Genomic DNA, 116623 nt, shown 5'->3' on the forward strand with positions numbered 1-116623 from the left:
GGATTTTATTCAACACATTATTTCTGATCCTTTGTACAGCCACCCAAGAAACAATGCAGGCTGAATAGTGAGAGCGATGGCTGAATACTGGTTGGTTAACAGTGTCGTAAGCTGGTTAAAGTGTAAGCTGAGCACGAGGTTGGGTAACCATTCCCACAAGTTATTTCTGATCCTTTGTACAGCAATCCAGTGAATGCTGTATATCGAGCTGTTTAGAAGCTTATCTATCAGTTCTAAGATCCTCTATCTAGCTTACTTATTAGTTGCTGAATAAAGATTGATTACTCGCGCGTTCATTTTTTTATTCGGCTTTTGAAATCGCAAGGTGTAATCATGATAGATAAAATTTCTACTGAGTGTTCTGAATCATCAATAGTTACCAGGATGATGATCTTCCTAACGACCTTTAAATAGTACTTCAAAAACGGCAAGCGCATTAGAGATATTCTAAGCAAAAAATAATAATTTCAAGACCTGTAAGTTAGTTTGAAAATAATTTTAATGCAATCACAGCAGTGATTTTAATTGAAGTTAACTCTTATTCATAAAAGTTTCGAAGGCCAACTTTTGATAATTCTCTGTAATGTATACAAAATGCCTCATCGGATGCCAATAGATTGTAATATGAATCCAACTCCATTCAACCATATAAATTTCAACTATTGGTAATGTACAGGCATATCTATCTCCATGCATTGATGAACTTATTCTGGTAATAGCATGGATTATGAAAAAAGCTATGAAAAAAACACAAATGTACCTCGAAAATTTCAAGCTTCACTTTGAATTCAGCGCGGACTTGGAGGATGTTTATAAAATTAATTTCACTTTTTTAATGTTATGCCTTAATAAAATATTGACTGTTCCAAGGCTATTTGGATCAAAAGATTACAACTATATTACTCACAATCTAAATGTAAACAATAACTACTTTTGACAGCTAATCGAGTGGTTAACAAGATTAATTGCTTGTGCAGCCATAATGCAACCTTACTGCAGCCGTTACCCAAACTTTATTCAGCTATGCCTGCAAATGATGTGCTATTTGTTAAGCAAGTTTCACAGCTCAAGGTGACGCATGCAGTAAGATAAGCGGCTACAAATCAGTGGTTCTGAGTTCAATACTCGACAAAGTTTGATAACTAATTTGTGGATTTCAATTTCAAAATATATCCGATGAAAAGTTGACAACTAATTGACTAATGGTAGACATGTTGAAAGTTACATAATTCATGCATTTTCTTAAATAAATATTTTGCCATAAAGCTGATTACCTGTTGGATTAAAACTGGATAAGAGACTCTTCAGCTCGGTGGTCTTGTGTCAGTTCTAAAAATAGATTTTCCAGATATGCTATATTGTTCTATTATTGCTGTATGATAGCTGAATAAACTCTTAGGGAGCTTTTTAAAGATCTTAAGTCAGCCTCAAGCTGTATAAAATCACCAAAATTAGATGTATAAGAGCTGACCAAACGTCTTCAGTTCTAATGTATAACCTTTATTCAAACGAAAGCTGCATAGAACTAGCAGAATAAACGGTTTCTCAGCAATAAATTGTTACTTGGGACGCAATACATCGTGATCCAATTTTCGCGAATATATAAAGTACCGACATACTTGTTCCAGACACACTTCATTTTGAAGAATGGGAGATTTTTTATTATTTCAATACATAATGAATTATTTATTTGGGAAACCGCAGTTGCCCATTTTCGCAATGTTTTGCAAGGAATCTTAGAAAACTGTTTTTAAATAAAATGTCATAAATTATTTTGATTTCATCGAGATTATCCACCACTCAGCAAAAATATTTGAAACATGAAAGTAAAGGCAAAACCAAGTCCAGTTGGTTTCAATTCAAACTAACGCAACCATCAAAATCATTGTAAAAAGCACAACATCGGAAAAAGCACGTTTGTTGGACACAACATAGGCCAGCATACGATACTCAGTATTTTAGTATTTTAACATTGAAGGTATGCTCGTACTCGTCGTCTCGTTGTGGACTCAACAAATAGAGTTACAATCCAGAACAGCACTAACTCGGCTTATAAGCAGATGACAGCATTCCACCAAACAAAATGTTGGAGGAATGACGATAATGCATTTGCTCCTGTACCTCCCAAAAAATGTTCTGATAGCTTCCGGATTGTAATTGAAAAGCCTTTGCGTTCGTTCTATTTAGAATTTACATGCGTTTGAACGATTTGAACGAATTTTTGACCCTTCATTCGGAAGTGTCTATAATTTCACTTATATTCTTATTTTTCTGATTTGTTTTAAAGAAACAATTGATTTTGATTGAGGAACGTATAGAACCGTGTGGTAAGACGCGCGGCTACAAAGCTAGACCATGTTGAGGGTGGCAGGGTTCAATTCCCGGTGCTTTTTTAGGCAATTTTCGGATTGGAAATTGTCTCGACTTCCCTGGGCATAAAAGTATCATCGTGCTAGCTTCATGATATACGAATGCAAAAATAGTACTCAATTTCGAAGAAAAAAACACAAAAAACTGTTTTGATCAAATTGGCACCGAATCTTTCGATTTCTTCAATACAGATCAATAGTTTTTGGCGAAACTCACCACCCTGGGACAGTTCCAGTGGGAAACCTGTAAGCAGTACTGCATAATTGCTCTTCGAAGTGTGTGCACATATGTATACAGGTAACCAGTAAGCATTATATAAAGCATTTAAGTGGCATTATATGCGCCTTTACTGCAAAACATTAAATGCCAATAAGCCCTATAGTCGCCTTTAATGCTATTTTAATGCAGGTTTTGGCCCAATATATGGCTGCTTAAATGCGCAATCCTACTTTATCGATAAAGTAGAAATTTTGCTGAGTAGCATTTATTCAGCATCCGAAATGCTGAATAAATGCTTAATTTTAAAAACAAGAAAAAAAGGTTTTTTTAATGTCATTTTTTTCTAATTCTTTTTTTACATAGTTTTTTTTTCATATTATATCGTTATTATTTTTTTCATATTTGAAATGGAACAATTTTTTACTTCCTTCGAGCGGGATTCGAACTCGCGCTCTTGTCACCTGACGCTGCAGTTGTTATCGCCCTTAACAGCTGGTCCATAAGAGAGAGATGGTAGTGGGAATAATTTTGCCCAACATAAACAAAATCCCCTTTCAGGAACATTGAAACTTAATCTAACCCAAGTAACATTTCAAGTTTTATGACGCTCTTGAAGAGCATAATTTGCACTACAAGAGTGTCATAAAACCAGAATAAAACCAAAATGTTACTAGGGAACTCATCTCAGAATGCAACCGTCACAAACGTCATACCCAGTTGCAATGAAACAGCTACAGTAGTGCTGCTTTAATGCATCCATCGAAAATAGAGCAATGGAATAATAAAATGTAGCTAAACTATGTAATTAGTGATAGGGTTAGGTTAACGACAAATACTCCTGTCAATGGTCGGAATGGAAAAAATATTCTGCACGTTCCGATTTCTATTTTCAAATGTAAGTTCATTGGACAAATAGTCCCCGCTATATGGTTCCATATTGGAAAACGTTTGACGTATGAACACTACAGGCCTTAAAGTGGCACTAATGTAGCTGTTCCATTGCACTTAACGAAAAACAACATTGTGCATTCAAAATGCTATTTTAAGACTATGCCTCTCATGATTGCTTTGAGAATGCTTATTTAGAACAGCCAGGTTTTCGAAATGCTTATATACAGCATGGAGCATATGCAATGCCAGTATAATGCTACTATAGTGCTTACTTTAATGCTTGTTGGTTACCTTGGTAGTTTCTCAAAAAAAACGAAAAAAAATATTATATTCCTGAAAAAAAAAAATATTATCGTACTTTTTGCCAGAATACGTGTTTTTGAACGAAGATTCAGAATAAATAAATCTCATTTTGGCCAAATTTGTTACGCATGCAGTTTCTCAAACAAACGGTTCATTTGTACCTTTGCATGATATTTGCGAATTGCAGGAGGACGATTCAAATGTGAATAAATACGTTGAATACATAAAATCGTATTTGCTCAAAACAATCAATTGAAGATTAGGAAGTCAATGCCTATACACACTTCCCTATGTAAGCAATATCAAGCGAATTCTCGCCAAAATGCGTTCAACTGTGACTGCGTCGTCTGCGACTATAAGATGATGTAGCCTACGGAAATCGACATAACATTACGGTTGGGTGTGTAGAGCCCCACACTACTTGTCTGCTGATGTAGTAACGCAAGCGTCATTTGGTTCCACTATATGCAGCTATAAAAATGTAACCAGCGTTTTGGTATCAAGTTAAAAGGGGACAATAGTCAACGTGTTAGCAGACGCATGGCGCCATTCGGTCCCATGAGCATCCTCACCATCATGCGATTTGGAACTGGTCGGTGAAACGCCGGTTTTGAAAGTACGAAAAATCTAATTAATCAGATAACTTCGCTCCGCTTCATGTGCAGGTACAATTAAGAATATCCTCTCAGTGCTAGTCTCGAAAAACTACAGCAATAGCAACAAGCATTCATCCACCATTGAGCATGTTTAAACAGACACAAATTTCCGCTTTCTTGATATTTATCCGCTTCCGAATGGTTGAGCGCATTGCCTGTAGATACCCTCAACTATAGACACACTATACAAAAGTCGGTACGGTACGTCTATGAGTAGGTATGGCCTAGACCGCACCCTGGTCTAGCAGCATCGAAAAAAATCCATCTGGATCGGAAAATAAGGGATGGGTCCAACAGAGGAAGAAAAACTCGTTTCCGAACTTGGTCCTTGCCGTCAGTTTAGGTTCAACCGTGTCCGTGCGTACTTCGAATTGTCCGGAATTTCGGTGCTTCCCGTCCAAAATTTTAGTGCTACGATAGAAATCGCCATCACGTGCATCTCTTGTGCCTGCATAAGACAACTTCCGACACATACGATTAATTGGAACAAGGTGCTTCATCGGTGGGGAATAATATGGGTTACACGGATGAGAATTCAGGGAAAAGCAACATATGGCTGGGTTTCTGGATGATAACGAGTTATGAGTAGTGCAGTTCAATAGTATCGCATAAGGTTCCGGTCGGTTGAGTAGATAGTGTCATGCGACAAAATTATACCCATGGTGTTGTACTATTATGGGGTGCTAAATGAAAAATCGATTTCACATATCATGCAACGGAAAGACAGATGATAACGATAAATTCCAACCTGTTGCAGTGGGTGCGGTAACCTTATTGGATCCGATGGAATGGGATAGGGAAGCGATCGATATATGGAAAAAATATAATTTTATACGTAGACGTAGCCTTCCATCAACCTCCAGCATCTGCATTAATTTCTAAGGTTATTCTCGTCCTGAAACCCTATTGAGTAGTGTTTGAAGCATGTACTAATACAATTTGACCGGTGAATACCATACATATGAACATTCTAACCAGGAAATTTATTATATAAGGTTACTGTTTCAATTCTTCGTCCCATGACTTTTATGTTCATCCTATGACCTATAAGAAACACCAATGAAAATGTTTTGATTTTCGTGTTTTTTTTTTCGAAGTGAATACGAATATTTACGTAAATATCCAACGAAACCAGCGTTTTAATTTCGCGTTGAGATGAGAATTGAGAATTTATTATAGTAAGATGGAGAGCGGAAAAATTCCCCAAGTATGCTTTGAAATGTGTTTCATACTGTCCCCTAATAATTGAAGGCCTTTAGATAAATTCAACATGTGCATTTTACTTCTATTCGTTATGTATATCACCTGCGTTAAATGATCATAAATGACTAACAATTTTGTGAACCAAACAATTTGACTGAGTATGCATTAGCCCAGATATGTCCAAATTGCTGGGACACAAATAGAAACGAAAACATTGCTTATTATTTATATTGTCATCCCAACAACCATGTTTGCTACTAACGAAATTATCATCATCATCATCATTTTTATGGTTCGAATAAGGGTATGAATATGAATTTGAATATACAAAATTGGCGATTCATAGGTTTTGTTTATTGCTAAATTTGATAGCTCCCATCTATGTCTGGTGATTCAATCAATACCTCATTCATATTAAACGGGATTCGTTTTTAACTCGAACTCACTTGGATATAAAGTTATACTACTTTGAGCACTGGGTAATGTAATTGATTGTTATTTTGTTTTAATTCTGCGTTTTGTTTCACAATTCTATTTAAATCCTTCATCTCAATTGTTTTATCTGAACGCTGTACAAAGAAAAGTGGTTCAATATAACTAACTATTCATATAAAAAAATCGTTCAGATTGCAGTCTGAGGTACCTCTGTTTTAGAGCAGCTAATAGCAGCTTAAAATGCAATTTTATTTTCTAATTAAATTGACATGACTCGGTATTGCTTATTATACATATATATATACAAGGAATAGTTTTTCCTGTAAATATTTTTGTAATGAGCTCCCAAACTATGACAAACTATTTACGCCTAACTGCTATCTGCTCTTGATCTTAAGGTCAAGCCTCCCGGAATCCAAAACTAAATGCACTGACGTTTTCAAAACCACCCTATTCAAAGCGGGAGCCACCAAAGGACTGAAGAGGTGGTTAATTCTACTACTATGGCTAATTTTATGTTTTTATTTCGTTTATTTCATGATATTATGGTTATTAACAAAGCTTCGGAGTTATCGACGTGCTATTTGTCGACATAAAATAGCTATTCAAAGACAAAAGGCTCGCTAAATCTGCAACCTGATTACAAGTTTTCGCCAGGAAAAGTTGATTGCCGATAATTAGCACTAACCACGTACGAGCCTATCACCCAAAATGATCAGCTGAATTAGGGTATACCATCCAGAAAGCGGGTACCAAAAACAGAAGTACCAAAAACGATGTTGAGTAGAGCGCCATTGTACCGCGGATGACAAGCGTTTCGCCCTCCTGGAAACCACACACAACTGTCATTTTCATTAGTCCATGCGTTGCATCCAGCAACGTTATTTACCTAAGGAAAATGTTACAGGGAAGACTGTGGTCGAACTCGATCCTTTTATCGAACAAATGGCCGCGCGAAGAACAATATGGTATCGTCGCTTTCGCGGCGTCGGTCGGTCAATCGGGCGGGTTCCGAGCCCGAGGACCGAAAGAGGTCCTCGTCAAAGCTGGGGCGGGCGTAGGCACTACGTCGGCAAGTCTCTCTGTGTGTTTGGCGAATTGGCCCTATCGCAGAGAGGTCAATTTGGGGTGCACGCGGCATCATCATTCTTGAAACCAGTCGTGCAGAGGGAAGCAGGCGCGAAGTCGACCCTTCCCACCTTCCGAGGACATAGGGCGTGGTAAGGCCACCTGGAAAGCCGGCAATGCGCTGGCACGATACCACGGTGTTCTTCTAAAAAAGCGAGTCACGATGTTCGATGCTGCAAGGACACGCAGCTAAACTCGAGAGTGCGTTCTGCACTGGCCTCCCTTGGAAGCATTACTTTCAGGTTGTACCGAAGGGGCGATGGGCTTGGCGGCAATGGAAACGGTTTAGCCGGTCGGGGATGTAGTCCTGCCTCCCTCGTTTGCTGATGGAGGTGGTCCCTAACCCCGCACTTCCTGGACGTCCAACCCAGGATGTCTTTTGAGCAGATTCCCCCTCCATCGCTTAGGAAGAAAAACAAAACATTACCTCAATTTGTCGCACTTAGTCGATTTGTATATAACACTATGGGTCTTCAGGCCACCTATAAAAAGTTTGTTTTTGGAGCGAATATATAGTCTTTTTGTATACACCAAGGTTTTTTTACGCGGTTGGAATTCAGCTTTTTAAATACCCCCTGAATTTTCTTTGATTTTTTGTGAATTTTTTCGTGCTTCATTGACGCTGCAGGTCTTAAACGACCAAAACCAAACCGTGTAAAAGAAAGCCTGGGTGTACTTAGTATACGAGAAAGGCAAAAAAGAATTCCAGTAAAGAAATAGTCTGAATTTTGGTGTTGTGTAACCTGCTACTGCGCCAGGAAATCACCCAAAGCGCATCACTGCACTCGGCGGAGAGATCACCTTACTCGGGTAACTGTTAGACTCAGACTGAGGGAGAACGATGCTCGGCTGCTTGCTCATCATCAACACCAAGATGTATATAATATAGAGCGGTATATAACAGGGCTGTCTCGCCCCACACATCCCCCTTTCTCTCCGGATTTTTTTACTAGTGTTGTGCAATTATATCTTCTTTGGTTTTCTCTTTTATTGTATATGTACTTTCGAGCTATTTATTTCTCGGTGTAACACCACTATGAAGATTAAATTTTCGAACGCAATATATAACATTCCAAGGTAAAAAAGAGAAAACCCATTTTCACCAGAATATTGTTCGAAATATTAGCTACGTACTGATATTCCCGGTGTGAACATTTAAAGTTTCCCCCAATAGTTGTTCCATCTGCACAAGATGGGTCACCACACTTTCCTTTCAATGAATCCACGTGTATTGCCACGGTTCTCCACGTGTATTGCCCTGGTCTTCTGCACGTAAAGGGCTACTAGTCTGTTGAGCCGCTTGAGCGTCTTGTAGGTAATCAGTTCGGTCGAAGCGTCTTATGGAGTGTAAAGTACGATTTCCTACCACAATGTGCAATCCCTCGGATAGAATTGATTTCGAAGACCATTAGCGAATCACAACAATCACCTTAGTCCCAGCACCGTTAAGATTCCAACTCTCCTGCATCGACCAGACGCTTTGGCATTGCAGCATTCTTTTGCGAAATGCGTATCCTTCCATAACCCCTTAAAAGCTTTCATTCCTTATCCAAGAAATATTATCGGCTTTAAATAACCCATAAAAAATGCTGGATTTATTTTCCTCGTACTTTTTTCTTTCGTTACTCAATCACATACACATTCCTTCACGATAGTAATAGATAGTAATCAACATCAGCATATATACAACACCCTGATAAAAATGGTAGAAATTCACACCAACGCCGAAGGGAGAGACGGAATTCCAGTCTCGTGTGTCAAAATGCTGATGCCGTTCATTCTACCACTGCTGGTTCACGTCTACAATCCCGTTATTGAAGCAAAAGGTTTTCCGGTCGTCTGGAGAAAAAGGGATTAATCACGCCGATACCAAAGGTCACAAATCCGATGAGTCGCAACGACTATCGACCGATTAGTGTACTTCTCACAGTCAGCAAAGTGGAAAAGATCTTGCTTAACCAGATTGTTTTACACATTGACAATGGCGATGAATAAACATACCTAGTGAGAAATCAGTCGAGATATATGAAATGCTACAGTTCACAACTTCCTCAGCCAAGATTACCCATGACATTTTCAACAATCTAGACAACAATCTTTGTACGATAAAGGGAAAATGGATTTTTTGATGGCATTCAACTGTGTACGTCACCAACCGTTGGGAAGAAAACTGCACGACGAATTCCATTTCTCCGATGGAGCATATAGTCTAATTTATCCATTCCTCGACAATCGTACTCAGGCAGTAAGAATAGGCAACGTCTCTTCATCACAACTGCCGATCACGGAAGGAATACCACAGGGACCGCGCTTGAGTGCTCTTCCTTTCAACATGTACATAAACAATCGTATATGTAGTCTAAAATGCAGTTATCAGCTTTATGCCTCTACCTTTCCGGACCCATACGAGAGATAGAGAGATTGGTCGTTGCTGTCCACAAAGACATCGGTCAAGAGCGAATCACTTATTTTTGAATCCGAATAAAAGTTAAGCGATCATGTTGTGTCTGCGACTGATATTGTATTCTGTACTGTACTTCTGTCTGTACTTCTCGAACTGCATGGTGAACCTTGGACTACATATGGACAGGCGTCTAAAATGAACCAATCAGGTAAACGATGTTACACGTGATGTCCTTAATACACTGCGCACTTTTAGAAGATTCTCGCCGGTACTATACGTTGCAACTAAAAAGGAAGCTAGTGCAATCTGTGGTAGTACCATTGTTTACAAACGGTGTTGTCTAGTACCCGGGCTAGTCGATAGCACTTAATTCGATTCGTTTACAATATTCGACGCAGAGAGTCAACAACGACTGTTTCGAACGCAATACTCGGTCACGACATTGCAACAAACTATTACCAGCGCATATGTATCTTCAGGCGGCAAGGATTCTTTAAACAACTTCCTGGCTACTTACTACAACACCTTCACTATAGGCGTCGGGAGAACGAGATCGTTTGTACCAATTCGATGAAGAAGGGCGTAATTATAGCAAGAACCAACTACCGTTGACGTCTAGGCAGCAGAACACCATGGTCAAGTTCAAAGCAACATTGAGAGGCAACCAGATTTTCGTTCCTCTAATAAACAACAATAACAATTACAACTTTATTTGAAAGCCTCCTGCTTAGGTTTCTTTGAAACGAAATGATGAAACACGGTGGTGTTGCATCACGATGCAAAATCGTGGTTTGTCTACACAGTTTTTTTTAGAGTTATTCCCTGTCATGTACATCGCCTTAGACGTATTCATGACTGTAACAGAATTTTTTTCCTAAAGTTTATGAAAGTAAAAGTAGACAAAGAGAATTTGCTTATACTGATTATGTATGATGCTCATAAAATTATTTTGTTTACTTTCAGCTTTATTCAACCCTTTAAGTGGCTTCCCTTCTAACTTCACTTCCACCTTATCAACAAGCTTTTTTTTTATTTCCTCGATATGTAGCCGGTTTGACAGTTCAGCAGGTAGATTTGAGTTCACTCTTTGCGCAACTCTATATAATACCTGCCTTGTCCATCTTGTAAATGTTATGTGTCAATGTATCAATGTAGCTGGTGAAGCCAAGTTACTGATCGTCCCGTTCTGTAAATTATACTAATACAGTAGACGTTCGATAACTGCAATGCTTTTTAACTGCAATTCGATAGTTGCAACAGCTTTTCAGTTATCGGAACGCTAAACTTCGAAACGATGTCATACGCAATGACAGCTGCATAGCGCTGCACAATCAGATGCACTTTTATTGAATCTGACGTCGATTAACAACCGTTTGACGTCTACAATGCGTTGCAGTTATCGAACGGCATTCGCAAACTGAAAAGTAAACATGTAGTTATCGAACGGCTACTGTAGTGTCAATCCATGCCAATGCGATGTTTACAAGAAAACATAAAATTATCTCGCTATAACCAACTTTCTGCCGTTTCGGAAGCATCCTTGTAATTTGAATTTCGCGTAACACCACCGTAGTAACCCGTAACACGTAACACCACGATGTTGCCGTTATACGCATGCATAACTGTCTCATGTGCATGGGAATCCTAGCAAACATGAGACAAATATGCGTATGACGGAAGCGTAACAAACGAGCATAACAAAACGATTTTGATTTAGGTACTCTTCTTTTTTTCTTTGTGCTCATAACATATGTTTCCATTCCGATATTACCGCTTGCTAGGCTAAGACAAATTAGTCATTTGTCGTAGACCGGTGCGCATTTGGCAATCCCATACTATTACATCAACTGGCAATCCATTCAACACGCCATTGTTTTTCTCTCCATTTAAAAAAAAATGCTTTGTGCTTTCTAGGGATCCTCTTAACATACTATTGCGTTCATCATAATTTTAAACCATCTGCACTATATACGGTTGTCCTTTCAACACGCCCACGTCATAGCGTGCACTGCGCTCCAACTCGAAAACCTTACTTTCAATCTATCTGGCGGTAATAATACTTCGTCATTTAAACCTTTCACAACGACCCTGCAGTCTATAAAACTTGAAAGCATTCCCATTTCAAGTTTACTTGATGGGCTTCCCAACACGCCATTGCGGTCCTCAAAACACGCAAATCATTTTACTTGGCGGTACTCCCAACACGCCATTGCGGTCCTCAAAACACGCAAATCATTTTACTTGGCGGTCCTCCCAACACGCCATTGCGGTCCTCAAAACACGCAAATCATTTTATCTGGCGGTCCTCCCAACACGCCATTGCGGTCCTCAAAACACGCAAATCATTTTACTTGGCGGTCCTCCCAACACGCCATTGCGGTCCTCAAAACACGCAAATCATTTTACTTGGCGGTCCTCCCAACACGCCATTGCGGTCCTCAAAACACGCAAATCATTTTATCTGGCGGTCCTCCCAACACGCCATTGCGGTCCTCAAAACACGCAAATCATTTTACTTGGCGGTCCTCCCAACACGCCATTGCGGTCCTCAAAACACGCAAATCATTTTACTTGGCGGTCCTCCCAACACGCCATTGCGGTCCTCAAAACACGCAAATCATCTTACTTGGCGGTCCTCCCAACACGCCATTGCGGTCCTCAAAACACGCACATAATTTTATCTGGCGGTCCTCCCAACACGCCATTGCGGTCCTCAAAACACGCAAATCATTTCGAATCCATTCTCTGTCACTTACTAACACGCAAATCGTTTAGTCTTCACCTTCCTTCGAATACACCATTGCGGTTTTCAAAACACGCATATCACTTCGAGTCTACTCCCTATCACTTACCAACACGCCATTGCGATTCTCCCAACTCGCAGCGTCTTTCCCTACGCAAACACAACATAAAGTAAACAGCTTATTTCAAGAATTTATACTTTTTCGCGAAACTGCGCAGTGGGTGATTTCCATGACACAGTATTATTATTAAAAAAATAAGAGTTTTAAAAATGTTACACTTGATACTCAATGAAGTGAGCAGCCGGCCTGCCACTGTCGCCAAATGTGTAACCTGCTACTGCGCCAGGAAATCACCCAAAGCGCATCACTGCACTCGGCGGAGAGATCGCCTTACTCGGGTAACTGTTAGACTCAGACTGAGGGAGAACGATGCTCGGCTGCTTGCTCATCATCAACACCAAGATGTATATAATATAGAGCGGTATATAACAGGGCTGTCTCGCCCCACACAGGTGTAAACCAACTTCCTAGGAAATTCTTCTAAGTAGGGCAAGAAAATTCTTCTATTTTTTCTTGAGAATCTTCTGGAATTTGTTTTCGTTGTTTCCACTTGAAATTTTTCTTTGGAATCTTGACAGCCATTTCTCTGGGATTGACAATGAAAATTCTTTAGAATTTTTGATGAAAATCTTCGGAATTTCTAAAGAAAATTGGGTAATAATTTCACGAAAAAATATTAGAATTTCTCACCATTTTTTTTAGTTTCCATCAAGAAATCTTTGCAATTTTCACGAAAAGCCTTTCCGGAATTTTCACGAGAAATTTACCGACATTTCCAATGGAAATTCTCCAGAATTTCCACATCTTGGAATTATCCATAGGAAATTCCCTAGGACTTTCTCTTGAATTTGTTTTGGAAAGTTTTCATGCAAAATTATTCTGAAATTCAAAGCGAAATATTTTGGAATGTCTGCCAAAGTTCTTAAATTACCTTTGAAAATTTACTTATAAATTTTACTTTGGAATTTAGAAATAATTTACAACGGAATGGAAAATTCTTATTTCTTACGGAAAGTTCTTCGAAATTTCAACGGTATGTGGCATGGAATAATCATGGACAGTTTTTCTGGCTTTTTTTCTATGATCATTAAATTAGTTAGGACAAGCATCACAAGATCCAAAACTTATTTCACTTACGTTTTCAAAGGCACACCACTCAATACGAAGGCAGCGGACAACTTTTGTTTTTATTATTTCAGCTTTGCTGCGTCGCAGCATGCGTGGAATAATAAAAATGACAGTTGTGCGATGCTTTCATATTGAGTGGTGTGCCCTTGAAAACGCGAGTGAATTTTGTTTTGGATTCCGAGATGCTTGTCCTTAAACAAGAAGGTGCTCGCCAGGATTAAGGCAATGATGGATGTGACGGGGCCCTCCTGAGCCGGGCGGTAAGACGCGCGACTACAAAGCAAGACCAAATCGATTCTCGGTGCCGGTTTAGGCTATTTTCGGATTGGAAATTGTCTCGACTTTCCTGGGCATAAAAGTATCATCGTGTTAGCCTCATGATATATTAATGCAAAAATGGTTAACTGGCCATGATATACGATTGCAAAAATGGTAAACTAACCTCGCAGTTAATAAGTGTGGAAGTGCTTACTGAACACTAAGCTGCGAGGCGGCTCTGTCCCAGTGTGGGGATGTAATGCCAATAAGAAGAAAAAGATGGATGTGATTTCTTCTTTCAAAGTAGGCGTCAATGCAGAATGCGATTCCTTCTTTAAAAGTAGGTACTTGTGCGGTTTAAGGCAATGGTGGATGTGATCCCTTCTTTAAAAGTGGAAGATTGCCCTAAATAAGGCAAAGGTTGGTGTGATTCGTCCTTTGGATGTAAGCGTTTGCTTGGAATAAGGCAAATGGAAAAATGGAAATTGAATCCCTTTCTTTAAAATAGGCGTTGGCCTGGAATAAGGTAAAGGTGGAGGTGATTTCTTCTTTTAAAATGGCCGTTTGCCCGAATTGAGCAAGCAACTGGAATTGAGATTCCTTTTTGCCTTTCTCGTACAACAAAGTTGTACCAAAGGGTTATAAGATTACTCCAAGGAACAACTTTTTATAGAAGGCCTGGAGACCCATAGTGCTGTATGAACTCGATGAACCAAGCTGATGTCTGTGTGTGTGTATGTTAGGGTGTCCTAAAATTGGACAAAGTCTGGAATGTTGGGGGCTCAACCTTCAAATGAAAGTTTAGGGTATAACAAAAGAAACGTAAAATGAGCTTTAATATGATAAATCGTCATCAAAATGAACTAGTTGGATTTACTTCACATGATCATTCTTGCCAAAAAATCAAGTTGGTACAGAAAACAATCAATTTTCATGTTATCGAGAAACATTGCACAGCTCGACAAACCATGAAATGATAGCTGAACATACCTATGGATAGTTTTGAAGTCATATCCATCAAACTATTTGACCTATAGACTAACTAAGCAATTCAGTCAGTCATGTTACTGTTATTCCATTGTTGGGTTTTCATTATAGCACTCATAAGAGGGTTATAATCAATTTTATGCAACTCATTTGAATGCTATAATGGTTATTAAAGCACTCATTTTGTTGGTATGGAAAAGTAAGCGGTTCTTCACTTAAACATGAACTGTAAATTACATCCGGAATTACAAAAAGTCCTTTTCCAATCTGCGTAGGGTGGCTCAAATTAGTATGAAAAAAAAACTTTTTTCAATTTTTTGATGGGTCGCCCTCTTATTTTTTTCTATTTGATGCCCTGATGCTCTGGACAAAATTTCAGCCAAATCGGTCAACCAAATCGGCCAAATCGGTAATGGGCGTTTAGCACCACACCGTTGGAAGTTTGTATGCAGAAACATCCAAAAACAGTGAATTGCAGTTGGACGGCACAATTTACGATGAAGAACTATAATACTAAGATCTCGAAGAATTTAATACAGAATGTTATGCAGAAAACCGCGAGAAGATTAGAGTTTGCCCGGCGAAGTTATTAACATTTTTCTGAAGTGGGTTTTGAGCAAATTTCGTTTCTTTCACCTTTGAAAATAAATAAATTCACCCCTACAACACTCCAGTGAAATGCTAATATCTTTGCCTAATAAACTCTAATCTTCTCACGGTTTTCAGCAACGCATTCTGTATTCAATTCTACAAGAACTGAATGTGTATCATAGTTCTTGATCGTAAATTGGGCCGTCCAACTGCAAATCACTGTTTTTCGATGTTTCTGCATTTTTCCATATAAACTTCCAACGAGTTTAGCACCACCCAAACGTTGACCGATTTGGCTGAAATTTTGTCCAGAGCATCAGGGCATCAGATAGAACTGAAAAAGAGGGCAGCACATCAAAAAAATTGAAAAGTGTTTTTGAGCCACCTTAATCTGAAGTAAATTGTGAATAACTTTTAAACGGATAGAGATAGAAAGTTGCTATTTTTAGCAAAATGTTTTTCATAAAATTCACCATTTTTCTATTTGTATTTAATTTCAAAGGCATACTTATGGATTGATAGAAAAATATATAGAAAAAATCATAATTTTTAAATGCCCTGAAATCATTAAAAATATATAAACCTAAAACAATATTTTACCATAAAGTTAAACTCCCAAGTTAAATGTAAAAAATATCAAATGGATGAGTTCCATCGATTATTTTCCGATACACAATTTTTTTTCGATGTTTCCTTTAAAAAATACACTTTTTTCATAAAACGCGTCGGGGCTACTCCTAAACGTCATTTTCCAGAGTTGTCGTAGAACAATGCGTCCAATTTGGGAATCTCGAGCTCGTTCAGTAGCCGCTAAGTTGCGAAGGCCGACGGAGGCCCTTCGTAGCTTAGTTGTAAAGCACCACTCTAGCGTACTGTAGGGTCATGGGTTCGAGTCCCATCGCAGGGAAGTGGTTACCTCCTATACATTTTCCAAATCAATATCTTCCACATAACGTACATATTCACATCGTTGTTTCTGGCGTTGAACGTACTTTTTTAGAAAAGCATAATAATTTATATTTGTATTTCAATCCAAAAACAAACAAATTTCTTCGCGTGAACAATTTCTTTTCACTATATTACAATAGATAGCCCAGGATATTAGTCATTAATATGTATTTATTTTGTCGTTTTGCTCCCGCAATCAATTACATAAATCGTCGAAAATTGCATATATAGCGTTCTTCTACATCCCCGACGGGTTTTAACTTGTTTGACAATTCAAGATGGCATTATATTCTTCATTGCAATGCTCTTCCATGCCTGCTTTTTCTTCGTGGGGTATCTGCTTTTGCAATTCGTAACATGTACTCATAATAATTAACAACCAAAAAAAGAAGAAATGGGGCGCAAATTAATTTGTTTCTCATTATTGTGACGTTTTGAGTAGTGAGCACCCATGATAACGATAAAAAACCCAAAGGTGCATCCCATTCAGGTTGTACGCAAAGGTGACGTTGAACTACGTTGCTGTATGTAATGTACAGGTTTTCGACTTTTCTGTGCGATGAGAACAAAGCAAACCTTTTTCAAGCCCAGGGTGAATCGCTGCTTTCGTTATTTATCCTGTGCTCCTGAGGTTGAATGAGCATTATAAACCCTGGTGATGTATATAATTTTTAGACCATCATTTGAAAAGGAAGATAAAAACCAAAGATGTTATCGATCATTTAGTAATTAGCGTTCGATCATTTAGTAGTTTGTCAATAACTCATTTCAGAAGCTGAATTTCAAAAAGTACTGTATGGGGGACTTCTAGTGCGAAAGTTTTTCTTCAACTATGCCTAATGATTCGTTGTTTGAATTTCACTAGTAACGAAGTTATAACCATAGTTTCAGTAACTTAGACTACATGATAACAAAATTCCAATCATTAAGTTTAATGCGGTAATTTGACGTCATCCAGTCATTGACGAGTAAGACAGCATAATTAAATCCGGTGGATGCTTCATTTGGTTATATTTCGCATTAGTTTTCAAAAAAATTGCCTTTTGCAACATTTTTTCCCAAGAGGGAAATCGACGATTTACTCTCACGCTCTCTCGTGTTATTTATATATAAGTGTTTATTACCAATCGATTCCAAAATTTAAAAAATTATCGCCGATGACAACTCGCCTACTTTTCACACCTGAGAAGTTATCAAAAAAAATACCAATAATCAGCCAATAATTATCGTTTGAGAATGATTCAGCACAACCCTGACTGATAAAGCTTCTCCACGTTAAATCTCCGAAATCCATCTTTCAGTAAGTAAAAATTTCAAAAACCACTGACACGATCCAATTTTAGAACAGTTGAATCTCTACACTTCATGCACGCCCGTTTCAAATCACTCGGAGACTGAGTGAATTTTGAGTAGTTCCACTTTTTAAGAAAATTGAGTAACTTTTCCGTGGGAAAAAAGAGACGGCAATACAATTTCACTCAGTCTCTGAGTGATTTGAAACGGGAGTGTGGGATGTTTTGAGCATGTTTTAGCTCTCGTCCAAATTGATAAAATGGCGACAAATCACATGGACATTATCTAAGTGTCCGAAATTTTACGTGGACAGCCTTTAGTGTACCGCTGCAACCATCACCAACGTTAACTTGAACAGAGACTTAGCACCCGCCACTAAGTCAGTCTAAAGCCCCGGTGGCTCATTACAGAAAAGCCTTTCGTGGAAGCTGGGCTGTCAACGGCGTTTGGTGGTCATCCTATGGAGTAAGTCAGAGCAGACGCAGTAAAGAAGTTATAATTATTATTGCTTCACGTAAGTTGCGTCGGACTATGCGTTTACTCCGGTAGCAAAAACGAGCCGAAGTTTCACAGAACGCATCCACTGCAGCAGCGAAGAAGATTCCGAGCCCCTCTACTGGCATCAATAGACGTAAGCAAGAAGTTGCCATCAAACGCCCCCAAGCTTTCGAGAAAAAACGCGCGTGTAAATTAGCAGAAACGAACTGCACTAGCTAAAAGCCTTGGAAGTTGCATTAATTTGATGTCTATGCTGGCTTGAAGTTTCCAGTTAGCCTTGCGAACAAACGCGCAGAATCCAGAAATGGCGAGATAGATTCTTGATCCGATCTAAGATGTTTTCGAGTGGGAAACATTCTCGACACTCTGGGCATAGTGTATCCATTGACTTTGTCACATACTCATGCAAAGCTTTTAATTTATAACTAAAGAAATGGTAATAGATTACGTTGTTGAAAAGCAGGCCAAGTTCCAGTTGGAATGTAGTGCTATGGGAGAAAGCCTGCGAATTGCGATGCACGTACGAGATTGACTGATTCACCGAAACCGAATGCTAAACTGTTAGCAAGTTTTCAATAGTAAATATTATCATACATAAATATTGTAACACACTGAAGACGGTTTTTACGCGGAGGATATGGGCCGCGTAAATTAAAACAACGTGAAAAACTGCGAATATCCCATAATATATCTGAATAAACCACGGCAATCCCAAAATTCGAGTGAAAAAAAAAATCGTATAAAAAACGATTCCAGTAAAAATAACCGCGTAAAAATCGACTTCAGTGTACATCGGGTATGAAGCATTGATACTTTATCGAGTGGACCAAGAAAATTGAAAATCCACCGAGAAACGGCTAAGATATTAACAGTCAAAGTCTATCATATTTTCGTGACGTTTTTCGATTTTTTGCAATCGTAAAGTGTACCCCAATATATAAAAAGACATACGTAGTTCTACGTCAAAAAACGACACTGATTGAGTCGAAATCGTTCTTTGTGCAAATATCATTAATTTCAAATCATATTATTAACAAAGAAACAATTAGCCAAAAAAGCCAGGATTTTTTGGGTGGGATTCTCCTCCCAATCCCTTGCAATATCTTGGCCTTCGTATTTTACATGATTTTCCCACTTAATAATAATATCTCATTGAAGTGCTGATAGTAGGTAGGTGCGGCGTATCACCCTGATTTTTTGCGGCATCTATACCGATTGTAAGGGATAGATTTTCAGCCTTAATTTTTATGCTGAAATCAATCAAAAACTTTGTATGCACCTTGAAAACGATACGGAATTATATTCTGATCCGGAACAACTTTTTCTGGCGAGGATAGGGGAGCTAAATGTCAAAGAAGGAAAATCCATACGATTTGACAGCTTGGTACCCAACATGCTCCGGACAGCAGAACAAAAGGAACCGAAGCGACAATCTTTATCTAGTAACTAAAATATCTTTTGATCTGAACGTCTAAATGAGATCAAGGCAAAGCGTTGCAAGCTATCCCATTTGACGGTAATTTCCATGAAATTCATCATAAAAAAAATAAAGACATATACCTAGGTATTTTTTTTTCATTTTGGATGCATGTTTTAGAAAATCAACCGACAAACGGTGCTTAATTCTCCTTTTTCGGGAAAAGATGAACTTGTGTCCGTGTGCTAGCAAATGGTGCCGTTCTCCCAATTGCATTTGAATTCCACCGTCAAGGTCGTTGTCAACGTTATGTTTTGTATTGGGTCAAAATATCCATTGTTCATTACAATGCTGTATTTCCCCGCTTGATGTAACTATCCTGCAATGAGCGATATGCACTCATTGCCCAAGTGAACAAAATAACAAAACAACAAAGGGCAACCAATTTCAATTAATTAGTCCCGCGTCTGCCAGAATCCTTTGTCATTAACGACATTATGGCATTGGTCACGCCATCCTTTGCATTCTTAGCTTGTTTGTAGATGACCAGCTTTATATCAATATTTTAAAAGCAAGGTCATCATTCCTGTCTCCAATGAAATGCAGATTGATGTATAGGCTTAGACACATATGAAATACACTTATGCTTTTCCGATAGTTATAATACGGAAGGAAAAATCGATGAAAGTGAAATCACTCGTCTGTCTGCAATTATTAGGTACCTGCAGACCGCCATTATCAATAATAGATTACTATTAGAGCAATAGCTCTTTGTGTAATGTATGATTGCGGCATTGAACGGAACATTACCACGCATGCCGTAGTCGCCATGTCACCACAAGGACACTACCGGACATTGTATTATTCGATCGTTATCATTTGGTGACTGTTTCGTTGCAACACCGATTTTCATGTTATTGTGAAATCGCTTCCCTGAAATTACAATTTGTAGTGAAATTCATGAACTGTATCATGATGTTAATGTGACATACATATAGGGGAACGGTTTGCCACTTCATCTCACAGCTCCTATTTCCATCCCATAAAAAACAAAGCAATGGAAAGGAATTTGGTTTGTTTATTATTTTTGTGATTTTTTTCAACAGTGAGCATGCATGTTGACAAAAAGAAGCAACGAATTTGATCCCGTATTTCTTTGTTTAGTGATGAGATGGATATATGTACAGTGAGATGGAGATCGGAACAGTTCCCCTACCTAATAATTACAATGAATCTAAGACTGGCTTTATTTTACCACAATTGTTCTATTCAAGAATGTTATCGATCATTTAGTAATCTGCGTTCGATCATTTTTAGTAGTTTGTCAATAACTCATTCCAGAGGCCTAATTTCAAAATGTATTGTATGGTGGACTTTTAGTGCGAAGGTTTTTCTACAACTCTCCTTAACAGGTCGATGTTCGAATTCCACTATTAAAGGAGTTACGGTGATAGTTGCTATACTTATACTAAATGATAACAAAATATGCAATCATTTAGTCTAAGTTACTGCTACTAGCGTTATAGCTTTGTTATTAGCCCAAAACGTCAGGCCCATATATTAACTGTCGAAGGTTGAGTCAAGTGCCCTGTGGTGTTTTGCTAGTGCGTTTGAATCATATTATTCCGTACGTCAAACAAGACCGAAAATGTCGAGGAAGCATTTTCCATCTATTTTTAAATTTCAAATTAAACAATGTTCCTTTCGACTTTTGAGTTGAAAGAAAAACATACGATTTCATGATGATTACCTTCATCGTACCCTGAAGAAAAATCGAATATCGATTCTTCATTTTAGGACACAATTCGATGCAAAACATGGTTTCTCGGCACTCGTATATAATATCTGTCTATGAAAAATCGAGTTTTGCATCGAACTGCATACACAACTGCAACTTTTCAGCACTGATTAGTACCATCTTCAAGGGTTAATTCATAAGCTTCGATCGTCGTTATATGTCCATGCTAAGTAAATTGTCTGCAGTCCTTTTGTAAATTGTTGTATGTCTTGTGTTTTCATATTTTTGCCTTTCTCGTACAACAAAGTTGGACTACTCCGAAAAACAACTTTTGATAGAAGGCCCGGAGACCCATAGTGTTATATACCGATCGACTCAGTTCGACGAATCGAGGTGATGTCTGTATGTGCGTATGTATGTGTGTGTGTATGTGTGTATGTGTACAAATTTTGTAGACACACTTTTTGGAACTTAGCATTACCCGATTTACTCGCAACAAGTTGGATTCGACGAGGAATGCGGTCCCATTGTTTGCTATTGAAAATTGGCCCAATCGGACATTGCATTTCGGAATTATTGAAAATCATTGTTTTTTCCCAAGGGTCCCACAAGGGTCTCACACTCCAGCTTGTCGCCTTTCTTGTAGAGGGGGCTTATAACCCCTTCCTTCCACTCCTCCTGGTAGCTGTTCAGTATCCCAGATTCTGACTATCAGTTTGTGTAGGTAAGTAAGCTCCGATACCATCCTTACCAGCTGCTTTATTGGTCTTTTGTTGGATAGCATCCTTAACTTCCCTCAAGGTGGGGGCTGGTTGGCTTCCATCGTTCGCTAAACTGACGTAGTCATCTCCTCCGCGGCCTTGATTTTCACTGCCTGTACTCTCAGCGCCATTTAAATGTTCATCGTAGTACTGCTTCCACCTTTCGATCACCACACGTTCGTCCGTCATGATGTTCCCATCCTTATCCTTGCACATTTCGGCTCGCGGCACGAAGCTTTTGCGGGATGCGTTGAGCTTCTGATAGAACTTGCGTGTTTCTTGAGAACAGCACAGTTGTTCCATCTCCTCGCACTCCGCTTCTTCCTGGCGGCGTTTCTACTCCTGTAAAAAGCGGGTCTGCTGTCTCCGCTTCCGTCTATAACGTTCCACGTTCTGCCGGGTACCGTGCTGCAGCGCGACCGCCTGCGTTGCGTCCTTCTCCTCCAGAATCTGTCTGCCATCTTTGACAAACCAATCGTTCCGCTGCCTTCGTTCCACATACCTGACGTTATTCTCCACTGCGTCGCTAATTGCTGCTTTAACTGTATTCCAGCCCTCAAGAGGGACCCCATCGACCTCACCCTCTTCGGCAACGCTGCCTTGAGATGCTGCGCGTATGCAGTGGCGACATCAAGTTGCTTTAGTCACTCTAGGTCGTACCGCGCCGGTCGTCGTTACCGAAAATTGTTGATGACCAGGTGTACCGCTCCAGGTGTACCGATACGGAAGGCTGTGTTGGAAATAGGTGCTGCGAATTGCCTTGGAGGCGGTGAAATCAATTAGTCGTAGTTTTCGTTTGTCAGCCGATGAGCGCTGAACTTTTCAATAGTCGGTCTCAACTCCTCCTCTTGCTCAACCTTAGCGTCGTGACTTGGGCAGCTGGCGTACTCACGTTTCAGCTGCACGTAGAATGCGTCCTTATCATCATCAGTGCTTCCGGAGTGTGGGCTCTGGACGTTGATTATGCTGAAGTTGAAGAACCGGCCATTGATTCTCAACCTGCACATTCTTTTAGTGATCGACCACCATCCGATCACGCGCTTTTGCATATCGTTCATCACTATGAAAGCTGTTCCGAGCTCAGCTCGTGTGTGTTGCCGCAGGTCTGGTAGATGGTATGATTACCTCTTAACGTTCGCACCATTGCACTATGGGGCGGCTCCATACAAGTAGGTGGCCGAAAATATTTTCATTTCATTTCAGCAATATTTCACACTTATATCGTAGATTAATGTCTAAAATATGTGAAATACTTGTTCTGCAGGTCATTATTGCTTCTAAGGTCTCCAAATTTTCTGGAATACAGCTTTTTAATCTCCATGGAATATATCCCTTTTATCTACGAACGTAACATGTACACAGCAGTCTATAGATATGTATTTAATTAAAACCCAGACCTGTAGAGTTTGAACTAGAAAATTGTATATTGTTTTGGTGTGTATTGAGTTGTACATATGTTCTAAGTTGCCCAAGGACTCGGAAAACAGGTCTTTGCATCTACAAGCGCAACAGGTTGACTTTGAAGGATTTTTCAAATCGGATCAGACTCTTAACCCTCAAATCAAGTAAAGGGAATACAATATAAAGCTTTATGAAAGCTATACGAACTCCATGTAATAAAAGCAAGATGTACAAGTATTCTGCAACAACATTTATTTAACCATTATGTATATGAACATCCTCAACAAAATCATCATTTATTTCTTCAAGATCGATTAAAATATCTGCAAGGGCATTTTTCTCTGTACTCGAATCTGTTGTACTGCAGGAGCTTTCAGTCACTAAAAAACTTTGAACATTTTCTGGATAGTCCAGATTAGATTTATTTTGAAGTCGGTTACCTAAGTTGAGGGAGCTTATCAAAGGATCCAACGAGTTCATAGCACGAATGAAAACGTCATGTAAATTATCCTATCTTAAAGCATTCCTAGCATGATGAGTCCGACTTTTTTAAGTGCTTATGTTGACACTCAGCTGCTTCTTCAGCCAACATTCCAAGTGGTGCTGGTGAATGAATTATTAAATCCCCAGCATGGGCAAGGACTTCATGCACCGTAGCAGGAATTTTATACCAATCATACAGCTGCAAATATAACCGATAGGTTGCTTTACAATAACTGTCTAGCTTTTCAGGATTGATTGACTCTTTGCAGTTTATCGCGATCAGAATGTACCGATGTATTACCTATTCGTTGACATCTAATGCTTTACTTAACACCTTACCTTTACCTAATTTGGATTCGAAAACGCTCGTCGACAAATGTTTCCAGTTGTACTTCATTCTGCTCCGCCTTGCCTTGGCTGATCGACCCTCACACCAAAGTTATCATAAAGCCTTTTCTGTATAAGTTGTTTTTTTCAAGTACGCTTCCTTCTATATCTTTGGCTCTGGCTCTGATAAAATTCTTCTAATTCAAATTCTGTGTCAAGCCATTCCTCATTATATGAGTCAAAGTAAGTTTTGGACCATGATGGGCCTGTCATTTTTTTCAAATTTCAAATGCAGATTTTTCAATTTTGAATGGACTTTGTTAACTCTTTTTACGTTTATCCACAGCACAGCTTTGGCAGATATATTCCTTTTTCAACACGATCTACCTGACGTCCCTCGTGAGCTCTAAATACTTTAATGAGTTGCCTATAATTCATGCGTCACCAAACACTAAGTACAAACTCTTCACGCGATTTACTTTCGCAATCACATCTCACTCAGATAGAAATTCATAAATGCTGTTTATTTATTTCACCTAGGTAGGGGGAATGACGGCTTTGGCAGGTTTTATTCTATTATTGGCAGGGTTTTTTGTCTGACTACGCTCAAATTTGGCCTAAAGATTCTTTGCATATCAAAGAACATTGTGGCCAAATTTCATAAAATTTGGTCGACAAAAACCCCCCTGTCAATAATAGAACAAAACCTGCCAAAGCCGTCTTTCCCCTACATACCAATTTTTAAATTAATATCAAAATTCCACATATTATTTTAAAAAAATGAAGCCCAGAAGATTTACGCAATCCTGATTGATAGATAATGAGTTGCATCCTCTTGGTGAGCCTGCGTCTAATGGAGTATCATGTAGCTGCATGAGCTATCGTGTACACGGCCTACCACGAAGCCCATGACACTTTCCGTGTTATCTACTCTCTCTATTTTAACTGTTCTTGATGGTCTTTTGGCATACGTATGAAATTGATATCCAGCCCATCGCAGTCTGCCTTGTAATTTAGGAGTACCCATAGTCAATGTTTCAAAATTAATTACTTTTTTTTCGAAACAGTGATCGGAATCGAAGATTTGCGGCCATAAGCAGCTGGATTTTGTTTTAATGCCTTCTGGGAGGACCAAAGAAAGACGTAGGGGTAGTTGCTAAGTGAAACTTTGAGAAACTTTTCGAGTCAAGTACGAGACACTGAAGACGGCCTTACTGTTGAGGTCGAAATACGTATCTGTCAAGATACAATTAAGTGGTGGAATTCAATGGGATTGTATAAACTCGTCTTATGACAGGTGAAACTTTTTTTGTTTGGAACTTTCTGTATGAAATTTTTTTTTTCGTCGGGTCGTATTTGGATATTTTACTTCCTATTTTCCCACAAGTTACCCGTTCTTCGAAAGTCCACGAAACAAGCTTTCAGAAACTTTTTGAAGAGTTGGAAAAAAGCTACTGTAGCCAAAGATATTGACAGTTGAACAATGCATTGATTTTTCAAGAACTAAAAAGTGTCTGGTTCTGATACCTATATCTTAATAACCATATGGATTAGAGTGCTGATATTCTGGAGTTTAATGCTCCAAAACATTAGCATTTAGTAAAGAAAATTTAATGCGTACTAGATCCAAAAAAGTTCGTTGTATGATAAACAACACTAATACAAATGTCGTTTCCTGTTGTTGATGTGTTTGTTATTGTCGAAAGATGGTCTAGTAGCCTAAAAATTTAAACATATCGACATAAGGAGACTGAATTCTGAAAAATATTATCAGAACACATTGAAATAGAGAGATATCGAGATTCGGAGGTTATCGAGATGTAGAAAGACCAAATGTAAGTAGATTGAAGGGACTTTGCAAATTCTGACGAAGAAATCTACGGAAACCCTGCCAATGGAAACCCACCATGTCCACGCTATTCCCTACAGCTCACGCGATTGATTTGCAACCCGGTTATACCAAATCAGATGTTCTAGGTTCTCCAAACAGCACTGGAGTGTGGATCAATTGATCTTCAAGGTCAACTGTGTCTGAACCTAAAGCCGACAACAACCAGTCAGGCCCATACAACTCTCTAGAGCCCCAGCGTATATGTAACAATTTAAATTGAGCTCCAATTTTACTACCTAGCAAAATTTCACTGATACACTTCAATGAAACATCAACAAATATATCTAATATGAAATCTTATAGCACAAAGCTGCAAGATTCCTATACCGTTGATTTCCATAACATGCTAATTGTGTAACTTGGTTCGAATCGATGTATTTGTCTTACCAAAACCAACTGAATACGAAAATCTTTTCCAGTGCATCTGTCTTGACGCCAGGTCTGTCGCAAAATTATTGGAGAAAGCTTGACAGTTCAAACAGATGCTTCTACCAATTAATACTTTTTAGTTCTCAAAAACAATATTTTTGCACATTTCACATTTGATTTTTTTTACAGACCATTGAAACTAGTATCCCATCTGAACCATATCTGTGCCTGCAATATTGCATTAACGTGATTCATTGCAAGTAATTTAATGAAAATAGAGAGCCTGAGAGCGGAAGAGATATACCATCCAAAGAAGGGTAAAAAACAGATACATCCAGCACATCCAGCTACTTTTGTTGTTGCTGTTGAAGTGTGTTCCGCCCGGCGTGCTTGCTAGCCGGCTAACCAACCGATACTTACTCACGTGTACCGCGAACCACCTTGTCTGAGGAAACTTGTTCTCATTCGCGATCTACCCCTTCGTCGGTTCGGTCCAGTTTCCCTATTTTGTGCTTTTGTAAACGCGTCACATTTAGCTGGAGTACAGTTCCTTCGGAAGTGTTTGAACGGTGTCAATTAAGTGCCATTTGAAGCCACAGGTGTTCGTTTCTGCTGTTGGTGGTGATAATTTAGAAAACCGATCATTCGTTTTCTCTAAACCAGAAGGGGAGCCGACCAATTTTTCATCTGTGGGGCGTACCATTGTGTAAATATTTTAGCATTACTCATGAAACTAGTTTTATTAAGTAGCGGAATTTCTCGTATCTGCTCGTTGCAAGTCATCGGTTCATCTAAATATCGCTTAAGTAGTCGAAAGCAGGCTTGATTTAAACATCTGGTGCAAATTTGGTTTTCATGATCATTTGAAGACTGGCACTTTTTTTAGTTAGGATCGCCGTATATACCGATTTACTACACTAGCGAAAACCTACCCTTTACCGTAGTTGGTCTGGACTCAATCCTAGTCAACGCGCGCCATTCGTAAACAAAAAACGTGTGCTAATTCCTTAGTTGGGTTCGCCGTATGTACCGATTTACCACAAAGATTATTCCAATCAAAAACAAATGTCTTTTCCTAAATTTAATATTTCTCAACAGGAATGTCTAAATCTAAAGTTTTGTATCTAGTACGCTACCGTTGATCAATAAAATTACGATTAGGGGAAGTGCACCGGTTTTGGACAGCTTAGTGCCTAATTTGGCCAACCCTGAAAAATACTTATTTTTCCAAAATAATTAGTCAGTTAAAATCAGCGTAGAAGTGTGAGAGATATATCTCTTGTTGGAACTAATAAAACCTTCGTGAATTGTTTCATTTTTGGAGCTATTCACAAAATTGGCCAAATTAGGAACTTGGCCAAAACCGGTACAGTTCCCCTACTTCTGTTCGAACAAGTCATGTGATCTTTTGAAATTGGATGCCTCGACACAGAAAGAGTGGATCTTGAACAAAAGATATCGAGGTGGCAAGGATCTCAAGAAGTAGGGGAACAGGTGGTAAAATGAACACGTTAAGGACTTGCGCTGAATTCAATCATAAAACGAGGATAATTTGCTAGTTTTACCACTTGGTTCAGCAATTTAACTCATATTCTTATTGCACTGAACATTTTTTTCGCTAATAAACATTGTTTTATATAGTTTTTCATCGAAATAAAAAACATCGAAATTTCGTGTGTACAAAAATAGTGCGGGTAAAATGAACACTGCCTGGTGGTAAAATGAACATGGCTTCTTAAACCCTTTTGAAACATTTAATTTTCTTTTTTTTACTCTGGCACTGTATATACAACTAATTGAGATTACGAGAGCCTTTTGAAAAATCTGGTATAACTTTTGAAAAGCTCTTAATTATGAAAATAATAAAAAGAAGTTAAAAAGTTTTAAAATATCAATTATTTTTTAACTAAATTTACATATTCAAAGTTTTTTCTTGGTTATTTGATATGGTTTGATTCTTGAACTTCCGCTTCACAATCGCACAACTTTTACCATAAATTTGTGAAAGTTTGATACAAGTGTTCATTTTACCCCCATACGTGCCTTGTGATAAATAACTCTTCCTCTAACTATGCAAACCAATAATTTTACTATTTACCCCTGCAACATCTTTGTGAAGGTTGTCCTATTTGCCGCTGTGGTTAGAACCGGTTTAAATCAATGTTATTATGAATTTATTAAGAATTAAAGCTTGCGGAAAAATGGTAAAAAATTACATCAGATCCTATTTTTACGGCCTCTTTTGATATTTTGGATAGTAATAGCTATTCGTTCGGTCTCAAAACCAAAATATTAGCTCAGGTATCTTATTTTATTTCGAGGAAAATGTGTGCATGATTAACATACGTCTAAATAGTGGTTTAATATAATTATAGCCAACTGTTTATTTTACCACCCCTGTTCATTTTACCACCTCTTCCCCTACAAAGTGAAATTCTGTGCAGATTTCAGAGATCAAGAAAGCCACCTACATCGACATAGAAATAATCGACTGTACTAAAACCTGTAGCTGAATAAATATAAAGGAAATTTAAATTAATTGGTTTTGCAACACAATCTGGCTGAGAATCAAAGGTTAGCCAAATCAAGCCGAATTTATTTCTCTTATAAATAAAAAAATCGGTATGTTACCAAACCTGGTAACCTTAATAAATGCGAAATGAATCACGGTATGGTATGACATCAAGTGCGCTATTCCATGCATCGTTCGTGGCAAGCGAAAAATAGTGATTGTGAATGGAGATTTTTATATTCCATTTTCAGATTTTTTGGTCCGATGAGTAGTTCGAACTACGTCTGAGATTTGCTCCACTGGGCACTGATCGTGCAACCAAAGATAATTTTGTTCCTTACAATATCAACTGCAAATGATGCTCGACGGCTATAAATAATGGTCATAAACTAAACCTAATCCATTTATTGGTTCCAAAACCAAACGAATGTGATCGGTTAATTAAACTGAACAATAATCAGATCAAAGTTCTAGAGTCTACTGAAGACGTAAGTTTTTTCAAGGTTTTTCCATCATGGCAAACGCAGCGTATAAGATTCATAGCTAAACAGCAGCGATTCGGTTCGGTTGATGGAGCAATTTTTTTATTTCGCGCTTGGCCGACTCTAGCCTTTGTATTGTTATTACGAGGCTGTGAATCAACATCGTACGAAGATTCAGTGCGGTAGGAAGTATTCCAGTCGAAGATCATGTTTGTAGAATAGTACGCAGCACAGAATAATCAATCGCTGAATAAGGTTTGGTTGGAAGTATCTTAATTAGAGCTATGCGCCGCCTTCGGCGATTTTACTCGCGCCGCCGCCTACGATTTTCATAATTTTAGCACACCGGCGACTAATTTCATATAATTAAACATTATTTTTCAATCAAGTCAAGAATCCAACAATTTTATTCAAGTATTTTCAACACGGTTTTAATAAATTTCTCCTGATTAAAAAAATGTTTTTGTTGTAACACTAGTCGTAAATTCGAAATAGCTGTTAAACTTCCCGTCACGGAGTTCCGTCACTCTTGTGACTTGAAGTGTGCTTTTTCGAAGGCGTTGTACTTTTTACAACGGTACAACGTTAGGTCGGCGCCGGGCGGCGTGGTGTCATACATCAGTGTTATCCAATCCAACATCCAATATTGCGAAAATTTAATTGTGTCTTGAAATTGTTTAGTAATTTATTGGAAATGTGTCCAGAGATTCTTCAAAATGTTTCTCCAAAAACTTCCTGCAATTCCTGGCAATATACGAAGAAGTATGATGTGATGATGAAACGACTTTAACCTCGATATTTTGGGTGGTTTTCTTGGCATGCAGTCTGAATTCTAGAGTCTATTTGGTCTAGTTTTACTAATGTCCAGAGCAGCAGTAAAACAAAGCCCAATTGTTACTTTGGAATTAGGTTAGTATGCTAATAAAAACACCCAAAACATCGAGATTACATTCGATTTATTCCAGTAAACCACATATCGTCGGGAGGCGAGCCAGCCTGGGGCTGCAAGTCTCCTTAATAAAGCTAATAAAATAATAATACCACATATCATCGTATACCAAAAAGCAAATAAAGTAGCAATTGCATCCATCAAAAATCTAAATCGCACTGCACATCAAACTTTGTCATATTATTGTCAAAAAATATTGTATTGAATGCATCGTATAAGATAATTTTAACCATAGTGATAATCAGTCGTAATTATGTTAAAAAAAATTCGTAATGACTTATTTTCCTTCCAATATCCTATATCAGTGCAAATGAATGTCTATGCAAATCGTAATACAATCGAAACCACTTCAGTCGAAAGAAGTTTCAAGCCGTTGTAAAGATATAAACAATTATTGTGTAATTCATGTTGGACAAAAATCCGATTCACTTCAAGATGTACAGTATTGTGCGGTGGTAGAGTATCCGCCTGCAGGTCCAAAGATCGCATGGCGAGAGGTACTGGCAATTTTTTTATAATATTTTAATGTTTAATCGTAATACTGTTCGCATAATGTCGGAAAAAATCGTGAAATAAAACACGTATGTACCTATATCGCCTCTACTTTGGTACGTACATATATAGCCGATATACGTATATAATAACCTATATCGAGAGTTATAGGTACTAAAAATGTTGACTGGGTCATCACATCATACTTCTTCGGATATTCTTAAGAATATTCATCCTGGTTTTATTTCAAAACTATTTCCAGAAATTCTTTTGGTGAATCCTCGAGACATTTTTGTTAATACCTTACATAATTCTTAAGCAAATATCTTAAAGAACTCACGCGGATAGTAATCTAAAAACTTCTTCAGATATTTCTTAGGAAATTCCTCCTGTAACTATTTCCAAATCTTTGATCATTTTCCAGAAATTTCTTTTTAAAAAAATCACTGGAAATGAATCCAGGAATTAGGTTGAAAATTCCGTCAGGAATTTCTTCTGAGCTCTTTTCAGGAATTCCCACGGAGCTTCCTTCACGAATTCTTTCCGAATTACTTTTAGAAAAAACTTTCAGAATTCTTTCAGGATTAATTCCGGATATTTCTCAAGAAATTCTTTAAGGAATTCCTCCAAGATTTCCTCCTTTAGAAATACTTTAGTTCTTTAGGAATACTTTCAGATATTCTACCAAAATTGTAGCACGAAATCCTTGGTACTTCCTTAAGAATATTCAACCGAATTCCAATTTTAAACATTCTCAAATTTTTTCATGAATTGCTTTGGGTTTTTCATCAAAAATTTATTCAGGGAATCCTTCGCAAATTACTTCAGAAATTATTCTAGAAATTTCTTTGGAAATTTCTACAGATATTTCTTTCAAAAATTCAAATAAGCAATTCTATGAATCCCTTCTGAATTTCCTTCAGGATTTTTTTAGTAATTCCTTTAGAAAAACCGTTCAAAATTCTTTATAAAAATCTTCCAAAAATTTATTTGAGAGTTTCTGCGAAAATTCCTTCTGGATTCCCTAGGATTTTGTTTAGCATCTCTCTTAAAATTACTTTGCGAATTTCTTTATAAATCTCCAGAAATTTTTAGAAATTTTTAGAAATTCTTCAAGGAACTCATTTGTAAAATCCTTTGAGGATTTATTCAGAAACTCCTTTTAGGATTTTTTCGAAATTCCTCTATAAATTTCTTCGGATATATTTTTGGGAAATCTTTCGTAAATTTATTTAGGAACACCTACGGAAATTGTTTTATGAATTCCTTTGGAAATTCATTTAGGAATTATTTCTGATTTTTTTTATTAGATTCTCCGCAAATTTCGCAAAACTCCTTCGGAAATTGCTTGAGGAACTCCGACGAAATTTCATTTGGCAGTTCTTTCAGAAATTACTAAAGGAAGTTCCTCCAGGTATTCGTTTGAAATTTCTCCAGTATTTTTTTTTTTTAAACTCTAGAATGAAATTCAAGTAGTTCTGATTTCTTTTTCGAAATCTTTCTCAGCAATTCTTTTAGACTTTCCACCAGAAATTATTTCCGAACTTCCACCGGTAATTCCTCCAGGAGCTCTTCTTATTTAAGAATTCCTTCGATTTTTTTTCTGGGAATTCGTTTTCGAATTTATTTGAATATTCCTTCGAAAATTGCTTATTACACAATTCGATATTACATTTAAAATTCCTCAGGAAGTTTTCTTAATTGAATTTCTTCTGAATTCTCTTTAGGAAATCCTTTAAATATTTCGTTAGTATTTTTTTCGAAGATTCGAAAGTTCCGGAAGTGATCGCCCACGCCTTTGCTCGCAAGGTTACTGAAGATCTTTCGAAACATATTGTGGAGAAATTTGGAAAAAAAATTCTTACGGAATTTACTAAAACATACCTCAGGTTGGTCTCATAACAATCAAGCCTTCGCTAAAATAGTTCGCTCTATATTGATGAAGAAGGTACAAAGAACGCTATACGAAAAGTGCTCTCTTTGAAAGTCTATTTTCTATTGTTTCATTGACTTAATGAAAAAAATCATATTTATGTTAACTATAATAATGGAGTAGCAACTACGAGCAGTCAATCAAGCTCAAGCTCAAAATCATTTTTATGTTAACTATATGAGTCCAACGAATTTTTGAATTAGATAATCAACTCGGTTAGAGGTTCAACAATTCGACCGTTATCAGTCCACTCATTCTTCTAATTCATTTTGTCGGTCAATTGTCAAATTCCATCAAATTACGTAATAGTAACATTGTTGAATTCAAGCTGTTTTAATTCAAATTAGCTAATCTATAGATGACCAACTTACTCAGGTGACTTTTAAGGCCAGTAAACTATTTCAACTATATCATTTATTTGGTAAGCATTCTAATTTGAACAGTTAATCAATTCGTAGTTGACCAAAACGTAGTTAGCCAAAAAGACTGGAGTAGGGGTCAAAAGATAACATTGAACAAAGTTAGGCAAGTGGCCTCTCAATTTTAATAAAATACAATGAAAATAACATCAGTTCGAATAAGACTTGACCTTTTGGAATTAGATCCAGGATCAAACTCCCGGGTCAAAAAAGTGGACCAGGGGAGGGGTTTCGAAAAAGTCTACGTTAGTCTACGATGTGTGACGGGGGGGGGTATACCAAAAGTCTACGTAGACTTTTTTATTTAATTTTTTTTTTGGAAAACAATTTATACAGCAGCTATGGCGAAAGTTTACTTATTTGATTTTTTAGGATTTCCCAGGATTTTTTTTTGCAAGACTTTACCGAAATAATTTCTTGAATTTTTCCCAAAAAATCTTATGAATTTCACTCAAGTAATAGTCTAACTACGGCCTAAAACCATCATGGATTTCACCAGGAAACTATGTTGAGCAGTGAAATTCTCCGAAGTATTCTAAAAATAAATTCTAAAATTTTACAAAATTTCCGTTTAGATTTTTTTTTGTAGATTCTACTAGAATATCTTTTGATTCTTAGCAAAAACTTTTTTGGAAGCTACAAGTGATTCACGGGAAATTATGTCGTACTTCAACGGAAAATTCTGTGGAATTTACAAAGGAAGCATTTTGGAATATCCAAGAAAAAGTCTCCAAAAGATATTCTTTGAAACTTGACAGGGAGTTTTCCCGAAATTCCGCGAGAAACCCTTCAGAATTTCCACTGCAGAAAGGCGAAACTTTTCTTAATTTCGGAAATTCTTCGGAATTTTCGCGAGGAATTTTTTGGACGTATAAGCGATATTCTTCGAAATTTCATGGGAAATTCTTCGTAAATTTCACGGCGATTTCGTCGGGATTTCTAATGCAAATTCTTTGGAATTATCGATGGAAAATCTTTTGGATTTTCTAAAGAAATTTTTGACTTCCACGAAAAATTATTTGAATTTCCCACCAACAACTCTTTTTGCAATTTTTGTGAGAAAGACTTTGTAATTTTTATTAAAATTTATAAGAATTTTTTACGAGAAATTCACCAAAATTCAAATGAAAATTCTCCATAATATCCACCGAAAATTACTCGGAATATTCTGTACAATTTATGGACATATTTATAAATTTCCTCAGGAAATTGTACCCAATTTGAAAAGCAAATTTAAAAATAAGTAGAAAACGGGAAATATTTCCGGAATGTTAAGGGGAAAACTTTTGGAATTTAGAAGGAAATTCTTTGGATTTCAAAGGATGATTATTCAACGGGTTATTGCATGGAGTTTTTCAGAAAAGCATCGAAATTTTCACGGAGTGCTCTTTGAAGGATTACCGGGAAAATTATCAATCGCGAAACTCTACGAAATTTTTACGAAAATCGGAATTCCAACCCGAAAATTTTCGAAATTCTGAAAATTCTTCATTTTTCTACAAATTTGAACCGGCGTATAGAATAGACAGAGTGACAGATTTTAAGCAGTGGCGCGCCGATGCAAAAGTGTTGGTGGCGGCACACCTCTAGAAGAAATCGAGTTCAACAGGAATCAAATTAGTTGGTTTTGAGATTTGGGTTCAGAAGCTGTACACAAAGGATTAAATTTGATTTCATTTTAAATTGATTTTTGTTTTGTTGGATTTTGTTCAGTTTGATTTTGTTATGTGTAAAATTCAAATTTTACTGTAATGTTTACATACTGGAATGGATTTGAATGGCTGAATTGCTTATAACGTGGTTGATTCCCATATTTTTTCAATCGCATATGATATTTTGTAAAATTTATAAAAGTCTACGTAGACTTCATAGGGGGGGGGGGTAGTTTCGGAAAAGTCTACGAAAGTCCCGAAAAACTTTTTTTTCTCCCTGAATTGGAACTTTTTAGTTGGAAAACCATCGATTATTTACTACGTACCCTATTAAATAAGATTCCTGATTTTTTTTCAATCATCATATAAAAATTAAGGGTAATCGATTATTACCAAGTTATAGTCCTTATAACTTATTTATTGGAGCTCAAGCATCAAAGAGCATAAAAAAGCCGAACTCGATAAATTTATGTAATTCTTTGAAAATAGCTAAGAAAGGCTTGGATGGAGATTATGCACCGCATCGTAATCCTATGCACATATACACCAAATTCTTTCCTAACACAAGCCAAAATTGAAACTTGTTATGTGAATGAAAAAGTTTAACTGGTATAAAATATATAAAATAAAATCATAAAATTATAATGATAAAATTATACAAAAAAGAACTTTTAGAATTTTATTTTATTAAAATATACAAAAATTCTGAAACTGAATTCCGTCTGAAAACGGTATTGTATAAAGCAGCAATTTATATATTCAAGTATAAACACAATTCCTTCATTGGGCCGGAAAACATAGATAACAATTTCGCTGATCCAATGTCCTCATAGGCACTATATATACTTCGCTTTGGTTGTTGCGATAAGCTTAAACCCTAACACTAGGCGAGATCCTGCCATCTAGCGTTGACTAGACTTCACCCTGACTAGTGCCTTCATCGTCAGTTCCCTTACGGCTATTTACGACCACTTTTCGACATTGGGCATGCAAATCGAAAGCAAGCTAATCAGTAATCTACATTTACATCCTCCTGTGTAGAAACAAAAGTTCAGCGCTTATTTGGGGGATGGTGGTAGGAAATGCACACTTATAATATTATTCGATATATTTTGTCATTGCTGCTTTAATCAAAATTCGCATATAAAGACTTTAAAAAACGATTATTGATTTTTCCTTTGAAAGCGTACAATGAATTACAAGAAAATTATTAAGCTCTTTCAGTGGAATGTTTTCACCTGTCATATTCCACTTAATTCCACCACGATACTGTATGTGCCTTGACTTACCTGTCATTATTAGGTGAAAGGGGAATCAGGGAGAACATTTTTTGGTTTTAAACTCAAAAGAACACTGAATTTTGATCAGAAATTTAAAAAGCGACGTATGTATAACCGTCTAGTGCTTTAACAAAGCGGATCATATCAGCTGGGGCGGCATTCCCCGTTAAAAGAAACGGCAATGTAGTAAAGAACAGCCCAACATGCACCCCTTAAGCTTTTTTGATGTTTCAACCAATATATTTTATTTGTTATTATTCATGACTAACGAGACTTTCAGCCCATGTCTGGCTGGTATCGAAATTTTTCCCAATATAAACCTTTTTTAACGAGCAGAGGCAAAATTCACAAAACTAGCTACGTTTCACAATGATCTCCTTTTCAAAACAACATCCCAACAAACATTGCAAGTGGTTAAAATGTTTATTCGGCCAAAAATAGTCTTCTTCAGCTAGAAAACTAGCTTATTCAGCCAAAATTGTCTGTGTTAAAAATGGGCCTGTAAAATGACGCAAATGTTTTTTTTTTTAATTTTGAAAAACATGTTGATTTTCAAAATTTATTTCAAAGATTTTCAATTATTAAACTTGTGAATCCCAAAAAACGAATTAAAAGGTTATTTGTGTATTTGATTCTTCGGAAAATATCTCACTGTTCGACAGCTTGGTCATTAGTGAAAACAAGTTAGGGCTATTCAATACGTGAAAACATTAAAGTTTTCGAAATTAATTTAAAATAGTTCCCATGCAGCAAAACTCATTGAGTTTTGAATTCAAGCTTAGTTTTTATAATAGATTCAAGATATGTAATAATCTGAATACCCACAAAAACCCAATTGCATTAAAAATAAATGGTTGACGCATGGTTGATTGTAAATCTTAGCGGATTGAACGAAGATCTTTCAGAAGAGGTAAAAGAATCGTTAAATTATAGTGAAAATAAGAGTTTTTTTCTTAATCTATTCGTTGCAACTCGATAATGAATAACTGAATATTTATTTGTAATGGTAATTTTCGTTCAGAAACACGATCTTACGACTGGTTTTATGTGTTGGGCCAATGTGTCTCATGTCTCATGGGTGCATTGTGCACCATTCCCTATTTTTGATCGTCACTTCACTGCACATTTCGATAGATTACCGCCGTATACGGCGTCTGTTAACATCAGCGTGTGATCGAGCACTGATTTTGATATAAGGTATATAGCCAAACTGTTCCCATTTCCATCTTACTGTAAGAAATTCACGTCATCTTGAAACAAAAAAAATAAGGCATTAATTGCATATATTCTATTTTCCTATCATGCCCATGTGGGTCTCCAGTTAGCGAGCAAAAGCGTAGGATTGCCAATCCGGAGAATCAATTAATAACTGAGGAAATACTTATAGAATACTATGTTGAAAAGCAGGCCAAATTCCAGTGGGAATGTAGAGCCATTGAAGAAGAAAAATCCCATGCGCTTTCAAGAACTTAGGAGCTAAGGTTGATTTCAGAACTTTTTTTTAACTAATTTTATTTGCTAATTATCTAATACATGCATTCATCTCTTAGACTAGGTGTTCCGTGTTTTCCTAACACTATCATCCTTTTTTGCTATGTTACATTTTTAGTTATTGTTAATACATTTCAATTGCCTCTGGCAGTTAGGATTTTTCCTCTGGTATAACAGAACCATGTAGAAATTACAATGTTTTCAACTTAAACTAAACTTAACCTAATTTATACTAAGGGTACAAGGAGCTAATCGTTGCAATAAAAGATTGCAACGATTTTTTTTTCTAAAATTGGAAATTATTTTGTTGGACGTTTGTTGCAATGTCTCAATATTAGAAACTCTATGAAGTTCAATGGTACTATACCACGGAGGCAACTTCAAAATCATTTTCAAAATTTTATTTTGAATCCTCTGAAGTGCCTTTTTCTGGTATTGCAGCAACTAGTCCATATTGGCACAGCACACAACACGGCAGGTCTGAAAATTTGTTTATAAATCAATAGTTTGTTCTTAAAACAAAGTTCAAAAAAGTTCAAAGTCAAACAGTTTGCTTATTGGAGAAAGCAAACTGATTGGACGATAACTAGAAGCCTCAGCTGGATTTTTATCCGGCTTCAAAATTGGAACAACTTTGGCATTTTTCCATTTAGCTGGAAAGTATGCCAATTGAAAAAAAATGATAAATAAATTAACCGAAAAGGATAAAGAGCTATCAGGAAGTTTTTTGATAAGTATGTAGAAAATACCATCATCACACGGGACTTTCATATTTTCAAATTGTCTAGTAAAAGATTTCTTCATAGAAATTAGTTCCCAACGAAAGGTCAAACACATTCTCTTGATTGAGAATGTCTTCTAAGCTCCGTGTAACCTGATCCTCAATTGGACTAGTGAGACCTACCCTAAAATTATGGGCACTCAAAAACTGCTGAGCAAGTTTTTGAGCCTTTTCGCCAATTGTTAATAAAGCTTTATTTCCCTCTTTAAGCGCTGGAATTGGCTTTTGAGTTTTTTTTTAAAGAATTTTCGTTAATTTCCAAAAGGGTTTCGAACTGGAATCAAACTTCGAAACATTATTCTCAAAGTTGGTATTTCTCAGAATAGCGAAACGTTTTTTAATTTCATTTTGCAAATCTCGCCAAATAATTTTCAACGCGGGATCGCGAGTTCTTTGTTATTGTATTCGCCTCACATTTTAAAGACGGATCAGTAGCGGAAGATCGGCGCCAATAATAATGGAGTTGAATTTTATTTCACATTTAGGAATTGCAATGCCTCTGTCTTTGACAATTAAATTTGTCAAAGATACGAGAGCATTATCAATGCTCAACTTTTGGTATCGAGAGGAATATCAACATCAAAATTCGTATCGATATACGTTTTATATAAATCCCGATTAGCCCTACGATAATTAAAAGTAGAGCAGATTGGATTATTTATGACTTCTTGTGAGATTTCAAACGTCACATGAAGGTGATCAGAGTCAAAGTCAGCATGAGTTACCAATTGGCCACACAGCTGACTTGAATCCGTTGAAACTAAATCAATTGTAGAAGGATTTCGACTGGAAGAAAAACAAGTTGATCCATTGGGATATTGAATAGTATAATATCCCGCAGAACAATCTTCAAACACCATTTACCGTTGGAATTGTTTGGGCATTATTACATAAACGGTGTTTGGCATTGGCATTGAAAAATTTGGATTTGTTGCGAGTTAGAATTTGAAGATCAGCTCTTAACAAATTCCTCTGCTGCCCATTGCACTGGAAAGGCAAGTAGGCAGCAATAAAAAAAGAATTGTCCAAAATTTGTTTCAACAGAAACTCCCAAGTTTTCGAAAACTTTGGTTTCAAACGAAGAATATAATCTATATTTGATACGTCTATTAATGGCAATGGCGACCCCATCACAGACGCTGTCAAGACGATCCTTTCGGTAAATAAAATAATTTGGATCTCTTTTGATGAAGAGTCCTGGTTTTAAATAAGTTTCAGTTATAATGGCAATGTGCACATTATGAACTGATAGGAAGTTGAATAATCCATCTTCCTTATTCTTTAAAGAGTGGGCATTCCTATTTAAAATTTTCAAAGAATTATTTGGGTCCAATAGAATAAAGCCCAATAACAATTCTTTGAGTAAATTTGATACCAACCTGAACAGCTTCACTTTTGGTATTTGCTTTGAACATTCCATCAATCATGTGATGCAATTGTTCATTTAGAAAATCAAAGTCGGAAGCAGACATGCTACCTGAGTCGTCAGAACGAACGTTATTTTCCGTTGAAGAATCGGTATGAAAATCATTCATCGTCGGTAAATTTTTAGAAATGAAATTTTGCATGCCTGGAGCGATGCTTGCATAAGGAGGGATGTTCAAAAAATTAGAATTCGACGAATTGTTCGTTACCCGGTGAGAGGTAGGAGCAAAATTTGTTCGTTGATTATGGTGGGTATGAATTGCTCGACCTGCAAATGATTGCGGATTTTGAGCGAATCTGGGATCCTAAATATTAGAAATTCCCTTCATCAGTTTTGCACGGGAATTCAAAACTTTTTTGGGTGAAGGGCATTCCCGGAAATTGGATTTATGATTGCCCCCACAATTGGCACATTTAAATTTATTTGTAAGTGTAAGTGCAGATATACAGGACACGCGTCCTTGCCGTGAGAGGTTCCACCACAAATCATGCATTTAGCATCCATGTGGCAATGATTAGCTCCGTGACTCCACCTTTGGCACTTACGGCACTGAGTGGGGTTTTGGAAATTTCCCCCAGGCCTGCGGAAATGTTCCCATGTAACACGGACATGGGACATAATGCAGGCCTCTTCCAAATTTTTCATATTATTTAGTTCACTTTTGTTGAATAAAATTCTTGAGAAATACCCCTCTGGGAAGTGCCAGAGCGAGATTTCTTTTTCATCTTAATTACTTGGACTGGTGGAAATCGTAGTAATTACGAAATTTCAATTTTAATCTCATACAGTGATTTATCATTACTGGGGAGACCTTTCAAGACGACCTTTAACAATCGCTCAGTTTTGTCGTCGTATGTGAAGAATTTATGGCGCTTCTCAGTTGAATAGGGTAACGGTACCAATAGTGGAGGTATTAGTAGATCCACAAAAGAAAATATTTTTTAAAAATTGATAATTATGGGAAATTTACTGCTTTAATATCTTAGTCAATAGATAAACTAATAAAGTTGCTAACAAAAATGAGATAGATGTCATTTAACATCAACAATTACCAAATATTGCTTGCACCACTATGGGTACACTGTTCCTTTAGTGGCGGTAAAAAATAATTTTGGTTCCTATAGTGGTGCTATCCATTGATTTCTTATGAGACTCGCCACTATTGGTACAGTTGCACCATTATAGGTGCAAGGGAGTCAAATTTGTTAAGGAAAATCATTGTTTTCAATAGTTTTTCGAGCGAAATCTTAAGATAAGTTGCATTTAACATGATATTTAAACCACGACGCATCAACTGAAACCATCGTAAAGTGTATAATTATGATAAATCTCATTAAATCCCCACTACCTCCACTATTGGTGCTACCTCCACTAAGGGTACGGTTACCCTACTGAAGAAGACGTTTGCTCAGTTCGATAGGAGAAGAATTATTCTCAATGTTAGAGTTGGAAGGAATATCTGAAGTCTTCAGCTTCCTTCTATTTTTTCCGCGTTTTGGCAGGACGGTCTTGAAACCTTGTTTCTTAGAAGGAAGTGGAGAATTCAGCGACTGCCCTTTCCTCTTGTTTTTATTAATGGAGACGTGTCCTTTTCCCAGAACGGTGTCCCTGCGGGATTACCACCGGTTGTCGGAATTTTACTTCCGCAAACGGGTCCAAGCCGTCACGGGATCAGTAGGTACGAATGGCGCTGAGAAGCACTGATGAAATTAAAATAGCTTCGAGTAGTAATAAAAAACTTCCTCCAGCAAAGAGAGAAAAGATCCGCACAGCACGAAAGCACGATGTGGTCTGATTGTTTGAGGCGGCTGTTTCTCTGTGATGGTACATAGAAACAAATAATTCATGTTATAACCCAACAAACGCAACAAACATTGGAAGCAGATAGAGCGTTTATTCAACCAAAAATAGCCTTCTTCGGCTCAAAAACTAAATTGTTTGTTGGAAAGGAATTTAAATAAACTTTTCTAGTAATAAACTGGTTGAAATATCTTTCATAAGACGAGTTTGGTACTATTTAGCTCCACCACGTCGTAATTTTTCCAGATACGTATTTCGACCTCAACTGTAAGGTAGTATCCAGTATATCGTACTTGACAAGAGTTATGCCAAGTAAAAATACGTATATGTAAAAGTTACATAGTGTTGGAGAGCGATTCCAAACAACAGCATCAAAATTTAAGAAAATTTTTAATTCATGATTTTCTATTGAGTTGAAACTTTCCACAGTTTTTCAATTTCATCTAAATCGTCATTTTTCGATATCAAATCTTCATATTGAGTCACGACTAACTTTTCAAAAGGGTGTATGTGAAAATGGTTCAAAAATATTTAAAAAGCTGCACAGCAAAAACGGAATGTTCGATTGTTATGATTTTTTCAGCAAAGTTAGACAACTAAATGGTGATTCTTAAGAAAATGTGCACAGTAAAAAAAAAATTTTTTGCCTTTAAAAATATCATTTTGTCACAAAAACTCAAATATCTTAAAACCCTATCTTTTTTCGAACGTAATTTTTAGGGAAAACGGTCCATTATATTAGCTATCTACCATAAAAATTTGGTGATGGTAAACTAATAAACAAAAAGTTATGACATTTCAAACATTTCACAATTTTCACATATAGTAAACAAAAAAATTTCCGTGTATTTTTTTTCAAGAATCGCAGTTTGATGCTGATTTTATTGTTAAGGGCCTTGCGTGAGTTAAACAAGTTGTTTGTATGATATTCCATATTTATGTATTCATCGATATTATGTATATTATATGTATAAATATTATATGTATAAATAAATAAAAATGAATTAATATTATCCTAAGTATTAAATTAAATGTGGCAGTTACACAATGTTGTTATAGAAACTCTAAGAGTTTTGGGTTTGAATTTTGGTATGGGTTATGATATCATGAAAACAGTTTATTAATACTTATTTTTTATTTATTTTTATTCAAATTTTTTAAAATATCGAACACTTTTGAATTATTATCAGCACAGTTTGAGTATAGTTTTGCTTTAATTTTATTTTCCAACAATGGAATGAAACAGTGAAATTTTTGGGTTCCTTGGATCGTTTTCGCGTTATTAAATTGCTCGCTGAGCTCTGAAGCCTTTATTTCGTACTCTTCAGTAGTAGTAAAACAAAATGATAATTTGGTTAAATCTTTTTCTTTTCTACGATTTGCCCAATCAAAAAGTTCTTTCGCAGTTTTAATTGGATGCTCACGTTCTTTGGCTAAACTTGCTCTTGTGGCCATGCGCTTTATTGTTCCTCCAATAGCATCACAAGGACCTTTGCCATGTGATGTAGCAAAAAATGCCATTCTGCATCAATTCCGTACATTGATTTAAATTGACATAGGCTCGAAAAATTCTTACGATTTTTGTACTGCGACGCTGCTCCATCAAACATGAAATATATCTTTTTGACTTCTTTATGCTTATCAACGCGTAAAAAGTTAATCATTTTTTCAATGAACAAGTTTACGGATACTGAATCGTGTCTTAAATCTTCGGAAATTATAATAAAACTTAAGTGTTCAATTTGCGTACTTCCATTAAAATAAATAACGAATGGATGAATTGTAGCTTGTTGTACGTTCCAGTGATGGGACTGCACTTCATCTTGCAATACAAAGCTGTAATTTTCAGAAAAATCAAAAATGACTAAAAATTCACCATTTTGTAATGTATTTTTCGTATTTTTTAAAAAGCTGGATTGTTCTGTTTTAATGAAATCGTGAGGGTTAATCCCTTTCTAATTTCAAGCAAAAATATGACACAAACTCATCTACAGGTTTTACAATAGTTTCTATGTCACACCTATCCGTGGTCACCCATTGCTCAAATGATAACTGATCAATATATTTTTCTTCAAACTCAGCGAATAAAGTATTTTCCAATGATGAAGAATCTGGACAATCCGAACAAGATCGTAGATAGCAATTTGATGTTGTATTTTCACACAAAAGACTACCAGTTAACATTTTAATATCCTTTGTTAAATTGATTCTTTTCAAACTATGTAAAATAAGATTAATATTCTCATGGGTTGTGCACACACACATTATGTGTTTCTGAATTGGAAAGAAGCTTACATTGCCTTGGCCGAAGGCTTGCAAATGAGGAAAAACCTATTTTAATATTATCGTGAATTTCCTTGAAGCGTGTGTACGCTTCTTTCAAAATCGTCATCATTAATCGTTTTTGGATTGCTTGACGCTTTCCATCTTTTTTACTGATACATAATCTTTTGACCAGGCATAGCTCGACTTACTTCATCATCTTCAAAATATTGAACTACTATTTCTTTTGTCTCATCTGTTAATGCAGTACTAGACCTAGTATTTTTGGTTGAAAGACAGTTATTCTTCAATTGTTTTGCCTCTTTTACTGTATTTCTATTGGTTTTGAACTCATCAATGGCATCCTGAATAGACCACGAACTTGGCAGCATCGACAAAATCAATAATTTTTCTTTCCTTGTCGTGGCTGCATTCGAGAACCTTTCCTTCATATTTATAATTACCTCATCGTAGTCTGTATTTTCCACATCATCAGGTCCTAATTTGAAGAGGTTTCTTCGTACAGCTTCGTTTATTTCACGGTATGTTTTCTCCGGGTAATAAACGTAGTCCATCTTACTCCATTTAATCGGAGTCACTTTTATCCCAGCTATGCCCTCGTTAAAGCGTTCGATGTTGACCTTTTGGATACACTCATCTTCCGATTGATTTGTTGAAACAGATTTCGCTGATGGTACGGTGGCAAGGCTCTCAGCACTTTATACTTCTGGTAATTCCTCAGTTGTTGTCGATACATCTGGCAATTCCTCAGTTACTGTCGTTTTCGAACTTCCTGCGCTCTGCTCAACCGATGATATACAGATTGCTCTTTTGTCAACGTTTAGACGGCAGGACGTGCAAATGCGTAAATTTGTATTCAATGTGGACATTGGAGCATAACCAGTCGCTTTCAGTTTATCTATGCTGCTTTCGGTGAGATTTCGTAACTCTTTTGAACACTTTTTTCCATCAAACGGCCTACAACAGTTGAGAAAGCGGCTACTCATGTTGTTCGTAATATTTCAATAAACAAAATCACTTTTAAGTTTTTACTGACTAGTTTGGTGTCATTTGCTTGACTGAAGAAAAAAATTACTATAAGATCTTTAACAACCTTAGTAGTAGTAATTTTTTGCTTTTTCGTGAGCATTGTCATGGTATGTACCTATCATGCATTTGTTGTTGTTGAAGATACCCGTTTCCTCCCGATCATAAAGTCTATTCTCTAAGAGGTATATTTTTTGCAGGTAAACTATAGACGTACACGTGTATATAAATCTTTGATTTTGCAGCTTTTGTCTTAACATTTCTGATATGTTTCTATCAACGTTATTATCAACAGGTTTCAACACTATTAAAAGAATTTTTCGCCAGTCACGTGCAATGAAAATTATGACACTATCAATACTTTTGATCACAACACTGGATCGTGTCTAAGTTTCTTATAGATGCTATGAATAATTAAATCAAAATATCATGAAAACAACTTGTTTAAATCACGTCCCTTAACAATAAAATCTGCATCAAACTGCAATTCTCGAAATAACTTACACAGAAAAAAATTTTGTTTTACTAAATGTGAAAATTGTGAAATGTTTGAAATGTCATAACTTTTTGTTTATTAGTTTACCATCACCAAATTTTTATGGTAGATAGCTAATAAATGGACCGTTTTCCCTAAAAAATTACGTTCGAAAAAGATAGGGTTTTGAGATATTTGAGTTTTTGTGACAAAATGATATTTTTAAAGGCAAAAAAATTTTTTTTTACTGTGCACATTTTCTTAAGAATCACCATTTAATTGTCTAACTTTGCTGAAAAAATCATAACAATCGAACATTCCGTTTTTGCTGTGCAGTTTTTTAAATATTTTTGAACCATTTTCACATACACCCTTTTGAAAAGTTAGTCGTGACTCAATATGAAGATTTGATATCGAAAAATGACGATTTAGATGAAATTGAAAAACTGTGCAGAGTTTCAAATATTTTCGAAATGATCGCTCAGGATCGACTGACATGCCCCCGTGGAATGCCTCTGGAGTTAAATAAAATAGTACTAAACTCGTCTTGTGTTAGGTGACAGGTGAAGACGTTCCACTAAAAAAGCCTAATAATTTTTCGCAATTCATTCCAAAATTCATATCCAAAAATCAAGGGTCAATTTCATTCGGCATAAAAACATAACAAAAACATAAGTTACTTTTCTAGGTGGAAATTTAAAAAAATCCTACAATTTTCATATTTTGAGTTATGCCATTAAGAAATTAAAACAATTATCTTTTAATATTCATGCATGATTGCACTAATTCCTCAGTGCACCAAATTATTTTACGTAGTTTACGTCGGGTGGTCGTGTCTTGTTTTTTTTAATCTTAAAATTTGACCTTGATTTTTTTTATGTTTTTTATTACTGCATACTGTATAGAGTAATTTAGATTGTAGAGCATTTTTGGTTCTTTTCACCATACATCTCATTCAGCTGGTGGGCTGCAAACTGGGAGAAAAGAGCAAACCAGAAATAAAAATTGAGTTTTCCACAACACATAGGCAAGCTCAATGCGAAATCAACCGGTTTCCTTGGTGTTCACCGGTATAAACAAATCCCGTATCGCCCAGCGTTGGTACTTCTGTTAGCTGCATTCGTTCGATGAAATGTGGGTACATACGTAGCTAGCCATTAATCAAAAGGAGGTCGTTTAGGCATTCGCCGGTAAAGATTTCCTTCAAGCAGAAGCTTTTTCGCAAACAATCAAAACAAATGCCTATACTGCATGACCGGAAAAGCTGCCGTGTCGGGAGAGCGAGCTTGAGTGTCAAAATTCCATTATTAATTCAACGGTTGACGCTTTTTCTCTCGTCTGATACTAATTTGATAACGCCAAATTTGCTCGGTTCGTGCAGCGGTCGGTGGCTTCTATTATTCAGCATAACATTTATGGAGTGAGGAATTTGGGACGATCGATCGATTGATTGACCCACGTTGGGGAGCTCGTGTAGGGAGATTCTAGCTCATGATTGAGAATTCCAATTTATTGCATGGGCTAGACAACGTGTCAGAAAAACAGTAACACATGTTTGTTGCTAAACATTGTTCACAATGCAAGTAAATATGCATTCTTTTTTCATAAAACTTTATGCAATCAATTTAACGAATTGTTTAGATACTGTCAGCTGCCATGACGTGGAACTTGACGTTAAGTGACTACACTATGTAGATTTTATCACCTCGTCAGAAGCCTACGCACGGTCCTTGTTCGCACTATCCAAAGGTATCAACTCATTAATAATTAGCTAACCTCTCAGCTCTTTCCTCTGCCGGGCTTTCCTCTTCTGAATCATTCACCTCTCATCTACTAAGTACATATCACCCTACATAATCGAGGTTCTCAAACGACTAGGAAGACAATGTTTTTTGTCAAAATTAATAGATGTATAGAATGGTTATTGTAACATTGCAAGGATAGTGTCCAGGTCAAAATACATTTTCCCAACACATGAACTTGGAATAACACAACACAAATATTTAAAATAATAACTTCTTGATGAACTTAATAAAGTCATTCCGATATTCATTATAAATAATTTGCAATTTTACCTTGTTTTTTGCTTTCTTTGTCAAATAATCGATTTAGAAACTATCACTGATTCAGTTTAAACAAGATCCAAACTTACAGACTCAAAATATACATCAGTTTTGGAACTGCACATTGCCGCTAGATGAAATTGATCCATATGAATGTTTTAAATCGTGTAGTTTTTGGCTCTATCATGACAATGATATCAGGTTTAATGAAAAAATATCCATATGTCCGAATAATATATATGGCAATGAAGCTAATACAGGATACAGTACCAGCATGCATTGGTGCTAACCTTAAACGTATAGAATTATATTTAAAGAGAATGTTCTTCATCTTTCTATTTTTCCTGGGAATTTGCAAACCTATTACTCATGGAAATTCCTTATAGTAGGCCGGCTTCAACCCGATAGTATTCTAGATGTACTTCTACAGCTATTAATTAAAAACTTGCTATGCCAAAAAAGGAATAAATTGTGTCCATAGATTCCATCATATTATGTGTTTATGCATACCATCCCATTATTCGCCACAATATGGGAAATATAGTGAACCTGGAATTCTATTGACAATTACGAGTTACAATGTAACATTTAATCGAATCAGCTTCACTCCACCGCACAATCTAACCCCGCATTACAGAGCCATGTAATTTTGAGTCAAATTGCATAAGTGTTAGGGAACCTCTGCTACGTTTCCTCCATAGAATGGTTCACTACCGACCAAAGGCGCTCTTTTCGTGTTCAAACCATTCGCCAACACTCGCTCTCGTCGCCAGGATCAGTTAGTGTTGTGCCTTAGTCGAGGAAGCAAATCCGTCGGAATTTCGTTTAAGGATTCCAATTTTCCTAGCTTTCCTGTCTATTAACTTGGTGTATTCTACATCCGACCAGAACGGAATATGAGTGAAAAAGAAGCGTGGTTTAAAAATTCTTCAACTGGAGACTTCAAGTGAAAGTGCTTCGCTTAGTAAAACCAGTGCCCATTGACGCACTTATTAACTACCTCAATCTACAAAAAGGAATTCAGCACACATTTTTACTCACATTACGACCTAAACTATCGGATATCGTCTTCTATATTTCAAAATGAGACCAGCCAATAGGTTCAACCATAGAATCACACTGAAGGTAAATCTTTCCATTTAGGTATGCTAAAAGAGTGCTTGACCAATCGATGGCAGTCAACGATTCTCCGGTTCGAAACACATCGAAGGGGCAGTGCCGACACTACTCAGGGTCCGCATTAGAAATTAATTCTCCCAAATACCGTGCAGTGAAACGCCTTGAATGTTGCTCTATGCTGAGAAGTACCATGGGTGGGGTTAAAGAATCGAGGTCAACATAATAATAGTTACAATCGCAATGGCAGTAAAGACTGCACGATTCCGCATATCTACTGATAGGACGACAGCTATTGAGGCAAATGAAAAAAATCACCTTCAAGTTCTGTTTTAACTATATGCCTCGTAAAGTGCTAACGAGTTATGGCAAAATTATATCTTCAGTTTTTGGGTCTGTGTCGAGAGTGGAAGCATACCGAGAACACCAGTCGTTACCCTATGAAGAAAATAAAAAGATTAATACCATGACTTTGTGAAAATGTGAAAAAAAGCTGCGTGCAATTTTGGCTTTTGTTACATGCTCGTGCAGAACCAATTGAAAGTTCAAACACCTATATGAAAGCGATATCGATTCAAGCCCCATCATTTATATTTGAATGAAAAGGGAAAGTCTATTCGTGTCCTTCAATTAGGTGTCCAACTCTATCAGAATCATGAATAACCTAATTGGGACATTGCGGGTCAACGTTTCCCGAGTCTATTATTTGGCACGCTCGAATGGCACCTATGTACCTTTCCGAAGAAAAACGGAAAGCTTGTGGGCGAGAGTAGTAGTCATTCAACAAAGCTGATGTTTGTCCTTAATAATTAATCAGAGCTGATTGGAAATACAGAGAGGTGGGCCTTGACCTGCTGCATATTGATAGTCGAAAGGTAAGGTGTTTCCTTACTGCTGGAAAACAAAGTGTGTATGCATAATCCTGGAAATTTATTTAATTCTTGCGATTCTTGACCAGACACCGGAGGATATCTGAAACAATAATGTGTACTAACGGATGTCTTGTTGTTAAAGGCGTTGGTGTTAAACTCTTCACAAGTTTACTGAAATAACGAGCCTCCTACTTTTTTTAGCTTGTGAAGTTATTTATAGGATAAGGGCATTAGATGATTCGTTATATCCGAGTTGTTTGGAAGCACGTGACGCCCAGTATTAAACATATTTTTGTCCACTTTCCGTTGGTCGAAGTGATGAATCGAGCACAATTACAGCGGATGTTTGTGGAGGAGCGTGGTACATTGTAGGTTAATGCCGCTAGAGAATTTTTCCTCACCAAAACGTTAGATCATTCGCCGAAATGAGTTGACATAATTTCATTTTTTCTTTTGAAATGAGCATAAGCTGGAGCATTCTGGTCGTACAACTCAGAGCTGCTACTCCGTTATTGACTAGAACGATTTTCTTGGGATAGAAGATAGGATGTGTTAGTTACAAATGATATTTTATTGAATACACTTCGGTAAGCGATGCGACGGATGAGAAATAGTTATAGCATTGAACATATTCTACTCGCGCTCCTCCCTATCGAACCGGCGTGCTAACCTTAACACGACCAAACGCGCATTCAATATTTATTTACAAAGCAGAAAAAAATATTTCGATTGATCGCGCACAAACACACACTTACTCTTCGCAACTGTTTTGCATCCTAATGCATTTTGCAAATTTGCATCCAGACCGCAATGTCTTGATGTCTGGCTCTTGGGTCCAATCTGTTACTACCAATGACGCCCATGCGTCTGTGGCATGGACGTCCGTCCCGAGCCAGCTCACCTCTTGGGGATCTCAGGGCCGGCACAATACCGCACTAAGGAAGACTTACCTGTTCTCTTAATTTGTTTTCAACCTGAAAATCAAACGTTTAAAGTATGCAAATAATGTTCGCGGCACAAGAAAATTTGTTACTAGGGGTTTTATCAAGCGCATTTATTAAAAAAGACTAATTTTGTTCGGCTGTTCGGCCACATTGAGAGTTGACGTAAAGTCAATGTCAACTTCTCTCCACGAACAGCCTAGATAGCCGTGTGGTGTCGGCAGCCGGTTGTCTGGCTAAGAATAACGCTACGGATTGCCTGTTCCAGTGGTAGAAGTCACCATACAGGTGACCCCTAATTCTTGGTGTGATGCGGCTTTGTGCTTACCGTGCCTACGAATGAATGGTTAGTGGGATCTAATAAAAACCCAATCGCTAACGGAGCCTGTGATGCACCAGGGCACCCTTCACGGTAGTTAAGTTTTTGCTTCTCCGAAATAATCGGCTACTCTTATTCAATCTCAATTTGAGGTTAAATAAGGGTGGGATTATGAGTATGTTTTTATTTAGTTTTTCATCTAATTGTCACCTATATGGATTCGCTTTATGCGTTTTTCACAGTGTACTCTGTGTTTCGTCCTTGACGTTCTTGATACGATACCGACTTGGTTTCATCGTTGCTGTTCACATAAATGTTGAAGTTGTGGAGTGTATTATCGTAATTCGTAATGGCTACAGTTAGGATAGCTCAAATCAATCTCCAGCACAAAAGAACAGCAACGATTAATCTTTGTAGACTTATGCAAAATGGCAAATCCCAAGTGGCTTTGGTGCAGGAACCCTATTTTCGCAAGGGTAGCTTCTACCTAGGTAACCTAGTGAACCCGGTTTTTGCTGCTTTCAATAATGAAATGGCAAACTCTCGATCAATGCCGCGTGCATGTGTACTTGTTAACAATGCTATCGTTGCTACACTTATCTCTGAACTAACAACCAGAGATGTATGTGCCGTCACAATTGATGCAACTGGCGGAACCCCCGTCAGGAAATACGTCTATTGTTCGGTTTATTTACCACACGATGAACCATCCCCTACGGATGCTTTCAAACGAGTTGTCATATATTGCACTTCAAAAGGCCTTCCGCTAATTGTCGGCAGTGATGCTAATGCTCATCACATCATCTGGGGTAGCTCGGATATCAATCTGAGAGGCTCCAGCTTGATGGAATACTTAAGTAGTACCGAACTTGGTTTACTTAACATAGGCAATCGCCCAACCTTTATGGTATCTAATAGAGCAGAAGTATTAGACATAACTCTCTGTTCCAATAGAATCAGTCACGAGTTGACGAATTGGCATGTGTCAGATGAGGAATCTATATCTGACCATCGCTACATCTATTTTGATCAGTTGAATGTTTCTTCGCAGACCTTGCGTTTTAGAAATCCCCGTTCAACCAACTGGGATCTCTATACAGAGTTGCTCTCGACAAAATTTCATGGATATCTACCATCCATTGAAACTCCTACCGACTTGGATGATGCCGTTGATACTACAACGTTGCATATCGTGGAAGCTTTTGAAGAAGCTTGCCCTTGCGTTCTGTGAAAACCTCAAGAGGAACCCCGTGGTGGAATTCCGATTTGGCTAAGCTCAGGAAGCAGTGTAACAGACGCCATTCAGCAGGGACGGATTCTTTCAAGTTGGCTCGCAAAGCTTACAAGAAGGCTCTACGATCTGCTGAACGATTCGGCTGGAAAAACCTTTGTGCAAATGTTTCCAATTTGAGTGAAGCCACTCGATTGAATAAAATTCTTGCGAGATCCAAGGATTTCCAAGTTGGCGAAATTCGCAAGCCAAATGGCGACTACACTTCTTCTGACGAAGAAGCGTTAGAGCACTTATTTGACACACACTTCCCTGGATGTGTAGATATATCATCTTCGGATGTTCCTGATGTCTTTTCATGTAGTTATGGGTCTTGGGCTCAGGCTCGTAGAATCATAACTACTGAATCGATTCAATGGGCTCTTAATAGTTTTGCTCCTTACAAATCTCCAGGGGAAGATGGGATCTATCCCGTTCTTCTTCAGAAGGGTTTTGAGCATATCAAACATGTTTTGAAAAAACTTTTAGTATGCAGTTTTGCTACTGGGTATGAGATCGCAGGAAGCCGTGTTCAAGAGCGGACGCTAAAATTTTCCGCACGTCAAAAAACTTTTAAAGACTTCAGAATTTCTTGAACTTCTTGTAATTATTATTTGGTCAAGTCAACTTCAAGAAAAACCACTCGTGAACAAATGACTGGCTAGAGGAAGAAAAGGATGAAAGGCAATGTCTCCGTGCGTCTGTGCAGTTAATGAAAAACGAAGAACTGAATGTCAGCCAAGCGTCCGACAGCCGATCATCCAACGCACTTCATTTCGGCAACCTTCAGGAGAAAAGCGGAAGATTGAAGATTGCGTTCGTAGACAATTATTTGCCTTTCTCGTACACGAAGATGTCATTCTCGAATATGAATTCGAATAGCTACTTCGAGGGAAAATTTCAAGTCGATGCTTACCAGGACGAGATGAAGTCAGATGCAGAACTGGTGTGCACCAGTTTTTGTGGTCGGAGCAGTAAGGATATGTAAACGGGTCCGTAAGTGCAATCCAAAATTTGGTAAGTTTAAAAAAAAACTTTATTTACGTAAAACCAAAGAATACAAAACGTGAAATGAATACGCTCGGATATAATTTGTTTTTCGGTAGCGTTGTGAATGTGTTCTTCCGGCTTGTCATCATCATAGTTAGATGCATGACGGCTATATGTTTTAAATTGACGTCATAAAAATATGTCTATTAATGCTGTGATTTGACTAATGCTTAGAAATAAACTATGAGGTTGTTTATGAGGTTTTTTAATTAGGACACCGAACCAAAACATATTGTCATGGTTCAATCGACAGTTATATTACAATTTTTCAGTATAATGTCTTCACTTATCTTTTGAAGACAAGTAGCTGCACCACGCACCGATTACAATTTACGGATGCGTGTTGCAGTCTCGGTAGTGAAGGTATCCTCTTTGCTTTTACTCTTCAAGTCTAAATGATACAATTATTTTTAATGGTTTATTTTTTTTCTTTTTTTTTCATCATATTTTCCCATAGTTCGTTTGTTTATTTAAACGAAAGTTTACTTAAATTTTCCTTAACACCAGCAAAATCAAATGGAAAATTCGTTAAAATGAATCGTATTCGTTTGAACGTATCGGTCGAGCGTAAACAAGAATACGGGTGATTTATTATATTTTGTTGAATATGTACTCCTAATATACGTTCAAAAATTATTTCAATATTTTCTTTTATGTTCTTTCTATTTGTTTATACATTTTGTTTCTTATATCATGTTCATAATATTTCATGATATTCATAATTTTTTCCGGGAATATTCTAGATAACGATTGCAGGTAAGACAAATATGAAGCTATTAGGGCGAGTAATGGCGGAAAAGAAAAAATCGTCCTCTCAAATTTCATCAACTAGTTTTGCATTTTATTTTTAATATGTCATTTTAATTATTGTACATTCATTGAATAATTGTGCATTGTGTTATTCACTGATATATTTCCCAATTCGTGAAAAATATAGTGCCGGATCATAATTATATAGTAGTGGATTATTGAAGGTGGATTGGAGCAAGACAAATCCGATTTACGAAGGAACATTTCACAATATACATTCATTCTGGCTTTGCTTGCCTTCTATTTCACTATCTTCAAATCTTCCTTCTCAATGCCTATTTCAAATATATCTCTTTTGTCAACTATCTTCCTCGCTTTCCATTTTGTTAGTAGAAAATGCATTTAAGCCTTAAACATAGCTGATTCATTGAAGAGTGGTAGAAATGGTAGTACCAATTAGGTTGGTAAGAAAATAGATCAGAGTGCGTTTTTAAGTATTAGATATGCAGATTGCTAGCGAGAATCAGAAGCTTTTGATGTGCTTGTGTGATCAATATGTGAATAGATTTAATTAATCGCAATGCTGTTCTTGGATACATGCTTAAGAAACGCTTATTTAGGAGCATCAAATTTTCTGTCGGAACTGAGTGATAAAAGTAGATAATGTTTGTTGCATGAAAGACAAATGTACGGCTCAGAGCTCACTACAGTCGTGATTTATTTAGTAGGCAGAACGATCGGCCGGTCATCACATAATTTGTTCTGCTTTGTGCGGTTAGCAGAACGATCGCCCGATCATCGAAATGTTGTTCTGCTTTGTGCAGGTGAGTAAATTAATTAGAAAGTGAAGATTCAGTTCGCGTCAGTAAGCAGAATGATCGGTCGGTCATCGAAAGTGTTGTTCTGCTTTGTGCGGTTAGCAGAAAGATCGGCTGGTCATCGACAATTTTGTTCTGCTTAGTGCGGTCGGTAATTAAAATAATTAGTGTTCGTTCGACTATGTTTAGAATTGATCAAACTACATGCTATACACGGCATACCGTTTACCAAAACGAACCCTGCCACAATACCTACCCCATATATCCAACATCCCAGTGATTTCTCGTGGAAGTGCAGATGACTCGTCGGCTTCTATCAAAGCGAGGATCATGTCAACATTTTCCTACCCATTCCTTAATTCGGACACGGCCGGCGCTGGTATTGCTTAATATTTGGGTCACCAGTTCTTACACATTGAAGATGATGTTAGTCCCAAACTTCATCTGTTGGTTCTCTGTGTAATTACAGCTGACCAGGCAATAACGGAGTAGCAACCGTGGGCGGTCAATCATGCTCATGCTCATGCTCATGCAGTTTTGCTACTGGGTATATTCCCATATCCTGGCGGGATGTCACTGTAAAGTTTATCCCAAAAGGAGGACGTGCTTCGTATGAAGAAGCAAAGAGTTTTAGACCCATCAGTCTGACCTCATTTCTTCTGAAATGCTTAGAACGTATTATCGATCATCACATTCGTGATGACTGTTTGGCAAACATGCCTCTTCATGTTAATCAACATGCTTACCAATCTGGAAAGTCCACCGTGACTCTTCTACACAAGGTTGTCTACGACATCGAAAAAGCATTTGCTCAAAAGCAATCATGCTTGGGTGCGTTCTTAGATATTGAGGGTGCTTTTGACAACGTGTCTTTCGATGCAATATTGGAAGCCGCACGTTGTCATGGGCTACCTAATATAATTACCAAATGGATTCACCAGATGCTTAAAAACCGACATCTCTACTCGACATTACGTCAAGCAGCGATTAGGAAATTAAGTGTCTGTGGCTGCCCCCAAGGGGAGTATTATCTCCACTTTTGTGGAACCTCGTTGCAGATACGCTATTGAGATTACTCAATAATGGCGGTTTTCCTACCTATGGATTTGCCGACGACTATCTAATATTGATAGTCGGTTTGTGTATTACTACTTTATTCGACCTGATGCAAAACGCTCTTCAGGCAGTCGAAAGTTGGTGTCGCCAATATGGCCTTTCGGTTAATCCGAATAAAACATCTATTGTACTTTTCACGGAAAAACGTAACCGTAATGGTATTCGCCCATTACATCTTTTGACTCTGAAATCAATGTAACGGATCAGGTAAAGTATGTGGGACTAATTCTTGGTTCCAAGCTCTCGTGGACACCTAATATTGAGTTCAGAGTCAAAAGGCGTGTATGGCTTTCGGCCAATGCCGACGAACTTTTGGTAAAACCTGGGGTCTTAAACCTAAATATATCAAAATGGATTTACACAACAGTTGTACGACCAATTTTGGCTTATGGATGTCTTGTGTGGTGGCAAAAGGGTGAAGTGAGGACAATTCAGTCTAAATTAGGCCATCTGCAAAGGATGTGCCTAATGGCAATGACTGGTGCGTTCTCTTCGACTCCCACGGCTGCTCTCGAGGTTCTTTTCGACGTTGTCCCACTACACATACATCTCAAACAAGAAGCACTTTCTTGTACTTACCGATTATGGGTTCTCGGTTTCATGGAAGAGAATCCTGTAAACCGCAGTTCTACACACACTTCGTTGTTACAACTCATGGTTGATTGGGACAGAACAGTCCTCGCTCCAAGTGATCTCACACTCGCTAGTAGTTTTCCTTATAAGACATTTTCAACACAATTCCCCTCGCGGGATGAGTGGACATCTGGCTATTTGGAGAGAAGTATGTCGGACAGCATTGTTTGTTATACTGACGGCTCCCTCTTCGAAGGTAGAGCGGGTGCAGGTGTCTACTCGCGTGAGCTAAGATTGGAACAGTCCCACTCACTGGGTAGACACTGCACTGTCTTTCAAGCGGAAATATTTGCCATTATGTGTGGAGTGCAATCCGCACTGCAGAAGCACATAATGGGCAAAGTAATATACTTCTGTTCAGATAGTCAAGCAGCTATCAAAGCCCTCGCTTCGGCCAACTCAAGGTCGAAATTAGTAATCGCATGTCGAACTCAAATAGAGGAACTGAATTCAGTTAATACATTGCACCTTATATGGGTACCTGGCCATTCTTCCATAGCTGGAAACGAATTGGCTGATGAGTTAGCTCGCACTGGAGCATCACAAGACTTTTTGGTCCTGAGCCAGCTATTCCAATATCTAAGTGTTGGGTGAAGCGTTTGATTAGCTCTTGGGCTTCCACTCAGCACAAACGGTATTGGAGTAGTTTAGATTCATGTCGACAAACAAAATTGTATATCCGAGAGCCATCTCCGGTAGTAGCTAACTATTTAGCTAATCTGTCTAAACAGAATTGCAGTGTCTTAGTCAAGGCCTTGACAGGTCACTGTCGACTCAACTATCACATGGCAAATATTCAACGTGTTGAATCTTTTGTCTGCGATGGTTGTGAATCCGATTATGGAACTTCTTATCATCTGATATGTAACTGCCCAGTTTATGCGCAACTGCGTTTCCAAATATTTGGTAAACACTTACTAAGTGAAATTGACTACAGAAACCTGAACCTTCAAAGTATTCTGTTGTTCATAACCCGTTGTGGTAAGGAGCTATGAGCTTTTGAACGTGTTGTATACGTTGTATGCCCTCTTCAAGGGTACCTTTCTCAAACTTCCCAATTTTCTCCCATCCATATTTCCTTTCCTTTTTGTTCACTTCCTTTTCCGTCAGGTGCGTGATGAGAAAGGCTGTGAAGGCGATGGCACAAATCTCCCGAATTGAGGTGAACGTGCCCCTGGAGCCGACGTTCTGATACCTGATACCTGATAGGGGTTTTATCAAGCGCATTTATTAAAAAAGACTAATTTTGGGAAGAGTACACTTCACTGCTCTACAAACTCACTGTTGCGATGGGCCGGCGACGTCGTGGGGGCCGGAGTAACGGCGCGTTCGGCCGGAAGGGATGGGATCTAGCTCGACCGGACTCAGAAACCAGCTTTGCGATGTCGGTTTAAACTACCGACGGGCTTCACCGTGAGAAAATATGCGGACACGGACTTGGGGAACTGTTTGGTGACGTACAGTCCCGTTCGACCTTCTGGGAGACGTTGCACCACGTGGGTGGTGCCACTTACCGATGTGATTATAGCACCACGGTATTCACATTTGTTCGTGGATTGGTTCACTAATCACACGCGATACTAAAGCGTACACTTGAGCTGAGTAAGCCGTTGCTCCTTAACGTTTAGCTCCACTTCTCAACAACGCGATAATCTGCGAGCCAAGCTCTTTAACTATTAGCACTTAACTCCTTTAAAACTTGCAAAATTAACTTTGTCGAACTATTCTTCACGCTATCCCAGGATCAAGAGAGTTTTCCTCCCTTGGGATAGGGCTTTTATAGCTCAGTGGGCGCTGATCGAGTTAGCCATTCGTTCGGTTCGTCCACCCCATCAAACGATCATCGGGTTCGGATCTTTGCGTGCTTCGTCGTCTCGAGCAGACAGATTTTGGTGTGGATTACAGTGGTTACAGTGAAGCTAAATTGAGTCTATCTACTTCATATGATTCGTGAACGAATTCCGTTTATTTAGATTTAAATTGAACGTTATCTCGTTAATCTTCTTCTTCTTCTTCATTGGCTCTACATTGGTTCAGGGATTTGGCATTTATGTTAGATTGGATAACTGGAAGTATTTGTGGTTAATTCGAGGCAAATATTACGGTCGGGAGATAAAGGAATTCAAGGCTATTAAATTATGATTATGATGTTATTTTTATTAGTAAATTTGCGTGAACATTTTCTTTCGTAAGACGGAAAAGGGCCGTTTGGTTGAATGCCACTAGGCCGAATGGGTCGTTTGGCCGAAAGAGTCATTAGGCCGAAAGGGTCGTTTGACCAAAAGGATCGTTTGGCCGAAAGGGTCATTTGGCCTAAAGGAATGAGAAGAAAGACGTCTCAATTGTCATTCCTCATTTCTCACTTCTCACTATAAAAAGTGAGACGTCTCGCTACCCACCCCACTTCGCACTACTCACTTTTCACAGTGAGAAGTGAGAAGTGAGACGTCTCACTGTGAAAAATGAGAAACGCGAAGTGAATGGTGAGACGTATTGAGTAGTGAGAAATGAGGAGTGTGAAAAGTGAAAAGCGAGTAGGGCGTAGTGGGTAGTGAGATGTCTCACTACTCACTTCATGCTTCTCACTTTTTACAGTGAGAAATGAGAAATGAATTTCACTCCTAATTTCTCTCTTTTCAATAGTCCTATTCGGCCAAACGACCCTTTCAGCCAAACGACCCTTCCATCCAAGTGACCTTTTCGGCCAAATGACCCTTTCGGCCAAATGACCCTTTCGCCTAAACGACCCTTTCGGCCAATTGACCCATTCGGCCAAATGACCCTTTCGGCCAAATGACTTTCGGCCTAATGGCTTGTTCGGCCTAGTGGCATTCGGCCAAATGGCTTTCGACCGAATGGGTTTCGGCCAAATGACCCTTCCCCATTTAACGCAACTAGAAAGATCTTCTATAGAACGACATCACAGGTAACAATTTCCATGCTCCTTGGACTTAATTAATTCTTATTGCGGATTTATGACAACAATCACCATAGCTAGCTCCTCAGTCTTATTGGCGCTCTTATTGCTATCAATAAAACCGCCATAAACCAACTGGAAAAGCTTCAAACGCCAGGCATTCACTTTATGAACTACATGGACATGTACATTTTACCGCAAACAGATTCTAAGTTTAAGGCTAGTACGCTGCTGAAAAGTACTGTGCAAATAGATAGGATACGGAATACTCACGAAATGATTCCGTGAGCAGTACGGAGCTGACAAGTAGAGAAAATTTCGTAACGCTAATAACGCTTCCTGGGTAAAGTAAATGGAGCTGTCACTTTTCCTAACGGAAAAATATTCCGAACGGAAAAGTGACATTTCTCCCATACTGAATCAGCTGTCAGATTCACCTTGGTAATTTGATCAAATTTTCCATAAACTCATACCGTAAAAGCAGCGTACTAGGCTTTAAGCGCAACCATCATTTTATTGAAGTAGTAAAATAACTCCGTAGTCCAGTTTCTAATGAAAATGAGTCTCATTCGACTCAATTCTGAATAGTTTGTTTTCAGCGTGAAGGCGTTCGCTAGTTAATTAGGAAAAATGGAAATAATTACTTTTGGAAGTACGCATGATGCTCACGGGGAGCGGGTTATTTGGCATAACGCTGCTTTGTATAATGTCATTTAGTCAGTCAACCCAATAACACATGACATTGGTCACTTCTTACAAATAGCATAACGTGATCTCCTCATGATATTTTAGTGCAAAATATTGATATTGTCATCTGATCTTTTATCTCTTATATCGGGTCTGGGTCATTTGGCATAACACCATTTGGTGTAAGGTCATTTGGCATAACGGACCTTTTGCATAATTTTGAACTGCTGCTCAGGAGTGGGTCATTTGGCGTAATGGACATTTGGCATAGTTTGTAACTATGAAAGAGGAAGAGTTATTTGATATATTTTTTCACATAGATAAAGTAGGTCTATTTTTTTTCGGAAAGACAGACAAGCAAAACGGCAGATCTACTTTCGAGGAAGGGATCGCATCCATAATTGACTAATTCTTCACTGCTAAAAAAGTTTACACACAAAAGACTTAAAAGTACGCTCTTGCGTGGGAGAATGGGACTACACATAAAAAGGAATAAATATTATGCACAATTATGACTTTCTTTTTTTCACAAATGATTCGCTTTTATGCATATAAACAGGAAAAATGTAAAAACCTAAGGTTTTTATGCATCAAATTTTACTCCTTTTGTGGGTCCCATTCTCCCGCAAAAGAGCGTACTTCACCCGAAAAGAGCATACTTTCAGTTTTGCGTGTAAGCAAACGCCTAAAAAAGAACCGCAATTATCGTTACCTGATGCTTAACTAATAGGGGCGATTTAAATATGTCGTCTACTCCTTTTTAATATTTCTAGAACCCCTTTCCCTCCTCTGTCACGTTTTTTTTGTATACCTAGTACATGTACTGTCAGAAAATTCTAGAGCCCTGCCTACCCCTAAACCTGTGACGTCATTTTTTAACGACCCCATACCTATCCGTGCAAACGCCTACATCCAAAGGATGAATCAAATCCACCATTGCCTTATAGTAGGCAAAGGCCTATTTTTAAAGAAGGGGTTACATCCACGTTTGCCTTAATCCGGGCAGACGCCTACTATGGAATGGGATCGCATCTACCATTGCCTTATTTCAGGCATGTGCAATGTGCATACTTTCAAAGTAGGGATCACATACACCATTGCCTTAATCTAGGCAAATGCGTACTTTTTAATATGGAATCATATTTGCCTTTGCTTTAATTCGGGCATTCTTTTAAAGAAGGGATCACATTCATAATTGCCTTCTTTTTCTTCTTCTTATTATTATTAGCAATCACTTAAAATTCTAAGTTTACCGATTGCCGAGAATCCAACAGCCGAGATATTGGTAATGATTTTGACGAATGTCGGTAAAATTTCGTTTACCGAGATTTCGGTAAACTTTACCGAGATCTCGGCAAAAAATCAACTTTGCCGAATTTCGGCAAAATATTGACGAAATTTCGGTAAAGGAATTACCGAATTTCAGTAAAAAATATTACCGAGATCTCGGCTGTTGGAATCTCGGCAAAAATTTTGCCGAGATCTAAAAAATAATTTAAGTGTGATACATAGGGATATTGCCGCCTCGCTGCTTTCCCGGGTAGACGAAAATGGCTCATTAACAGTAAAATGTGATATTGTTAACAAAACATGATATTAATTTGTTTGAAATAAGAGTAAAAATAACAAGCGAAAATAACAAAAAATGCACCGAAATATCATAAAAATATCAGGTTTTGCCATTAACAAGAACTTATCAATATCTTGAGCTATTAGTTTGTTCTTCTTAATAGCGAAACCCGATATTTTTATGATATTTCGGTGCAAGTTTTTGTTATTTTCACTAGTTATTTTTACTCTTATTTCAAACAAGTTAATAGCATATTTTGTTATCAATATCACGGTTTCTACCCGGGTTGTGTTCATTCAGCACTTCCACAATTATTAACCGCGAGGTTCCAAGTCAAGTTACCATTTTTTCATTTGTATATCACGAGGCTAACACGATGATACTTTTATGCCCAGGGAAGTTGAGACAATTTCCAAACCGAAAATTGTCCAACCGAGCAGGAGTGCCGACCTCGATAACAGCAATAGGTATCAACTAGTACCAAAAAATAATACCAAAAATTATGCGAAATACTTTAGTCATAACATGTTTAGGTATTTCAATACCAAACGAGTATGTTATGCCTTAAGTATTGCACATATTAATTTTTGGTATTATTTTTTGGTATTTTACCTCTTGTGCAAAACTAATTCATATCAGTTTTACTATTTTTGTGGAATGGTGAATTCTAGCAAACTGCATTCTGGCAAATGGTCTATTCTGGCAAATTTCTTTCTGGCATTTGGTCCTTTTTGGCAATTTGATTCTGGCAAATGTCATACAATCCACATTTCTCAGATCTTTTTTATCAATTCCATTATTAATATATTTGGGCCATTTGGTATGAAGGTTAATTTATGGTTCATAAGGCATAACTTCGAACTGCGACAAAAGTGTGCGTAATTTTGGATAACGGGCTTTCGACATGATTTAGTAATGAAGAGATGATCATAAAGGCCATTTGGCATAATTTGAAATAGGGTCAAAAGTGAGGGTTATTTGGCATAACGGACATATATTATAATATTGTTTGTACTTGTTTCGTACTGAAAAAAAAAAACAGGATAGTGCATATAACATCGGTCAATAATAATATTGAAAAGACATAATCCTTTCGTAGAAAGCCAGGTACAAAGCGATGATAATTGTTATCTTTCATTTGGATTCGTCCTGAAAACTCAAAGGTGCAACCCAATAAGGTTATACGCAAAGGTGACGTTGAACTACGTTGCTGTATTTAATTTACAAAACTGCGTAAATCCCAAAATATCTCTCAATAAACCACGGAAATCCCGAAATACGAGTGAAAAAAATCGCATAAAAAGTGATTCGTGTAAAAAAACACGTAGGAAACGACTCCAGTATTACATCGTGCATGAAGCGTTGACTCTTGCTTGATCGAATAGTCCAAGAAAATTGAAAATCCATCGAGGAACGGCTGAGATATTGACGATCAAAGTCTATCATATTTTCGTGACGTTTTTCGATTGTTTGCAATTGTGAAGTGTACCCCAATATAGAAAAGACAGACGTAGTTCTACGTCAAAAGCAATAATTTATGTGTTTCCGATTGACCAAAATAAAGTAAGGCCGTTACAAATATTTAATTCAAATTATGTCCTACAGGTCCCCGAAAGGTCAAGGGGGGGGGGATAATAAAAATAAATATTAAAATGAAAAAAAAAACAATGAAACTCCTCGAAAATTCTCAAAATCATCCAAAATTTTTGTTGTTGCCCCTCAAAATATAATTTTTAGGCAAAAAATCCGAAGGGGGGGGAGGGGAGACATAATTGTTTTTAAATATTTGTATCGGCCTAACGATAAATGAATTTCCTTTTAAGAGGTAGGAGTTTGCCAGGAATAAAGCAGTGGTGAATATGATTCTTGCGTAAAAGGTAGGCGTTTGTTCGGATTATGCCGATGGTGGATATGATCCCTTCTTTAAGAGTAGGCGTTGGCGGACAAGACGTAGTGGAATTAAATGGAAAGTACTTAGCTCGTCTTAGACAGTTGAAGACATTCCACTAAAAGAGCCTTAATATAATTTTTCTCAAGAAGCTAATGTAAAATACTCTATGTAATGCTTTAATATCACATCAATTCTGATCTAAATTGTATAGATTTGATGAAAAGATTTTCTATAAAAAAAAAATTGGGGAGCTGCCATCAAATAAATCAGGGTGAAAGCAGTTATCAAATGTATAAATAATTAAAAATTAGTTCTTAGGCTTGAGGAAATTGTTCAAAACCTTAGAAAATATTAGCAATTCAATGCAATTAAAAACTCCCATAAAAAATCATAGAAAGCAGGGAAATTTCCAAAAAATACATTAGACAGTTAACTTCATAGAATGCTATCCACTGGTTCGCCGTCTATTTTCCAGATGACCCATCGTCCCGTCAGTGCAATGTCGCGTCAAGAATCTGAAATGATCAACCGCAGCCGCCGGGCTCTGTCGTCCGGTACGTTGACGGATTCGATTGAGAAGCTACGTCACATGTGCCTTGCCCGCGGTGCTTCGGGAATTCTTGGCCTTGGGCGGTGCTTCCGCCGCATGGACGACGACGGAAACAAAGCTCTCAATCAGGAGGAGTTCATCAAGGGTTTGCTCGACACCGGACTGGACATCACGAACGAGGAAGCTACCGAGATGTTCAACAAGTAGTGTGGTTGACGTTGTTTAGAGAATTCATTTGAACTGAGGCAATCTTCTCCAATTCTAGGTTCGATACCGACGGGAGCGGATCAATCAATATGACCGAGTTTTTGATAGCAATCCGTCCAAATATGTCCGAATCTAGGAAGAATATTGTGACCCAAGCATTTGCGAAGCTGGATAAAACTGGTGATGGGGCAATTACCATCGAGGACTTGAAGTAAGGATTTTAAAACTCATACTATTCTAATACATTGTGAATAACAATACCCAACCAGCGTATGCTAGATTTTCTTACAATGTTGTATGGGAATCTTACAAAATCGGTACAAAATTTTGGCATATAAAAAAAATCTTATATAAAATATGTAAGATTCTTATGCAGCAGGTATTATTGGAAAAGCTTGCAAATTTGTAAAGCTTTTGTAAGAAAATCTTGCGTTCACTGGTTGGATGAGTATACGAACCGTAGTGACAAAGACATGAAATAAATTTAACTCAAGAATTAACCTAAATGTCCGTTCACTCACTTACCAGGAACGTCTACTCGGTCAAGAACCATCCGTTGTACATCAGTGGTGAGGAGACGGAGGATGTCATCCTAAGGAAATTCTTGGCCAATTTCGAGGAGAACGGAAACGTCGATGGAACCGTCACCAAAGAGGAGTTCCTCAACTATTACGCTGGTCTCAGCGCTTCGATCGATTCAGATGCCTATTTCGATTTGATGGTTCGCCAGGCCTACAAGCTATAAGATGGCTCCCGGAAGTGGTATCACAAGTCGTTACAAAATGCAACAATATTAAATATTACTATTTATTAATTTAATTATGTTTGTTAAGTTACGTAGAATGTGCAGCATATTACCAAAAAGTTTCAAAAAAATATTCAAAATGGACGTGGGACAAATCCGAGCTCCATTTTCTGCTAATTTTGCATACTGCCTTCTCATATTTGAACAAGTAGTGTTTCAAAAATAATAACTAATCGTTCACTAGGATTACCATTGAAAACAAAAGATTTTTAAAATGTGACAATTGAACCACGCGAGATCTGTGACAATGCAAGAATTAAAAAAATGTTCTCAAAAATATAAAAGCGGGCTGAGTCTCTTTGAAAGAAATAAAAACAAATGATTTATATACGTAAAAAATAAATAGAGATACTGTCTTTCTCGCATTCAGCCAACAAAGCGACCTTTATAGTTATAAGCACCAAACATTTCCGAATAAGAGGTCTAAACATGTCGTATGAGAGTTCAAACTTTGAAAACTCGATGCGCATATGCAAAGTATCTGAACGATTTGATTTGAAAAAATATATTGGAAATGTATTTCCTTCGACGGGGTTTGAATCCACAAACCTCAACCTCAGTTCGACGGAAAGTAGTTACATTCAATAAATTTTTTGAATCAACTCTTCACATACTGTACATAGGCACATCCAGTTTTCAAACAGGCGTGAATATATCCCAAAACTTAGTATACGAGAAAGGCAAAAAGGTCTAAACAAGTCATGTGGCGGATCAAATTCCTTGATTTTGTTCAATGAAGTTTCATGGCCACTCCGGATCATTCCGATCACATTGGCCAAGATCCGGATCTTTTGTCCAGTATTTTGCTTGGAAATGGCGTCCAAGAGAGTTTCTTTTTGACATGCAAGAGATAAAAAATATTTACACATTTTAATCAATGTAGGCTTTGAATTCATGAAGAGTATTGGCACTTATCAGCTCTACGTTCAACCAACAGTTTTGTTTATCGAAAGTCAAAAAATAATTCTTGTGAATTGTTTTTTTTATTCGCTACAATCATGCCTTATGCCTATCTATCATTGTTTTCCAGCTAAAAAATATGAAAAAATAAAAATAAATTACATGTAAATTCTGCTACACAAGATCTGTTATACCTGATAATCAAGAAATCTAGAAATAAAAATAAATTGCCTGGTTTGTTGAACGATGGTTGCAACCAATATTCAAACACTAAACTTAGTGTTTGGCGCATATTCAGGAGGATTAGATGGACGACCAGAACGCCTAGGCGTATATTTGAAAGAAAGGGTAAAATGTAGCGAATATACGAAACGGTTAAATCAACGAATGACATTTGAGTATAATGAGTACCAAAAAGCGAGACCGAATTTAAATTAAAATAGGAAGTAATTATTTTCTATCTCTTTAATGGCACTCATTTGGTAGCCACGCAAAATACTGGATGAAGTAGACATTTCCCAAGTTAGGTCTAAGCTTTATGATATTGCACATGTAGGTAAATATGTTATAAGTAAGTAGAGTACTTTCGTTTCCAAGGATACACCGGGCCAATTCAGTTATATTGACCAGAAACCGGAGGACCCGTCTCACTTACTCACTCATGTATCCTGATCACCCCTAAGGGCACACAGGGCCAACGTAAAAGATATCCATTTCTGGCGACTGCTCGGTTTAGTCTTGATCAGGGCCCGGATTAGATTCCTGTCGACTTCTTTTATTTCTTCGTTGAGGCTTCGTCGCCCCTGGGTCTGCTTCTGCTGCGATATCCTGCCGGATGCCAGTCCAGCGCTTGCTTGCTGATTTCGTCTCTGCTCTTTCGTAATGTTTTACCTCCATTTATGCTCTCGAATTTCTGCTGTTATCGATTTTTGATGATATCGTTGATGAAGCTGAGCATTCGAGATCCAGTTGTGAGGCCACCAGGCCCGAGTAATAAAATGTAGACATCGGTTGATGAATACTTGCAGTTTCTGCGTGATCCCTGCTAATACACACCAGCTTTCACTGACGTATAACAACACAGATTTCACGTTAGAGTTGAATATTCGGAATTTGGTGCGTTGACTATTCTAAACTCGCAAAAGCAGCCTCAGTCTTTTTGGTCCGTGCTCTTATGTTGATCTTGGTTCCAGCATCCGATACTAACTAGTTGGCCCTTATTTATACCGTGTTAGTGATGGCCGTGACAAACCTTCTTGATACTTGATGGGCTAAAGCTCTTCGATGAACCTACGCGAAGTGGAGTATCTTTCTCCACTGGACTATCCTGGGCCAATCGCTTCAAGTCGTGTTATATAAGCTTAATAATATCTAGCCCTTTATACACCTGGTACAACTCGTGATTCATGCGACGCCGCCAGATACCGTTTCCTGTTTACCGTCGAGTATTGTCCGCAGCACCTTATGTTCAAACACTTTGAAAGCTTTCCATGTTTCATGGCCGTATGAAGCCACCGGAAGAATCAGAGTAGTATGCAGCGCGAATTTTGTCTTCGTTTGCAGGCCACGGGACTTAAGCTGGTTATAAGCTTAAGCCTTATAATAATAAGCTTATTTGCAGCTGTAATACGCCTTTTCATCTCGCGGGTAACATCATTATCGCACGTCACTAATGTTCAAAGATACACAAATTCTTCTACCACTTCCATCCAGCACCATTTCACTACCACCACCACTAATGAACCCACGTTGATTGCTAGCGACTTGGTTTTGCTGGTATTGATTCTGGCTGTCTCCCTCTTAAAAGGTACAAAAGCCTCTTCCACGGCACGGCGATCAATCCCGATAATATCGATATCGTCCGCAAATCCCAGGAGCATATGCGATCTTGTCATAATGGTATCGCTTCTTTGCACACCAGTTCTCCTAATCGCTCCCTCGAGCACTATATTTAACAGTAGATTCGAGAGTGCATCACCCTGCTTCAATCTATTTAAGGCAACAAATGATGATGATATTTCATCCGCAACCCTTACACTTGATTCCGATACGTCCAACGTTATACGAATCAGCCGTATCAGTTTCGCCGAAAAAACATTTTCTAGCTTAATTTGCCATAATTCATTCCATTTCACTGAATCGTACGCCGCCTTGGAATCAATAAACAGATGATGTGTCTGCAAGTTGTACTCCCGAAATGTATCAAGGATTTGTCTCAGGGTAAACATTTGATCCGTCTTTGTTCGGCCCTCACGAAAACCTGCTTGGTTTTCGCCTCGCCGACGAAGGACTCATCAAGCGGTCTCAATCTGTTGAACAGAATACGAGACATATTTGTTTTGTACGCCGAATTAAGGAGGGTTATTCCTCGGTAATTGACGCACTCCAGTATGTGCCCTTTCTTAAAGAGAGGGCAAATGAGGCCGCTATTGAGTAAGCCATAACTTACAAATCAAGGATGGCGCGGATGGCAACATTACCGGCGGATGATCAAATGTCAACAGTTCGAGACCCGATTTAGGAAAATTTTAAAATGATTATATGAAAATAGCAATTGCAATACGTGTTCAATGGAGATCTTGATGATGTTACTCTCCATGCGTTATTATTTTCGAAAAATTTACATGTAGTTGAATAAAATGCTTATTAAAGGTTTAACGAATCAGGTAATAAAGTTGTTTTTCAAAATGAGATGTTATAGCTGTATAACTTCTCCAAAATTGTGTGAACAAAGCCTGAACATAAGTTGCGATAAGAAATAGTACATAATTCAACACAGTGCTGAACTGAATCATCACACTGATGTTAGTTAAACTAGTGAATGTTTGTTGGGGATGCCGATTTTCAACAAAACTTCTTTAATTTTTGGCGTAAATCATATTTAGAGGTTCATAGTTTCAGTCTTTTCGATTGATTGAATATATTCCATATCTAACAAATCAAGGATGGCGCGGATGACATCGTTACCGGTGGATGATCAAATGTCAGCAATTCGAGACCCGATTTGGAAATTTTTTAAAATGGTTATATGAAAATTACAATTTCTTCACCATAGTTCATTAGAAATCTTGATGATGTTCTTTTCAATGCGTTATTATTTTCGAAGAATTTACATGAAGCTGAATTAGGGTTTAGTAAAATCCTTATTAAAGGTTTAACGAATCAGTTAATAAAGTTGTTTTTCAAATGAGATGCTTTAGCTGTATAACTTCGTCAAAATTGTGTGAACAAAGCTTGAACAGAAGTTGTGACATAATTCAACACAACGCAGTAAATGTTTGTTGGGTAGCCATTATTTTGGTTGAATAAAAAGCAAATTCTTAAAAAAAAACCCAAATATATCCCCAAGTGGTGATTATGCCTTTCTCGATTCGATATGTTGGATTCGAATTAATGTTGTAAATGCTGTGCTAATTGCCTACATCTTGGCGGTTAAAATATTTGATGCAACTCTATCACGCTGCTTATAAATTACTCAATAATTGAGTAATTTTTAAGCAATTATTATGAGAGTAATGGATTGCGTCATGGCTAAATTGATTAATGACTTAAAGTGTGCATGTAAACAGCGTATTTGTTAAAAGAAAATAGAAATATTATTCAAATCGAATGAGTTATTAGCAAACAAAAACAATAGTGTCCAACTAGGAAAGTTTCTCCGTCGAATGAAACTAGTTGCACTCGAATCAGTCAAGTCCTTCTATATGAAACGTGTTTAACAATAAAAAATTCCCGGGGCTACACACACACACACACACACAGTCAGACATGTGCTCAGTTTTTCGAGCTGAGTCGATTGGTATATAACACTATGGGTCTCCGAGCCTTCTATCAAAATTTGGCTTTTGGAGTGAAATTATAGCCTTCTGGTACAACTTTGTTGTACGAGAAAGGCAAAAAATGATGGGATGCCAGATGATATTTTCCAATGTCTTCACAGTCGTTCAAAAATGTCTTCAATATTAAGATTATATGATTATCAGCGAAAAATTACAAAATCCAATAGGTCTTCTTCTTCTTCAATGGCTCTATATTCCAATTGGAACTTGGCCTGCTTTTCAATTTAGTATTAAATTAGCATTTCCTCAGTTATTAATTGAAAGCTTTTCTATATGCTCGCCATTGCATGAGTATGTATCTTGTGTGGCAAGTACAATGGATACACTATGCCCAGGCCGAGAATGTTTCCAACCCGAAAACATCCTAGACTGGACCGAGAATCGAACTCACCATCTCCGGATTGGCAATCCTACGCCTTTGCTCGCAAGGCTACTGGAGACCTCAATAGGTGTGTAAATTCAATAATCACCTTGTATTACTGAGTCGGATTTTTAAACTGAATTTTCACGTGGAACTCTTCCAAATTTCTTTTTAAAGAATACCCTGTTGGGATTCAAAATTTACTGTGAAATACTTGAAAAACATCCAGAGAACTTTCTAAAGGAACGTCCGGATAAATATCTAGATCAACTTCCGGATAAATTTCCGATGGAGCTTCTTATAACTTTCTTCTGGATGGAGCTTCTTATTATTTCTGAAACTCTCCTGAAAAAAATTCCTGAGGAATTCCTGTTGGAACATCCAAAGGATTTACTAAAGGAGCTTCTGGAGAAAGTTCTGAAGGAAGAACTTGGAAGAACTTAAGAAGGAATTCCTGTAGAATTTTCAAGATGAATTCCGGAGGGATTTTCTGGAGGAATACCTGAAGGATTTTCCTGATGAATTTCTGAAGGATATTCCTGAGGAATTATTGAAGCAATTTCTGGTGGAATTCCAAAAGAAACTTCTGGAGAAATTCTTGGAGGTAGTTGGAGAAGCTTCTTGAGGTATTGCTGCAAAAAATTCCGAAAGACATCCTGGAGAAAATAGAAGTATACTTTTGGAGGCATTCTTGGAGAGTAATTCGTCAACCTTGAAGGATCTTCCAGAGGAGGAACGTCCGGAAGGATCCCTGGAATAGCTTCCGCAGAAATCCCGGGGAAAACTTTTAGAGGAATTCCTAGAAGAACTATTGGAGGAATTCATAAAGGAACTACCGAAGGAGTTCTGGAGGAACTTTTGGAGGATCTTCCAAATTCCTGAAGGATTTTTCAAAAAAATCCCTGAAACTTCCGGACAATTTCCTGGATGAATTTCGGAAAGAATGCCAGAACGTATGTTTCAAGAAATTCTTAGAGGAATTCTCAGAGAAAATACTAGATATTTCTAGAAGAATTACCAAAGGAATTCAAGGAAGAATTTAACGAAAGTGTGTAACAAGTTTCCTCTGATTTTGCTACTTAGTATTTAATTGAAAATCCCTTATTTTTTTATGGAATTTCTCTGAAATTTTTTATGAATATTTTCACGTAGAAATTTACCATTGAACTTGTGGAAATAGGGGAGGAGAAGACCACCAGCTGTCATCGAGAGAAAAAGTAGAATCATTGGAATTTCACACGATGTGGTATAGGAAATGAAGTATATTTTTGTTATAAAACAAAAATTAAGGACATTTCTCAGAAAAATCTTGGTTTACGGGGTAGAACAAAATAGACATGATATCTCGATTTTATATTTTTTTTGAATAAGCAGTTAATGCTTAAGATTGTTGAATTTCTAACCCCACAAACTAAAAACTGTTCGGCAAAAAACATTCTATAACTTTCTAGAGACATTTTAATTCTCATTTTCTATATCATGCCATGTCAAATTTCCATGGTTCTACTTTTTCTCTAAACTTTTCCAGGTGGCAGCACTGATGAGGGAACCTCCCCCATTAAGGAGAATTTTCAATTTAAATTTTGGAGGATTTCCTTTATATCTTTTTAAGGAAATAATTAGATATAAATTTTGAACTGAATTCCCAATTTCAATTCTCTTGAGTTTAGACAAGAAATTCCTTATTCCTTACACGAAAAATTCTTTGAAATTTTCACAGAAAATTCTTTTAAAAATTCACGGAAAATTAAAAGAGTTCCCTGACGGATATTTAGAGGGAAGTCACATGGAAATGCCGAAAAGATCAAATGAATTCAAATTGAATTAAGATATAATTCAGGTTCTAGCTCAACGGTTGAATAGATTAAATCAAGTCATAGAAGAATTCAATCAACTTTTGCGTTCCGATGTAATAATCGAAATACCTTTTTACATACACGTCAAAAACGCCGCCGCCGCCAAGGAAAATTCAAACAAATTCTGCCATCGCAAAACTCAAAGTTAATTGCGTATGAAGTCTGAAATGCGTTGCAGTTATCAGCCCGCTAGTGTGAAGGTATTTTTATGTTTGGGATTCAAGGCCCGAGACAAAGACTTTTATAACTTTTGTAATTGTTTTTGTATAATTTACATATAGAAGTCGCAGAATTTATAAGTAAAAATAAAATTGTATTTTCCACTCGCTGGCTTATTGATTGTCTTCAGGTATCTTCAAATAAGTAGATAAGTCTTCAAATATTTTGAAAAGTCTTCAAAATGTCTTCACGAAATAAATGTCTTCACAGAGATTCAAATGTCTTCAAATTGAAGACATGTCTTCTGCAAAACATAAATAATCGTATAGCTGAATATGAATCATAATTGGACTCTTAATCAACAAGTCAATCTGTCAAACTACAGTTTGTTAATAACTGTACAGCCATTGTTCAGCCAGTCATAACCATTGAACACTGGGAAAAAAATTTAAGAAAATAATGTCAAAACGATAAAATAAAATTCGTCTCCAATGATGGGGTTTATGAAAATTTAATGAATTCATGTTCGACCTTGCTCGGAATCTCTGAATAACTGGTTGCGATATGATTGTGCCATCAATACCATAAATGCAGCGAGTCAATAATTACACATATCGACATTTATTTACAAATAGAAAAACATTTAGTACATAGGAAATCTATAACAGACATGCAAAATGACCGATTTTTTATGAATTTGTTTGTGTTCGTTTCCGCACAACTTTACAACAACTGCATGAATTTTCTTCATTGCTCCAGCAATTTTGTTCGTTATACATAATCTCCAACAGCTTTATAGATCACGAATTAATTATGTATCACGAAAAAAATATGTATTGCCCCACGAATATAAAAAAGCCTGAATGTTCTTGACAATGAATCCAACAATGTCTTGAAAATAAATTATTATTTTCCTATCTAAATATCAGCCATCGCGATTTTCTTTCAAACGGAAAAAGCATAAACTACTATTTGTTATTATGATGTTTTTTTCCACAGTGCGATAGATCCGGTAAAAGTTAAATCCAATGGTATAGAAGGACAAATGTTAAGAAGGATGCCTCATGCTTGCTTATTTATCTACTATTCAAACACAATTCGACCACCCTTTTAGAGCATCACATCATAGTCGAACAGAGAATTTTGAGAATCATTAGTTCAGCACATTGATAAACTTCCCCAATGTGCTGAAATGTGATAAAACTAAAACGTTAGTTCGACCTCAAATAAAGGTGGTAAACAAATAAGTAGGCCAAGCCGAATATTAGTTGGATCAAATGCTGAGATAAAATCTGTCTAGCGAATTATTCAGCATCTATTTTATTCAGCTAGGGTAACTGTACCAGTTTTGGCCATGTTCCTAATTTGGCCAATTTTTCGCATTTATCCAAATATTAAGCAATTTCTGAGGGTTTTATTAGCTGTAACAGGAGATACATCCCTTACGCTTCTTCGCTGTGGAAAATGATCGACAGTTTTTTGAAAATGTGCATTTTTCAGGGTTGGCCAAATTAGGCACTAAGGTGGCCAAAACCGGTACACTTCCCCTATGAAGATTACAAATAAGCAATAATTCAACTTAGATGCTTATTTGTAGCTTGTCGCTGTTTGTTGGGTCGTGCGTGCCAGCTCTTTTTTGGGTGTGTGTTGATTGAAAAACTAAAAGTTCAATTCAACTCGAAATTTTTTATTTTATCATCAGACTAAGGCCGGAGTGGCCTGTGCTGCACATAAAAGACTTCTCCATTCAGCTCGGTTCATGGCTGCACTTCGCCAACCACGCAGTCTGCGGAGGGTCCGCAAGTCGTCCTCCACCTGATCGATCCACCTTGCCCGCTGTGCATCTCGCCTTCTTGTTCCCGTCGGATCGTTGTCGAGAACCATTTTCACCGGATTACTGTCCGACATTCTGGCTACGTGCCCGGCCCACCGCAGTCTTCCGATTTTCGCGATGTGAACGATGGATGGTTCTCCCAACAGCTGATGCAACTCGTGGTTCATTCGCCTCCTCCACGTACCGTCCGCCATCTGCAACCCACCATAGATGGTACGCAACACTTTCCTTTCGAAAACTCCCAGTGCGCGTTGGTCCTCCACGAGCATCGTCCAGGTCTCGTGTCCGTAGAGAACTACCGGTCTTATAAGCGTTTTGTAGATAGTCAGTTTGGTACGGCGGCGAACTCTATTCGATCGGAGCGTCTTGCGAAGTCCAAAGTACGTACGATTTCCAGCCACTATGCGTCTCCGAATTTCTCTGCTGGTATCGTTATCGGCGGTCACCAGTGAGCCCAAGTACACGAATTCTTCAACCACCTCGATTTCGTCACCACCGATATAAACTCGTGGTGGGTGGCTCACATTGACCTCTCTTGAGCCTCTTCCTATCATGTACTTCGTCTTCGACGTGTTGATGACTAGTCCAATCCGTTTAGCTTCGCTTTTCAGTCTGATGTAGGCTTCCTCCATCCTCTCAAAGTTACGTGCCATGATATCAATGTCGTCGGCGAAACCAAATAACTGGACGGACTTCGTGAAAATCGTACCACTCGTGTCTATCCCTGCCCTTCGTATTACTCCCTCCAAAGCGATGTTGAATAGCAGACACGAAAGACCATCACCTTGCCGTAACCCTCTACGGGTTTCGAAGGGACTCGAGAATGCCCCTGAAACTCGAACTACGCACATCACCCGATCCATCGTCGCCTTGATCAACCGTATCAGTTTATCCGGAAATCCGTTTTCGTGCATTAGCTGCCATAGCTGTTCCCGATCGATTGTATCATATGCGGCTTTGAAGTCGATAAATAGATGATGTGTGGGCACGTTGTATTCGCGGCATTTCTGCAATACCTGACGTATGGCGAACACCTGGTCTTTGGTAGAGCGTTCACCCATAAATCCCGCCTGGTACTGCCCCACGAACTCTCTTGCAATTGGTGTTAGTCGACGGCATAAAATTTGGGAGAGTACCTTGTAGGCGGCGTTCAGCAATGTGATTGCGCGGTAGTTGCTACAATCCAGCTTATCGCCACGCCACGACGCCATCGCCACACGACACCTTCCATCCACTCCTGCGGCAGAACCTCATCCTCCCAAACCTTGGTAATTACCCAATGCAGCGCTCTAGCCAGTGCTTCACCACCGTGTTTAAACAGCTCTCCTGGTAGTTGGTCAACTCCAGGGGCTTTGTTGTTTTTCAGCCGGCCGATCTCCTCCTGGATTTCCTGGAGATCCGGAGCCGGAAGTCGCATGTCCTGCGCGCGTGCTCCTAGGTTCATTACCATACCGCCACCGTTGTCTGCCATATCGCCATTCAGGTGCTCTTCGTAGTGCTGCCGCCACCTTTGGATCACCTCACGCTCGTTCGTAAGAAGGTTCCCGTTTATGTCCTTACACATATCGGGCTGTGGCACGTGGCCCTTACGTGAACGGTTCAACTTCTCATAGAACTTTCGTGCGTTATTAGCGCGGTACAGTTCCTCCGTCTCTTCACGGTCTCGATCTTCCTGCTGGCGCTTTTTCCTCCGGAAAATCGAGTTTTGTCTGTTCCGCGCCCGTTTGTATCGTGCCTCGTTCGCCCTCGTGCGGTGTTGCAGCAATCTCGCCCATGCTGCATTCTTCTCCTCAACTAACTGCTCACATTCGCCGTCATACCAGTCGTTTCTCTGATCCGGAGCCACCGTGCCTAGTGCAGCGGTTGTGGTGCTTCAATGGCGGATCGAATATCTCTCCAGCCATCTTCAAGAGATGCTGCGCCTAGCTGCTCTTCCGTTGGGAGTGCCACTTCCAGCTGCTGCGCGTAGTCTTGGGCTAGTCTACCGTCTTGTAGCCGCCCAATGTTAAGCCGCGGCGGACGACTTCGACGCGTGTTGATCACCGTCGAGAGTTTTGAGCGCAGACATACTGCGACGAGGTAGTGGTCGGATTCAATATTCGCACTGCGGTAAGTGCGGACGTTCGTGATGTCGGAGAAGAATTTACCGTCGATTAGAACGTGGTCGATTTGGTTTTCCGTTACTTGATTAGGTGATTTCCATGTGGCCTTGTGGATATTCTTACGGGGGAAGAAAGTGCTTCGGACTACCATTCCGCGGGAGACTGCAAAGTTTATGCATCGTTGGCCGTTGTCGTTCGATACGGTATGCAAACTACCCAAGCAACACCACTTGTTTCTCAGTGAGTAACAACAACTGTGATGTAACTTACTGAAGGTCTGAGTTATGCAAAACGCCTCGTATCTGGAACTCCTTTGTGACACAAAAAGCGCAAGAGGTGGAGCCTATTTGCAACATCTTGCGGCTACAATGAAAATAAAAACACAAAAACCAACCGGGAATCGAAACATGGACCTTTGTAACCTTTCGCTATAACCATCACACCATCAATTCAATTTGGAGGTTCTACTAAAAGTGCACTACATAAACAACAAAGTCATTTGTAACTTCATTGTACCTTATACGGAACATGCAGGGGACTGTCAAAAATAAAATACTGCTCTGCTGAGCTCAAAGTGTTTTGCAACATATCAAAAACATTGTCGTAACAGCAATGAACCGAAGAGTTATTAATACTGCAACTTATCTGTTTTGTTTCTGATATGGAACACATTGAATTCCAAATCACCCAAGAAGTCAGATGCGTGGCATATTGAAACGCCATTTAAACGGAAATAAAACATTGTGTGTTTCTGAAACTGGAAAGTGGCTTTAATGGGACTCGATGTATTGCCAGTGTCTTCAATGCAATTTTTTAGGAACAAACAGCTATTTGAAAGATGTTGCGCGTGCTGCTTGGGTATCCGGTCCGATGACCGGTCTATACATTTCCTCCCTTCCTACCTGAGCGTTCATGTCACCGATGACGATTTTGACGTCCCGCAGTGGGCATCCATCGTATGTCTGCTCCAGCTGCGCATAGAACGCTTCTTTCTCGTCGTCGGATCTCCCTTCGTGTGAGCAGTGCACGTTGATGATGCTATAGTTGAAGAAACGGCCTTTTATCCTCAGCTTGCACATCCTTGCGTTGATTGGCTGCCACCCAATCACGCGTTGGCGCATCTTTCCCAGCACTATGAAGCCGGTTCCCAGCTCGTTGGTGGTGCCACAGCTTTGGTAGAAGGTAGCCGCTCGATGCCCGCTTTTCCACACTTTCTGTCCTGTCCAGCAGATTTCCTGCAGCGCTACGACATCGAAGTTGCGGGGATGTAATTCATCGTAGATTATCCTATCGCAACCTGCGAAGCCTAGCGACTTGCAGTTCCATGTTCCAAGCTTCCAATCGTGATCCTTTATTCGTCGCCTAGGCCGTTGCCGATTGTATCGAGTCGTATTATCTTCTATGTCGTTCGTAATAGTTGTTTTTAAAGGCGGCTTATTGGGCCTGCGCAAACCTCCTGTCTCGTCGGAGGGCCGTCGTGTCAGGGCTGTTTAGCGTCCCACCTAACACCAGGACTCGAAATTTACAAATTGTTATGATAATCTTTGATTAAAATCGAAGTTTGATCATTTTTAGGTTGCACTTTATAAAATAATTGGTCTCAGGGCCACTTATAAAAATATTGTTTTTGGAACATCTTTCGTCCAATTGCACAATGTGGTGATATTTGCAAACCAATGGAAGCCAATAGGCAAAAGCTAATAACTGGTGGGGAGATTTGTTTTATTTCATTTATTGGAAAATTTTTATTAACAATTTTGTTAAGCGTTGATTTTATGCCATTTCGAAGCATGTGGTCGGTTGTCGGCCCCCCTAGCCTTTTCGTATACTTAGTATACCACTTAGTGTTTTACCACTTAAAATGAAAAACTATTAAGTGGGAGCGTAGTGGCTGGAAAGATCAATATTTATTGTGTTAATAGCAATGAAATTTATTACATTTAAATAGATTACATACATTTTATCAAGATTTTAAAAAATGTTAGTTTTGCTAACAACTTGGCTTATAGCTTGAAATTAGGCAATAAACTGATGATTTCCCTTCATAATCCCCGGGGTGCCGACAACCGAAATAAGTAACCCTATTGAAAAGTGAAAATAATAGTTAAATTGCAACCGATACGGTGGCATTCAATTATGAATCACAAAATAGAGTTAATTTGCTTTGTAAATACGTAATGCGCTCACTGTTTCGATCGTTTTACTTCGGTTCATAACACTAAGCAAATGACCAAAAATCTTTGGAGTGGGGTTTCACTTGACAAAACAGTTTTTTTCTGTAAAACAAAACAAAGACTTCTATATGTTTCGGAAATGGACACAGCAAGATCGTGCTTACATAGAACACGTATGGCAAATGTCAGAATGACCACATATGTTTTCTGTCAAAAGTTACGACAGGGTGACGACAACCAACCAGAGCCGGCAACCGACTACCTTCCCCTATACAAATGGCAAAACAAATGTATCGTGAAAATTTCCGTAAAATTTCAAGTGTATTTCCGGGCAGTAATGGAATTTCTCAATTTCAATGAAAGATGTCGAACGATGTTTACATAGAGGAACTGTTCCGTTCTCCATCTTACTGAACATATATCCATCTTATGGCAAAACAAATATAGTGCCAATCTTGTCGCTTCTTTTTGCAAACACGCGTGCTCACTGGTGAAAAAAAAATCACAAAAAAATAAGAATGCTCACTGGTGAAAAAATCCCAAAAATAAGAAACAAACCAAATTACTTTGTTTTTGATGGGATGGAAATAGTAGCTATGGGATGAAGTGCCGAACCGTTCCCCTATCTGCCCCTTTCAATTTCAATTCGCGAAGGATGAAAAGCATGCTACAAACATTTCAACCATTTTTATTCAGTGACAAGGCAAGAAAGTGTGCCATATCTGCTTAATTTTTTGTGTTGATTACCACTTTCAACTCAGTGAATTAAAGGAATATGAATAATTTGTTCTTTGCATATATCTAATAAAATAATTAAGAAATTTTAATTTTGAAACAAAGCACAACATCCATTTATGACGGCTTTTCATGCGAAATTGATCAATGTACCCACGCTACTTGCATTTGGTCGCCTGAGATAGAAAAAGGTGCTTATCTTTATATTTCTTTTGACGAAAAAACCCTTTTGTACTGTTTCGTTTCCCTGTTCCCGGAGTTTTCAAGATATTATGAAACTTTTCCCGTATTTCGTGAAACTTCGAAGTTATGCAATTATTTCCGGGATTGGCGTAGGAGTAATCCATAGTGTATGAGAAAGAAGAAAACTGCAGAGCACCACTTATAGTAACCAACTGCTAAACTTGCTAGAAAATGGTCGTGTTTAATCGTCGAATCGGCATTTCTTGAAAATTGGACGTCTGAATCCAGTTTCACTTACATCGCATATAGGTATTATGAATCATTTTTGATTATTCCGTCCGATAAATAAACGCAACACACTGAATGCTTCGTATTATAAATACTGTGAGCTGACGACATTCAATATAGACCCGCTGTTCGAATTTGATAACATTCTTCTTTATTAATTCGCGAACAGACGATATAGGTATCTATAGCATCATATTATTATGCTCTTTCCGTTATCGTGCTTGCTCATTGCTGACAAAATATTAGCTTTGGGCTTCTGGTCAATTGTAGTTCGCACACGAAACACATTCGATCCATCCGAAACGGTTAAAATTCTGTTGAAATCTCGCATCTCACATCTGTGTAAATCTTGCAGCGCATGGAATGTGAACAGAAGTCATGAAAACACAAGCATAATTTATGAGTCTAGTATCTGTCGTTTATGATTTCGATTATTATTAAATGTTAAATTGCTATGCCAAGCGTACCTACCACCCTCAGAATACCCCAAATGGTTTGAACCAGGCATTGCAATATCATCTGAGCACAGGATATCATCTTTGCTTGTACAAAGATGAAGAGAGAGATCCTTAATCAAAGAGCACTCTGGAAAGATATTATCTTTTGAGCATTTGATGATGATCCTGAGAGCCAGCGCGGTTCGGGGTTTGTTCACGTTGCGAGGGCGTTGCTACAACAAAAGCAGTGAAAAAAACTTTTTTCCATGGCGAACATTGCACTTTGTTTACTGAGCAGATAGATAACTAAGATCGATATCCCAGCATATTATCAGTATCTTTGCTCAGAAGATCAAATGATGGGATAAATTGCAATGCCTGGTTTGAACCCAACCGTAATCGTTGGTCTAACATAGATCATAGCGCTGAGTACAGATGCATCGGGCCGCATCATAATAAATAAATGAAAACGCCATTTATAATTCAAATCTGTTTGCTTAAAAATGTATGTTAAATGGATAAACATCCGCTGAAAAATAAGGGCGAACAAACAATTGGTGCTGGTTCCAGTTGCAATAATTCCTTATCTGCATGTTTAAATAAAAGGATAGTCCACCTATAACGGAGTCACCTATATGCACAACAACACATTCCACACACTAAAGCAGCGACCTTAACATAAGATGCATTTCCATCTATCCCTATATCCCTATAATCATTTATATTCCTAATCTTTTGGTTGGTCATTCTTGCACACTTCTCTCGGTGCTTTATCTTCAACGCAAAGACTGACCTTCAGGTATTCATTCCAAAACTACATCAACGCATACAACGATACACGAATGGCTAGGAGAAAATGTTACCAAACGCAACACAGTAATGTATTTCGTCATATATTATACAAAGCGCTACGAGAGGGAGGTTGGAGGTTCAAAATCATATCTAAATTATAGAATTTGTGAAAGAACCCTTGGCAGCCAGTTAGCGTCGAATGGCCGAACTAAGATTAAAAGAGGAGCACAGTTCAAGAAGACTAGAGTTTAATGAAACGCATGTTCAACTCTAATGTGGAATCTATGTTGTTTTATGCCAGTGAGACTTGGTGTGTACTAAGTATCAGCTGAGATCAGAGTATTAAATAATCTAATGTTTTTGAACAAGCCCGGGTTTTTTTTTGTCACCCAGCACCTATGGCTTTTGATTTTAATTTGGCCCATTTTCAAAAGGATATAAATGATTCTTCGTTAAAATGCTACTTATTGCAAGCAAATCGGTTCAAGATAAGTTCCTAACATGAGTGAGTTATTTTGCGCACATACATATACACACACGCACATACACGCACAGACAGACATCATCTCAATTCGAAGAGGTCGATTGGGACATCAAGACGTGTTCAGTAGAACAATATTGTCACAAAAAATAGACATTGCTCCAATTTCAACTACGTGAAAATATAGCTTCAAAACTTTCATTTCCTGGGTATTTGAATAAAGTCTGTCGAGGGGTCCCGAAAAACTTTTTTTTTTATCATTTCCGAATGAAACCTACATTCTAATCTAATATCAGTCACGAGAATAGAGGTAATAAACTATAGAGGGAGATTGTCGCTGTCGTCACTGGCGAAACATAGGGCACTGGCGAGGATAGGGCACTAAATGTCAACGAAGGAAAAATCAGAACGTTTTGACGGATAGGTACCCAACATGTTTGGGGACGATAACAAAGGGAACCGCAGCGACAATCGTCCTCTATAGTTTATTACCTCTATTGTCACGAGTCACTCGCGAGTTGAGTTGAGTCTTTCATTAATTTTTTTTAAACATTTTTCAAGAATCAAATGCAATAAATGAATATTCTTTTTATTCCTTTATTTTGAACCTAATTTGAACCAAAGGCTAAAATGCGGAGAAGAATCACGGAGCCGAAATTTTTAAATTCAACTTTTGTCTAGTAAACATTACCGCTTCGCAAAGGTTAAACCTACTAATATTTATTGACAGCAACTTCTTCCTGATTAATTTAGCTTCATTTTTTGTTACACTTTTTGGATTCAAATGAAAATTAGCAAAATTTGTAAAAATAATCCAGAAAAACGACGGGATTCCAACATTCGGAACATAACGATATCTGATAACCTAATTATAATTAATTACACTTGCAAAGATATTATTATCAAACCATTTTTACCTACCTGTGAGATAAGCATGCCGAGACCATGATGGAGGTGGCTGAGATGTGTTCCTGGTTCGTACTATAGCACATTTTTAGATTTATAAAGATATTTTTGTTTTGTAAGTAAGGAACACGTTTGTTCTATTGAGTTTTGACAAATATTAGCGGAGCTTAATCATTATTAGGGTTTTTTAAATTACGCTTCTGATCATTGTTCATCTAGATGTTTTCCCCCTAGGTATGTGAATGAAAGTCTGGTGGTTGTAAGAAGAATCATGAAAATGATTGTCTTTTAGAAAAAAATGTATTGAAATGCATAGGCCAGAAGTCGGAACTTTGTTGATTGGTTAACTATACTGAACTGTTGGACAATTTTGTTTTTATTATATTCATTCCCGTCAGCACCATTTTTTTTTTTTGACTGATCTCTATTACAAAAAAAACAGTTTTTTTATAGGCATGTCACTGTTGAAATCAGAAAAAGAGATTTTATACCATACTTTGTATTGTATACCAAAAGCTTAGTACGTCTAATTTTTACACTCATCAGTTCACCTTATATCAATTGCCATTTGCCATATTCATTTGAATGAGGTATTATTGGTTTTTGGGATCATGTTGCATAGTTTTCAGTCAAAATTGTAGTCACACAATCAGAAATACGACAAAAAAAATGTAAAACAGAATTCTATGAACCTCGATTACTTCTCCTTCTTATTCTTAGCATTACATTCGCCAAATGGACATTGTTTACCTCACAGTATAATGTTCAATCAGCACTCCCCAGTTATTAACTGCAAGTTTTCTAAGCCAAGTTATCATTTTTGCATTCTTATATCATGAAGCTAATATTTCAAACCCGGAAATTGTCTACACAAAACTGGGAATCGGACCCAGCCACCTTCAGCATAGTAACCGCCAGGGTTTGCAGAAATCGCTCTCAATAGATAACGAACAATGATAAAAGAGAGGCAAAAACTGTTCCGAATCATAACAAGCCATGATAACAAATTTATCAGACTTGTATACAAGTGCGAAAAACAGAATCGGATAGGTAGCCCCCACAGAAAAATGGCGATTCTCGGTTTGTTTTCGCTCATTTCGTGTTGGTTACTGCACAGCTGTGTAGAACAAGTTGAAATGCATCATCAGAGCCAGTGTTCCCCGCATTTGGAGCTTTCTAAAAGGAATTTATCATGGGGTATAACCTCCCAAATCAGTTCTCTATCATGACAGCTTGCGAAAAAAAAGTCTCTCGCGTTATGCTACATATAGTATATGTATACAGAGATGATAAGTGATAGACTTGTTCATTCTCTTTAGGATTCAATCCCTGGTAACCGCATATCTTACCGCATAGCCAAGAAGGGCTTTTACATGACTTTGGTAAATTATTGTTTAATATGATCAATCGTTCTGATTTATTTTGTGACACTAGTTCTTCATTCACATGACAAGCTTAAATTTTGGCATAAGTTAGGAAAGAATTGAGACCTCTTCATGTTTTTAAAAAGTATCAAAAATTCAACAGGTCAGCCCAGAATCACAATTCTTATACGACGACAATTCAGACCATAACCCAATCCAAGCCTTTCTCAGATGTTTTCAGGGGATAACATAAATTTATCGAGTTCTGCTTCGTTATGCACTTTAACGCTTGAGCTCCATTGAACAAGTTATTTAGAATTAATTGCATATTTTTCGACAACTCGGTCGTACGTTTATTATCTTGTATGTGCATATGTACAACACATGTTTCGAAATGGACAAATTGATATGAAATTTGGTAAATAAGAATCCACGTGTCATGCAGGGACTCGAACCCTCAACCTTTTACTCTCTAGATAGGCGTCATAACCCCTACACAACAAGACTTCGTACTAAATCTTTCACATGTTGTACATATGCATAAATCGAGTTCCAGCAGATTTTTTTTGACGTAGGACTTACGTCTTTCTTTACTATACTGGGTGTCATTTAGATTTTTAGGAATCGAGAGCGTTACGCTGAAAGGGAAGATTTCGAACGTTAGTAGCGCCTTCATCTTTCGATGGATTTGGAAGATTTATACATCAATCGACTCGGACACTCTCCAGCAATTAGTAAATTTCATTGAAACTTAAGATTATCATCGATAAGCTATTGAAATATTCAATTCTTGTCAAAGCCAATACAAAATTCACATATACATCAATTCCATGCATTCCTAACACGGACATCAAAATGCAGTATGTCACGGGTCTTCAAGTCCACCGCAATATTTTGTTGGTGTATAAAAGAAGCTGTGCCTGCCGTGTGTGAGTCATTCCAGTTTGTGGCTGCATCGACTGACGTGCTTTCGGCTCGCACATTATTTTTCCATTTTGTCACTGCTTGATGAATGTCGGTTGCGATCAATGCGATCGCCCATCGCATCGCTCGGAGTTCACGGCTAGAGGCCAATAATGGCTGAGGCTGGTAAAAAAGTTAAATGTAAATTACGTTTATACAAGTCCTACGTCTACTCGCGATTATGTTTAAGACATTACCCATTACTTTTTTTTCAAATAGTCACGAAATGAAAGCTGAAGAGCTATATTTCCACTAAGATCCCCCATACACACGCCGTGATATAATGATATAATATAATGATCACAAAATCGTCTTTGGAGTGAATATATAGCCTTTTTGTTATACCATGGTGTACGAGAAAGGCAATAGCAATATCGGAGCACGTGTTGAAAAAATCCAATGCTATTACTAACACAAAAATTTATTAAGGATGCGACATTGCAATCAACTCAAAACGTAAACCTACATAAACACCCGAGCAACGCAGGGTACGTTCGGTCAGCTCGTTTTGTACCATTATCCCCAAAATAAGCTAATCTGTACGGTGCTACGCTGGTCACTAACGTCACTACACGCAGATATTCCACCGGCAAGCGTATAAGCAATAAACGGCTCCTTCGGATCATTCCAGCAGTCCGCATTCAGCACTCACCGTGCGTGTTTGGTTCTGTTTTACGGCGTGTTTCGCACCGTTGATAGATCGGCTAATTGATTTTCGTTAATTCCTACATCTCATTCTCTTCCTGTGTGCCTTCGATTCGTAGCTTCCTCGGATAGATCTGTGATATAACTGATATAACGTAACAAAGTTGTGGAAAAATAGGTTTCAGAGGTTATCAGATCATCGATCAACAAGTGAGTTATTAGAGAAAACCATGATTAAAATCGTACAAGAGATAAAATCAAAATCCGATGAATAATCGCAAAAGTACACAACATAATGTGGTTGGCTTCGTTCAGGGTCGCCTAGTCATAACACCTTTATTGTGATTTTTTTTGTTTATCTATGGAATTTCGTACCGGGCATACATCACCGGCATTGCATGTGATGAGTGGATAAATATTTTCTGTTTGTTTCGAATTCTATGCTACACATGGTTCTTCTTTATTGTGGTGACTGTTGTGTCGGTATTTTGAAGATGCATAAAACACGTCGAACAATTTCGCATACAAATTAGCCGTCTAGAGTTCAATTCGGTCAACCGTTGAAAGAATGATAACGTATCGATTGACTTTGCTGGACAAATTGTTCAGGTGCAGTGTCAGTGGTTCTTCACCCATATTAAATTAATTGACTACGCGGTCAGCTCGTTCAACAGGAATTGTATAGCTAGCCCCTTACGATGAGCGCGCAGTGTCGGCTAGAATGCACTCTACTATTATCTCAAAACTAGTATCAACATCTTTGTTTATTTATTCGTCAGCATTGTGAGCTGTTTACTGTCCAGGGCGGGTATTGAATCTTGTTCAAGATTATGCATGGTCACCGAAATAATGGTACTAGAGCGTGGCTATGAATGACGCAGAATCTTCGAGTATAATTTAATAATACAAAAAGTGAACCAGAATTTCGAGTTATGTAATGAACGGCATATTGTATAGGGCTCCACGCCACTACTAGATTTATATTAGAATATTGGAATATTCTGCATTTTTAAAATAATTTCTATTTATTTAATATTGCGCATTTTTAATTATTTTTTCGAGTCAAACTTGTAGTAAATTAAAAAAAAATAGATTTAAAAGACATTGTAATGTAAAACTCCAGTTTATTGAGTTGAGTTTTGCGAAACTTAAAGTAACTAATATCAAATGTTACTCACATTCAATCTTCTTTCTAACAGATCTTTTACACATATCGGTTGTATGACAGTGTTATTAGTTTTCGAGATATCAGGGGAGGATCATGTGTCCCCGAGGATCATGTGTTTCCAGTTTTCCCTATAATTTCCTAAAATGTAAAATGAAAAAAAAAAATTATTACTTTTGTAAAATAACTTCGCACACCTTTGCTTACAGGTTGGTCTTGGTAAACAAATTCATTATCAATTCCCGTCGAATCTGTACTTTCAGGTGCTTCGATTGAGACAAAAGACCGCCCGATGGAGTAACGAGCCGAGTGTGATTGATAACAAGCTGCCCATGTATGCATAGCCATTGTGCGAGGTGACTATATTAGTCCCAGTTGAGGCGTGAAGGGTTTCGGGTCACTCGCCAACAGAGAGCAATTCTTCCGAAAGTATTATTACACATTATTCGAATAAGCAATCATCGAGATGCAGCGGATACGAAATCAGATCTTCGCTGGACTAATGCTGATAGCATTCCTATTAGGTGAGTATGGTCATCATAACAATTATTGTTTATATATTTTTGTGCATTCCATACCATTCTAAGATTGGGCTATCTGTATGTAAGAAAAGTGTATATGTACCGAGATGATTGACCTCCTATAGTTGATAATGTCACTTTATCACAGTCAAAATTTACGAAGTTAATGACATTTGCTGACGATTAACGTTGGCCTAAGAAATTTCATCCAGAACATCAACCTCCGAGTCGATTTGATTTCTACCAGTTCCCAGTTGATTCTTAGCAATTGCTGTTATCAAGTTTGATTCCTGTCGCAAGATAAGGCATAAACGAGACAAAAGGAGCAAAGTGCAAAACGACTGCTACGTCACGTCAACGCTGGACAAATTTAATCCACAAAATTCGATTCACGTGGGAGTACCGGAGGCATTGGTACAGCACTACGGTAGCAAATCGAATCGGCTTTATCGAGTAATTCGGAAGGTCATTCGTTACGCAAATCCCCACCCGTCCCCATAACAGCGTTGAAGGCAAGTAAACGTTCGGATGATGCGAATTTGTAATTCAGAGTGAGCATTGTTTTCGTCATCGAATGGAAGTTCTCATCGAAATATGATAAAGGTATCCTAACAACCGCGAATGGGTGCATTAGGTGTTATTATTCACTTTGTATCTGATGATGTAATCAATTAACAAGAGTGCTATTTCATTATGATTAAACATTTAGTTGCTCTATAGAACTTTGCGAACATTTTACCTTATCGTACACGTACAATGTACATATTAGATGGCATGACTCCGAAAATGCTCTTTTGATTAAAAGCGCGGTAGTTATCGAGTTAGATGGGGAATATTAGTTAATATCCATACCTGGGTGTACAAAAAAAGAGAATCGCACTTTTGAATGATAATGATAAGTCATTTGACAATTTGCAATCAATTTCTAATTTCTATGATAATAAGATCAATTATTGCGGTATGGGGGAACTGGGGAGAAGACGCCCATTAGGGTGGCTCAAAAAACACTTTTTCAAATTTTTTGATGGGCCGCCCTCTTATTCGGTTCTATTTGATGCCCTGATGCTCTGGACAAAATTTCAGCCAAATCGGTTAACGTTTGGGCTTAAAGTTTAAATGTTCAGTTTGATGACTGTTATTGGGAGTCAGTAGCAGACATGCTGTTTTTTAGATTGCGCTGGTGAAAACTTGCTGAAATGGTGATTTTCGTTGATAAAAACGGCATTTTCCCTAACATGGGCGTTAGGGTGGCTCAAATTAGTATGGGAAAAACTTTTTTCAATTTTTTTATGGGCCGCCCTCTTATTCGGTTGCCCTAATGCTCTGGACAAAATTTCAGCCAAATCGGTTAAAGTTTGGGCGGTGCTAAATTCGTTGGAAGTTTTTTGGAAAAATTTATGCAGAAACATCCAAAAACAGTGATTTGCAGTTTGGCGGCATTATTTACTATCAAGAACCATGATACTCATTCAGTTCTTGTAGAATTAAATACAGAATGTTATGCTGAAAACCGCGAGAAGATTGCTACTGACTCCCAATAACAGTCATCAAACTGAACATTTAATTGTACAGAAATTTTATTTCTTAAAATCACCCAAAAAAAGAAGATTTTGAAAACATGCCGAGTGAGATGCGCCAGTAGCAGGGTTTGCAGAAATCGCTCTCAATAGATAACGAACAACGATAAAAGAGAGCAAAAACTGTTCCGAATCATAATAAGCCATGATAACAAATTTAAATGTTTTGTTTCATCACCAACATCGGTTTGACACTTATAGTCCCGGTACTTTAGCTGCCAGGTTATGTTAGTCACGCAAACAGTAACGACATTAGCAATCTTATATTGTAGATCCAGTTGAAAACCGAACTGAGCTCTCGCGACAATCGCATTTTCTCCCATTTCCGAATGTCGCAACTGCATCGCTAGTTGTGCGCAGGATGGCGCACGGCTGTGGCATAGATGCGCACTACTCGCGATGCAGTTGCGACATCCGGAAATGGGAGAAAATGCGATTGTCGCGAGAGCTCAGTTCGGTTTTCAACTGGATCTACAATACTTTTGAGTCAACTGAAAAAACAGAATCGGATAGGCAGCCCCCACAGAAAAATGGTGATTCTCGCTTCGTTTTCGTTCATTTCGTGTTGGTTACTGCACAGCTGTGTAGAACAAGTTGAAATACATCATCAGAGCTAGTGCTCCCCGCATTTGGAGCTTTCTAAAAGAAATTTATCATGGGGTATAAACTCCCGAATTAGTTCTCTATCATGACAGCTGGCGAAAAAAGTCTCTCGCGGTATGCTAAATATAGTATATGTATACAGAGATGATAAGTGAGGGACTTGTTCATTCTCTTTAGGGTTCAATCCCTGGCCAGTAGTTGATTTTAAAACGCGCATATGGTCGCAGCACTTGTTTTCTGCGTTTTCTGTTAAATTGCCTGTGCTTAGACGATTAACAGTATTTCAGCTGTTTCGGTCTCACGAAATAGGCGCACTGCCCCCACACGTACCTCGAAAGTTTGAGGCCCTATGAAATCATTTAACCTTTCTACAATGCTAAAAAACCTCACACTTACGGTGTTCTGGTCATATTGACCCAGATTTGACTTAGCAATATCTCAGGCATTTCTCAGCCAAATTCACATGTTTATATACCCAAAATAATCGTCAGCTCATAAATTTTCCGAAACTGACCTCAGATTGTTGATAGGCTACTCCTACATTTTGTAATCGTCGGAGGAAGGATTGTTAGTTGGCCACTTTTATATTGACGAGAATTGCACACGATTGACGATTGGCATGAACGATTTTATTGCTGTTTTTTCTCAGAAACGTAACTAATACTATTTCAGAGATGACGAATCATGAATGCAGACAATATTTCTAAAGATGTTCTAGTTTCTCCAAACCATTCTGGATTTCAGAGCCTTGGTCTACCATGTCAATTGCGCTTGGTATGAAACCAATCTAGTTTTCCGCGAGCGGTAATTCTCTGATTCCGAGCGGTAATTCTCTCTCCGAGCGGGTTAGTCTCTGATTTGACGTTTGTGAAGGTCAACTGCACCCACCGTTGCGAGCTTTTTGATCAATGTGGTATATAAGAAGACCAGAATTCACTTCATAAGCACCTTCTTATATGCCACATTGGTCAGAATGCTCGGAACGGTGGGTGCAGTTGACCAACACAAACGTCAAATCAGAGACTAACCCGCATGCAAGCTGGCGGCCATTACCGCTCGCGGAAAACTGGATAGCAACCCATGGTGCCCATACAGGCCTTTAGAGGTCATGTGCATCATTTACGATCTTTTTCTTCTTCTTCTTCATTGGCATTACAACCCCCACTGGGACATTGCCGCCTCGCAGCTTCATTAAGCACTTCCACAGTTATTAACTGCGAGGTTTCTAAGCCAAGTTACCATTTTTGCATTCGTATATCATGGGCCCTTTTTAGCCGTGCAGTAAGACGCGCGGCTACAAAGCAAGACCATGCTGAGTAGAGTGATTCCAATTTTGACTTTTTCGCTCCCCTGTGCTTAAACGATTGTTTTTGCTATTTTAATAGTCCTCCCACATTTTTAGCTGATTTGAATGTAATTTGGTTGTGCACGTGCCGTTTGAAGATTATATGAAAATTACTATGAGAATTGCCACTTATGTAACGGATCGTTTCATGAAGCAGCCCAGTATATATTTGAATATATTCAACGCATCGTCATCATAGAATAGATCCTAAGTTGAAAGTCAGTTGTTGTTGCGAAGCAAGCTGACTTCTGTGAGCAAAATTATAAAGAAAACAGAATTGCTCATTATTGATATTGATGTTATTCTTTTACGTGTTAAATTGAATTTCCCACAATTCAGTGTTTCCATAATAACTTTTGTTGCCAGCATCAAATCGTTTAGCAACAACGACGATATTTTCCCTTGTTGAATGTTCTATGCTGGTAACGTATTCATATATTTTTAGAGCTTAATGGGCAATGATGGGGAACGGTTTTTCATAAAAGTTACTGTTTTCATAGTAATTTTCATACAAGCTTCAAACTGCTTGTCAAATTACATCCAAATTAGCTAAAAATTTACGACGATTATTAAAATACCAAATGACATCGTTTAAGCATAGGGGAGCAAAAAAGTCAAAATTTGAATCACTCTAATGCTGAGGGTGGCTGGGTTTGATTCCCGGTGCCAGTCTAGCCAATTTTCGGATTGGAAATTGTCTCGACTTCCCTGGGCATAAAAGTATCATCGTGCCAGCCTCAGCCAATTGTAACCCATGACGTTCATACATGCCCTTAGAGCCCATGTGCATGATTTACGATGTAGATATGTTCAAACTAGATGTTCTGTTTTCTTCAAATCATTCTGGAGTTAAGACTAATTGGTGTAACAAGACAACTGGGCTCGATAACAAGCCAATAACAACACATACAGGGGCAGGGCAGCAGGGACTGTGTCCAAGGGCTTGACGACTCTTCCCCAGGCCATCTGCGAGTTGTGGCGCCTGCCTAGGATGTGGTGGGGTTTGACAGTGGGCCCTGTTAAACCTCTAAAAAAAGCTGCATGTATCCGCAAGTAGGCTCCGCCAAAGCGACCGTGTGCCGCTCAAAGCGCACAAGCCCAAGTCCTGGTGTTAGGTGGGACGCTAAACAGCCCTGACACGACGGCCCTCCGGCGAGACAGGAGGTTTGCGCAGGCCCAATAAGCCGCCTGGAAAACCAATAATTACGAACAATATAAGAGATAATGCGACTCGATATAATCGGCAAAGACCTAGGCGACGAATAAAGGATCACGATTGGAAGCTTGGAACATGGAACTGCAAGTCGCTAGGTTTCGCAGGTTGCGACAGGATGATCTACGATGAATTACATCCCCGCAACTTCGACGTCGTGGCGCTGCAGGAGATTTGCTGGACAGGACAGAAAGTGTGGAAAAGCGGGCATCGGGCGGCTACCTTCTACCAAAGCTGTGGCACCACCAACGAGCTGGGAACCGGCTTCATAGTGCTGGGAAAGATGCGCCAACGCGTGACTGGGTGGCAGCCAATCAACGCAAGGATGTGCAAGCTGAGGATTAAAGGCCGTTTCTTCAACTATAGCATCATCAACGTGCACTGCCCACACGAAGGGAGACCCGACGACGAGAAAGAAGCGTTCTACGCACAGCTGGAGCAGACATACGATGGATGCCCACTGCGGGACGTCAAAATCGTCATCGGTGACATGAACGCGCAGGTAGGAAGGGAGGAAATGTATAGACCGGTTATCGGACCGGATAGTCTGCACCCCGTATCGAATGACAACGGCCAACGATGCATAAACTTCGCAGCCTCCCGCGGAATGGTAGTCCGAAGCACCTTCTTACCCCGCAAAATATCCACAAGGCCACATGGAGATCACCTAACCAAGAAACGGAAAACCAAATCGACCACGTTCTAATCGACGGTAAATTCTTCTCCGACATCACAAACGTCCGCACTTACCGCAGTGCGAATATTGAATCCGACCACTACCTCGTTGCAGTTTGCCTGCGCTCAAAACTCTCGACGGTGTACAACACGCGTCGAAGTCGGACGCCGCGGCTTAATATTGGGCGGCTACAAGACGGTAGGCTAGCCCAAGAATACGCGCAGCAGCTGGAAGTGGCACTCCCAACGGAAGAGCAGCTAGGCGCAGCGTCTCTTGAAGATGGCTGGAGAGATATTCGATCCGCCATTGGTAGCACCGCAACCGCTGCACTTGGCACGGTGCCCTCGGATCAGACAAACGACTGGTATGACGGCGAATGTGAGCAGTTAGTAGAAGAGAAGAATGCAGCATGGGCGAGATTGCTGCAACACCGCACGAGGGCGAACGAGGCACGATATAAACAGGCGCGGAACAGACAAAACTCGATTTTTCTTAGGAAAAGCGTCAGCAGGAAGATCGAGACCGTGAAGAGACGGAGCAACTGTACAACACTAATAACACACGAAAGTTCTATGAGAAGTTGAACCGTTCACGTAAGGGCCACGTGCCACAGCCTGATATGTGCAAGGACATAAACGGAACCTTCTTACGAACGAGCGTGAGGTGATCCAAAGGTGGCAGCAGCACTACGAAGAGCACCTGAATGGCGATGTGGCAGACGAAGATGGCGGTATGGTGATGGACCTGGGGAACGCGCGCAGGACATAATTCTACCGGCCCCGGATCTCCAGGAAATCCAGGATGAAATTGGCCAGCTGAAGAACAATAAAGCCCTGGGGTTGACCAACTGCCAGGAGAGCTATTTAAACACGGTGGTGAGGCACTGGCTAGAGCGCTGCACTGGGTCATTACCAAGATTTGGGAGGATGAGGTTCTGCCGCAGGAGTGGATGGAAGGTGTCGTGTCCCATCTACAAAAGGGCGATAAGCTGGATTGTAGCAACTACCGCGCAATCACATTGCTGAACGCCGCCTACAAGGTACTCTCCCAAATTATATGCCGTCGACTAGCACCAATTGCAAGGGAGTTCGTGGGGCAGTACCAGGCGGGTTTTATGGGCGAACGCTCCACCACGGACCAGGTGTTCGCCATTCGCCAAGTACTGCAGAAGTGCCGCGAATACAACGTGCCCACACATCATCTATTCATCGACTTCAAAGCCGCATATGATTCAATCGATCGGGACCAGCTATGGCAGCTAATGCACGAAAACGGATTTCCGGATAAACTGACACGGTTGATCAAAGCGACGATGGATCGGGTGATGTGCGTAGTTCGAGTTTCAGGGCATTCTCGAGTCCCTTCGAAACCCGCAGAGGTTACGGCAAGGTGATGGTCTTTCGTGTCTGCTATTCAACATCGCTTTGGAAGGGGTAATACGAAGAGCGGGGATTAACACGAGTGGCACAATTTTCAATAAGTCCGTCCAGCTATTTGGCTTCGCCGACGACATAGATATTATGGCACGTAACTTTGAGAAGATGGAGGAAGCCTACATCAGACTGAAGAGGGAAGCCAAGCGGATCGGACTAGTCATCAACACGTCGAAGACGAAGTACATGATAGGAAGAGGTTCTAGAGAAGACAATGTGAGCCACCCACCGCGAATTGGCATCGGTGGTGACGAAATCGAGGTGGTAGAAGAATTTGTGTACTTGGGCTCACTGGTGACTGCCGAAAATGATACCAGCAGAGAAATTCGGAGGCGTATAGTGGCTGGAAATCGTGCATACTTTGGACTCCGCAAGACGCTTCGATCGAATAGAGTTCGCCGCCGTACCAAACTGACAATCTACAAAACGCTCATTAGACCGGTAGTCCTCTACGGACACGAGACCTGGACGATGCTCGTGGAGGACCAACGCGCACTTGGAGTTTTCGAAAGGAAAGTGCTGCGTACCATCTATGGTGGGGTGCAGATGGCGGACGGTACGTGGAGGAGGCGAATGAACCACGAGTTGCATCAGCTGTTGGGAGAACCATCCATCGTTCACACCGCGAAAATCGGACGACTGCGGTGGGCCGGGCACGTAGCCAGAATGTCGGACAATAACCCGGTGAAAATGGTTCTCGACAACGATCCGACGGGCACAAGAAGGCGAGGTGCGCAGCGGGCAAGGTGGATCGATCAGGTGGAAGATGACTTGCGGACCCTCCGTAGACTGCGTGGCTGGCGACGTGTTGCCATGGACCGAGCCGAATGGAGAAGACTCTTACATACTGCACAGGCCACTTCGGCCTTAGTCTGAATAAATAAAAAAATAATAACACATACAGGCCTTCAAAATCCATATGCATGATTCACGATATAGATATATCCAATCCCTCCTTAGCCGTTCAGTAAGATGCGCGGCTACGAAACAAGACCATGCTGAGGGTGGCAGGGTTCCATTCCCGGTGCCAGTCTAGGCAACTTTCAGTTTAGAAATCGTCTCGACTTCCCTGGACATAAAAGTATCATAGTGTTAGCCTCATGATCTACTAAAGTGTCTCTGCTTATGGAACCACCCCACCCATTTTTCGCCCTTCATACAGGAGTTTGATGAAATACAAACGATAGTATAATCATGATCAAATCGTTTGTCAGATATGGCCAGTGTTATCGGCAGGTGCCTTGCTACAATAGATGGTAGTATCAACATCTTCTGAAAATTCCTTTAAGAATTCTTTTTGGAAGTCTTTTAGAAATACCTGCAAAATTGTTTAGGCAGTTCCAACGGGAAATATTTTCGAAAATCCAATGAGGCTCTCTTTTAAAAATGCCGTTGCAAATTAAATTTGGAAATTCCTGCACAAAACCCTCCAGGAATTTCTTAAAAACTTATCTAAAAATTAATTTGAGAAATTCTCAAGATTTTTTTCATTAAATAATCTAAAAAAATCCTTCGGATATTTCTCCAGAGATTTCTTTAAAAAGCCTCCAAGATTCTTTCGTAAATTTCTTCGGAAATTCTTTTGGGATTTCTCCCAGGAAGTCCTTTAAATGTAAGAGAATGAAATAGTTTCTTATGGAGTTACTAATTGAATTTTCAAAAGAAAAAAACAAAAACCCAGAATAATCCACCTAGCAGTGATGATGCCTTTCTCGTGCATTATAAAATATATTGAAAGAATCACATTAGAAAGGTCAAACAAGCTCTTTAGGAGAATAGATCACATTTTTTCGATCATTTTGCATGTCTTTGCATTAGTTAAAATGCATCGCCACCATTTTAGGAATTTTTTTTTATTTTGATTTTTTTCCAATAATTCCGAAATGCAATGTCCGATCGAGCCAATTTTCAATAACAAACAATGGGACCGCATTCCCCGTCAAATGCAACTTGTTGCGAGTAAATCGGATAATGCTAAGTTCCAAAAAGTGTGTCTACAAAATTTGTACACATACACACAGACATACATACATACACACATGCCAGTGTTGCGACTGACGCTGCGTTACCGGGTTTTCTCCATGCACACCTACGTCTTTTTAACACTGAGTTGAAAAGACACTACGTGGGCATCGGCAAATCATTAAATTTTAATGATATGTATTTTTTACACCGCTATTGTTATTCACCAAAAGTTTTTTGTGTAAAAAAAAACACGTGGTTCGAGAGCAACATCCCCCTCCCCCCCATGTGGCTTATCGTGGTCATTTTCCAAACCCCCCTCCCCCCATATATGACCACGTGGTTTATGGACGGCCCCTAATGCAGAAATGGTAACTTGGCTTAGAAACCTCGCAGTAAATAACTGTGGAAGTGCTTAATGAACACTTGCGATGCGGCAATGTCCCAGTGAGGGATGTAATGCCAATGAAGAAGAAGATATGTCCAAACCGGATGTTCTAAGTTCTCCAAATTATTCAAACCTATAATGCCACTTGGATGAAGTCTGATATTCACAGGCACTCACTACAACTCATTATCACACTAGCGAGAACTCAGAATTTACAATTCTTCAGGCTTTAGTGACTAATAAGAGTTCTTCCTTGCAGTATCATCCACCAGCAGCAACGAGCTTCCCAAAGAAGTGAAAGATCTAGACATCGACAAACTTCGGGAACAGCTTCCCGAAGGACTGATCCCACCGGAACTGGCGAACATAACCCTGCCCAACATGGAAGACATCCAAAAGATCATTAAGGATAAATGCTCGCGTGTCGCCGGCAGCGACGCCGCCTACCAACAAGCGGAGCAGTCCGGTCAAAAGCTGAACGACTGTCTTCAAGGGCTGTTCGATTTCAGTGATCTGCAGAATGAAATCAAAAAGGCTAAGCCTACCGGCGATTTGGATACCGTGTTCAACAAGTAAGCGTTAAACTTTATACTGAACTGTCATACTCATAACCAATCCGTTACTTGTAGGTACTGTCGGAGGCGTTCCACCGCCATTGAATGTATCAACACGTTCTCGAATGATGTCGACGTGTGTCTAGAAGAGGAAGAACGGGAAAGCAAGAAGGTAGTGGTCAACATTGTGCAAGGTCTGCTGAATTTCGTCTGCCACAAAGATGGCGATCAGATTGCTCGTGAGATAAAAACAAAAACTGAACACGTTGCGCATTATGCTTTAGAAAACTCTTTTTGAATTTTAGTGTTTATCGCCGAAGAAGGTCCCGAATGTTTTGAAGAACAGAAACAGCCGTTAATCGATTGCTTCAACACCACTATGAAGGGATATCTCGACGAACCAACTCCGAAAGCTTCGGAAGGACTTCCAAAGCTCGTCATGGGGAAGAGGCAGTGCGAGTAAGTTTTGTTCCATTGTTGTATTATCGTTATTTCTAAAACCTTTTTTTTCCTGCAGTGACATGGATAAACTGAAGGACTGCTTCGTTCGAGTGCTGGAAGATTGCCGGCAATCCACTCCTGCTAACCTGGTAGAATCACTGTTCAAATTCGTCCGGAGGGAAACCCCATGTGCGAACTTCACAACGGTAAGTGATGATTGACCGAACTCTCTCGAATCATATTTAAATTTGTGAATTTGTACATTTTGCAGCCACAATCCTCTCGCCATAGTACCGGTGATGTCACTAGAGCATCGTTCCATGTGATCCTGACGACGTGGTTGTTGGCGTTATTTGCCAAATTTATCATCCCGTGATTCCAGTTCAAACTCAAATTCCTATTTTCATTGTGAGTCAGCGAACGAACTATGCGTGCCTATTTCTGTGTAAATGTTTTTTTTAACTTATGGTATTGATTTAGGTAAATCGCGTATCGTTACAGTTTGGACGCTGGTGTTTGCAAAAAAAATAATAAATTTGCTCTCCTGATAGCCAAATTTGTGGAAGGTGGGTGAAATTACACCTAATTAAAATAAGTTTGGGAACAAGTCAACCATACGAATATTTTTAAAAGAGAAATAAACATAATTCTATGGTATTTGTATTTTTTACTTGTTTTTTGTCTGTTAACCGGAAGAAATGGCAACATAGTTTGTTTTTTTGCCTTTCTCGTACAACAAAGTTGTACCGAAAGGCTATCATTTCACTCTGAAATCGAACTTTTTATAGAAGCATCTGAGACCCATAGTATTATATACCAATCGACTCAGCTCGACAAGCTGAGCACATGTCTGTCTGTCCGTGTGTATGTATGTGTGTATGTGTGTGTGTATGTGTGTGTATGTGTGTGTGTATGTGTGTGCACAAAAGCTATAAAAAATATTAGACAACTGAACGGTAAAACGTTGGGTTAATTTTAATTTGTTACTTTCATCTTTTTTTTGTTGTGTAAAATTACATTTTTTTAATCATTACCAGCAACACTGTACCAATTCAAATTGAGTAATAAAGCAAACCTTAAGCAAATCGGAAGTGTTTTTCGTGAGCCATTTCAAAACGCCGAACCATCCGAATTACCGGCCGAATTTCCCTGTCTGAGCTATCGGTGGACATTTTTTGGTCCGTTCTCCCGGATCATCGGACGGTTTTCGTGGTTTCCGGCGTTCGCGAGTCGTGTGATTAGTACCGTGTACTAATTTCAGCGTAAGGCCAAACAGCGCGTTGGTGGTGCTTCGCCACCAAGCCGGTGTGCCCGTGGCACAATAAAGCCGGAAATTGTCATCTTGGCAGAGAGCAGTTATAAAAGTGGATTGTACCAAACGTGTCCGTGGCACGAGATTGGGCGGTCGCCATTTTGTAAAAACAGTTTCGAGTGGTATCAACGTCGCGTGTGCAAAATAGACGCCATTTTGGCGAGTGAACAGTTCGAGAAAAAGTGTATCAGTCGTGCCCGTGGCACGAGGGATTGGAACGCCATCTTGGAAAAAATAGTGTCGGTCGATTTCAACGTCGCGTATGCAAAATAGTCACCATTTTGGCGTGTGAACAATCCGAGAATATATTGTACCCGCCGTACCCATGGAACGAAGGTTTGGGTCGCCATTTTGGAATTTGTGTTGAGCGATTTCTAATTCGCGAGTGTAAAATCGACGCCATTTTGGCGTGCGAACAATCCAAGGAAGCAGTGTGTTCGAATCGTGTGTGGAATTGTGGCCAACGAAGAGGCAAAAGAATTCAATGAGTGACAGTGAAACCCCTCGTAGACCGTTAAGTAGCGTTCAACGTAGAAATATTCTGGACGCGCTTGCAGGATCCCATAGCAGAGAAGACGAGGGTCAACAATATCCAACTATAGCCCAACAGAAACAAGCACAGCAGGCGCTGAATACAAAGCGCAGAATGGCCCAAAGCTTGGAGATTTTATCCGATCGGCAGGCACTTCTAACCGAGAAGTTGCTGCGAATGAATGCTGCGCTGCAAGAAGAAGGTATCAGCGTTCATCTGCTTAAGCTTCACGTAGAGACTTTACGCCGGGCATCAGATGAGTTCGAAAAAGTGTATTCCGAAATGGTCAGCCTTCTGCCGAGGGAACAGCGGAATGAGCTGCGTGTCGAATATTCCAACTTCGAAGAGCTGCATAACGAAATCTACGTCAAGCTACAGACGCGGATTGACCAAGTGCAACAGCTGAAAGTCCAAGAGCTCCAGAATGTTCCGGTTGCGCCACTCCCACAACAGGCCCAGGTGGCACCGGTGTATGTGCAGGCTCCAGTTCCTCACCTACAGGCTCCGTTTCCAACCTTTAATGGGACTCTTGACAACTGGTATAGCTTCAAAAGCTTGTTCCAGAGTATCATGGCCCGGTACATAAACGAAACTGATGCCATGAAGATCTTGCATCTTCGAAACTCGCTAACCGGCGATGCGAAAGATAAAATCGACCAGGAAGTTGTTAACAACAGTGATTATGCCTCCGCCTGGAAGATTTTGGAGGATGCCTATGAAGACAAACGCCTGATTATGGACACCCACATCGACGCCATTATGGATTGCCCGAAAATCACAAAGGATAACCGTGGTAAGTCCCTATCGAAGCTCGTTGAGGTGTGTGTAAAACATACAGATGCATTGCACGGACATGGGTTCCCCATCGAAGGATTGGCGGAGCTCATACTAGTCAACATCCTATACAAAAAACTGGATAAGGAGACCCAAGAGCAATGGGAAACAAAGTTGGGTAGTGGCAATCTTCCTGAATTTGATGAATTCATGGAGTTCTTGCGCGAACGCGGACGTGTACTTCAGCGCACTAATCGGTTACAACAGCCCCCAGTGCATACGGGAGTATCAGGTCCAGTGAAGCGACAACCAGTAAATCAGAAGCTGCACGTGCCATCTAACTCATTCGTACAAGTTGCAAAGGAAATATGTCCATGCTGCAAAGCAGAGCACTCGATTTATCGTTGTCCGAAATTCCAAGGTATGCCCCTACATGAGCGAAAACAGTTGTAACTAAAGCAACACTGTGCTTTAACTGTCTCAAGTCCAGACATCGCGTCATCAACTGTCCGTCGGAGCAAGGCTGCAAGGTTAAAGGGTGCGGTCGCAAGCATCACAGCTTGCTTCACTACAACGAGCCCCGTCGAGATGCGAATCCAAGCAATGAAGAAGATAACGAAGAGCGTTCAGCGGAATCGGAGGAGCAAGCACAAAAGAAGACCCCAGAGCCGCGCAGCAATGCAACCACTCTTTGTGCTAATGTCCATGGTGCTAAACAGCAAGTAGTTCTCTCGACGGCACAAGTATTAGTAGCGGGAAGGGGCAATACGGCTGTCAAATGTCGCGCTCTACTGGATTCCGGATCCGACAGCAATATCATAACCGAGAAGCTGGCCAGCAAGCTTCAGTTAAAAATGATTGCTGTGGATTTTCCTATCAGCGGCTTGAACAGCATGGAAACACGAGTGAAGTACCAGTTAGAAACACGGCTCCAGTCCTGTGTTAATTCCTTCGCCACGTCACCGTTGGATTTTCTTGTCGTCCCTCGAGTAACGTCGAGTCTACCGGTTCTAGAGATAGACACCCGATACTGGCCAATTCCATCCGGACTAAGATTTGCTGATCCTCTATTTTCTTCACCTGGTGAAATAGACATGATCATCGGAAACGAATTGTTTTTCGACATAGTCAAAAACGGCCGATTGAAGCTCGGCATCGACAACGTAACGTTAGCGGAAACGGAATTAGGATGGGTCGTGGCAGGATCAGTATCCATCAGGAAAGCCCAGTCGTCTCGTCGTGTTTGTCAACTTAATCGGAATGAGGAGTTACTCAACCGCACAATGTCAAGATTCTGGGAACTGGAAAGTGTACAAATGGAGACCGCTACAACTGCAGCTGAATATTTAGTTGAACAGCATTTCAAGGACACTCATTACCGCGAAGAATCTGGGCGATATGTCGTGCGACTACCATTTAATGGTATGGAACATCAACTAGGTGATTCCTTTGAAGTGGCCAGAAAGCGGCTAACTAGACTGATGGTCCAACTTGCTAAGTATCCAACTAAGCGTGGTGAGTATTACAATTTTCTATCCGAGTATTTATCACTGGGTCATATGACGGAAGCGGCTGAATATTCGGTTGGTCGTGGTTACTTTATTCCACACCACGCTGTTTATAAGGCTTCCAGTTCAACGACGAAAACAAGAGTGGTCTTTGATGCGTCAGCGAAAACCAGTTCAGGCCTCTCGCTCAATGAAACGCTCTTAGTTGGACCCACGGTGCAAAATAACATCGCAACGATCATACTCCGATTCTGCGTCCACCTGGTGGTGTTGACCGCCGATATTTCAAAATGTATCGACAGGTGCGGCTGCATAAAGATGATTGCAAATACCAACAAATTCTGTGGTGGGACAGTGAAGGGCATCTGAAGGTATATGAGCTGCAAACTGTAACATATGGCGTAGCTAGTTCACCATACCAAGCGACGAAGGTGTTGATTCAACTGGCCAGTGACGAAGGCGAAGAATTTTCACTCGGAAGGAAAGTTATCCAGGATGACAGTTATATCGACGATTTTTTGACTGGTGGTTCGTCTGTCGAAGAAGTTATTCGAATCTTTTCGGAGCTATCGGAATTGTTGCGTCGTGGTGGCTTCGAAGTACACAAATTTTGTTCAAACAGTGTGGATGTGTTGAATGCAATTCCCAAGCATCTCCAAGAGCAGCAGGTTAGCTTTGACGAAGCCGGCCTCAGCAACAGCATCAAGACTTTGGGATTGATATGGAACCCCCAGGATGATTATTTCATTATTATTATTTTATTATTATTATTTAATGATTGCAATGGGGTGCCAACTAAACGCAAGGTGTTGTCGGAAATTGGACAACTTTTTGACCCGCTTGGATTTTTAGGTCCTATTGTCGTGTATGCCAAGTTAATAATGCAGGACATTTGGCGATTGGGTCTTGACTGGGATCAGGATCTTCCAGAGGAACTGTTGAGAACATGGTATCGATTTCGGCAACAACTCCCAGTTGTGAATCAAATGCGCAAACCTCGTTGTGTAACTCAAGGAGAGGTGACTACTGTAGAGCTTCATGGTTTCTCGGATGCCTCGAAGCGGGCCTATGGAGCTGTCGTTTATGTACGGAGCATCACTTCGAGTGGGAAGGTCTATGTCAACCTGGTGGCCAGCAAATCACGTGTGGCTCCTCTCAAGCCGATGACGATACCACGACTCGAGTTGTGTGGTGCGAAGCTTCTGGCGGAATTGATGCAGAAGGTAATAGCTGCAACAAAGATGAGTTTTGATAATGTGAAACTGTGGTGTGATTCCCAAATAGTTCTGTGCTGGCTTAAGAAATCACCTCTAGCACTAAATCCGTTCGTAGCTAACCGTGTTGCTGCAATTTTGGAGATCACGCAATCTTATCAGTGGGGTTACATACGATCCGAAGATAATCCTGCTGATGTAATATCAAGGGTGAGCTGCCCGAAGATCTGCTGCAAAACAATTGTGGTGGTGCGGTGCACAAATGCTTTGGGAAGTACAGCTCACGTCATGTGAACCTGAATCGTTTGATGAATTGATGCTACCTGAACTAAAACCATCAGTGGTGTTGTCAGTTGTGAAGGTGAAACCGACGATAGTGCTCAACAGACTCAGCAGTTATAGAAGGATCCAGAGAGCGTGGGCGTATATTCATCGGTATATCGATTGTAAGGTGTACAAGAAACAGGTGTCTGGTGATATTACTGTCGACGAGATTATGAGGGCTGAGAAATCTGTATTATTGCTTGTCCAACGCGAATCTTACGGAGATGTTTTGAAGTCACTAAAATCGAACTCCGTTCAGCAACACCCGTACCGAAATCTGGCACTCTTTGTGGACGACGATGGGTTAATACGAGTTGGTGGTCGTTTAAAATATTCTTCTATTCCGTATGATGGCAAGCACCAGGTGCTCCTACCACAGAAGCATCACATCACCGAATCCATTGTTCGTGGGCTGCATCAAGAACATTTTCACGTCGGCCAGAACGGGCTTTTAGCAATCGTTCGTGAACGTTATTGGCCTGTCCATGCTAAGCAGTTGATTAAAAAGGTGGTTACGTCGTGTCAGGTGTGTGCACGCCAGCGTCCCATACCGGGCATCTAGTACATGGGTAACCTTCCCGGCTGTAGAGTAAATCCTTCACCGCCATTCTCCAAGGTAGGAATAGACTATGCCGGTCCATTTATGCTGAAACTTGGAGGACGTAGTACGAAGCTGTACAAAGGATACGTAGTTGTGTTTGTTTGCCTGGTCGTTAAGGCCATCCATTTCGAGGTGGTCTCCAGTTTGTCGACCGACAACTTCATTGCGGCGCTAAAGCGATTTTCCAGTCGTCGTGGTTTGCCGAGTGATATACACAGTGATAACGCCACTACTTTTGTCGGTGCAAATCACGAATTGGCAGCTCTCAGGCAACTGTTCGAAGACCAGCAACACCAACTGAAAGTAAAGGAATATTGTAGAGCAAAATGTATCCGCTGGCATTTCATTCCCCAGAAGCCCACACTTCGGTGGGATCTGGGAAGCAGGGTGAAATCAATGAAATATCACCTCAAAAGGGTTGTGGGTGAAACCCGACTTACTTACGAGGAGATGACCACCTTCCTCGCTCAAACGGAGGCCATTCTCAACTCGCGACCATTGTGTCCAATGTCAGACGATCCCAGCGACTACTCCGTTTTGACTCCGTCTCATTTCTTGATCGGTCGTTCTGGGGTAGCTTTACCAGTACCGTCTTACGAAGATGAGAAGGTGGGACGACTTGATCGATATAAACACGTTCAACAAATGCAGCAGCACTTCTGGCGCAAGTGGTCAAGCGAATATCTGCATCATCTGCAAGGCCGCCAAAAGTGGAACACGAAGGTGAACACAAGTTTCAAGGTCGGTGCATTGGTCTTATTGATCGAGGAAAATCAACCGCCGCAGCAATGGAAACTTGGACGAATTGCAGCTGTCCATCCGGGTGACGACGATGTTGTTCGTGTGGTGACAGTCAAAACCGCAGGAGGTGAATATAAACGAGCTGTGTCGAAGATTGCTTTGATGCCTTCTGTTGAAACTGAATTATCAACGGGGGGTGAATGAACGGTAAAACGTTGGGTTAATTTTAATTTGTTACTTTCATCTTTTTTTTTTGTTGTGTAAAATTACATTTTTTTAATCATTACCAGCAACACTGTACCAATTCAAATTGAGTAATAAAGCAAACCTTAAGCAAATCGGAAGTGTTTTTCGTGAGCCATTTCAAAACGCCGAACCATCCGAATTACCGGCCGAATTTCCCTGTCTGAGCTATCGGTGGACAACAACTTTTCGTATAGTAATCCTAAACCGATTTTCTCGCAACAAGTTTCATTCGACAGGGGACAAAGCCTTGTTGATCACTATTGAATTTTATAACGATCGGTCATTGCGTTTCAAAGTTATGAAGAAAATGGTACATCGGACCATATAAACCCCATATAAGGTGGGTGTCCTAACTAAATGCGAGAAAGGCACCACCAACGCTAGGTGGATTAATCTGGGTTTTTCATAATCCGTATGGTAGGGTTTCTTACGCCATTCCCTTCCTAACATGCGTACGACTGTATTATTTAATTGATATTTATGACAGGAAAAACTTTTCCTAAATTTTGTGGGCCGTGTAATGCTGCAATTGGGTTCACTTCTGTTTAAAAAAATGCTATTCTTGCTAAACATATTTTTAAAAGCTTTTAATTGATTTAAATTAACAAGGTGTGGCACGTATTTCAGTCACAACGATTGCTTTTCCGGCATACTTCAATTCAATTCCCAGCATAAGCGATGTTCACTCAGTCTCTCATTCTCTTTCGGGACGGTAGAAAATTGGAAGTAACCAAAAATATGCACGTTCCATGACAACGTGATGCCAGATGGTATTATTCATAATAATTTTTATTTTGTTGAGAAGATATATGCATTCATCCAAATTCCTTTTTAACACTTATAAATTTTTTTTTTTACTTTTTTAAATCGAAAGAATTATAAATATCATGATATCGTCAACGTATTACACAGTTTTCCTATTAACAATGAAGGAATATTTTCATACTAAAAAAAGGCTCCTCGTCTTTAGGAGTTCTTGGGCGGGGGTGATTTTTTGTTCGGTTTGAGGATACATTTTACTTACTTGATACTTGATGGGCTACAGCTCTTCGGTTCATCGCCGAATGGAGTACCTTTCTCCACTGGACTCGATCCTGGGCCAATCGCTTCCAGTCGCCCTGAACATTGAGCGCCCTCAGGTCCTCTTCAACTGCAAAAAGCCATCGTGTATGCGGCTTTCCACGAAGCCTGCGGCCTCTTCCGGGTTCTCTACTAAATATTATCTGCGCTTGACGTTCTTCCGGCATACGAACAACGTGACCAGCCCACAGTAGTCTGCCGTGTTGTAGCAGCTTAATAATATCCAGCCCTTTATACACCTGGCACAATTCGTGGTTCATGCGACGCTGCCAGATACCGTTCTCCTGTTTACCGCCGAGTATTGTCCGCAGCACCTTACGCTCAAACCCTCCGAAAGCTCTCCGATCAGCCTCCTGTAGCATGGGTTCGATTCCCGCCCCGGTAAGGAGGAAACTTTTCGTGATCGAAAAATTCTCCACTGGTCGGTCCACTGGGTGTTATGTGTCCTGTCCGTTGTCTAGGTGTTATAAGTGTTCAGTCTGTACGACCTATGGTCGAAGACGGTGGTCCTGTCTTTTTTTTTTTTTTTTTTGAACGTCCAGAGTCGGAAGAGTCAGAGTAATATACAGCGCGTCTTCGTTTGCAGACTACGGGACTTAAGCTGGTTACGAAGTCCATAATAAGCCCTATTTGCAGCTGCAATACGCCTTTTCACCTCGCGGGTAACATCATTATCGCACGTCACTAATATTCCAAGATACACAAATTCTTCTACCACTTCAAGTTTTGCACCATCCAGCACCATTTCACTACCACCACCACTAATTAACCCACGTTGAATGCCAGCGACCATATACTTCGTTTTGCTGGTATTGATCGTGAGTCCAATCCTCGCTGTCTCGCTCTTAAAAGGCACAAAAGCCTCTTCCATGGCACGGCGATCAATCCCGATAATATCGATATCGTCCGCAAATCCCAGGAGCATATGCAATCTTGTGATAATGGTACCGCTTCTTTGCACACCAGCTCTCCTAATCTCTCCCTCGAGCGATAAAATTAAACAGTAAATTCGAGAGTGCATCACCCTGCTTTAAACCATCTAAGGTAACAAATGACGTCGATATTTCATCCGCAACCCTTACACTTGATTTCGATCCGTCCAACGTAATACGAATCAGCCGTATCAGTTTCGCCGCAAAACCATGTTCAAGCTTAATTTGTCATAATTCATTCCGTTTCACTGAATCGTACGCCGCCTTGAAATCAATAAACAGATTATGTGTCTGCAAGTTGTACTCCCGGAATTTATCAAGGATTTGTCTCAGGGTAAACATTTGATCCGTCGTTGATCGGCCCTCATGAAAACCTGCTTGGTATTCGCCGACGAAGGACTCTTCAAGCGATCTAAATCTGTTGAACAGAATACGGGACATGATTTTGTACGCCGAATTAAGGAGGGTTATTCCTCGGTAATTGGCGCACTCCAGTCTGTGCTTTTTCCTCAAGAGAGGGCAAATGAGGCCGTCCAACCAGCTAGCAGGCATGTCCTCGTCTTCCCATATTTTCGGCATAATTTGGTGCAGAACTTCATAAAGCTGTCCACTGCCATGTTTGAGAAGTTCAGCCGGGAGCTGGTCCTTCCCCGCAGCCTTATTGTTTTTCAGCTCTTTAACAGATTTTTTAACCTCATCTAGTGTAGGCGACTCCACAGCTTGTCCATCGTCGCTAATATTTATTTTGTTCACCGATGCACCGTCACTTCCAATTTTCAACAAAGTCTCGAAGTGTTGCTTCCACCTGGCAGCCACTTCGGTTTTATCTGTCAGCAAATTCCCTTGTAGGTCGTTGCACATGACGGAAGATGGCGCTCATAAAACCTCCATTTTTTCCTGCGCCTCGCTAATCAATTGTTCTTCATATTCTTTCTTCTTCCTGCGATGGATTCGTTTTTCGGCTGCTCTTGGCTTCCTTGTACCGATCTCTATTCGATCGCGTACCCGAAACATCTGGCTTCTGGTAACGTTCTTCTTGTCTGTCACTCTCTGACACTCCACATCGAACCAACCCGTCCTGGGTCGCCTCTGTTCAGTGCCTACCACTTCTTGTGCTGTTGTGCTCATCGCATGGATCGACTTCCATAGATCGTTGCTGTTGTCGCTAACGTTGATTGCACTTATCCGTTCGTCGAGATTCTGGCGCTACTCAGCCGATACTTCTTCCGCCGACAATCACTGGATATTGTAACGATCTTTCGTTCGATACAGTTGACAATCGTGATCGAATTCTACTGACAACGAGGTAGTGATCAGAGTCAATGTTCGGACCTCTGAATGTCCGCACATCGATAACATCCGAGAAATGGCGCCCATTCACCAGAACATGGTATATCTGGTTGCAAGTTTCACCATTTGGGTGTATCCAGGTGAGCTTTCGGATGTTCTTTCGTGCAAAGTAGGTGCTACTGATGGCCATCATTTTGGCAGCAACGAAATTTACTATCTGTAGGCCGTTGTCATTGGTAGCGGAGTGAAGGCTCTCCCTACCGATTATGGGTTGGAAAAAGTCCTCTCTACTGACCTGAGCGTTAGCGTCTCCGATAACAATTTTCACGTCATGCTTTGGGTGTCCTTCACGTCGTCGGATTTATCGTTTGTCGGTGCGTAAACGTTGCTTAGGCTGTAATTGAAGAATTTACCCCGTATCCTCTGTGATAGATGTTATATTTGAATGCAGTGTTGGTCGTGGGGTCCACGGCTCGGAATTCACGTTCTCCGGATCTGGGCCATCGGACTTCTTGAATAGCGGCCACGTTCACTCCAACCTTCTGCAGTTTGCGAGCCAGAACGCTCACTCTTCCAGGTTTATTTAGGGTTCTGACATTCCAGGTACCGAGTTTCCAATCATAGTCCTTATTTCGTTGCCGGGCCGGTTGCCAAAAATGTCGTTCTCTTTTTCTTCTATCTCCATTGTTCGTGGTATTTGAGAGACTTCAGTAAGCTACCTTACCGGGGTCGCGTTACCTGCAGCGCGCTGATGGGGCTGCCACCTTAGGCACCTTAGGCTGGGTACCAGGCAGACGCTGTTCGAGCCGCACCTCCTGGTGGACAGACGCTCGAGGCGTACCTTCTCACTCTAGCTGATGGCAGAAGGCTAAGCACTACCACCCAAGTACAACCCTTAGCTGGCGGTCTTTTGTCATCGGACGACTCGTGGAAGCGTGAGATAGGAACTTGTGGGGACCTGTTGGGCGCTCCTTCCTTGAAGTCAACCCACCATTTTGCAGCCCCCTGCGTGTTATATGCAGTTCAAATTAGTTCAATGCAAATGATCGAAGCGCTCCAAATTGTTCTGGAGCATAGATCAATTGGTTTACCAGATCATCTACCACCTGTATCACACCGAAATCAACCAAGCGTATCGATACAAGTGGTCAGAGCCCTTGCGTGTTATATGCAGTTCAAATTAGTTCAATGCAGATTTTCTAGGTTCTCCAAATAGTTCTGGAGTACAGATCAATTGGTCTGCCAGATCAACCGCAGTTGATATCAAACCAAAATCAACCCAGCATGCCCATAGAAGTCCCCAGAGCCCTTTATATGCAGTTCAAACAAGTTCAATGCAGATGTTAAAGGTTCTTCAAATTGTTCTGGAGTACAGTTCAATTGGTCGTTCAAATCAACCACCCCTTGTATCAAACCAAAATCAACCCAGATTTCCCATTAAGGTGGCTCAAAATACACTTCTTCAAATTTTTTGATGGGCCGCCCTCATATTCAGTTCTGCTTGATGCCCTGATGCTCTGGACAAAATTTTAGCCAAATCGGTCAACGTTTGGGCGGTGCTAAACTCGCTGGAAGTTTATATGGAAAAATGTATGCAGAAACATACAAAAACAGTGAGTTGCAGTTGGACGACACAATTTACGATCAAGAACCATGATATTCATTCAGTTCTTGTAGAATTAAATACAGAATGTTATGCTGAAAACCGCGAGAAGATTAGAGTTTATTAGGAAAAGATATTAGCATTTACTGGAGTGTTGTAGGGGTGAATTTATTTCTTTTCAAAGGTAAAAGAAACGAAATTTTGCTCGAAAAATGCTAATAGCTTATCCGGGCACTCTAATCTTCTCGCGGTTTTCTGCATAACATTCTGTATTAAATTCTCCAAGATCTGAATGAGTATCATTGTTCTTCATCGTAGATTGTGCCGTCTAACTGCAATTCACTGTTTTCGGATGTTTCTGCATACATTTTTGTATATAAACTTCCAACGAGTTTAGCACCGCCCAAACGTTGACCGATTTGGCTGAAATTTTGTCCAGAGTATCAGGGAATCGAATAGAACCGAATAAGGCCCATCAAAAAAAAAATTAAAAAAGTTTTTCCCATACTAATTTGAGCCACCCTATTGCCCATACAAGTCCTTAGTCCTTGCCCTTGTGTATTATATGCAGTTCAAATTGCAGATTCAGATAACTGCAGATCAATGCAGATTGTCTAGTTTCTCCAAATTGTTCTGGAGTACAGATCAATTGGTCAAACCGAAATCAACCAAGCATGCCCATACAAGTCCTCAGAGCTCTTGCGTATTATATGCAGTTCAAATTAGTTCAATGCAGATGTTTCTGCAAATTGTTCTGGAGTACAGAACAAAACCAACAGTCTTATGACAACTGAAGACGGTCCATTAAACAGCTCTGAATAATTTACTGATCGAATTAAAAATTAGAAAATTAACGAAATAGCTTGATCAACTTCTATCGGGTTTGTAACAGGCGAGATTAACCTATATAACTTAAGTCCAGAAATTCCCGTTACGCTGGGATATGGATACTCTGAAGTAGTGCGTAACGGTGTAAATCCGGTCATATCGCCAGGCTCGGTTAAACACTGAAACTGACAATATGACGTCCCTAACCCCGAATCCCAAGGTGTCAGGCGACCCGTGCCGAGTGTAAGGGAAGTTGCTTAAAATTACTTAAACGTGTATTATTATAAACCACCTTTTATATGTATCTTGCATACTCTGACACACCAACAAGATTGTTACAAACTGAATAAAGACATTCTGTACCGAGACGCCGTGAACTGTACACTTATTTATATCACATGGTGTCAGAATTGGAAAGTGCTAGTGCAAAAATCGCTTTATTTAGTGATTAGTTAGTGAAATTCGGATTCCTGAATGGATTACCGATGACTATTTTGATATTTGGAATAGTTTGAAAGCAGCGGGAAAGGTTTTCACCGGGAAAAACATGAACGACAGTAATAAGGTTATGTCGACTCATTTAGCGTCGATTAAACCACCGAAACCACTTGTCATTGAGGAGAACATGGACGCCAAATGGAAGCAGTGGTGGCGCCAGTTCAATTGGTGGTCGGTCGCAACGGAGCTGGAAAGCAAACCCCCACAGATACAAGCGGCGACATTTTTAAGCTGTATTGGTGAAGAGTGTGTCCGAGTGCTTGATACTTTCGGTCTGTCAGACTCCCAAGAGAGAGACATAAAAGTGCTGAAAGATAAATTCGAAGCATATTTTGTTCCGAAATCGTGTCTTACGTACGAACGGTACGTGTTTGGCAGAATAGTGCAGAACGCGAGTGAACAGTGCGATACATTTTTTACACGAGTCCGCGAACAAGCAAACCGATGCGCTTTCAGCGTGTTACACGATTCTATGATAAAAGATAGAATCATCGCCGGAACAATCCACACGAACTTGATACCGCAATTGCTGAATGATGCTAATGATCTGCAGAAAACAATTGACATAGTGCGCAGTTTCGAGCAATCAGTGAAGCAGGCAAAAGTGATGTTAGAGAAACCGGCTCTGGAAGTTGATTCTGTTCGACAGAAGAAACTAGAGAACGATGCTCAAAGTGAAACGCTGTTTCCATGCAATCGATGCGGGCGGGAGCATCGACGGAAGATGTGCCCAGCGTTCAACAGAAAGTGTTTAAAGTGCGGAAAGAAGGGGCATTTCGCAGAAAAGTGTTTTGGTAGTGGTGCTTCCAGTTTCGTACGCAGAGAAGGGAATACGCGATATGTGAAAACATTGGAAGTGGATGATGAAGAAGAACTGTCAGTGGAAGAATTGTACATCGCTGCAATCGATGACGATGACGAACACAGTGATGAAGTGTGGTACGAAACGGTGAAGATAAATGGGAAGAGCATCACATTGAAACTTGACAGCGGTGCTGCATGCAACGTGCTACCGTGGGATATTTTTCGTACACTGGGTGAAAGTCTGAAGCAGTCGAAAACGAAGAGACTCATATCATACACAAACCACAAGGTGAATGTGAAAGGTGAAGTTGAACTACCAGTGATGGTGAGGGGCCGTCGAGAGAGTGCAACATTTAAAATAGTTGATGGGGATGTCATACCTATCCTTGGGAGAAAAACAAGTGTTCGTTTTAACCTGATTGCGCGACTGGACGAGGTGAATATGGAAAGCTCCCTGTTTAGTGGTCTCGGTTGTGTTAAAGGATTTATCTACGATATCGATTTAGTAGAGAATCCGGCATTCCAAAATGACCCACCAAGAAGAATACCACACGCGTTACGTGCGACCGTTAAGGAGGAATTGGATTTGATGCTGAAAATGGGCGTCATCGAACCAATTGCAGAACCGACACCAGTTCTCAATGCTATGGTAATAGTACGACAAAAAGGTAAGCTACGAATTTGTATTGACCCATCCCAAGTGAATAAGAACCTCCTCCGGCGCGTACATCCGCTTTCCACAGTAGAAGAAATTTCAGCGCGAATTGTCGGATCTCAGCGTTTCACGATATTGGACATGAAAAAGGGCTTTTGGCAAATACCGGTATCAGACAGAACAAAAAGTACTTGGCATTTGGCACTCCTTGGGGACGGTACACTTGCAGAAGATTACCTTTCGGTCTAGCATCGGCGCCAGAGGTATTTCAAAATTGATGAGCTCCTTATTGGAAGGGATCGACGGAGTTGAAAGTTCAATGGACGACATTCTCATTCATGCCGTGAGCGAAAAAAGGCTGAATGAAATTACAGAAGTGGTACTGGGACGAATTAGGAGCGCAGGGTTGAAGCTTAATAAGGAAAAATGTATTTTTAATCAATCAACCGTCAAATTTTTGGGGCACTTAGTTACCGATGTTGGTCTGAAAGCTGATCCTGAAAAGCTCGAAGTAGTACAAAAATTAAAACGTCCGACAAATAGACTGCAGCTGCAAAGAGTGCTAGGAACAATTACCTACCTGGGAAAATTTATTGAGAATCTTTCGTCGATAACTGAGCCATTGAGAAGGCTTTTGGTGAAAGATGTAGAATGGTTTTGGGGTAATGATCAAGAAGACGCGTTTTTGAAAATCAAGCATCTTATGATAACCCCACCCGTTCTAGCATACTATGACGTGAATGCAGATGTAACCTTGTCTGTAGATGCTAGTTCCAAAGCATTCGGTGCAGTGCTCCTCCAGAACGGCAAACCTGTTGCTTATGCGTCTAAATCATTGACGAAAGCACAAGAAAATTACCCCAAATCGAAAAGAGGCGGCTGCAATTCGATTTGCGTGTAACCGATTCCATGACTATATATACGGAAAAAATTGGAAATCGAGACTGATCATAAGCCTTTGGAATCGATCTTTAAAAGACCCTCGATAGAGCTCCTGCCCGACTAAAACGTATTCTTCTTGACGTGGTCCAATATGCCCCAGTTATCAAGTACAAAAAGGATCTGATATTCCTTTGCCGGATATACTTAGCAGAGACATAGACAATGTGGTGTCAAGGGAACAGTCCGACGAATTAGAAGTACACATCGTGCTGCAAATGTCGAAGCCAGCCCGGTTAGAAATTGTTGCAGAGAGCTCAAGAGATCCGGAAGTGGTCAGCCTAGTTCAAATTATAATGGACGGTTGGCCAAATGAAAAACGTTTGCTTCCCGAAGTCCTTCGAAAATACTGGTCGTTTCGAGACGAAATGGCAGTATACAATGGTTTAGTGTTTCGGTCACATCAAGTAGTGATACCAGAGAGCCTTAGGAACAAGATGCTCAAAGAGATACACAAGGGTCACACCGGAGTTCAAGGGTGCACTCGTCGAGCTAAGCAGTCATTATTCTGGGTCGGAATGACAACAGATATAGCGGAGATGGTTGAAAATGTTCTGTATGCCAGAAATATCAGCGATGCAATGTTAAGCATGAGCTGATGAACAACGAAATTCCTGCACTTCCATTCGAAATAGTTTCCTCGGATCTGTTTTACTTCGACGGTAGCGAGTATTTGTTGATAGCTGACAGCTACTCAGGATATTTTGATTTCGTCAAATTGAAAGAACCCACAGCGAAGGCAGTCATCGAAAAGTTGAAGCTATGGTTTGCTACACATGGGATACCAAGAATTCTCTACACCGATAACGGACCCCAATATTCAGCTCACGATTTCGCTAAATTCAGTCAAATGTGGTCATTCGACCATGTCACGTCTAGTCCGCATTTTCCAAGAAGTAACGGATTAGCGGAGAGGTTTGTGCAGACTGCAAAACAAATTCTCAAGCGATGTGCGGAGGATGGTTCAGATGTTCAGTTGGCACTTCTTTTGCTACGCAACACACCACGAAATGATAAATTAGAGTCACCCAGTCAACGATTGATGAGCCGTACATTGCGTTCTACCATTCCAGCATCGGATGTTGTTCTCAAGCCTCGTATAGTCAACTGTGTTCCGGAAAATCTGAAGGATGAACGGCTACAGCAGAAGAAATACGCCGATAGAGGAGCGGTAAAGCCACCGGAATACGATGAAAAGCAAGCCGTCATGCTACAAGATACGAAGACCAAGCTTTGGGAAAGAGGAAGAATAACTAAGGAACTGGAGCAACCTAGATCATACATGGTACATTTGAGAAACGGGAATATTATTCGAAGAAATGTTCGGGACATCAAACAAAGGACGGTTTCTGCCTACGAAGAACCCGTTGGTAAGTCTCTATCAAGCCAACCTTCGCTTGCCGACAACATTTATCAAGATCATCAAGTTACGGATGAAGAAGTTTCCCGAAGTCATCAGCAACCTGAACAAAGTTTCACGCAACCCATCAGTCCCACGAGAACAAGAAGCGGAAGGGTGGTTCGTGCTAATCGTGATACCGATTTCGATTATTACTAGATTGTTTGAAGGGGAGATGTAAGGGAAGTTGCTTAAAATTACTTAAACGTGTATTATTATAAACCACCTTTTATATGTATCTTGCATACTCTGACACACCAACAAGATTGTTACAAACTGAATAAAGACATTCTGTACCGAGACGCCGTGAACTGTACACTTATTTATATCACACCGAGGGGATGAATGGCCTGGGGGGTGAAACAATTAGCCAGGCAGTTAACGGAGCCTGTAATGCTGGGTAGACACCTTTTTCGTGGTGCATTACGAAGAAAGATCTACCACACTGTGCTCTAGTTCTTACTATTCTTGTTAATACTTATGAGCGCTTATTAATTAGGAAAGAAGCGGATACGAATTTGGTGGATCTGCTGAACCCTCTGACTGATTAGAGCTCTGTGTAAAGGTGAGATTCAGAAATGCCAAACGCAATGAAATCAGATCTCTGTACAAAAACGAATCTGGAACTCATAAGAATACATACGCAAAAATATGTTTGAACTGCAGTACCGATGCATGGTCAAAATCAGTATTAAATCCAACTTATTGTTGAGCTGAAACAAAAGATATTTTAGTTACTAGATAAATATTGTCGCTGTCGTCGCTGTCCGGAACATCTTTTGCTGGCGAGGATAGGGGAGCTAAATGTCAAAGAAGGAAAATCCATACGATTTGACAGGTATGTACCACACATGTTTCGGACAGCAGAACAAAGGGAACCGAAGCGACAATCTTTATCTAGTAACTAAAATATCTTTTGCTGAAACTGATTGAGGGGCGCGCCTTTGAGAGTTGGTATAAGCCGTTTCTGGAAGGGTATAAATAGCGGTAACTTAATCTAAAGAGGCCTTACATTAAGCTTGAGAAAATATCTGAATAAAAAACGACTACTTCATTTCTTCTCAATAGAAATGGAGCAGAAAGACATGCACTAAACAAATGACACGGGTATACTACAAAAGTTCAATAAAATGGACGTAGTGGTTCATCCCGAACAAAAAAAAAGTCCAGAAAATGCTGATACCTACAACATTTGAATTAAACTATTTTGAACTGCACATGAAACCCAAAAGCTTTAGACATGCAGGGCTGGTAGCGATGAATGCCGTTCAAAATAGTAACTTTAGTGACCACCGATGACGAAAAAAGTGGCCAAATAGTGACTGTCAGTTGCAGAAAAGGTGACCAAATAGTGACTTTTGTATGAAGTTTTAAACCGGGGATAGAGCTACATGTTGCATTAGTATTGTTTATGATATGATTTGTAGATAGCGAACTAGTGTATTATTTATGAAATCCTTATCTAGAATGCTATCAGAAATAAAGAAAAGGCAAAAACAAAAAAAGCATGAAGATTACTGCTACTGGTCACGCTTATCTTCACTATAAGGAGGGAGAGAGGGAAGCAAGAGGCCAGTAACTGCGACACTCTCATAAGTACCACGGAGCAGTGTTGTCCTACACTCTGTACAAAAAATCTGCTCTTTGATTTTACTCTATCTAAACGATTTTATTATCTTAACTAAGTAAGTGTAACTACGGCTACAAAGCAAGACCATGCTGAGGGTGGCTGGGTTCGATTCCCGGTGCCAGTCTAGACAATTTTCGGATTGGAAATTGTCTCGACTTCCCTGGGCATAAAAGTATCATCGTGTTAGCCTCATGATATACGAATGCAAAAATGGTAACTTGGCTTAGAAACCTCGCAGTTAATAACTGCGGAAGTGCTTAATGAACACTACAAGCTGCGAGGCGGCTCTGTCCCAGTGTGGGGATGTAATGCCAATAAGAAGAAGAAGAAGAAGTAAGTGTAACTAATAGAGGGATATTTTAATTTTCTAAATGTCATGCCAAACTGTCAAAAAATGCACGCAAAAGCCACAGGAGCGCGCGCGCTGAAGATACACTCCAGTGCATTTTCAGCGCACGCGCTTTTGTGGCTCTGATGTGCATTTTTTTAATAGTTTGGCATGACATTTGGAAAATTCAAATATCACTCTACTAGTTGCACTTACTTGGTTGAGATTATAAAATTGTTTAGATGGAGTAAAATTAAAGAGCATAATTTTAAGTACAGCGTGTAGGACAACACTGTCACGGAGTTGGTTATTGAGGATGGTATTCGTTAGATCTAGCAACGCGACCAAGGTATCATATTAAGAAGGCATCATATTAAGTAACACACCACGAGAAGGTATCTACCCGGCT

The 116623-nt window shown here is 39.4% G+C and overlaps 4 protein-coding genes across 6 annotated transcripts; all 4 read left to right on the top strand.

The window, feature by feature from the left end:
• The first annotated feature begins 4779 nt into the window (after positions 1-4779).
• Positions 4780-65363, top strand: LOC134204327 (calcyphosin-like protein). 3 transcript variants are annotated; one of them, XM_062679156.1, is made up of 4 exons: positions 4780-4930; positions 63993-64270; positions 64333-64485; positions 64803-65363. In XM_062679156.1, the coding sequence occupies exons 2-4, from the start codon at positions 63993-63995 to the stop codon at positions 65017-65019; spliced, it is 648 nt and encodes a 215-aa protein (XP_062535140.1). In that variant the 5' UTR covers positions 4780-4930; the 3' UTR covers positions 65020-65363. The 3 variants fall into 3 exon arrangements, with proteins under 3 accessions (XP_062535140.1, XP_062535139.1, XP_062535138.1); XM_062679155.1 differs by lacking the exon at positions 4780-4930 and adding an exon at positions 26902-27209; XM_062679154.1 differs by lacking the exon at positions 4780-4930 and adding an exon at positions 48362-48692.
• Positions 65364-85088: 19725 nt separating this feature from the next.
• Positions 85089-97639, top strand: LOC134204326 (27 kDa hemolymph protein-like). Its single transcript, XM_062679153.1, has 7 exons — positions 85089-85308; positions 86527-86787; positions 96241-96553; positions 96611-96774; positions 96841-96994; positions 97053-97182; positions 97248-97639. Exons 2-7 carry the CDS (start codon positions 86730-86732, stop codon positions 97350-97352), a joined length of 924 nt encoding a protein of 307 aa, XP_062535137.1. The 5' UTR covers positions 85089-85308; positions 86527-86729; the 3' UTR covers positions 97353-97639.
• Positions 97640-98772: 1133 nt separating this feature from the next.
• On the top strand, positions 98773-103202 carry LOC134204310 (uncharacterized). Its single transcript, XM_062679132.1, has 4 exons — positions 98773-100043; positions 100085-101404; positions 101458-102590; positions 102658-103202. Exons 1-4 carry the CDS (start codon positions 98773-98775, stop codon positions 103200-103202), a joined length of 4269 nt encoding a protein of 1422 aa, XP_062535116.1.
• Positions 103203-111133: 7931 nt separating this feature from the next.
• On the top strand, positions 111134-114551 carry LOC134204302 (uncharacterized). Its single transcript, XM_062679127.1, has 2 exons — positions 111134-111931; positions 113931-114551. Exons 1-2 carry the CDS (start codon positions 111184-111186, stop codon positions 114413-114415), a joined length of 1233 nt encoding a protein of 410 aa, XP_062535111.1. The 5' UTR covers positions 111134-111183; the 3' UTR covers positions 114416-114551.
• The last annotated feature ends 2072 nt before the right edge of the window (positions 114552-116623 follow it).

This window comes from Armigeres subalbatus, unplaced genomic scaffold (assembly GCF_024139115.2).
Source record: "Armigeres subalbatus isolate Guangzhou_Male unplaced genomic scaffold, GZ_Asu_2 Contig515, whole genome shotgun sequence".
Classification (NCBI taxonomy): domain Eukaryota; kingdom Metazoa; phylum Arthropoda; class Insecta; order Diptera; family Culicidae; genus Armigeres; species Armigeres subalbatus.

Bases quoted from the DNA above. Each gene is read 5' to 3' on its own strand.
- LOC134204327 (XM_062679154.1), top strand. From the start codon at position 48,651: ATGAGACCAGCCAATAGGTTCAACCATAGAATCACACTGAAG. The intron at 48,693-63,992 runs GTAAATCTTTCC...TCTATTTTCCAG, and splicing joins ACCATAGAATCACACTGAAG to ATGACCCATCGTCCCGTCAG. The intron at 64,271-64,332 runs GTAGTGTGGTTG...CTCCAATTCTAG, and splicing joins GCTACCGAGATGTTCAACAA to GTTCGATACCGACGGGAGCG.
- LOC134204326 (XM_062679153.1), top strand. From the start codon at position 86,730: ATGCAGCGGATACGAAATCAGATCTTCGCTGGACTAATGCTGATAGCA. The intron at 96,554-96,610 runs GTAAGCGTTAAA...CGTTACTTGTAG, and splicing joins TTGGATACCGTGTTCAACAA to GTACTGTCGGAGGCGTTCCA. The intron at 96,775-96,840 runs GTGAGATAAAAA...TTTGAATTTTAG, and splicing joins AGATGGCGATCAGATTGCTC to TGTTTATCGCCGAAGAAGGT.
- LOC134204302 (XM_062679127.1), top strand. From the start codon at position 111,184: ATGTGCCCAGCGTTCAACAGAAAGTGTTTAAAGTGCGGAAAGAAGGGG. The intron at 111,932-113,930 runs GTAAGCTACGAA...CTACCATTCCAG, and splicing joins GGTAATAGTACGACAAAAAG to CATCGGATGTTGTTCTCAAG.
- LOC134204310 (XM_062679132.1), top strand. From the start codon at position 98,773: ATGAGTGACAGTGAAACCCCTCGTAGACCGTTAAGTAGCGTTCAACGT. The intron at 101,405-101,457 runs GTGCGGCTGCAT...GTGGTGGGACAG, and splicing joins ATTTCAAAATGTATCGACAG to TGAAGGGCATCTGAAGGTAT. The intron at 102,591-102,657 runs GTACAGCTCACG...TAAAACCATCAG, and splicing joins GTGCACAAATGCTTTGGGAA to TGGTGTTGTCAGTTGTGAAG.